General features: G+C 56.3%; 46 protein-coding genes across 46 annotated transcripts; 23 read left to right on the top strand and 23 right to left on the bottom strand.

Moving 5' to 3' along the window:
* Window positions 1-7: 7 nt before the first annotated feature.
* L226DRAFT_554921 (iron uptake cluster protein) lies at window positions 8-2,676 on the bottom strand (the record flags this gene model as incomplete). Its single annotated transcript, XM_067683027.1, has 5 exons — window positions 8-350; window positions 406-921; window positions 973-1,220; window positions 1,805-2,393; window positions 2,653-2,676. 5 exons carry the CDS (start codon window positions 2,674-2,676, stop codon window positions 180-182), a joined length of 1,548 nt encoding a protein of 515 aa, XP_067530692.1. The 3' UTR covers window positions 8-179.
* Window positions 2,677-5,239: 2,563 nt separating this feature from the next.
* L226DRAFT_257525 (uncharacterized protein) lies at window positions 5,240-7,159 on the top strand. Its single transcript, XM_067673335.1, has 4 exons — window positions 5,240-5,457; window positions 5,528-5,940; window positions 6,001-6,968; window positions 7,039-7,159. The coding sequence occupies exons 1-3, from the start codon at window positions 5,414-5,416 to the stop codon at window positions 6,948-6,950; spliced, it is 1,407 nt and encodes a 468-aa protein (XP_067530691.1). The 5' UTR covers window positions 5,240-5,413; the 3' UTR covers window positions 6,951-6,968; window positions 7,039-7,159.
* A 3,108-nt stretch (window positions 7,160-10,267) lies between these two features.
* On the bottom strand, window positions 10,268-10,513 carry L226DRAFT_470677 (uncharacterized protein; the record flags this gene model as incomplete). The annotated part of the gene is made up of 1 exon (XM_067676325.1): window positions 10,268-10,513. A coding segment is annotated over one exon (246 nt), but the record flags the coding sequence as incomplete, so codon positions are not given.
* A 1,381-nt stretch (window positions 10,514-11,894) lies between these two features.
* Window positions 11,895-15,183, bottom strand: L226DRAFT_547874 (DUF1212-domain-containing protein; the record flags this gene model as incomplete). Its single annotated transcript, XM_067682534.1, has 8 exons — window positions 11,895-12,128; window positions 12,247-12,485; window positions 12,543-12,780; window positions 12,846-12,951; window positions 13,011-13,531; window positions 13,595-13,982; window positions 14,049-14,950; window positions 15,022-15,183. 8 exons carry the CDS (start codon window positions 15,181-15,183, stop codon window positions 11,895-11,897), a joined length of 2,790 nt encoding a protein of 929 aa, XP_067530689.1.
* Window positions 15,184-21,630: 6,447 nt separating this feature from the next.
* L226DRAFT_257408 (uncharacterized protein) lies at window positions 21,631-22,421 on the top strand. The gene is made up of 2 exons (XM_067673334.1): window positions 21,631-22,207; window positions 22,289-22,421. Exon 1 carries the CDS (start codon window positions 21,811-21,813, stop codon window positions 22,195-22,197), a length of 387 nt encoding a protein of 128 aa, XP_067530688.1. The 5' UTR covers window positions 21,631-21,810; the 3' UTR covers window positions 22,198-22,207; window positions 22,289-22,421.
* Window positions 22,422-22,423: 2 nt separating this feature from the next.
* L226DRAFT_434371 (uncharacterized protein) lies at window positions 22,424-22,642 on the top strand (the record flags this gene model as incomplete). Its single annotated transcript, XM_067674735.1, has 1 exon — window positions 22,424-22,642. A coding segment is annotated over one exon (219 nt), but the record flags the coding sequence as incomplete, so codon positions are not given.
* Window positions 22,643-22,930: 288 nt separating this feature from the next.
* L226DRAFT_547873 (histidine kinase) lies at window positions 22,931-27,726 on the top strand (the record flags this gene model as incomplete). Its single annotated transcript, XM_067682533.1, has 17 exons — window positions 22,931-23,338; window positions 23,399-23,463; window positions 23,540-23,879; window positions 23,958-24,239; window positions 24,313-24,567; window positions 24,629-24,940; window positions 24,997-25,247; window positions 25,343-25,606; window positions 25,663-25,808; window positions 25,863-26,248; window positions 26,310-26,651; window positions 26,715-26,774; window positions 26,838-26,859; window positions 26,917-27,212; window positions 27,319-27,433; window positions 27,485-27,538; window positions 27,596-27,726. 17 exons carry the CDS (start codon window positions 22,931-22,933, stop codon window positions 27,724-27,726), a joined length of 3,729 nt encoding a protein of 1,242 aa, XP_067530686.1.
* Window positions 27,727-28,281: 555 nt separating this feature from the next.
* Window positions 28,282-30,034, top strand: L226DRAFT_539145 (uncharacterized protein). The gene is made up of 7 exons (XM_067681633.1): window positions 28,282-28,538; window positions 28,601-28,623; window positions 28,769-28,974; window positions 29,031-29,205; window positions 29,261-29,378; window positions 29,434-29,544; window positions 29,604-30,034. Exons 1-7 carry the CDS (start codon window positions 28,377-28,379, stop codon window positions 29,970-29,972), a joined length of 1,164 nt encoding a protein of 387 aa, XP_067530685.1. The 5' UTR covers window positions 28,282-28,376; the 3' UTR covers window positions 29,973-30,034.
* Window positions 30,035-31,493: 1,459 nt separating this feature from the next.
* On the top strand, window positions 31,494-32,206 carry L226DRAFT_526143 (uncharacterized protein; the record flags this gene model as incomplete). Its single annotated transcript, XM_067679033.1, has 2 exons — window positions 31,494-31,721; window positions 31,787-32,206. The coding sequence occupies 2 exons, from the start codon at window positions 31,494-31,496 to the stop codon at window positions 32,204-32,206; spliced, it is 648 nt and encodes a 215-aa protein (XP_067530684.1).
* A 455-nt stretch (window positions 32,207-32,661) lies between these two features.
* L226DRAFT_470757 (alpha/beta-hydrolase) lies at window positions 32,662-33,911 on the bottom strand (the record flags this gene model as incomplete). The annotated part of the gene is made up of 5 exons (XM_067676335.1): window positions 32,662-32,888; window positions 32,944-33,055; window positions 33,123-33,257; window positions 33,315-33,525; window positions 33,595-33,911. 5 exons carry the CDS (start codon window positions 33,909-33,911, stop codon window positions 32,662-32,664), a joined length of 1,002 nt encoding a protein of 333 aa, XP_067530683.1.
* A 1,383-nt stretch (window positions 33,912-35,294) lies between these two features.
* Window positions 35,295-41,200, top strand: L226DRAFT_470640 (ankyrin; the record flags this gene model as incomplete). Its single annotated transcript, XM_067676322.1, has 11 exons — window positions 35,295-36,218; window positions 36,278-36,568; window positions 36,624-36,639; window positions 36,693-36,864; window positions 36,912-38,051; window positions 38,109-38,881; window positions 38,945-39,079; window positions 39,132-39,945; window positions 39,999-40,115; window positions 40,181-40,316; window positions 40,370-41,200. The coding sequence occupies 11 exons, from the start codon at window positions 35,295-35,297 to the stop codon at window positions 41,198-41,200; spliced, it is 5,349 nt and encodes a 1,782-aa protein (XP_067530682.1).
* A 259-nt stretch (window positions 41,201-41,459) lies between these two features.
* Window positions 41,460-41,873, bottom strand: L226DRAFT_575021 (uncharacterized protein; the record flags this gene model as incomplete). Its single annotated transcript, XM_067685140.1, has 3 exons — window positions 41,460-41,579; window positions 41,627-41,778; window positions 41,843-41,873. 3 exons carry the CDS (start codon window positions 41,871-41,873, stop codon window positions 41,460-41,462), a joined length of 303 nt encoding a protein of 100 aa, XP_067530681.1.
* Window positions 41,874-42,965: 1,092 nt separating this feature from the next.
* L226DRAFT_493329 (uncharacterized protein) lies at window positions 42,966-44,296 on the bottom strand. The gene is made up of 3 exons (XM_067677432.1): window positions 43,953-44,296; window positions 43,086-43,895; window positions 42,966-43,037 (listed from the first exon to the last, which is right to left on the bottom strand). The coding sequence occupies exons 1-2, from the start codon at window positions 44,213-44,215 to the stop codon at window positions 43,154-43,156; spliced, it is 1,005 nt and encodes a 334-aa protein (XP_067530680.1). The 5' UTR covers window positions 44,216-44,296; the 3' UTR covers window positions 42,966-43,037; window positions 43,086-43,153.
* Window positions 44,297-44,763: 467 nt separating this feature from the next.
* L226DRAFT_575019 (aspergillopepsin) lies at window positions 44,764-45,703 on the bottom strand (the record flags this gene model as incomplete). Its single annotated transcript, XM_067685139.1, has 3 exons — window positions 44,764-45,167; window positions 45,227-45,404; window positions 45,470-45,703. 3 exons carry the CDS (start codon window positions 45,701-45,703, stop codon window positions 44,764-44,766), a joined length of 816 nt encoding a protein of 271 aa, XP_067530679.1.
* Window positions 45,704-47,830: 2,127 nt separating this feature from the next.
* L226DRAFT_547866 (acid proteinase) lies at window positions 47,831-48,812 on the bottom strand (the record flags this gene model as incomplete). The annotated part of the gene is made up of 3 exons (XM_067682532.1): window positions 47,831-48,234; window positions 48,293-48,470; window positions 48,582-48,812. 3 exons carry the CDS (start codon window positions 48,810-48,812, stop codon window positions 47,831-47,833), a joined length of 813 nt encoding a protein of 270 aa, XP_067530678.1.
* Window positions 48,813-49,037: 225 nt separating this feature from the next.
* Window positions 49,038-49,641, bottom strand: L226DRAFT_257126 (uncharacterized protein). The gene is made up of 3 exons (XM_067673333.1): window positions 49,570-49,641; window positions 49,296-49,508; window positions 49,038-49,232 (listed from the first exon to the last, which is right to left on the bottom strand). The coding sequence occupies exons 2-3, from the start codon at window positions 49,392-49,394 to the stop codon at window positions 49,086-49,088; spliced, it is 246 nt and encodes an 81-aa protein (XP_067530677.1). The 5' UTR covers window positions 49,395-49,508; window positions 49,570-49,641; the 3' UTR covers window positions 49,038-49,085.
* A 1,358-nt stretch (window positions 49,642-50,999) lies between these two features.
* On the top strand, window positions 51,000-52,219 carry L226DRAFT_257116 (aspergillopepsin). The gene is made up of 3 exons (XM_067673332.1): window positions 51,000-51,448; window positions 51,519-51,696; window positions 51,760-52,219. Exons 1-3 carry the CDS (start codon window positions 51,218-51,220, stop codon window positions 52,161-52,163), a joined length of 813 nt encoding a protein of 270 aa, XP_067530676.1. The 5' UTR covers window positions 51,000-51,217; the 3' UTR covers window positions 52,164-52,219.
* A 916-nt stretch (window positions 52,220-53,135) lies between these two features.
* L226DRAFT_493318 (uncharacterized protein) lies at window positions 53,136-54,936 on the top strand. Its single transcript, XM_067677431.1, has 2 exons — window positions 53,136-54,222; window positions 54,278-54,936. Exons 1-2 carry the CDS (start codon window positions 53,268-53,270, stop codon window positions 54,811-54,813), a joined length of 1,491 nt encoding a protein of 496 aa, XP_067530675.1. The 5' UTR covers window positions 53,136-53,267; the 3' UTR covers window positions 54,814-54,936.
* A 577-nt stretch (window positions 54,937-55,513) lies between these two features.
* On the bottom strand, window positions 55,514-57,657 carry L226DRAFT_470624 (uncharacterized protein; the record flags this gene model as incomplete). The annotated part of the gene is made up of 10 exons (XM_067676319.1): window positions 55,514-55,714; window positions 55,765-55,972; window positions 56,035-56,141; window positions 56,197-56,287; window positions 56,344-56,527; window positions 56,586-56,639; window positions 56,697-56,808; window positions 56,864-57,248; window positions 57,307-57,459; window positions 57,524-57,657. 10 exons carry the CDS (start codon window positions 57,655-57,657, stop codon window positions 55,514-55,516), a joined length of 1,629 nt encoding a protein of 542 aa, XP_067530674.1.
* Window positions 57,658-58,056: 399 nt separating this feature from the next.
* On the top strand, window positions 58,057-59,636 carry L226DRAFT_539135 (uncharacterized protein). The gene is made up of 3 exons (XM_067681632.1): window positions 58,057-58,414; window positions 58,467-59,017; window positions 59,067-59,636. The coding sequence occupies exons 1-3, from the start codon at window positions 58,086-58,088 to the stop codon at window positions 59,576-59,578; spliced, it is 1,392 nt and encodes a 463-aa protein (XP_067530673.1). The 5' UTR covers window positions 58,057-58,085; the 3' UTR covers window positions 59,579-59,636.
* Window positions 59,637-60,173: 537 nt separating this feature from the next.
* On the bottom strand, window positions 60,174-62,173 carry L226DRAFT_257056 (uncharacterized protein). The gene is made up of 2 exons (XM_067673331.1): window positions 60,938-62,173; window positions 60,174-60,886 (listed from the first exon to the last, which is right to left on the bottom strand). Exons 1-2 carry the CDS (start codon window positions 62,091-62,093, stop codon window positions 60,507-60,509), a joined length of 1,536 nt encoding a protein of 511 aa, XP_067530672.1. The 5' UTR covers window positions 62,094-62,173; the 3' UTR covers window positions 60,174-60,506.
* Window positions 62,174-62,949: 776 nt separating this feature from the next.
* Window positions 62,950-64,798, bottom strand: L226DRAFT_616345 (uncharacterized protein). Its single transcript, XM_067686895.1, has 4 exons — window positions 64,475-64,798; window positions 63,582-64,417; window positions 63,068-63,517; window positions 62,950-63,009 (listed from the first exon to the last, which is right to left on the bottom strand). Exons 1-4 carry the CDS (start codon window positions 64,504-64,506, stop codon window positions 62,990-62,992), a joined length of 1,338 nt encoding a protein of 445 aa, XP_067530671.1. The 5' UTR covers window positions 64,507-64,798; the 3' UTR covers window positions 62,950-62,989.
* A 513-nt stretch (window positions 64,799-65,311) lies between these two features.
* L226DRAFT_493307 (uncharacterized protein) lies at window positions 65,312-67,136 on the top strand. The gene is made up of 4 exons (XM_067677430.1): window positions 65,312-65,344; window positions 65,407-66,305; window positions 66,366-66,830; window positions 66,881-67,136. Exons 2-4 carry the CDS (start codon window positions 65,423-65,425, stop codon window positions 66,886-66,888), a joined length of 1,356 nt encoding a protein of 451 aa, XP_067530670.1. The 5' UTR covers window positions 65,312-65,344; window positions 65,407-65,422; the 3' UTR covers window positions 66,889-67,136.
* A 23-nt stretch (window positions 67,137-67,159) lies between these two features.
* Window positions 67,160-72,270, top strand: L226DRAFT_493305 (uncharacterized protein). Its single transcript, XM_067677429.1, has 20 exons — window positions 67,160-67,662; window positions 67,903-67,995; window positions 68,054-68,360; window positions 68,417-69,080; window positions 69,129-69,269; window positions 69,318-69,449; window positions 69,505-69,693; window positions 69,745-69,786; window positions 69,845-70,025; window positions 70,085-70,206; window positions 70,269-70,304; window positions 70,364-70,421; window positions 70,471-70,657; window positions 70,710-71,330; window positions 71,391-71,518; window positions 71,574-71,609; window positions 71,666-71,684; window positions 71,736-71,819; window positions 71,877-71,940; window positions 71,998-72,270. Exons 1-20 carry the CDS (start codon window positions 67,503-67,505, stop codon window positions 72,028-72,030), a joined length of 3,297 nt encoding a protein of 1,098 aa, XP_067530669.1. The 5' UTR covers window positions 67,160-67,502; the 3' UTR covers window positions 72,031-72,270.
* Window positions 72,141-74,035, bottom strand: L226DRAFT_616343 (uncharacterized protein). The gene is made up of 5 exons (XM_067686894.1): window positions 73,981-74,035; window positions 73,850-73,928; window positions 72,891-73,789; window positions 72,383-72,833; window positions 72,141-72,326 (listed from the first exon to the last, which is right to left on the bottom strand). Coding segments are annotated over exons 3-5 (1,350 nt in total). The 5' UTR covers window position 73,789; window positions 73,850-73,928; window positions 73,981-74,035; the 3' UTR covers window positions 72,141-72,325.
* A 122-nt stretch (window positions 74,036-74,157) lies between these two features.
* On the bottom strand, window positions 74,158-75,684 carry L226DRAFT_562963 (uncharacterized protein). Its single transcript, XM_067683532.1, has 2 exons — window positions 74,843-75,684; window positions 74,158-74,789 (listed from the first exon to the last, which is right to left on the bottom strand). Exons 1-2 carry the CDS (start codon window positions 75,678-75,680, stop codon window positions 74,272-74,274), a joined length of 1,356 nt encoding a protein of 451 aa, XP_067530667.1. The 5' UTR covers window positions 75,681-75,684; the 3' UTR covers window positions 74,158-74,271.
* A 218-nt stretch (window positions 75,685-75,902) lies between these two features.
* On the top strand, window positions 75,903-78,710 carry L226DRAFT_256752 (uncharacterized protein). Its single transcript, XM_067673330.1, has 13 exons — window positions 75,903-76,257; window positions 76,317-76,469; window positions 76,524-76,908; window positions 76,969-77,080; window positions 77,130-77,183; window positions 77,239-77,419; window positions 77,480-77,570; window positions 77,626-77,732; window positions 77,788-77,992; window positions 78,052-78,196; window positions 78,264-78,421; window positions 78,481-78,494; window positions 78,551-78,710. Exons 1-13 carry the CDS (start codon window positions 76,124-76,126, stop codon window positions 78,597-78,599), a joined length of 1,788 nt encoding a protein of 595 aa, XP_067530666.1. The 5' UTR covers window positions 75,903-76,123; the 3' UTR covers window positions 78,600-78,710.
* A 22-nt stretch (window positions 78,711-78,732) lies between these two features.
* Window positions 78,733-80,834, bottom strand: L226DRAFT_539128 (uncharacterized protein). Its single transcript, XM_067681631.1, has 4 exons — window positions 80,732-80,834; window positions 79,775-80,672; window positions 79,137-79,722; window positions 78,733-79,080 (listed from the first exon to the last, which is right to left on the bottom strand). The coding sequence occupies exons 2-4, from the start codon at window positions 80,667-80,669 to the stop codon at window positions 79,068-79,070; spliced, it is 1,494 nt and encodes a 497-aa protein (XP_067530665.1). The 5' UTR covers window positions 80,670-80,672; window positions 80,732-80,834; the 3' UTR covers window positions 78,733-79,067.
* Window positions 80,835-81,049: 215 nt separating this feature from the next.
* On the top strand, window positions 81,050-83,790 carry L226DRAFT_493295 (uncharacterized protein). The gene is made up of 13 exons (XM_067677428.1): window positions 81,050-81,246; window positions 81,302-81,454; window positions 81,519-81,903; window positions 81,965-82,076; window positions 82,127-82,180; window positions 82,241-82,421; window positions 82,489-82,579; window positions 82,635-82,741; window positions 82,792-82,996; window positions 83,056-83,200; window positions 83,270-83,427; window positions 83,497-83,510; window positions 83,569-83,790. Exons 1-13 carry the CDS (start codon window positions 81,113-81,115, stop codon window positions 83,615-83,617), a joined length of 1,788 nt encoding a protein of 595 aa, XP_067530664.1. The 5' UTR covers window positions 81,050-81,112; the 3' UTR covers window positions 83,618-83,790.
* An 84-nt stretch (window positions 83,791-83,874) lies between these two features.
* On the top strand, window positions 83,875-85,407 carry L226DRAFT_539125 (uncharacterized protein). Its single transcript, XM_067681630.1, has 8 exons — window positions 83,875-84,139; window positions 84,193-84,321; window positions 84,368-84,458; window positions 84,520-84,580; window positions 84,636-84,835; window positions 84,904-84,983; window positions 85,064-85,235; window positions 85,287-85,407. Exons 1-8 carry the CDS (start codon window positions 83,983-83,985, stop codon window positions 85,399-85,401), a joined length of 1,005 nt encoding a protein of 334 aa, XP_067530663.1. The 5' UTR covers window positions 83,875-83,982; the 3' UTR covers window positions 85,402-85,407.
* Window positions 85,408-85,860: 453 nt separating this feature from the next.
* L226DRAFT_470729 (uncharacterized protein) lies at window positions 85,861-87,045 on the bottom strand (the record flags this gene model as incomplete). Its single annotated transcript, XM_067676331.1, has 2 exons — window positions 85,861-86,441; window positions 86,502-87,045. 2 exons carry the CDS (start codon window positions 87,043-87,045, stop codon window positions 85,861-85,863), a joined length of 1,125 nt encoding a protein of 374 aa, XP_067530662.1.
* A 4,505-nt stretch (window positions 87,046-91,550) lies between these two features.
* Window positions 91,551-93,288, bottom strand: L226DRAFT_616336 (uncharacterized protein). The gene is made up of 7 exons (XM_067686893.1): window positions 93,018-93,288; window positions 92,829-92,954; window positions 92,686-92,776; window positions 92,574-92,634; window positions 92,214-92,487; window positions 91,957-92,128; window positions 91,551-91,892 (listed from the first exon to the last, which is right to left on the bottom strand). Exons 1-7 carry the CDS (start codon window positions 93,193-93,195, stop codon window positions 91,781-91,783), a joined length of 1,014 nt encoding a protein of 337 aa, XP_067530661.1. The 5' UTR covers window positions 93,196-93,288; the 3' UTR covers window positions 91,551-91,780.
* A 513-nt stretch (window positions 93,289-93,801) lies between these two features.
* On the bottom strand, window positions 93,802-95,488 carry L226DRAFT_616335 (uncharacterized protein). Its single transcript, XM_067686892.1, has 4 exons — window positions 95,406-95,488; window positions 94,224-95,357; window positions 93,895-94,159; window positions 93,802-93,838 (listed from the first exon to the last, which is right to left on the bottom strand). Exons 2-3 carry the CDS (start codon window positions 95,346-95,348, stop codon window positions 93,896-93,898), a joined length of 1,389 nt encoding a protein of 462 aa, XP_067530660.1. The 5' UTR covers window positions 95,349-95,357; window positions 95,406-95,488; the 3' UTR covers window positions 93,802-93,838; window position 93,895.
* A 231-nt stretch (window positions 95,489-95,719) lies between these two features.
* On the bottom strand, window positions 95,720-97,011 carry L226DRAFT_470675 (uncharacterized protein; the record flags this gene model as incomplete). Its single annotated transcript, XM_067676324.1, has 6 exons — window positions 95,720-95,840; window positions 95,905-96,076; window positions 96,138-96,411; window positions 96,468-96,619; window positions 96,681-96,800; window positions 96,849-97,011. 6 exons carry the CDS (start codon window positions 97,009-97,011, stop codon window positions 95,720-95,722), a joined length of 1,002 nt encoding a protein of 333 aa, XP_067530659.1.
* A 1,327-nt stretch (window positions 97,012-98,338) lies between these two features.
* On the top strand, window positions 98,339-98,955 carry L226DRAFT_256606 (uncharacterized protein). Its single transcript, XM_067673329.1, has 4 exons — window positions 98,339-98,375; window positions 98,430-98,483; window positions 98,542-98,814; window positions 98,868-98,955. Exons 2-4 carry the CDS (start codon window positions 98,468-98,470, stop codon window positions 98,870-98,872), a joined length of 294 nt encoding a protein of 97 aa, XP_067530658.1. The 5' UTR covers window positions 98,339-98,375; window positions 98,430-98,467; the 3' UTR covers window positions 98,873-98,955.
* Window positions 98,956-99,974: 1,019 nt separating this feature from the next.
* On the top strand, window positions 99,975-101,322 carry L226DRAFT_575000 (uncharacterized protein; the record flags this gene model as incomplete). Its single annotated transcript, XM_067685138.1, has 7 exons — window positions 99,975-100,140; window positions 100,195-100,320; window positions 100,382-100,472; window positions 100,526-100,586; window positions 100,640-100,913; window positions 100,974-101,145; window positions 101,202-101,322. The coding sequence occupies 7 exons, from the start codon at window positions 99,975-99,977 to the stop codon at window positions 101,320-101,322; spliced, it is 1,011 nt and encodes a 336-aa protein (XP_067530657.1).
* Window positions 101,323-101,757: 435 nt separating this feature from the next.
* On the bottom strand, window positions 101,758-103,596 carry L226DRAFT_562957 (uncharacterized protein; the record flags this gene model as incomplete). The annotated part of the gene is made up of 3 exons (XM_067683531.1): window positions 103,236-103,596; window positions 103,015-103,186; window positions 101,758-102,986 (listed from the first exon to the last, which is right to left on the bottom strand). Exons 1-3 carry the CDS (start codon window positions 103,569-103,571, stop codon window positions 101,758-101,760), a joined length of 1,737 nt encoding a protein of 578 aa, XP_067530656.1. The 5' UTR covers window positions 103,572-103,596.
* Window positions 103,597-105,072: 1,476 nt separating this feature from the next.
* L226DRAFT_256559 (uncharacterized protein) lies at window positions 105,073-106,677 on the top strand. The gene is made up of 5 exons (XM_067673328.1): window positions 105,073-105,198; window positions 105,255-105,886; window positions 105,946-106,054; window positions 106,114-106,461; window positions 106,528-106,677. Exons 2-5 carry the CDS (start codon window positions 105,278-105,280, stop codon window positions 106,563-106,565), a joined length of 1,104 nt encoding a protein of 367 aa, XP_067530655.1. The 5' UTR covers window positions 105,073-105,198; window positions 105,255-105,277; the 3' UTR covers window positions 106,566-106,677.
* A 336-nt stretch (window positions 106,678-107,013) lies between these two features.
* On the top strand, window positions 107,014-107,349 carry L226DRAFT_470727 (uncharacterized protein; the record flags this gene model as incomplete). The annotated part of the gene is made up of 1 exon (XM_067676330.1): window positions 107,014-107,349. The coding sequence occupies one exon, from the start codon at window positions 107,014-107,016 to the stop codon at window positions 107,347-107,349; it is 336 nt and encodes a 111-aa protein (XP_067530654.1).
* A 941-nt stretch (window positions 107,350-108,290) lies between these two features.
* L226DRAFT_539116 (uncharacterized protein) lies at window positions 108,291-109,800 on the top strand. The gene is made up of 3 exons (XM_067681629.1): window positions 108,291-108,890; window positions 108,969-109,298; window positions 109,365-109,800. The coding sequence occupies exons 1-3, from the start codon at window positions 108,663-108,665 to the stop codon at window positions 109,485-109,487; spliced, it is 681 nt and encodes a 226-aa protein (XP_067530653.1). The 5' UTR covers window positions 108,291-108,662; the 3' UTR covers window positions 109,488-109,800.
* A 611-nt stretch (window positions 109,801-110,411) lies between these two features.
* On the top strand, window positions 110,412-113,730 carry L226DRAFT_470730 (DUF300-domain-containing protein; the record flags this gene model as incomplete). Its single annotated transcript, XM_067676332.1, has 11 exons — window positions 110,412-110,549; window positions 110,610-110,650; window positions 110,704-110,736; window positions 112,215-112,312; window positions 112,371-112,378; window positions 112,426-112,448; window positions 112,500-112,647; window positions 112,695-112,728; window positions 112,791-113,032; window positions 113,089-113,296; window positions 113,351-113,730. 11 exons carry the CDS (start codon window positions 110,412-110,414, stop codon window positions 113,728-113,730), a joined length of 1,353 nt encoding a protein of 450 aa, XP_067530652.1.
* A 684-nt stretch (window positions 113,731-114,414) lies between these two features.
* L226DRAFT_256460 (uncharacterized protein) lies at window positions 114,415-115,388 on the bottom strand. Its single transcript, XM_067673327.1, has 4 exons — window positions 115,011-115,388; window positions 114,892-114,955; window positions 114,550-114,833; window positions 114,415-114,493 (listed from the first exon to the last, which is right to left on the bottom strand). The coding sequence occupies exons 1-3, from the start codon at window positions 115,250-115,252 to the stop codon at window positions 114,660-114,662; spliced, it is 480 nt and encodes a 159-aa protein (XP_067530651.1). The 5' UTR covers window positions 115,253-115,388; the 3' UTR covers window positions 114,415-114,493; window positions 114,550-114,659.
* Window positions 115,252-116,458, bottom strand: L226DRAFT_256452 (uncharacterized protein). The gene is made up of 3 exons (XM_067673326.1): window positions 116,037-116,458; window positions 115,476-115,985; window positions 115,252-115,417 (listed from the first exon to the last, which is right to left on the bottom strand). The coding sequence occupies exons 1-2, from the start codon at window positions 116,286-116,288 to the stop codon at window positions 115,584-115,586; spliced, it is 654 nt and encodes a 217-aa protein (XP_067530650.1). The 5' UTR covers window positions 116,289-116,458; the 3' UTR covers window positions 115,252-115,417; window positions 115,476-115,583.
* Window positions 116,459-116,565: 107 nt separating this feature from the next.
* Window positions 116,566-117,965, top strand: L226DRAFT_256440 (uncharacterized protein). Its single transcript, XM_067673325.1, has one exon. It carries the CDS (start codon window positions 116,757-116,759, stop codon window positions 117,618-117,620), a length of 864 nt encoding a protein of 287 aa, XP_067530649.1. The 5' UTR covers window positions 116,566-116,756; the 3' UTR covers window positions 117,621-117,965.
* A 373-nt stretch (window positions 117,966-118,338) lies between these two features.
* Window positions 118,339-118,663, top strand: L226DRAFT_539113 (uncharacterized protein). Its single transcript, XM_067681628.1, has one exon. The coding sequence runs from the start codon at window positions 118,387-118,389 to the stop codon at window positions 118,603-118,605; it is 219 nt and encodes a 72-aa protein (XP_067530648.1). The 5' UTR covers window positions 118,339-118,386; the 3' UTR covers window positions 118,606-118,663.
* A 388-nt stretch (window positions 118,664-119,051) lies between these two features.
* L226DRAFT_256327 (uncharacterized protein) lies at window positions 119,052-120,861 on the bottom strand. Its single transcript, XM_067673324.1, has 4 exons — window positions 120,674-120,861; window positions 119,713-120,099; window positions 119,244-119,652; window positions 119,052-119,186 (listed from the first exon to the last, which is right to left on the bottom strand). The coding sequence occupies exons 1-3, from the start codon at window positions 120,748-120,750 to the stop codon at window positions 119,292-119,294; spliced, it is 825 nt and encodes a 274-aa protein (XP_067530647.1). The 5' UTR covers window positions 120,751-120,861; the 3' UTR covers window positions 119,052-119,186; window positions 119,244-119,291.
* Window positions 120,862-121,464: the final 603 nt, after the last annotated feature.

Raw genomic sequence — 121,464 nt, 5'->3', positions numbered from 1 at the left:
CGAAGTTGGATGGAGGAAAGTCGAAGGATAGTATTGATCGTATCATCGGGCGCATGCTCCCGCCGTTCGAGCTTCAGAATACTTACATCTGGCGCGAAGCTCCAATGCAGTCAGAGTGCCAACATTTTCAATTTCTTTCGCTACTATCTACATCGCGAACACGGACCAGCTATTACGCATTACGCACCAGCTACGGCAGCCTCCGCGCCCGCCTCGGCCTCAAAGTCCGTCTCGAGGTCTTCGCGCTCGACGTTGAACCCATAGTACCGCCAGATGAGGTGCACGTCCAGGTCCGGCTGCTGCTCCTCCTTCGTCCCGACCATCCCCTGGAACTGGTACACGCTCTTGTTCTGCGGGTGCACGGCGTCAGCGGTCGCGTACACACCGCGGAAGAAAGGTACTCACCAGACCAAGAGAGACCTTGATCGACGGCAGCCCTGGGGCGTACTTCTCGAGTGTGAGGTCCTCAGGCTCGGACTCGGAGGACGCGTCGCGCTCGGACGCCTTGACCATGCGGATGATGTTGTGCGCAGCGAGCTGGCCCTGGAAGAACGCGTTGTGTCCCGCGTTGACGGCCCCGAACGCGTCCGCGGCGTCGCCCACAGCGAAGACGTGCTCCGCTGCGACGCGTGTCTTCGGGTCTTCCTCAATCACGGGCTCCTCCTCCTCGTCAGTGACAGGGGACTCGGGCTCAGACTCGGGCTCGGGAGAGGCGGAAGGGATGGCCAACTCGGGCGTCGCGTCACCGTTGATGGACAGCTGCGCAAAGTCGTCGGGAAGCTCGTCGGCGGGGATGGGCTCAGCGAGCTGGAGCGTGCGGCGGACGCTCGCCATGCCCTTGTTGGGACCGTCTGCGTGGACGGAGTTCGGGAAAACGCTGCGGAGGAGCGCGGTGTTGGGCGTTTGGCCAGTGCATAGCAGCTATGCGCAGTGGTTAGCGGGAGTACGGATATATGGTATGAACACACATACGACAAGCTCTGCGGAGATCTCCCTTCCGCTCTGTGTGCGCACCACGCGCTCCCCATCACGCGTCTCCTTACTTGCGAGCGAGGAGAGGTCGAGACGATCGCCGAGGATCGTGCAGACGTTGAGGCTCGAGAGGGAGGAGACGATCTCCGAGTGCATGGCCTCGTCGAAACGAGGCAGCAGACGGGTGCGCGAGTGCAGGAGCGTGACCTTCGTTGTCGGGTAGATCTCAGCAATGTCTGTGGCGAACTCTATAATGCGGAGGTTCAGTAAGACAATGATTAACGCGACGAATATAACGTGACGGATATAACGGCGCAACTTAAGGTTTGTGCGCCACCCGGAATCTGGAGATTAGGTTACGGGCGCCTCTCCATCGACATCGGAAAGTGGATGTCCGATTTCGGCTGCTCCTCCTAACCCCGGAGAGGGGGAGTGGTCTGGACTCACATGCCTCCCGAGCGAACCCGAAAGGCCCTGAGTGCGCGCCAGAGATAGGAGTGGCATCGTGTAGAAAGTGACCGACGGATGCAAGTCGCTCAGTGGTGTGGTGAGAGCGTGAGCGAAGACGTGAATATAACACAGACCGCTCGGACCCGCATGCTGCCCAAGCGAACTCGAGAGGCTCGAGTGTGCGCAAGTGAGAGAGCAGAAAGTGGCATTGCGCAGGGAATAAATGATGGAGGCAGGTCGCTCGGCGGTGAGAGCGTGTGCGAAGACGCAGATAGAAAGAGCGCTACCAGGAGACCGGCAACTCGACCACATGCGAAGTGCGCTCACGATCCGGACACAAGGGAGATGCGAAAAGAGACACGAAGGATGGGAAGACACTCACGGATACCGAGGGCACCACCACCGACGACGAGCACGCTAGAGGCCCGCTCGACCCGCTTATGGAAGCGCTTGAGCCAGGCGACGCCGCCCCGCTTCGTCCCGCGGGAGACGTCGAGGACGTCCGCCTTCTCGACATCCTCGCCAGGGATGGGGCCCCAGAGATTGATGGGTGACGGGAGATGGCTTCCGAGGGCGTAGACGAGATAGTCGAAGTGGAGGGTACGGTCTGAGTCAGCGACGCCGAACTCGGGGAAGGCCCTGTCGAGGGTAACCGAGTGCGGGGAGAGGGAGGTGATTGACGCGTGCAGGAAGACCTGCCTAGAGTCGTTGACTATCGGGGTAGGCTTGAGCGGGGCTGTGAGCGGGGGCATAGGAGCGTCAAAGGCGGGAGGGGGTGCGAAGACATTGTTGTAGGGGATGAACGCCTTGTGTTCGTGGCCGGGGAGGACGGCGAAGCGAGGGAGAACGTAGAGATGGTTCATGTGGTCGTTCCGGTCGACGAGCACAACGCGCCATCCCTCCGGGAGGCCCTGGGCGAGGATGCAGGCAGCGCGAGCCCCACCATAGCTGGCTCCGAGGACGGCGACGGTCTTGGTGGATGAGGACCGGACGAGTGAGACCATAACGTATTAAGCCGGTAAAGATAGAGTAAGAGGGGGGCGGGCCAGGCGCAGTCTATCCGTCAGAAGGAAGGAGGAGACGGTTATAAGGGAAGGCTAGCACATCTCTCCCTCGTCGGGGCAGCAGGAAGAGGGCGAGGTCCAGGAAACGCTGATCACCCGAGATCAACGCCCCACCGGAATATCTTATCAGATACCGCACACACGTTGCAATCATATCAGATAAGACTGCACCCGATTGGCCGGCGCTCATCGCACGATATTGCGTGGCGTCTATCTCCTGGGCCTCGTCCACGGCCGAACCTCTCCCCCGTCCTCCTATTCGTCCCGCGCACCCCAGAGAAATGTTTACTAGCTCACTAGCTCAGGGTCTACTTAGCTCTCCGTCGTACCACTCGCAACGAAGACGACGACGAGAACGGAGCCAAGGTCGAGCTCGGCCGCGCCAAGCTTCGTGAGACGTCCGACGTGTCGTTTCGTACACGGCCCTGCGGCGTTACGCTCGCCACGGATACCCGCTCGGTCGGTGGGAGACTGAGGCTGTAATTTCGGTGACATGGGCACGACGAGACCGTCCTCAGCGGCGGGTCGTTCCCAGGAGCGACGCACGGCGGGAATGCACGGAGGGCGCGCGAATGGCGGGAGCGAGTTTACACCCGGTACCTGTAACACGTCAGGAATGCGATGAACATCTCTGGTCGCTGGCCGGCGGGTCCTTTCTTGGACGTATGGTTTCCGGACCCAGGCGGAGGCTGACACACGCCTATGTATACGCACATGGTGCTGAACGTCCATACAAAACGCACTCATCCTTCGTTTCTCTCGTCTCGAGGTGACGACATCTGCGCGACATGCATAACGACATGCGCAACCCCATCGCACCGTCAGCAGGAATCTTTGTGAATATCCGAGAGTAGCAATGGGCTGAGCTGCTTCGTTAGTCCCTGTGCAAATGAACTCAAGGTACGCAGGATGTCCTTCCATTGTGCCACCTCCATCTCCCAGCTGACGCGACGATATCGATGGCTAGGGACGCACATGCGGGACGTCCACGTCGAGACACTACCTCCCCGCGTAACGTGTTCATCTTGGCCCTGCTTCTAGCCCGCAACGCGCATTCCGTACGCCCGCACCGTCACGCACCTCGCACCTCGCCATCCTGACGTCAGGGCCTATGAAGACGCACGAATTCGTTAATTCGTGCCTCGTCGAGCTTCCATTCAGCAGCTGAGCGACGCGCGTTCGGGCGATAACGAGGCTGAATGAAGACCTGGAACCCGGCGCACGGACGCAGTGTGCAGTGTGCACTTCTCGTGCATCGATGGAGCCGCGGGCGCACCCACTTGGGGAAGTTCTACCGCCCAATGCAGCGAAGAGCGGCACTTTACAGGCTATGTGCTTCGGAGCGCGGAGCCCCAGGGCTCGATGGTCGCCTCCCCTCGAAGCTCGAATGCGGGATTCGGCATCCGGCATGTCCAGTCGTATGTTTTCGGTGTATGTTTTCGGCGTATGTTCGTCCGAAGGTCACGAACTTCAGTGAGTGCTTGTGTATCTGACGATCCCTCGTAGGCAGGTGCTCAGCTCGAACATCTCGGCAGGACGGACCTGGCTTCTTCGGCAAGCAGGAGGAAGGTTTGGGCCCCTGGTTCCGGATAGCGCAAGCTTGCTGTACACGTCTGTCTTGCGTGGCGCATGCGATGCGGTCTGTGCAAATATGATTACGCTCTACTAGCACCTTCGTTTCTGGACGCTCGTCACTGGTCATGCCACCGCCAGTCTCTTCCTTGAGCGCTGTCATGTGTGCGTGCGCCCTCAGTTCGAGTTCGCTGTGCCGACGATGGCGAGCGGCGACTTCCCTACATGGTCGGAATGCCTGCGTTGCCCATAGATAGGGCCACGTATCGCCGGCCAGGGGAGTTCTAGCGGGCAATGCAACGAAGTGCCCCCACCACGGAGTGCGGAGAGATAAGGGCTTGTGGGGTACAGCACACGGACGCTATGGAGGAGGCACGTCTTGCATACGGTCAGTCTCGTATCGTGTGGTATGTGTTCCGTATGTTTCGGATAATGTTCGCTTGAGGAACTGAGAATTGAAGAGCACCAGTCATCATTCCAGGACCCAGGTGCAAATCGAGGCGAGGCAAGTGGTGCCTTCGAGCGACTCCCTCCTCGCACTCTCCGTGGAATGTCTTCGTGTTAGAAATCGCTCTGCCGGTGGGTGGCCACATTCCCCTGCGCTCCTATTTACTCGCTTGCACCATTGGTCGCTGGTCTGCACTGGCACATCCACGTCGAGTTTGTAGTTAAGTCCTCTGCCGCACGCAAATACTACCCGGCCCGAGTCCTCGCACCTGGGTCAAGTTTTTCTTCACATTTCCTCTCCGCCTCAGGCTCCGACTCGAACCGACGCGAATACCCTTGCGCACGACGAAATGCCAACGTCTAGCAGCCTGCGTGAGTTTCATGAGCACGTCGAGCTTATGAAGGCGTTTGTTCCTGCGCGATGAAGGTCTCTCGCGCTTCAGGACTTTCCGGCTTCCGGCTTCCGGACCGGAGTCCGAAAACTTGAGATGTACAGTAGTAGTAGTAGGTAGACAAGAACTACTAGTTGTTGCGACTTGCGAGAACGAGAGAACGTCTTTCAGAAGTTGTGTTGGATCCCTGAGTGTAGTTCGGTGTGAGTCTGTGCTTGATCCTCCATGGGCTTAAGGCTAGCTTCGACACCCAGTCGTTCGAGTTCGATCACATCTAGACGCGCGCTGTTGAGAAGTTGCGTAGCGCTGGGCATACAGTGTTCGCACGGTTCTTGTCTCCAACCACTCTCAACCACCTTCCTCCCATAGCTTCATTCGATACATAGCACCTATCCTAGCAAGGTGAAAGTTTTCTGTTTCACCTCGTCGCTTGAAGGCCATCCCGAGAGTGACAGCGATTTGTCTTATTGACGCACCTACGGGGACCGGTCGAAACATCGTGACGGTGGTTCCACCATGTCCCCACAATATGTCTGGAAGAACACCGCAAATCCTACGAGGTACGTTTGGTTCTTACTATTTGAATCTGACCTCTGCACAAAATATGCTGACCGCTTCGATGCCTACCAGCATGAATCGAATCCCATCAGAGATCAGAAACGTTCAACGATTTGCTCCAGAGCTTATTGGCCTCGTTCTCTCCCACACGCATGGCGACATCGCTACCCTCAAAGCCTGCTCGCTCGTCTGCTCCGCCTGGGCTTCAGAGGCGCGTCGCGTTCTCCTGCGGAAAGTTGTCGTTCGCCCAGCGATGCCGTCTCACACCTGGAACGACTTCTTTCAACTTCTCTCCGCGTCGCATGAAGTCGCCGGGTACATACGGCGTTTGACGTTCTGCGGACCCGACAAGATCGCAGAGCAGCAAGCACAGACGGACCACCTCTCGGAGGCACTGGAGAGGCTCCCATCGCTCACGGAGCTTTGCATCAAGAACGGAATGTTCGGCCCCTTCGAAAGGAGCTCCAAAGCGGTCAGCGGTGCTGGTATGACAGCTCTCTCTGCGCACGAGCGTCCGCTTCAGCTGCGGTTGCTTTCGTTGGTAGACTGCCAAGTCAACGACCTCGCCCCGTTCCACCAACTATTCACTCACTTTGACAAGGTTGAGACTCTCGTGCTGCATGGAATGATGGCCGACGTATGCCAGCTCGAGCGTCTACCCCGACTAGCCGAGGGTCCTATGCGGCAGTACGTTAGGGTCCGCGTAATCCCGCCCGAACTTCCACCTCCACTAGCCGTTTGCGTTGGCACGATTCAGGCAGACCGGGTCCGGGTCGTTCTGCCCTCAAACAAACACCGAAAGGAGTTCTACCAGTTTCTCCGCCGCTCTTTCTCTCCGCCAGCTGCAGGCTTGTCGGTCTCGACGAGGCTCGTGGAGGGGCCGGATGAATTGAGCGAATTGCTTGACGCTTTTGACAGGGACGTGCGCTCGGTCTCCATCAACGTCCTCCTTATCTCTTGCGACCTCGATAACATCGTCGCCGGCAGGGTCAAGTCGGGTTGGAACCGTCGCTTCTACATCTCTTTCAAGTCATTCACCTCCATTCGCGAGCTCGTGCTGTACTTCACCACGACGAGCGTGATGGTCGGGAGGCACGCGGTCAGGCTGTACAGGCGCAATTTGGCGAACAACTGGTCCGTCCTATCGAACGCGCCGAGGTCCCTCACGAATATCGAGCTCCGCTTCCAGCGGTACGGACTGCACATGCCACATGTGCTCGATGACCTACGCGTGCTTGAAGGCGTATGGGGGGCGGTTGACGAGCGCACAATCCAGCGCTTTCCCCATCTGGAGGCGTTCACGTGCATTTTGTGCGACGAGGGCTTCATCGACCACTTTTCGCCTTTCAAATATGGGGAGCCTTTCGTGCCTGCTCCTGAAAGCAGCGTTACGAGCAGACAGCAGGAGTTTGATGACTATGCGGCGCTGTTGAGAGGTTTCTTGCCGCGGTTGCATGAGCGGGGTCTCCTGCGCTTCGAGATGTCGGATGTATAGGGTTCCCGAATGGTTGCGGTAAGTGTCGCGTATGTCTCTGCTGTGTTCTCGTGTTCATGCTATTTCTGCCATCTGCACTCCATGTTAGCTGGTTCCGCAACCCGCGCGCAGGAACACTGCCTCCTTGTCGTCACCGTCTCGCCATTGATTGCGCGACATGTACTCGCATCTAGCATATTATGAATGTCATATCCGGTATCACATGAACAAGCTTTGATTCGGTGCGCTGGCCTTCTTCAATTACCCGGAGCGCACTTTCTCGAGAGATTGCTCGGACTTCAACGATGTGCTTGAATCGGCAGCAAAGTGGTATACGCGCAGACATTGCTAAGCCCAATTTGCAGATTCTTCCCGATTCTTCCCTACTTGAATTCTCTCGACTTTCACCGTTGAACCAGGTGATCTTACAATTGACGCTTCCTTTGATCACACTCGAGTACAACCAGGTCAGCAGGGTATCACTAATGCTCGAGCTGTCCACGCGCTGATACTCACGGCACTGTGGTTGAGCCATCCCATTCGCATCTACTCCGCTGGACCTCAGTCTGGCACCGAAACTGAGTCGCGCTGTCAAAGAAGTCAAAATTCAGGAGTGCTACTTCATTCGGGATGTTAGATCGTTCCGCCGCATCTTGTCCAGCTTCGGGCGCATAGACGCGCTCGTTCTCCAGCATGTCTTCTTCGAGTCGACATTCCGAGCTCATCTGGAGAAGAAAGCCTTATACTTGCCATAAAGGGCTTATCGACCTCCCTAAAAGAGACCTTTCTCTCGAAAAATCATGATGTACCCTTGCCGCGGTTGCATGAGGACTCCTTTTGCTTCCGAACAATATCGAAGATCAAGGACTTGCGACTGTGGTTAGCAGGTCATGCGGGGATCGTGAATTGCGGTCATACTCACAAAAGGAGATAGGTGAACTTTGAAGGATGATCGGCTGGTGTCAGTACTACCTCTGTCCACCGCGCAGAGAGATCAAGAACCGATAACAATAGTTGTGAAGTCCGAGTAGGATCGAGGAAGTGAGCCAAGAGCCCTGGAAAACCAGCCCGTGTTTCTACATAGCATCAGCTCGTTGCCAAACCGCCAAATCCGCCGGGGGACGAATGCCCATAGGGATAACCGCGCTCGGTTTCGTGAGCTGGTGAGCCTTCGTATACGTATATGATCTCCTGGCACCGCATCATACCCAGAGACCAGGCCGACCACCAAGGTGCGCTCCATCCATTGAAGGATTCACGATGAGAGACATGTTGTGTTGCTGCATCGGACTGGTTACGAGATCGTGACCACTGTGGAGCGACTTAGATACTATGCTGATGGAAGAATTCGCTCTCTGCCGTGAGGATGATGTTTGCGAACTTGACGATCACCTGCAGCGTGCGGCGACTATTCTATGCGTACGCGGAAGACTTCGGGCGCACGTAAGACTGCCAATAAGAGATGAAGGAGTTGCTTATTCGACCCGGGGTGCTAGCCCTTCTGCTCGTGCTCGAGAACAGAGGCGGCCTGGAGGAGTAGATCCTTGAATTCAGGGGGGACGAGTGACCTCAGGGTTACTAGTAAGTACTCGGACACCCTGCGACGCCGCCTGTGCACGCCGCGAGAGTTGGGAGGCCCACTCCTCTCGGGACATCGAGTGCTGTCAGCGTGTCGACCAGCAATCCAGAACCATTCAATCGGCGCACCTGTCCATTCCTGATAGCTAGAAGAGGTCCTGTCAAGGAGCCACCGAGTTGCTCATCAAAGAATTATGAGATATGAAGCCCAGTGACGGCCCTCGGACAAGGCCGACCCTTGTATCGTATCTGGAATCATCAAGATGATGGGGAATACAGGATAGCTCTATGGTATTGACATGTCGGTTTCGTGAACTCGTGACAACTGAGTGGAGATGAGATGAGATGATGAACACCACGATCCGTGAAAAACCAGCCATCGCCGCCAGTCACTGGTGAGTGGCATAAGGGCGTCTAAGTCTAAGTAGTAGTAGTACAGTAACACAGTGCTCCCGACATGATCAGGGGGGAACGCAGCCTGCGCAAAGAGTCAGTCTTACTCGTCGAATTGGTTCAATAAGTGAAGGCTCACCAAGAAATTATGAAATAAAAAGAAAGATCAAGCAGGAATCTCCACCCGCTTCAGCCGCTTCGTCCTCTCCGCCGGAAGCATGTTCGCAGGCGCGTTGTACACCTCAAGGATGCCCTTCTGGTACGCCTTCGGAAGCATCCGCCTGAACAGCTTCGCGTACTCCGGCAACATGACCGCCATATCCTTCACCGCGAACTCGTCTTCGCCCTCGAGCTCCTCCAACATATCGCGGTAGAGCTCTCCCAGCCCAGGCGTCTCGTCGCGGACGATGAGCTGCACGGACTCGAGGGCGGGGAAGCGGCTGAGTGCATCGTCGAAGAGGCTCCACTGCTCGTGCAGCTGGTCGAGGACGTCGATGTTGCCCTGGATCGCGGGGCCGAACGTGACGAACTGCATCGAGAACTGCTTGAGCGTCGGAGGCGCCGTCTCGAGGATGAGCCGGTTCCGCGTGAGGAAGAGCGCGTAGGTTGTCGTCGCGACGTTCATGACGACGAGGAAGCTCGACACCACGAATTGCAGGTCGAGCTGCTTGAGGCCTGTACAGGGTCCGAGGTCGTAGATCACCGGATTCTCCCAGAGGTCTGTGAACAATTCAAGGCGTTAGCGCACGAGACTGGTCATCTGGGAACTGGCACGCACGATGTGCTCCAGGAAGAACAAAGTAGTTCGGCTTGCACAGACCCAGGCAGATGTTACACGTGAACATCTCGATGGGAGCGCCACGGTCGCGCAAGAACTGGTCGGCAAGCGTGACGTCTCGCGGGCAATACGGCGTCATCGTGACGGAGCGGATATTCGAATCGTGCGCGAAGCAGCGCTGCAACAGGTTGAGAGCCTGCTCCATGATCGTCCCCGCGTGCCTGCTGCTCAGGTTGAAGCAGTCGACGCGCAGATCCAGGGGCAAGAACGTCGGTGGGATTGGGGTGACCGCGTGCGGGGGGTCCTCGGGCGCCGTGAGCTCGAGAATAGAGAGCATCTGAATGTCGGTAAAGAGCCCGAGCAGGCGGTACAGCGGGAAGAGCGTGCTGTCGGTCATATGGCAGTCGACGCAGGCAAACTCTGTGAGCCGTCGTCTGGATCCGGTAGGCGCGGCGGCCAGCTCCGCCCCGGAGGACCGAGAGCAGAGCGCGACCCTGTCGACGATGAGGCGCTGCAGGCGGGTGAGTGGCTCAAGGGCCATCTCGAGGTCCTCGACAAAGACCTCCCTAAGCGCTGTCTTCTTCGGGGCGACGACCTTGAGGGTACGGATGTAGGACGCGATGTCCTGAGAGGTGGGCAGGAACTCGAGGAAGTTCGCGAGAGAGAGCGGGTGCTCGGCCGACCGTACGACCACCTCCGAGAAGAGGTGGTAGCGACAGGACGGGAGCCATGTGCGCGCGACGAGGCAGCACGTCCGCAGGGTGGCGCGATCATCATGGAGGTAGTCGAGGATGGTGTCTGTGACCTCCGCAGGGAGGCGTAGCGTATGTGGCATCGTCATAGCTGGAGAACTGCGCAGCAAACGAGTGGCGTCAGCACTTGCGGTGGCACGCGCGGTCAGGAAAGGGGCTCACCAAGTGCCAGGTGGTATGATCTGCGAGGCGAGAACTTCAGCCAGACCTTATAATACGAGGGGTCGTCCGTCGAGCGCTCGGAGTCGCGATGGGAGAATCTCGGCGAGGTCTGTGAAGTGGCAGTCGTGAGAGAGGGAAGAGCAGGTCGCCGCAGTCTGAGTTAACCTAGGGGCCCGAATGCCGTTCGAGTGTCCACCCAGAGCACGGTGTTTGCCAAGTTACGTGGCAGAGGGTCCCCAGAGGGTATCGTAATATAGCAACCGGGCGCATGGCAGCATCGGCAGTTTTCGGGCTGGGCCGCCCCAGCCTAGACGTCACTGCGCTCCTTGATAACAACCCTCCGAGCCAAGAGGTGAAAAAAGCAATGCACGATCTGGCAGAAATGCGGAGCCTGGACCTCGTTTTCGCGTATCGTGCGTGCTTTGTCCGCACCGCGCTCGAGAAAAAACTTTCACGATGTGTCAGCGCCAGCGGAGCTCACCCAAGAGCGCTTGAGTTACCATGTATGTGCAGTTCCTTATATGGAGCACATATTCACCTCCAGTCGGCCTTACGGCTGCAGCGCCCGACTCCCGACCGAATCAAAGCCTGCAGGATACAGCAGGCAAAAAATGAAGTGTTTCTACAGGAAGCAATGACAGGGAAAAGCTAGGTAGCGTCCAATAACGATATACGTGCGTATGTATGATACACAGTCCAACGTAACAAGCGGCATCTATATATGATGTGGGGGAAGACAGTGTGGCGGGAAAACCACATTTTGTACATGAGTCGAGGAATGAGGAACGAGCACGAGGACATCTAAATTGCAGAATCTCTATGTAGATGGATGATTGATGATGAGTGCGGGAAGGGAGCAGCAGCAGCAACGTATCGTAGGCTTTCGTACAGATAACGAGAAATAGCAGTCGAGAGGATGGATGGGACCAGGAACCGTGAGAAAGATAACACGTAAGATAGAGGCAGAGGCTAATCCTGAGAGGCTGAGAGGTTGAGAGCTATTCCGAGGGCCTGTATGTAAATGTTCGTGAGGCGGCACCGATATGTTTCGGGAGGTAGAGATAGCGAGTAAAGAGTGGACGCGAAGCGGTATTCCGGACGGCCGTGCATGCACGCCGCCCTCACTGCCCGAACTAGAGACGAGGACGAGGGATGGATGAGACAGGGATGGGGATGAGACGAGGGGATGGAGGAGATGGATGGATGGATGGATGGATGGATGGGGAATGGATGGGGAAGCTATAATATGTCCATGAAGCACAAGGTGTCGCCTCCAGGGCATCATCGGCCATCGGCCAACAATCAAAGCGTGAACAAACCCGCGGCGCGCCGCCTCGACGGGATAGGGTGCACGAGCACGAGCGAGATGCCCAAGCCGACCGTGAGCCCAATGGAGACAGAAATGAGCTGCAAGGCGGTCTGGAATCCAGAGAGGTACGACTCGTTCGTCGACGAGCCCGACTCGGTCTGCGACACGAACGTGAACAGGCCGCCGTTCGCCAGCCCCGAGGGCAGCTGGAACAGGATACCGGTAATCTGTCGGAAAGAAAGTGTCGCATCAGCATCAGGCAATGTGCATCGTGCATGAGGTGGTGTGGGGGGCGGTGAGGTGGACCGTGGGTGAACACCGAAGGGCCAAGAGGGCGAGACTTACCATGACGACGAACGCGTTCCCGTTGAAAAAGCGCCCATACACGTTCGCGACGAACCCGACCGCGAGCGCGCCCACCGCCGCCGAAATGTCGCTCTGGTTCTTGAAGCGCGTGCCCGTAAAGTGATTCGTGACCCAGCCAATGCACGAGATCGCCACGAGAAGGTACAGCTCCCGCCGCTTCCAAGGCGCGTGGTTCCGCAGACTGAGGAACAGCGAGTACGCGGGTACGGTGAGGAAAGCTGCCCAATGAATGCATCAGGAGTCATGTTTGGATCCGATCGAGGAAACGCACTCACCCCACCACAGCGACGGAGTACGCTGCCACCAAGGCCCGGTAGGATCGTGACTCAGGCCGCACGTGAGGTCGTCAGACCCCGCGAGACTGTGGTTCGTGAGCTTGGAGTACGCCGTGGCTCCGATAGCGAGACCGAAACCGAGGAAAAGGGAGTAGATGCAAGAGAAACACACGCGCACGGCACCGGACACGATGTTGCGTGACGAAAGCTCCAGGCTTCCCATGAGCACGATGAAACCCTGTGGCGCAAACAGGACTAGTTTAGCGGTGGAAACAGAGGAGAGGCCGTGTTTCTGAAACTTACCGGAAGAATGAGGACGACGGAGGCGGATGCGATAGCGGAGTAGCAGAAGAACGACGCGGAAGAAAGGGCGGCAGCGATGAAAGAGAAGATCGTGGCAACGGTAATTCTGGACAGATCCGTTAGCGCACCGCTACGAAACAAAGACAACACGATGAACGGACGTACTCAAAGACATTGGAGTAAAGTTCGTTACGAGCGGCAAAGATTTGGATGACGATGAGAAGGCAGCCAAGGGGGAACGAGATGAGGGAGTCGATAAACGAGCCGTTAAAGCTGACACTGCAGATGAACGACGAGCACGCGCCACCAAACAGCACCAGCTGCCAGTTCCTATAATACGGCCTGCGGACCATGAGCTCGTCAAGCTCGACCGACGCGTCCTTGACGGAGATCTCGTCGTGGATGACCTTCCAGTAGAGCTCGTGCGCCTCCTGGAGCTTGCCGATGTCGAGCGCGCTGCCCTGCCGGATGAACTTGATGTTGCTCGTGCTCGTCGACGGGTCCTCGAACGAGATGATCATCACGTCCGGCAGGTACATGCACGACAACTCGAGGTCGAGCACCGTCCCCGTCGCCTTGATCTGCGCGGAGAGACGGTGCGTCGGCCCGCCGAACATCATCATCGCGCGCGCGAGCTTGAGGATGAACTCCTGGCGGCACACGATTTCCGCGACGTGGCGGGTGATCTAGGAGCACGCACGGTGTCAGTCTACGTTCACGGAGAGCGAGGTAGCCAGCTGCTTGCTTACCCATATCTCGGCCTTCTTGCGCTTCCGCCGCTTTTCCCTCTTCTTCTCGTCTATCCCGCTCTCGTACTCCTCCGACCCGACCTCCGTAGCTGGTGTGCTGGGCATGGTGCTGGGCGTAGCCGCGCCGCTCCACCGCTTGAGATCAAACTTGGGGAGGTTCGTCACGGAGCCAGTCCAGCCCCGGCGCATGCGCATGGGCTGCCCGGGCGCAGGAGCAGGAGTCGCGGGCACGGACGACGAAGACTGCGGCGAGACCGTCTCTTCGCTTGGTGTCCCCGGCTGGGTCATGGTGGGCGAGGTGGGGCGTGACGGGAAGAGCATGCTCTGCGGACGCGAGAGGGACTTCTCCCTGAGCTTCGCCTTCGGCACGTTGCTCTCCAGCGAGTACCTGAGCAGGTAAGCAGGTGTTCTGGTCAGCGGACCAACCGACGCGATCCCGTGATGCAGCACGTACCTCGACAGATGATACCCAGGTCGCTTCAAGTCCGGCGCGACAGTTGCTGCTTTGGGAGCTGCAACTCCAGCGATGCTGCCCGTACCTGCGATGAGGGGACCGAATACCCCAGCGCCGCTCCTTGTCTTTGGGGGTCGACTTTCTCCGAAGAAGGGAGCGCGCGTCCAGGGATGGTTGGGTGGACGAAGCGATGTCGCGGACGAGTCGGTGGTCCCCGGAGGATAGACATTGTTGCCCTGCTTGCTGGTAGACGGGATGGGTGGAGGTGGCATCATGGCTGTCGAGGACGACGCTGACAAGGAGCCGCTGTAGGGAAAAGGAGACGTCGGGCGCGACTCGTCATAGGAGGAGCGTGCAGGGGTCGTCGCGCCCGACTGCATGGCAGAAGCGGGCTCGTAGATAGACAAGAGCGTGCCGAGGATACCCGTCGGGCGGCGCTGCTTGGTCTCCGTGCGGGCGGCTTCTGCGGATTTTTCGAGGTCGGCGCTGGACGTGACCTCTTTGAAAAAGCTGCGGATCGGGTTCTTGCCTTTGTTCGAGGAGTGCAAGCCGTCCACCAGCGACTCGGACTTGTTGTGCGAGGATGAGCGGCGGTGCTTGCTGTTCCGGTTCCGAGTGAAGATGTTGCGCTTATGGGCGCGCACCACCTTCTCGGCCTGCTTCTGCGCGTACTTCTCGACGTCGCGTCCTGGAAGACCGGCGGTCTCGTTTCGGTCGATGAAGACCTCTCCGGGGACGTCGTGCATGCCAGCAGAGGGGGAGATCTCGGGAGAAGAGGGGAGAGACTGCGCTGGAGAGAAGGCAGTGGGTGCTATTGAAGTAAGAGGGATACTTGGGTCTTCGTCAAGGGACGAAGAACGATGGCGTTCGAGAGCATGGGTGAGGGTCTGGAAGGCTTCGGGCTAATGGGAAGAGTGATGAAAGAGGACAAGGTGAGGGACCACGACAAAGAGAAGACAAAGAGGCGACGTACATCTAGACCATGCTCATCCAACGCTCTCGGTGACGGGGAGATAGCTTGACTCGGCTCGTCGAACATCCATTGAACCCTCCGCGGCGTCTTCTGACCAGAGCGCCGGGTGCCTCCCGGAGGGCGGGTGTCGGCGGGGGCGGAGTCGGGTGACGCGCGACTCATGCTCGACGAGGGCTCCATGGCGGGCTTCTCATGTGCTGTTGGGGGCGAAGGCGGGGTGGGGTTCGCCGCAGCGAGGATGCTAGCTATGGAGGGGACATGGGAGGGTGGCGGCATCAGCGTCGAGCGACACGACGCGCAGACTGAGAGAGCCTGCGCGGGCAGGGAATGGGGAGACACTGGCGAAGCGGTGTCTGGACTCACCGACTAAGTAATACGCGAGCGGGATGGGATCTTGGACGGTGTCTGAAACTGATTCGTCGCCCAAGGATACAAAGGGACGATAATCGCTATGTCAATGAAGATTTTCGGCCTCGGGCCAGACGGCGCGTCGACCGGGTTTGCAGGCAGACGAGGACTGGTGTGTGAGTCTGGGAGGAGACGCGATTGGATGGGAAGAACGGACGAGCACGGGTTGGGAGGAGGTATATGATGGGTGTACCGAGGTGGCCCCTTGCGATGTCCGCTGTTAGAAGCCGGCATGATTTAGCAGTCGCTTCGCTTCGCAGTCGCAGCCTCGCAGACAAAATTGCCGAGCGTATTCCGTTGTGGAGCTCCTGAGTCCTTGCCGAGAACAAGTCCTCGGCCCTCCTTGACGTCAGTCCCAATCCAGATCAGCCCGCCGGCCCACACCGCCGCCCCGAAACAAGCAAGCCCGCAGTCGCACCGTCCATACTCCCGTCGCCGACGCTGGGCGAACCTGTTATCCTCCCCTTTCGGCCTTTGTCTCGCGCGCCCTCGGAGATTTTCGCAGAGCCCTAAACTTACTTATTACACACGCTGGCAGTGCAATCCCTCTTCTTGGCTTCCCCGGTCCGTGCGCTCCATTCTCCACGATAAGCACGCACCACTCAGCCGCGAGCCAAAGGGCCTTGGAGCGTGGGAGGAGACGCTCCTACACGCTGAGCGCCGTTGTCGGTACCTGGGCGTCGGTCGGGTCTAGCTCGGTCTTGGACGCGACTTCCGACTACCATGGCTTCACCTCGCTTGCACTCCTGCGCGACTTCTGGCCTCTAGAAGACACATCTGCGCACTCTGTAGACGTCGGCACGATCCTGAAGACAGTCCGGACATTGCAGATGTCGGTCAGTATCGCCCAATCGTGCCGGAGGACCGTCTATTCCTGCTCACACACCTCTCTTCGTAGGCTTCTGCTCCATGTGAAGCGAGCTCTATATCTCCAGCGAGCTGTCGCCAGGAGCCACACGTTGCCAGCGTCGCTACCACTAGAAGGGCGGTGTGGAGAGAGGTGCGATTCGCCCCCCGCGCTTCGATCGACGCCAATGCCATGGTGGCGTCTGCGAAGGTTGGAATTGCCGTGAGCGTTGCACAGGACGAGGACGATCATCTCGCACGGTCCGAAGCAAGTGCTTCTGAAAGTGAATACGCGCGCCCGTGTCCCCGAACATGCTGCGGTGAGTGCTCTCTTTTCCATCGCGCAGCCACCGACCATCGCCAGGGGTACGCGGCTGGCACGACCTGCTACTACAGTGCCCTCCATGTCGCCCCCCTAACACGTCGCCGCCGACCGTCACCGTCACTCTCGAGATAGGGACGGCCGATGGCTACAATGCCAAGGCGCACTCCAGTGAAGGCCGCTCCAGCTCGTTCTGCCCCAAGCCCCTTCTACGGTACAAGCTGGGGCAGAGCAACTGCGCATGACGTGTGGGAGAATCCCGATCGCGCCCGCTGACATATCGCTCAAACATAACTCGGGAGTCGGGAGTGTGTGGGATAATGGAGCTCTCGACACGTACCTTCGGCTCGTCAACCGACACAGTTCATGTTGGACCGCTTCTGCAGTTTGAGCTCAGGCCGAAGTGTGGGGGGGGGGGGCGAAGACGAGAGTGGAGCTCATGCGAAGTGACCAGCATGACTATTAAGAGAGGTAGATCTTCGGAGCAACATGAGTCCAGGATAGGATCCGTACCGTTGCGAATTCGGGGGTACTTGAACTATATTCACAACCTGGCCTCTTGGTCAGCGTAAACGCAATTCAGATACGTATGTCGGTTGCAGTCTAGACGTTCAAGCTGTGAAATAAACAAGTTAGCCTAAGTAAGAGTGGTGTGTCTGACACAGGATCCGAGTCATGATCACCATTCAAAGTGCTTGTATGTGGACTCGTCTCTTGCGCTCATGGTGGTCGACTCGAAACATTCGTGCTAGACAGAGAAACTACGTCGGTGTCGACGTCGTCTATGTATAGAGTTTGACATGGCGTTGTTGGTACCTGTAATTCCGCGGTCGGAAGGGGCGCGGTCCGTTGTGATCCTCATGCCCGTTTGGGATATTCTAACTCTTCCTTCGTCCACATCCAACGACCTGGCAGTAACTACTAAGTAGCTGGCCGAGCTTCAGCCTACCAGCTTCCGCAGGACTGTATGCAAGAATTGCACGAAGTAATTGAGACTCGCAGCGTCCTCTGGTCAACGTCGGGAGAGCCACACCGTCTCCTAGGCAATTTCGCCAATAATGTCGCCTCCCGGCTTCCGTTTTCCACCATCCCGAGGGCATACCGATAGTCCTCGGTACCTGAAGACCTTGGATCCCTCAGCGACTTCGCTCGGACCGCGTTTCATATGTCATGATTCATGGTCAGCATCCGAACGATGCGTTTCAGGGTGTTGCAGTAGTAACGTATACTTGCCTCGCATTGCGCGATGCCATTTTCACTTGTGCTTATACATACATCACTCAGGGACGTCCAGTAGGTCGTCATGTGCGTGCCTACTGCCACGACGACAGAACTTTGGAGTTGATTTCAATCCGAGCCGTGGCGGCCGGTATTCGGAGTCAGTTGTGGAAGTTCGTCTCGTTGCCACACCGGCAGAACGACCCGCATACACCGATACAGTGGAATGAAAATAGCGACGTCCAGGCATATGTGTACTTGCTGGTAACGTTCTCGCATGCGCTGTATGGGAAGGACTCATATGTTATATGTCTTCGCTTTCCAGCTGCAGCAACAGCATCGTCCGATGACTTGTGTCTTGCAGGCACGAGTCCGACGGCACTATCTTCGCCGCATGGCTGCCAGCCTCAGTGTCATCGCGCAGTCCTTCAAGGCTCTAGTACCACCATTGTTGTCGAATTATGACCATGACGCAGAAGTCAATGGTCAGTCATGACTGTGTACTCCTTTGGCTGTTCAGCGTTCACTGACGCTTCCGTGCAGAGCTACTTACGACGGCACCAACAAGTCATCACTAGTGTATCACTGGTCATCCGCATTACCCCTTACTCGGCCGGGCACATAGGTCCATCAGGTTTGTCGGACGTCCGACATGTCCCGGGTCAAGTCTACAGTAAGTCATACTGTACATTTGACCCTGTTTGCTCATCCTATTTCTGAGGCTAGGCGAATGATCGTACTATAGTCCCGCTCAGCCCGACTGGCAACACCTTCGTCCAACGCTCCCTCTTCGTCTCCCCATCCCATCTCGTGATGAACGATGACGTCATTAGGATTGCTTCGTCTCACTGACCGCGCTTCCCAGCAGAGCAGCGACCTACCATACGATGAGAACAATAGATTTGCGCACCGTGTGAGTATGTGACCTTGACTTTTAAGTGTTGCTAATTACAGCGCAAGAGTATCCTGCGTCCAGCGAGGCGAGTACGGTGATGTCATCGACACGATTGCCCTGATACTGGTAGTCGCACTGTTAACAGGAACAGAAGCCGGACTGTCGCGGTACCATGTCCTTCAACGCGTCAAGGAAGCGAGGCGCACCAGCAATAGGCCGTTCTCGACTTCATGGTCACGGCGGGCACATATATCTCACGTGCTCACATAGCGGCCAAGGCTTCCCGCCACAGCGAACTCGGAATCCGACAAGCCTAGCAGTCCAAAGAAAAATACCCACCTGGTCACCGGGCTATTGGTCTGCCGCGTGTCTGGGAAGATCGAAAACTTTGCTATGAACGAAGCTTCGCGGCCTGTTCGTCCACGCCGGACGCTCGACGCTCGGCACCCACCTCAGTCGTCGACCCCGGGCCCATGTCGTCGCCGCTAGTCTTCGTGGCTTGCGACGCTCGACATCGGACATGTGGACTGGCACGGGATGCCTGCGGATGTGGTCTATATACGTCTACGGCGGCGTGCCAGCGGAGTGCACCAGTACTTCCCTGCCTGCCAGACTCCAGTTCAGTACAGTACTCTCCGAGCGCCGCACGCCGCAGATCCTCGAGCCCACCCGCATCCGCGCACGGTATTGCTGTGGATGTCCCGAGCGCCGATAGCGCGTGGCCGACCATCCCGTGCGCCAGGGGCAGCACTCGACCTATCTGCATCGTGGCGAGGCTTCTGTGGATGCGCGCTATGTTCGCGGGCCTTTCGTGCTTGCCCAGCTGACCTCAAGGCTCGGACTTGGGTGCTTCCTTCGTTCGGGAGCTCGGAGGGTCGTCCCGGGGGAGGGGGACCCCGGACAGCGTGTCGGGAGCGTGGGATGCCGCAGCGTTGAACATCGAGGAGGTGCTAACTACAGTAAGTACTTACACAGAGCGGTTGTCGCAATTGTGTCCCGAGGATGCGGGTGCGGGATCGTCCGCGATGAGTGCGGCAGGGTTGGTCGCCGAGTGGCGCGTTCCGTCATTGCGCTGCGCGGAACCGGAACACATCCGGAGTTGACAGTAGTCTGTAGGAAGGGTCCGAGTGTTCTCCCTCCGATGGTGGCGAGCAGAACTCTGTGGTTATGTACAGTACTTGCCGCAATCCACACGGTACTCCGGACGACCGAGGCAAGGGGACCCTGGTAGACCAACCGTTAGCTCCGTCATTCTGTGCAGGATACAGTAGGCTCAGGACGGGAACTTACGTTGATGGAAACAATACGGATCCGCCCCTGGACAGTGCCACTCGGATGGTGGTACGTACACGGTACACATGTTCTATGCATATGCAGCGTGCGCCGATAGCGAGTACACATGAATGGGCCGCATGAGTCGCCGTTCGAGCGGCGACAACTGCCAGGCTTGCGGCTCCACACGCACTGGCGAGCTCCAAAAGGCATCAAGCTAGCATCTCACCTGATGCTGCGACGAAAAATGCTTGAGGATGCGCCGGAGCGCCGTGAGCCTTGAGGAGAGCGGGCTAGGATCTTACGTCCTGGAGCGTATTATGAGCTGCTGCACGGCAGACGGTTCGTCCGCGATTGGAATGATCGTCGTCGTGACGAGTCGTCTGCCCATCGGCATCTGACCTGATGTAACGGCATCGACAACTCGCCGGCGTTTGGCTGCGGCAGTACGAGTGAAGTTTGCGAGAAGCTGCGAGAGGCCGGCCACTGGCCAGTGGATGAACAAAGCACGTCGGAGCCCGGAGGACGGTCCTGCGATCCGTGGCCACCTGAGTACTGAGTACTGAGTCCTGACCCGTCGGGATGCCGTGGACGTTGGCGTTGGAACTTGGCGAGGATGTCCGAGTCCCCGATGTCCGGACTTCTGAATCGTATGTCGGCGCGGGGCCATTGATTCTCGAGCACCGCTTTCGAACAGGCTTTAAAATTGCAGGAGGAATTGCCGAAGGAATTCGATGGACTTCGTACACGTGATGTCCTGGTTTTGGCGTGTTCCCGGGGCGCTCGTTATCGAGTTACTGGGCTGGATGTTATATGCTGTCAGCAGTTGAGCGACGCTAGGTACTGAATCATTAGAGAATGTGTATGGAGTAGATATGTCAGTCGGGCGGAAGAACAACTGAGGAAGGGTGAGAGAATGCGGCCCGCACCAAGAAATGGGCCGCGGGAAACGAGAGATCTGATGTTGAGTAAGGGATGTAAGAGATGTAAGTAACGATTAAATGTCCAATTCATAAATCATAGTAGCGTCCGACACGTCTGCGGAGACGCGAGTTGTTCTTGTCCTATACAGTAACCTTGTCCGTGTACCTCAACCTCATGCCCGCCAGACGACATGAGAGTCAGACGAAGCGCTGCAAAACAGTACTGTAACAGGACGAGCTTACCGAGGCGTCCATACGTCATTACCGAAGTTTCTGCACATATGTCATCAGCCGTGTACGCACGCCGATCATCATGGGATTGTTACCCACTCAACAAGGCCCCGCGTCCGGTGGTAGCAATCGAGTCATGAAGGGAGGGATGAGAATGCGAGAGGGGAAACATAACCAACTTGTGGACCTGCTCGTCGAACCTTTTGAGTGAGCAGGACAGACACCCGGGTCCCGAGAGAGCAAAGTGCAAACCATACGCCACTAGACGCTGCAGCCTTAGCATCGTCGCGTGCTTGACAACGAACATGCACATACGGTGAGCTGCCCCAGAGCGGGCTCCAGACGTAGTCTCATAGACCCTCCATCATGCATGTGCCTCACGGAACTGAGGGGTTTGTTCCGAACGTAGCTTCACGGCGGCGGAGACTACACAAGGCTTGGCAAGCGATGGAGCTGAGACTTTTAGCGTTCTAAGCGTTGATGCGGATGCCGAAGCATGTCCTGTTATCAAGCCGAGGGAGGTGGCCTGAAGAGGCCGCTGCGGCCATGGTTGCGGTGTCCGGAGTCCCGCGAGTAACGTTTGCGTTTGCGTCCAGCAGGGCGCCGAACATAGAGCAGACTGAGAAGACTGAGTTGATCACTGGGGGCAATCTATCGGCCCACGATAGGTAGATATGGGGATGTACAGGTCGTCGATTTGCAAGAGGACGCTCGAGCGTGGTTCCTCGAGGCACGAGCGAAGAGGGGGACGTGCTGCGCCACGAAACATGCGCCGAAGGTGCGGCTTGCGGGCGCGGGATTATGTGAGAGAGAATGCAGAGGTTAGTCCGGCTTGTCGCGTATATGTGTGCGCACTTACCGTCGGCCTTGCCTTGGACTGGTGTCAGAAAAGATGCAGAAAGGGACTGGGCGGAGGTAAGGTGCCCGGAGAACTCATTTACGTGCTTCTGGAGGACGCAGTGCGGCTACAATCTCTGCACAAGTACTCATCTCCAGTGAGATACCAGAGCTACAGACTCAGCTTTCCGGACAGAGAGCTGAACTGTTGTCGAGCAAGTTGATTGTCAAGTTGTAAGTAGGAGCAATCGATTGTAGTCTATTGTGATTCATAATAAGATAAGGTCTAAGAAACACTTACTTCTGTGGGATAAGTCAATCAAGTATCTCACGGTGCGGTGAGAATATGCGAGATATTTGACCCGGCCTTGGACATCGTTCTCTCCCTCTCCGCCGCCGCGCTCGTCGCCCCCGACCTTTTCCCCGTCGTCGCCCACCACCCCAGCGACGATGGCGTCCGTTCCACAACATTCCCAACATCCCTTTTTCACCCATCTTGTCGCTCTCTTGTCCGTCTACGAGCTCGGCCCCTCGCTCCCGACGCCCATCCCCAAGTATGACGGCCCGACCGATTGGCAGATCGAGAGCATTCACCGCTCTCTCAGTGCAATGGCGCGTCGCATGTGGACCGCGGAGGAGGCTCTGAACTCTATTCGTGCCGCGGAGAACTGTGGCCCAGAGTCCAAGAAGCGACGGAGTGTCGGCGACAGCCCTCCTATGTCCTCTTCCGGTTCGTCTCTCAGCGACACGACCTGCACCGACATCAGCACATTTGCCAACCGTTCATCGTCAGTGTCTCCCTTTTTCACCCCCACAAGCTCCGTCGAGAGCATCCCGGGCACCCTCGACGATATGAAGGACGTCGAAATGTCCGACAACATCAGCGAAGATAGCAGCAGCGAGCCCACCCCCCACCCTGTGTCGAACGGTCACGGCACGGGTCGCACCCCCAACGGTATGACCATCAACCTTGACGGCGTCGTGAACCCTCTGGACAAGATTCGTCGTGCTGCCGGCACGACGAACAACCCTAGCATTGCTTCGGCTCCCCCCTCGGTTCAGGCCGACCATGTGTCGTGCCCCGGTTGCGGCAGAATTATCACGGATACGGCCACCATCTCCAAGATTGTGAACATGTCTACTGGCGACGTCTCTTCCCCCCTCGTGGTTCCGCCCGGTCCCCTCGCCGCGGCGGCCTTCGAGTCCGGCATGAGCGCGGTTGACGAGCTCAAACTGTTGAAGACCCAGGTTCAGGATGTCGCGCGCGTCTGCAACGCTGTCGCTCGTGGAGACTTGTCCCAAAAGATTACGGTGCCCGTACAGGGCGTGGTCATGATCCAGCTCAAGGACGTCATCAATGCCATGGTGCGTTTGATTGACTCTCGCTTGACGGAGCGCCGGCGCTGATCTGTCTTCGGGAAACAGGTGGACAAACTCGGCCAGTTCGCGAAGGAAGTCACTCGTGTATCTCAGGAAGTCGGTACGGAAGGGTACGTCTTCCTTACTTCTGCAATTTCCGCTCGTCGCTACGCACGGGACGACACGATGGCTGAACTGCCGACGCAGCAAATTGGGTGGTCAGGCACTCGTTCTGGACGTCGAAGGCACATGGCGCGAGCTCACGGGTGTCGTCAACAAGTTGGCGGCAAACTTGACAAACCAGGTACGGTCTATCGCAAAGGTCACCAAGGCTGTCGCACTGGGCGACTTGTCCAAGCAAATCGAGGTCGACGCTCGCGGCGAAATACTAGAACTCAAGAATACGGTCAACGGCATGGTGGTCCGGCTAAGAGCATTAGCGGCAGAAGTCACACGAGTAACGATGGAAGTCGGTTCTAAAGGTCAATTGGGTGGTCAGGCGCACGTACCGGACGTCGAGGGAGTATGGCAGGAGTTGACGCGTAACGTAAGTCGTCCGTCACTCTATCGCCGATTTTGATTTGGGCTGATCAGGCGTTTGTTTCTTGACGTCGGGAACGGTTAGGTTAATCGGATGTGTTCGAGTTTGACGGATCAAGTGCGGTCCATCGCCAAAGTCACGACCGCCGTCGCTCGCGGTGACTTGACGCAGAAGATCGACATCGAGGTCGAGGGCGAGATGCTCACATTGAAGCGCACGGTCAACTCCATGGTGGACCAGTTGAGCGCGTTCGCATCGGAGGTCACGCGTGTCGCGTTGGAAGTCGGTACCCAAGGTATCCTTGGTGGTCAGGCTCGCGTCGAGGGTGTCCAGGGCACTTGGGCGGATTTGACCAGGAATGTCAACGTAAGTGTCACGCTTCCTTGGCCCATCAGCCACAATCGCCGTAGCCGAGAAACTCACGAACGACGATGTGCAGAAAATGGCCACGAATTTGACGGATCAAGTGCGGTCGATCTCCGAGGTCACCAAGGCCGTCGCGAACGGTGATTTGAGTCGGACGGTCAACGTCGATGTGCAGGGTGAGATGCTCGACTTGAAGACCACTGTCAACCAGATGGTGGCCCGGTTGTCCACTTTGGCAAGCGAGGTCACCCGTGTGTCCTTGGAAGTCGGAACCGAGGGTATCATGGGTGGTCAGGCATCCGTCCCCGACGTCCAGGGTGTATGGAAGGTGTGTTGTCTTATTGCGATGACCAAGAAGCGAGTCGATTTATTCGGTACCGGGATGACAGGGCTTGACGGACAATGTCAACTTAATGGCCATGAACTTGACGAACCAGGTGCGGTCGATCGCCGAGGTCACGAAGGCTGTCGCCGGAGGAGACTTGACAAAGCGGATCACGGTTGACGTGCGCGGAGAGATGCTGGATTTGAAGGAGACCGTGAACGGCATGACGGAGAGCTTGAGCTTGTTCGCCGACGAGGTCACGCGTGTCGCGAAGGAGGTCGGAACCGAGGGTCTGTTGGGCGGCCAGGCGCAGGTCAGCAACGTCGGTGGTACCTGGAAGGACTTGACGGACAACGTCAACGTTATGGCTGCCAACGTATGAGCTCATCATCTTTCTCACGGTTGTGCTGTGGCTGATGGGTGCTCTTGCAGTTGACGTTACAAGTGCGGACGATTGCACTGGCCACGCGTGCGGTCGCGAAGGGAGACTTGACGCAGAAGGTCACGGGCGTACCGGTGTCTGGAGAAATACTTGATCTCGTCAACACCATCAACAGCATGATTGACCAGTTGGCCATCTTCGCGGCGGAAGTGAAGAAAGTCGCTCGGGAGGTCGGTACCGAAGGCAAACTTGGTGGCCAGGCCGAGGTCGGCAACGTCGAGGGTATCTGGCAGGAGATCACGTATGTTCCCCCCTTCCCCCTTCTTTGTTTGATGCTCTCGGGATGGTTGTAGGCGACTGCTATGCACCATGCTGACGACGCTTGCGCCTCTGCAGGATGTCCGTGAACACGATGGCGAGCAACTTGACGACGCAAGTCAGAGGTTTCGCGCAAATCTCGGCAGCGGCTATGGACGGCGACTTCTCTCGGTTTATCACGGTCGAGGCGAGCGGCGAGATGGACTCGTTGAAAACCCAGATCAACCAGATGGTGTCCAACTTGCGCGACTCGATTCAAAAGAACACCGCTGCGAGGGAGGCTGCAGAGTTGGCGAACAGATCGAAGTCCGAGTTCTTGGCTAACATGTCGCACGAGATCAGGTGAGTTGCCACCCTTCTCGACGCTGCAGCGTACTGACACGGCTCGTGCGATGTAGAACGCCGATGAACGGTATCATTGGTATGACGGAGCTCACATTAGACTCCGACCTCAACCGGTCGCAGCGCGAGAACCTGCTCTTAGTCCACAGTTTGGCTCGCTCCTTACTGTTGATCATTGATGACATCTTGGATATCTCGAAGAGTACGTCTGTTTTTGCCTAGCCCTGGGTATTTTGCTAACGCCGTCATGCTGCAGTCGAGGCTGGTCGGATGACGATGGAGCAGGTGTCCTACTCTATCCGCCAGACCGTGTTCGGCATCCTCAAGACCTTAGTCGTCCGCGCTTCCCAGAACCAGCTTGACCTCACTTATGACGTCGACCCCGACATTCCTGACCAGCTCATCGGTGATTCGCTCAGGTTGCGGCAGGTCATCACAAACTTGGTTGGAAACGCGATCAAGTTCACGCCGTCGAAGGTTTCCCGGAAGGGCCATGTCGCGCTCAGCTGCAGGCTGCTTGCGAAGGACGACCAACACGTTACGCTCGAGTTCTGCGTGTCGGACACGGGCATCGGTATCGCAAAGGACAAGCTGACGATGATCTTCGATACTTTCTGTCAAGCCGACGGGTCTACGACTCGCGTAAGTCCCCTACTCGCGAGGCGAGCCTCTTCTTGCTGATGACGCATGTCTTGTTCGCTAGGAATACGGTGGTACTGGTCTCGGGTTATCCATCTCGAAGCGACTCGTCACCCTCATGTTGGGTAACATGTGGGTCGAGTCCGAGGTCGCGAACGGCTCCAAGTTCTTCTTCACCATCACATCTCAAATCAGTCCGCTCTCGATGGAGGCGACGCTCGCCAAGATGCAGCCGTTCCAGAAGCGGAGCATCCTGTTCGTGGATACCCTCTTTGATCGCACGGGTGTTGTCAAGCGTGTGCTCGAGCTCGGCCTGCGGCCGTACGTTGTGCACTCCGTTGCCGAGGTCGCCGACAAGACGACGTGCCCGCACATTGATACCATTGTGGTCGACTCATTGAATGTGGTACGTGCTTCTCCGGTCGTGGCGTTCTGTGGGGATTTCGCAACTGACGAGCGTCGGCTACAGACCGAGAACCTGCGTGAGCATGAGCACCTGCGGTACATCCCCATCGTTTTGCTGTCACCAGTACGTGAACTTTACTCTCTGCCGTGCGACCGCGTTGCTTATCTTTTTTCCTCGCACGTGTAGGAATCAAGTCCACGCTTGAATCGTAAGCACCTATGATATTGTTTCTTCTAGCGAACATGCTGCTGACTCGTGCGTACAGTCAAGTGGTGCCTGGACAACGGCATTTCTTCGCAGATAACGACACCGGTGTCCGAGCAGGACCTGGCCTCTGCGCTGATCTCGGCCTTAGAGTCGAACACGGTCACACCCGTTGTGGCCGAGAACGACGTGCCGTACGACATCCTGATCGCCGAGGACAACCTGGTGAACCAGAAACTGGCGGTGAAGATCTTGGAGAAGTACGGCCACCAGGTCGAGATCGCCGAGAACGGACAGCTGGCCGTGGATGCGTTTAAGGCACGAGTGCAGAGGAACCGGCCCTTCGATGTCATCCTTGTGAGTCTAGAAGTTCTACTTCCTCAGGCGCTTTGGCTGCGGTCCCTTTCGAGGGCCGGTATGGCGCGTTGCTGATCTGGGGGGCTAACCTTGTTTTGCAACACAGATGGATGTGTCCATGCCGTTCATGGGCGGTATGGAGGCGACCGAGCTCATTCGTACGTACGAGCAGACGCATGGTCTGGAGCCTACACCTATCATCGCGCTCACGGCACACGCAAGTACGTATATTCAACGACCTGCAGTAGCCTAAGCTGACCTGTGGTCCGTAGTGATCGGTGACCGTGAGAGGTGTTTGCAGGCTGGTATGGACGACCACATCACGAGTGAGTCTTGCACCAGGATTACTTCCGGTCGACGATTCGTTCTGATAACCTGTGCAGAGCCGCTACGCAGGAGCGACCTCATGAACTCTATCAACAAGCTTGCGGGCGAGCGGAAGATGGCACTGGCACGCAGCCGGCAGCCACGGTCAACGTTCCCCATGCAGAGCCTGCTGCGCGAGTTTCGGTAACTTGGATGTATCCTCCGCTTGACCTACCCGCCATCTTGCATTTCCCCCATTCACGATACCGCTCACCCCTCCTCCCCTACCCATCATTGACACTCCATCCCGTCCTCATTGTAATTCAAGTCTGCGACTCTCTTGACTTCATTGTGCATGTATTACCACCCATATCGCTACTGCTATGTGTCCCATTCACTCTCATCTCTCGTCTCTCGTCATCCCTCGTCTCATTATCTTCTCGTCCTGTCTCTTTCTATCTCGCTCTAGTACTATGAGAAGCATCTTCACGTCGCTTACTAGCATCTCTGTATCGCTGCAGCTTCCACGCACGACGCGCGTGCGCGCGCACCCATACCTATGTTAATGTTCATCGTACATGTTCGTGGAATGGGACTCTGCTCGGAAAGGTCCGCATACGTTCCAACCACTAGTCACGTAGCTTGCGATTGCAATTGTACCCTTTAGCTTATACCCATGTAGTGCCCGTTCACCCTCAGTGCGATATCGCGACGCGTGCGTTTAGACTAATAGCAAGCCAGCGCTAGCGCGTACAATACTCTCACTCCGACCACGACTTGCACCAGCTAACTTATTTCCTTGGATCTCTGGATACCCGACTTTTACCCGCCTTTCTTGCTTCGCTGATTCGTTGCTGGATGCTCTATTTCCTCAAAGTACTTCTGGTGCTATGTCTCGGTCTCGCCTACGCTCAAGTCCACGCTGAACCCGTCGCTGAGTTCTTCGGGAGGCAGGGCTCTTCGCACACGAATAATTGGGCGGTGTTGGTATGCGCGTCGAGGTACTGGTTCAATTATAGGGTGCGTCGGGATTGTATGGATGCAGCGAGGTAGAAGGCTGAGTTGGCGTCGGGGGCGTGCAGCATATGTCCAATGCGTTGGGAATGTGAGTCTCCTTCTCTCTTTTTGCTCTGCTTCCGTCAATCTGTGGAGGTTTGGACGGGTCTCGCGCGAAGGAAATGGCGAAGGGCTGGATGTACGGCGTACTATGTTTGGAGGACGAGGTGCTAAACGTGCAAACGTATCGTCAGGTACCGCACGGTGAAGCGACTGGGTATCCCGGACTCGAACATCATCCTCATGCTTGCGGACGATGCGGCATGCAACCCCCGCAACAAGTTTGCGGGCTGCGTGTACGCGAACTCTGGGAGGAACCTGGATCTGTATGGAGACAACATTGAGGTGGACTACCGCGGTAACGAGGTGACGGTCGAGAACTTCTTGCGCGTCCTCACAGGTGTGTCCACCCATATCGCTGCGCGTTGTAATCCCATATCTTGATCAACATGAAAGGACGTGTCGAGCCCTCCGTCCCGCGGTCGAAGCGCCTCTTGACGGATGACCGCTCGAATGTTTTCATCTTCATGACGGGACATGGCGGCAACGAGTTCCTCAAATTCCAAGACAACGAGGAAATCAGTGCGTTCGACATTGCAGACGCAGTCGCCCAGATGTGGGAGAAGAAGAGGTGTGCATATATCCATCGAGCCATACGTGCATAGTTCGCTTAACATATGGTACAGGTACCACGAGCTATTCTTCATGATTGACACCTGCCAGGCGAACACAATGTACTCCAAGTTTTACTCGCCCAACGTGCTCGCTACCGGATCTTCGGTCATCCACGAGAATTCGTACTCGGTACGTGAGGTTTGCCAACATGCGTAGTCGACTCAGCTGACATACTCGTATTCAGTACGAGAACGACTACGATATCGGCGTAGCCGTCATCGACAGCTACACGCACTACATCCTTGAGTTCATGGAAGGCATCAACAAGACGAGTCAGACGACCATGGAAGATCTCGTGCGTCTTTATGGCTACTCTCCTTGTCTATTGTCAAACGACTGACTTTATGCATACAGTTCAACTACTACGACCCCGATAAAATCCACTCCCATCCTGGCGTACGGTCAGACCTCTTCGGCCGTCCACTGCGTGACGCACTTGTGACCGACTTCTTTGGTGGCGTCGCCCAAGCGGAGGTCCTCCCTCCATTACACACTCTCCGGAGGTCTCAATCACCTTCCGAGGCATCTATTGTGCATGATGAGGGAAATGTCTCTGACGTCGTTCACACCACCGGCACCATCGACGGACAGGTTTTTCTGGCCGCGCTAGGGGACAGTCCGCAGTCGGAAGTGGGCGGAACGATGGCGCGGAAACTGCGGGCGTGGGCTTCGAGTCTGGGTGTACTTACATTGGTCGGGTGGGTTGCCTCGAGAAGAAGATAGACATGTGTTCCCCGGATGAGTTTTCCCTCATGCCTGACGTTGCGTAGAGCGGCTTAACGACATGTCAATCACGGTGAGTAGTTTTATCCACATCAGCCTATTACAAGGCTGCCGGTCATGTCACGGCCACCGTAAACAATATGTGTGGTAGCGCCATCAACACGAAGCCGATGAAGCGGCCCTGATAGTCTCGGGCAATGATGGAGACTAGGACCGAACCCCTGTGGTCATTTCAATGAAGAGGTCAGCGTTGGGCCCGGGAGACGTCCTTACCAATCATGCCCGAGGAGAATGACGTTCTCGGGCTTCTCCGCGTCCAAGACGTCCAAACGTCTTGCGCCTGGAGCTTCAAATGGAACTCTTCGTATCTTTCAGGCTTTGAAGTCCCCCCGCTCCCTTGGGGTGTGGGGAACGAGGACGCTATAACCTCCCGGGTCGAAGAATGCCACTTGCCGAGACCAGTCGAAGGAGGTCGAGGGGAACCCGTGGACGAAGAAGAGGGTCGGCTTGCCAGGTGTCGCTGCATTGTAGTAGTAGTGCTAGGTGTGGCGGTGTCTGACCTCGACGTCTTTGTACTGACATGAGTCCATTAGGTGCGACCTGGAGTAGTCCTAGTGCAGGTGAGTGTTTCCGGGTATGATGCGGTACTAGGTGCCAGGAGCTTATATACGTATAGGAAGGCTCAACAGCTTACGAAACCGAGCGCGGTTATCCCCATGGGCATTCGTCCCCCGGCGGATTTGGCGGTTTGTACCTCGGACAACGAGGTAATGCTATACTGCATCGAGAAGTAGAAACGCGGGCTGGTTTTCCAGGGCTCTTGGCTCACTTCCTCGATTCTACTCGGACTTCACAACTATTGTTATCGGTTCTTGATCTCTCTGCGCGGTGGACAGAGGTAGTACTGACACCAGCCGATCATCCTTCAAAGTTCACCTATCTCCTTTTGTGAGTATGACCGCAATTCACGATCCCCGCATGACCTGCTCACCACAGTCGCAAGTCCTTGATCTCCGACATTGTTCGGAAGCACAAGGAGTCCTCATGCAACCGCGGCAAGGGTACATCATGATTTTTCGAGAGAAAAGTCTCTTTTAGGGAGGCCGATAAGCCCTTTATGGCAAGTATAAGGCTTTCTTCTGCAGCGCTTCATATAAGGTTAAGGGTAACACAGGCGCCCGACAGTGTTGAACTTGCCTCTCAACCACCGACCCTCCTGCAATCACTGACTAGTACTCACTCCTCAACTTCCGCACGCAATGTCGTCTAAGAATTTATCTAGGCGTACCTCGACATCCAAGGTATGTCAGCTTGTTTGTCTGGCTTATATGAGTGTCGTTGACCGTTCCGTGCCAGGCAACCACTGCTGCAGGTCGCCGTCACCAACCGTATCACAAAGAACACCCCCCTTCTACGCGGGGAGGCTTACCGCCATCACAACCCGCTTCCTCTTCGCCTCCCTCAGCGGTTTCGCGCACAAGTTCGTCTTCTGTTCGCCCAACCGATCCCACCAAACCCACCATGCGTGACGTCTACTTGGCCCAAATCCGCACCCGGTTCCCTGGGTTCGTCCCGCAGAACGATGTCGATTTATTGGCCCTCGGGGGCGGTAGTTACAAAGGTCCTGAAGAGGGGCTCCGCGCCTGGTTGGATAACGAGCTGGCGTCGATGGTTGCGCTGGTTGGCGACGCGCAACGAGCCATCGAGGCTGCCCAGGATATATTAAGTGCCCCGGGAATCGTGACTGGAGTAAGTGACGAGCTGTCATGCATAAGCCAACATACCAATTGCATCTCACTCATTGCAATCCGTAGTTGAAACCCCAACCAGGCGACACTGGCGAAGGTATCTTCGTTCGGCAGATCCCTCGAAGCGAGTACTCCATCCGTCTCTTCCCCGGCACTCCTGCCATGAGGGAGTATTGCCTGGACTTCGTCGAGACGCGCACAGGACAGCCCGTCAACTCCCCATTCAAGTTCGAGTTGTGGTTGATAGGTAACGGTACCAGTCCGCATGCCCACGGCCGCGTGCGTCTGCGCTCGTTGGAGAGCGCCTTCGGATACTTGCCGCAAGACATCTCACCGGGGGCGGAGAAGTTTGTGCTCACGGACGGCATGACGTGCCTCTTGACACGGCCAGGACACAAACCGGTCCGATTCACGGTTCCTACTCGTACTGAGGCGGTGGAACCCTTCGATGGGGACGAATTGGACCTGCCGGAACGTATTCCTTAGGTGCTGCTCAATTGGGCCTGTCACTGCCCTGCTAGCCTTTCTGGTTACTACCTCGTGTGTTTCCCGCGTGTATTGTATTTCATTGTACGAGCCCATGTTGAGCTCGTTCGTCGACATCATATATATCAGTCTAGAGAGAACACACCGAAGGAACGCCCGAGTGAGAAGGGACGTCGAACCAACGGTTTGTGACTCCCCTCCCCTTACTTGAGTCTTGTTCGCTGCCACAGTGTCTGCCTACGGGAGACAATCCTCACAGCGGAGAGCGAATTCTTTCATCAATATCTGAGTCGATCTACAGTGGTCACGATCTCGTAGTCAATTCAATACAGCAATACAACGTTTCTCTCATCCTGCCTACGTGCTTCTGCTCTCTATTGCAAGGTCATAACGGTCCAGGTATTGTCATGGTCTATGGTGGGTTTCGTTATGTCTCACGTCAGCTAGTATGCTGCCTACAATCGTGCAGTAGGAGTCTTCTCGATCCACTGTTCAAGGGCGGCATTGTACTCCTCCGTCGCCTCAAGCTGCACCCAATGGCCGGTATCGAGCTCGAAGATCTCCGCGTGCGGCGCGTATTTCTGCATGTTGGCCCTCCCGAGCACCGCACGGCAGACGTAGTCACGGGTCGCAGCGACAAAGAGCGCAGGCTTCTTGACCTGCCAGTTCTCCGCCGGGAGATCTGTGGAAACGAACGTCAGCATCTCGACGGAGACGATACCTGATCAGGGGAGGACGGTGCGCACCCCGGTGGTCTTGCACGTTGACGTTCGCTATGGCAGCCTTGTAGAAGTTCATTGGGGACTGGAGACCGCCCTTCAAGAGCGCCTCGCGCATGGTCTTGTACTCCTGGGAAGACGAGTTTACGGCATGAGCGTCGACGCTTTATCGTGCCTGTCCAGGGACGAGTTCAAACCTCTTCAGTGAGCCACGGCCCATGTCCGGGCTGGCGATTGCTCTCGATCCATGCCTTCGCTTTCCCTACGTCCGTGAAGTCGTCACGCCACACCTCGGGATTGATTGGGTATGCGAGTTGTAGGAAGCTATCGATCTACGTAGCATTTCATCAACATCGAGTTGCGCAACAGGTGCATGCACGCAAACTTACGTTCTTCTCACAAATGACGTGCCCGTCCGGCTGGTTGAACAGCTCCCAATACCCGTAGATGTCGCTGCCAACCAGCTTGCGCATGGTCTGCCAGGCGATCTCGAGGACGAACTCTTCAGTCCTCGGAGGGAGATACGACAGCGCAGTCCACACGAAGCCCGCGAAGCGGTCCTGGTGCCAATGCGCGATATTGGACAGGACCGCTGAGCCCCTAGTATAGAGACGCGCGCATCAGCAAACACTACATTTCGTCGTTGGGCAGGCACGGAATAATGCTAACCAATCGTGCCCGATGCCTATGACAGTGGCAGGGTTCTCTGCATCGAGAACGTCGATGAGGTCCTGGGCCTGGAGCTTGAATCGAAAGGCCTCGTATTCCTGCGGCTTGGACGTTCCACCGTAGCCGATCGTGTCCGGTACAATCAGACCGTATCCCTTGGGCTCGAAGTATGCGACCTGACGATGCCAATCGAAGGAAGTCGAAGGAAAGCCGTGGATGAAGAGCAGAGTCGGCTTGCCGGCAGCCGGGGGGCTGTAGTAGTAGTGGTATATAAGGCCACGCTGAACCTTGACATCTCTGTACTTTGCGGGGTCCATTATGGGCCAACGATGTCGGCGTGAGGACGAAGAGAGGTGCTGAAGAGGGTTGGAGATGCTGGTCAAGTACTATCAGATCACGTCACGGGCGGTACTGCCGGGCATGATAGCTCCCGAATGCCGGATGAAGGGAAGAGAGGGAGGGAGTCATTCAATTGCGCCGAGCGCGGGAGTTGAGCCTTGCCGGGCGACTCGAAGACGCGCCTCGTGCATCATGCCCGTCTTCACCTGTGCCTTGCGTAGCTCGATGTATTCCTATACTAGACGCATTAAAATGTACACAGGTCGGGATAATTCGTTTGGGATAACGTTACACTCGAATGAAGGGACGAAGATAATGGAACTTACGTCGGTGTTTGTGTGACGCTATAGTTGGGTGAGCCTAGCGGCGGTGTAGAGAGTGAGGTAGTCTCAGCCAGGTGGATCCGGCAGCGAAATACATTTAATTGTGAGCATTCACGTGTGCCGGTCTGCGATATGCGGTCCGTTCAGCCAACTGTCCTGTACACTCTGTTGCTAACCACTGCTCCGGCATCGAAAGCCTGTTAGAGCGTCGCGCTGTGGACTTCCAACATGTCCACATGGTAAATTGTCGTTCACTGTTTCCGATCCTAAGTTGTACTCACCGAACACAGTGCAACATCCGGCGTCACTCTGCCTTGGACTATCACCTGAACCTACAGTCCGAACTCGCCGCACATCTTGTGTATCAGCGACAATCGAGGCCGTGGAACGAGTTATCGCCTATCTTCGTAGGAAGTCATCTTTGTATGGGCGACGCCGTCCTCGTGACGTGGTTGGTTCTGCTTGACTCCAAATGCAAATTCCGAAAAACGCTCACTCCAAGAACCAACAGGCGCAGGATATGGTGCTCTTGAGGAGCGTGGCATGCCGACTAAGCGTTCCTCTGAAAGAGATGAATGGAGTCATGGTCAGAAACCGGTCAAAAGACGCTGGAAGTTGCTTGCGTGCGAATCGGAACAACATGACTTGGCAGTGATGCGCCCCTGTCGCTGTCGGTTGACAAAACCATCATGAGGCGGGATCAGGGCGGGATTTCCTTGGCCAGGCACCTCGCGCGCGGCGTGCGCTGCTCACACCTGCTCACACACGCCGAACTTGCCCGCCGCGGCGCAATATGTAGCGCACAAGCCTTCTGACAACCGGTGAGTCATTGCATCCAGATCCATGCCGTTATCATTGGCGTATCCTCGTACACGCTGCTTTTGGGTCTTGAGTCAATTGAGACGGCTCCGCCGATCATGGGGGAAGCCACAGGAAGCTATATAGCTTGGCTCGCTGCCCAACTACCGTCAGTATCGCCACACAACGACGTTTTATATCATTCATCCATCTCATACCCAACGTTGTGTCCATCCAGACATGCCCCAAACTCCTGAAGCTCAAGCCTTCCTCACTCGTATCACCCAGTTGCCCCCAGGGCCTGGTGTTACCGACCTACTCTCTCAAGTACTCCAGCTGTCGCTCGACGATGAGGCCCAACTTCGCAAGCTTTGGGCGACGGACAAGACAAACAGCCGCCTTCGTGACCCTCACGTCGGTTTGGTCGACGTGTTCGACGCCCCGGATGACATCCGCAAGACCCGTGCGCGCGTCGTTACCGGCGAGACCGACCTCGTCGGACAGTACATCCTCCCCCTGGACGAGACGCGCCGCCGCAAGGAGGGTGAGCCGGCCATGGTCTCCAGTCTGGAAGAGTTCAAGAAGAACTGGGGACTCTTCACCGAAGGCTCACTGTCCCAGCTCACCGACTGGAGCAACGTCGTTGCGGCGGGAGGTGCTGTCCAAGCCTGCCTCGCTCCCTTGCCCGAGTCTGCGAAGGCGTCGAAGCGCGCCATGCGCAAGTACTACCATAACAACGCGTTCCCGACCTCTGATGTCGACCTGTTCCTCTACGGTCTGACTCCCGAGCAAGCCGAGGTCAAGATGCAGACCATTTACGAGGCTGTACGCGACTCCGTTCCGTGGGACGTCACCTGTGTGCGCACGAAGCACACCGTGTCTATCCACTCGCAGTACCCGTATCGCTCTATCCAGATTGTGCTGCGTCTGTACAGCTCTCCTGCGGAGATCCTGGCGGGCTTCGACGTCGATGCGCCGTGTTGCGCCTTCGACGGCCAACGCGTCTGGGCGAATCCGCGTGCCATCGTCGCCATGATGCGTCAGTGCAACACGGTGGACATGACCCGTCGCTCGCCCTCATACGAGGTCCGACTCACCAAGTACTCCCTGCGCGACTTCGAGGTGTACGTTCCCACCCTGCGCCGGGACGACATAGATCCGACTGTGCGTACTGCCTCGCATAGATATTTTTTGACCAACCTGACCAGTGTGCATATCGACAGATCTTCGAGCGATCCATACAGCGTGTGGAAGGTCTCGCACGTCTGCTTGTGCTCGAGAGGCTTGCAGACGTCGATGCGAGGCAGAAGTATCTCCTCGACCGTCGGAGCTTGCGCGGTCGTCCCGATGCGAACATTGACTACAGCCGACGCAAGAAGAAGCTCAAGGGCGACTTGAAGGCCAACATCGACATAGGCGGACTGGAGATGAACGACTACGACGTCGTGTCGCTCCACATCCCATATGGCCCTGGGTGGGATGCACGTCGCATCGACAAGCTTGTGTACCAGACGGTAAGCTCACCCGGAGCCCGATATAACGCTTACTAATAAGCCCTTGCACTCATAGGACTTGGGCATGAACTGTCAGTTGTTCGTATACCATCGTTCCGGTGTATCACTAACCCGGCTACGACAGCTCCGTTCAACCCGAAGAACAAGGACCGCCGTCTCCACCGCCACCCTGCGTTTTTCGGCACACTGCAAGAGTGCATCGAGGACTGCTGTGAGTACTGCCCCGAGCCAAAGGACGACGAGGAGAAGAAATTGCAAGAGGAAGAAGATGCTTCCTACGTGAGGGGCCGAGTCCAGTACGTACGACCTTCAGGTTCTCATCGCCTTTCTGACTGTTAGCCAGGTTCATACAAGAGGACCCCGGCCGCCAGAGCTTGTCGGGCAGCTTCAACCCCATCGACGAGGGCGAGTGGGCCGAGCAAGCGTATATCGGGCCTACCGACAAGCTCTTCAACGCGATCGTCCTGGGCGACCGTGCCGCAGTGGGCAAAATAGCCACGCAGGAGGGGTTCGACCTGAACCATCGCGACCACGTCGGTCGTACCCCACTCCAGCTCGCCATCCTCTCCAAGGAAGTCGATATCGCGTGCGACCTCATCGACGCGGGTGCTCGTATGACTGCTCGCGTCGTCGATGGTCGTACTGCGCTCCATCTCGCCGCGCAGCTCGACCTGCCGAAGGTAGTACGTAAGCTTCTTGAGCGCAGCGCAGTGAACGCGGAGAAGGCGAAGGAAGAGGAAGAGGCCGCGAAGCGCGCTGAGGAGCAGAAGAAGAATGAGGACAAGATGGACGTCGATGACGACGACGGCGAGGGCGAGGAAGACGATGATGATGACGAGGGCGACGACGAAGACGAGGAGCGCGACAGCAGCGATGACGACTGGTCCTCGGAGGACGGAGACAAGAAAGATAAGAAGGGCGAGGACACGAAGCAGGACCTTGGCCAGATTCCTGAAGACGAGGAGGACGTACCAGACGTCTTCGACGTCAACGTTCCGGACTGGGACTACGCGCTCACGCCGCTCCAATACGCCATCATCTTCGGATCTCTCGGTGCCATTGACGAGCTCATCGCTGGCGGCGCAGATGCAACCCTCATGACGAAGGCTGAGGGCTGGTGGACGAAGCCATACCATCCCCTCACCCTGACCGCGGTCACGCGCGATATTGCTGTCGCAGGCGAAGTCGTGAAGAAGCTCGTGGCAGCTGGCGCGACGTCTTCCCAGGCAGATGACGACCTCTTCACGATCTTCCATCGGGTTGTGTGCTCCACGAAGCCCGAGCTCGTCGATGCCTTCTTGCGTCACGACCCGAATGCGAAGGCTGTCATCAACTCCCCCTTCGTCTCGAATCAGCTGCTCATGACTTACCCGATCGTGTCTGCGCTGGCCAAGAACGACTTTGCGACCATGGCAGTCCTCCTCGCGCACGGCGCGAAAGTCACTTTCACAGAGGAAGACTTCAGTCATGCACGAGACCTCAGGTACGCGGCGAGTCCACCCGTACTATGTCTTCTCTGACACCATTCACGCATCCGCAGGAAAAACGCTTGGCATTCAGGAGAACTCAGATGGCGCCAACTCATCCACTGGCCGGTGGAAACCGCACTGTACAAGACTAGCGACGTCTTGGAGACGCTTCTCAACCTCGGAGCGGACTTCAACATCGGTATGAGGCTAGCCTACAACTCGTACAGTAACGAGAATAGCAGGTTGTCTCTCCTCGATGCCGTCCGCGGTATGATGACTGCCATCAAGAAGGAACTCTCGATGACCATCTCCAAGGTGGAGCAAGATAACGACATGGAGAAATTCGAGGAGCTTGCGGAACAGTCCGGATGGATGGGCAATCACTGGGAGGAGGTCATCAGCATTCTTCGCAACAGTGAAGGCAAGCGAGCGGACGGTGCGCCGATGGTCCTCGGACACAACGAAGAGACACAGAAGAAGATGAAGAAGAATCTGAATCTCACCCTCGACTTCCTCACTAAGGCGGAAGAGCTCTTGGTCTCTCGCGGTGCGAAGACGTGGAAGGAGCTCTATCCAGATCAGCCCACGACCGACGACCCCAGCAACTACTTCCGTACTGGCGTGTTCAGGTCTTGGCGGTCGCGGAACGACTTGGAGTTCTTCCGAATGACGGGAACCTGGGGGTTCGAACAGGTTCCAAGCCACCTCACTGCGCGTTACAATGAGCTGTATGACGCATGCAGCGATGGCGACAATGCGAAGATCGAGGAGCTCTGTTTGCCTAAGGATGGGAAGTCAGACCAGCAGCTCATTCAGATCACGTCTCGTTTCGCCGAGAATCACTGTACGTCTTCTCTGATCACCAAGTCGTCCACTCATCGCTTCTGACTCTTGTTGCCCACGATAGATGCCACCCCTCTGACATTGGCGATAAAGCATCGTCATTGGTCGACAGCTAGGCTTGTGCTCGCTATCGCGGTCGCCCAGTACAAACCTGTCGATGCGAAACCACCAAAATTCAAGCTTGCGAAGATCGCTCTTGGTAAGGAGCCGTGTAGTTGTCCCTGATGCGGCACGTCTGATTGTTTATGCAGAAGATGACTCCGATGACGAGGATTCCGACATGGAAGACGAGGAGGAAGAAGAGCCCGAGATCAACTTCGTCGATATCGCCCAGCGCCCTTCGTCCGTCCAATGTGATGTCGCCCCCGAGCGTCTTCTCCAGTTAAATACGAGCTTCCAGCATCCCAAGACGAACGCGGTATTGAGCGGTCTTCCGCTCTACAAGGCTGTATTGGAGAACGACTTCGAAGCATTCGTTCAGATTGCGGACCTGTACAAGGCGCTGCCGAAGCCTCTCGACCTTCCAAACGACGCGAAGTCCTGGATCCTGGCTGAAGACCGCCCTGACATGCTCGATGAACTTATCCGTCGTACTGGGGCGGGCATCGAGATCCCGGAGGAGGAGTCGCAAGACGATGAGGAGCAGAGCGCTGAGGACGCAAAGCCGAAGAAGCTCCCTCCGAAGACCTACCTGGGCCTCAATGTTCATGGCAAGAAGCGTAAAGACCTCGTGAAGAAGTCGGACCCGAACGCACCTAGCAATGAGCGGAAGCACGAGTTCCCGCTCCTCTGGACGGCGGCGCACCAGGGGGCCATCGGATGCATCCGCTACCTCTCGAGCGAGCGCGCGGTCAGCGCGTATCAGTACTACGCTTCTACTCACAGTGACGACCATGCTCAGTACTTGAAGCGCATCATCCCTCAGATTCCGGCGAGGATAGGCTGGAAGCAGGATGAGCTCAATGAGTCGGTCGTCACTGCGGCCATCATCGGGGACCACCTAGATGTTCTGAAGGCCGTGGTGGATCTCGAACCTGCTCAGATGCAGGACTCGCTCATGGCCAAGTACGTTGTCATCCTCTTGGTTCCGTTGCTTTCGTGTCTGACACATACCATAGGATTCTCTATGTCGGGTTCAACAACATCCTGGTGGCCGCTAACTGGGGATGTTCGCCAGACATGTTCGACTATCTGCTGTCGAAGGGTATCTCTCCGACCGAGACAGACTGTCGAGGGTGCGTTGACGTACAATTGTGCGACTCGCTCAACACGCAGGCTGACGTGACTATCTCCCGTGTAGCTGGAACGTCTACCACATCCTCTGTGCTCAGAACTCAGAGAAACACATGAAGCTCCTCAAGCACATCTTGAACAAGCTTCCTGAGGACGTTACCTGCCGCATGCTCGTCCAACAATCGAAGAAGGCCCTGAATACCGTACGTTCATGTCTGCATGTGTACGCGTTCCATTCCTGACTTAGTGTCCCTAGCCACTCCATATCGCGGTGAAGAAGCATTCCATCGTAGCCGTCAAGCTTTTCCTCAAGTTCAAGGCCCCGGTCTTCTTGTTGCGCGACCGCAGCGGTTCCACGCCTTTGCATATTGCAACGAAGGACACTCTTGCAGAAATCACGCGCTTGCTCGGCGAAGCAGGTCCGGAGGAGGCCCTCACTCTCGAGGATGGTGTTGGGAACACCCCGTTGGAGATGGTCGTTTCGCAGTGGCTGCAGGTGTCGGCCGGAAATAACGGCCCGGGCACTCTCCCTCTGATCCCCACCATCAGCGACAGTCTGCATCCTTACTCGAACGATCGTCCTTACCCGTCAGACAAAGACATCCAGAAACTCAGGGAGACGATCGAACACCTCGTCGCTCAGGGACGCCTCCGCAATGGCACGAAGCTCGCAACTGAGCTCGCATCATTCACCAGCAAGATCGAGACCTCGGCGAAGAAGCGGGCGGAGGCAGCTGCCGCCGCTGACGACAACTTGAAGGACGACAAGGATGCCGAGTTCAAGCCGCTCCTGGAAGACCGGAACTGCTACAAGACCCTCGACTACATCGTCGAGGCTGTCGCGTCTAAGCCTCATCTGCGCCGACAACTCGTTCACCTCAACGACGTGCACCGTTCCGTGGATGGCACCCTGCAGCGCGTAGGGCGCAAGCCCAACACACTTGTCTCGCACGGTCACCAGGCGGACGACGAGGGCCTAGAGCCAGAAGTTGCAGAGGATAAGGAGACGAAGGCTAAGAACTTCAGTGCGGTTGCGCAGTGGCACTCCACTTACGCGTTTGAGCTCTGGAACGAGGACACAATCTAGGCTTCCCGGAGGATGTGTATGTATGTCTTGTGTATAGTAGGAGCAGAAGGTTTCAACGGGCTGAATGGAATCTTACCTGTACTGCGAAACATATCACTTACAGCAAGACCGATGGTGAGGCGAGGGCAGTTACTAGATTTGATACAAATGCAACACGTTTCTACAATCCCGCGCCGCATCCAGCAGCGGTTCCCGATTTCCCATGTCTACAACTTTGCGTACCCCGCCGAGCTTCTTCGTCTAGACTGATGCGTCGCTATCATGCCTTGGGGGCCTTGCCTCCAGCCTTGGAGTTGGGAGGAGAAGGGGCGTTCTTGGCCGCGGAGGCCTGAGCGCGGGCGGGGAAGGAGCCCTTGCCAGTGTCGTTCCCGGCCTTAGCCTGCGGTCAAATGCGAATGCGTATGAGACTCCCGCTCGTGCGCGGACAGAGACGGAGAGTGAGGCGGCGCGCGGGCGCATAGGTGCAGGGATGGGATCGGGATAGGAAGAGGATGGGGAGGGAGGCGGGGACGGGCAAACGCTGACCTGACTGGACTGGATGCGCGAGGCGTCGGTGGGGGTGGTCTTGTTGGCACTGGCTGCGAGGCGGAACCCGATATCAGCGACGATGGTGACGGAATGACTGAGAGATGTGTCGCTCACCAGAACCGCCACGAGCTCCCTTAGCCGGCATTGTGATGTGTGTTGGTGGTGGAGAGGAGTTGAGTGTTGTGGGTGAAGAGCTCTGCGAGACCTGGTCGGATGTCGTTGAAACGGACCTCCTTTTATAGCTCGTCGATGTGCGGACAAGCCGAGGCTGTCGGGTGTATTCATTGTCGCGCACCGAGCCGAGAACGCTGAACACAATGGCTCGTGTGACGCGCCAATATTCCCGTTGGCTACCGAGCCAAATACAGTCATCCATTGAAGCGAAACACAGGTCAGGTCGAATGGCGCGACGTAGTTCGGCATGATTCGCAGATGCTATTGACCTGCTAGATTCGTCAACCAGTACGTCTAGAGCAGCGTAGAAGACATGGAAGACCGACAGAGAAGCCGCAGAGCACTGCGGAAATGAGCACTGTCTGTCGCCATCGCGTGTTATGAGCCACGAACGTTGACGATCGTCGTTCGAACCACCCTGTCACGGCGGGATGAGCGCAAGCGGTCGACCGGCGCGGAATGCAGTATGGCTAGCACGGCGACTCAGCCGTAGCGACGATTAACCACATCTGGCAAAAGTCGATGACAGGACTGGAGTTGTATTAGCCATAGTACAAATAGTACGTGATAGAAGATGAAACGTAAGAGAGGGCTTTGACGTGAAAGAACTCACCGGCAGCATTCGTGGTTTCCCTTCATGGGCATGGATTCGGAGGTACGCGTGCTAGAGGTCCGCTCAGTGGGGCAGGGGAAGACTAGTATCATGGAGCTGAAAGACGCGCCAACCCGGACGTTTCCAGCGTTGACTAGGGCCTCATTCTCCGGGTGCTTGCTGCACCGTTCGTCAGATGGTTCTGCCAAGGTTCACGGTCCGGGCGGGACAAGGAACCGCCGGAAGAAGTTCGCACCAATGTCGCGCACACAGGCGTGCGTGATCAATCCCGCTGTATAGTGGAGTATTTCGAAGCAGAAGGTAGTAGGGAAGATTGACACCGCAATCGGCCGGGTAACGATAAGGGCAGATATGGCGCACGGGCCCTGACCAGCGAGTTGATTCTACCGTATTCCAGCAGAGGTTCTGGATCGATCCGACCGTGTGTGTATTCCCGAAGCATCCTCACTGGCCAGTCTCAGTTGTGAAACGGATGTCCAGGAGACGTTGCATTTGGTGTATTTACAAGTAAAGTCGTACAACCTTGAGCAAAATCAGCAGGCAAGTCTGCGTCATTCGAAAGAGACGCACCCAATCCAGACCTAATGCGCTGATGTTCGGTACCAAATCCAGGATGCTGACAAGCAACAACCCGGTTGTCACTTTGAGGGCGTGGGCCAATCCGGGATAGACAAGTTGAGAAGCGACGGGAGGTCGCCCCAAAGTACTTCATGCATCGCGTCTTCTCTGCTCTGCAGTATCAATAGACAACTGGAACACATCTTAGAGAAGCTCTGTGACAAGGAAGGGATGGTCATGTGAGAGTGGAGAGCCCGTGTGCCTAACACACATGCCCCATTGTTCAGCTGCGACTTGACTTTTGCCTGAGCACCCTCGCAAGAGCCCGGCGCGCCACCGAACAACACCGATTTCGTATTGAGGCATGATTCTGTCTTCTCCACCATTTTTCTTCCTACGAACAAGTTGAAGGGGGAAGACAGAGCCCTGATGGCCAGTGCGAGGGACCCGTCAATACAGCGCTCGAGGTCCTCGACGGAGAGATGCTCGACCGTGCCGTCCTGTCGGGCCCACCCGTGCACGATGCGTCCGCCGAGAGAACAGCAATCGTATAATGCCAGCGGTAGCATGGAGGACGTTTCAGTGAGTCGCGCGAGGTTGACGACGCCGATCGCGTAAGCTGGGAACTCGTACGACATCTCGAAAGCCACATTGCCCCCTTGGTTCCTCGCTCTCCAGATAGCGAGTTTGTTGGTATAATATGTCTGAAGGCAGGCGATTGCTTGTCGCAGGAGCTCTCCGACATCGTACTTGTGCGCCAGGCGCGCGACTGAGAGCAGCTCCTCGATAGGGATCTTCGGATCCCCTTCAACTCGATAGAAGCTACGGGAGCGTGCATAAGACTCTGACATAATGTGGGAAATACTTATATGTACTCACAGTGGTTTGACATTGTGAAACATTGCTCGTAGGAAATGCTTCAAGCTCTGGGAAGAGTCGGAAACGTGGACAAAGGGACAGCCGTCGTATATCTCTTTGTCGTCAGGCTGTGATCGTGCGAACATATCGCAGAAGATCGGAGAGTGTGCTGTGAGTAAGCCTTTGTAGACCTTGAATCCGACGTTGCTAGCGACTAAAACAACGCTCCCATCTTCGAACCAAAACTCATCATCCCGCTCAAGCTCCTCGTTGGGGGTTATCATTCTCGGAAGAGTTTGCACGGAAAGGAGCTGAGAAGAGCGTTGTCCAGAAGAGATCGATACTCGAGAAAAGAACGGTGAAAAGGACGGTGGTAGAACGGTGACAAGTACAGTGTAACCGACTTACTGCGCCCGTTGGGAAAGGCCGAGGAGACCGAGCGCGCGGCTGCCTGACATAAGGCATACCCACCTCTTTCTTATCCCAAGTACTTACCGTCTCTGCATCCCCACCAGCTGCGATCGCTAGATAACTCAGTTCTGCTTGGATCTTTGACTGGCTGGCACCATGTGGCTATAAACATGGTCGGGAGCGTATGATCGCGGCGCGACTCACCCTGGTGGAGGAGAGCCTAGAGGAACTACGGTAAGTAATCACGCCACGAGACGTCCGTACATCGTCATCATCGCAATTCGTCTCACGTCGTAATACGATATGAATACACGCGAGTTCTTTCTTTCCAGCCCTGCGTCCGCGTGGTGCGGACGCCACCCTTTACCATTTAAGAAAGTTGCAACCAAAGACGGGGGAGATGCCGAGTGGGACTGGCTTTTCAGCCAGTGTAGGAGACGGTGACCGAGTTGGAGCCAGTCGAGACAGAGGTGAGGACCTTGTTGCTCTGCTCGATGTCGATGAGGGTCGCTCCGGAGGGGCCCACAGTGGAGCCGCTGGTCGTCGTCGCGGACGCGCCGGAGAACGTGACGGTGCCGAAGTTCGCGAAGGGGACGAGGGACCCGCCGGACTCGAAGTCCTCGACGATCCACTCCGCGTTGTACTCGCAGAGCGACGGCTGGCCGGAGAACGTGTGCGAGACCGTCTTGCCCTTCGAGTTGTTCGTGATCGTCGCCGTGCCGCCCGTCTTGGACGTCGCCGTCACGGTCACGGTGACGCTGTCGCCTGCGGAGAACGTGATGCCGGAGAAGTCGTATGCGTAGTCGGGGTACCACTCGTACCAGGCTGGAGTTCAATCTGCGATCAACGCACGAAACAGGTGAGGTAGAATGGGAACTACGCACCATCGTAGCTCACGCTCGAGCCGGAGACGGTGAAGTCAACACCGGTCTGAAGAATGGCGGTGCCACAGGTGTCACCGTCGATACCGACCCAGGCAGAAGCAGAGTGCGTGCCAGAGCCGCCGGAAGGCTCCTTAGGGGTAGGGACCGTGAAGGTTGCGGTCACGGACTTGTAGGTAGCCTAGGAGACAGTGACGCAGTGAGCTTCGTTCGTTTATCGCAGTCTGGTTACAGGGCACTGCTCACCTTGCTGGCAACGAGCACGGCGCCCGCCCAGTTGCTGCTGTACTCGACGTGCGAGGTGTTCGTGAGCAGGTTGTCGACCTGGTGGGCGCCCTGGCTGAGCGCCTTGGGCTGCGACTGGTGCGCGATGCCAGTGGAGCGGCGGGCAGCACGCTGAGCGAAACGCTCCTTGGAGGTGGGGATGGCGAACGCCGCGGTGGCGAGGAGCACTTGGCAGAGGAGGGTGACAGCGAGCATGGCGGCGAGCAGAGGAGACAAGGTCTGTCGACTCGAATGGGCTGTAGAACTGGTAGTCCCGAGCTGAGGATTGCCCGACAATCTCGTCGTGCTTTTATACGCCGACCCGTACTACTCCGGATATTCAACGCGTACCGCGCAGAACATGCTCGGCAGTGGAGCGACGTGCTGCTAGACGTTCAGCCTGGAATCCATCAATTGTGTTCGTTATACCGCGCATTACGCTAACAGGGCCATCGGTGGAGTGCGCATGGCTTCCTATGGTTCTTCGATCACTTGACGTTGCTGCACGGACGGGAGCATGCACCTGTACAACTCCGAAACAGGCAAGCACGAGGTTTCTCACCGGCATTAGTACGGTGGGTTACCAGCGTAACATCATCCTCGTGACCAGCAACTGAAGGCTGGTAGCCCAGAACGGCGTAGATTGCAAAAATAGACCTAAGAAGCACGACGCCAGTGTCAGGAGATAATCAGACTGGCAGAAAGAGACGACATCCAGAAAGACCAAGGACGTGGGAGATCTGTCGTGAGCACATATGGTCCTTCTCCTCCGGGCGTCTAAAGATACTGTTCTTTGATGCGCACTCTCGGACCCGGTGTTATGAGAACCGTAGGTCGTTCGGAACCGACGACATATCGTGGCCCGTCGAGGATGCTAGTGTCGAGTGCACTAAAGCACCAACGCATTAGAACATGTCTTAATAGTTTGTAATGTGGAAGCCCGTACGAGAGCCGAAGTATTGGAATATCTTATGTCCAGATTGCCAATCGCAACACATGGCATGAATGTATGCAGCGAACGGAGGCACCGAGCGGCGAGGGCATGCACATGCGTGCATCGCCCTATGACGCAAGTGCGAGTGCTCTGCATGATGGAAGTTCACGCAATACCGAAGACGTAGCTGGAGGACGTAGACACGAATACCCCTGGTGCCCGAATATGCCCACATGTCTGTGGGACGCGATGGGACGCGATGGCGGCCCAGACGAATTTGACCATGCACTTCAACTGTACATGAGCTTCCATGTCGGAAGTTTCCAGGTTGGACTCCCGTTGACAGCCGCGGCGGAGCACGGCATTGCGCTGCAGCCACCTCGTGTGATGGCAGCGAGGCTGCGGCAACACTGTGTACCGCCGAAACTGGACCGATCGAGCCAAATGAGACACAATGGAGTTCGTCCCTCGACGTCGATGGGATGTCGGTGCACCATATGGACCGACACGTCACCGAAGGATTATGCGATTGATGCGGGTCCGCCGGCGCATCCGACAACGATACGACAACAGCACTCACCGATAGTACAAGCTTGCGTGCTAGCGTTCAGAACGCCCATGCTGCAAGGAGCAAGCGAGTCGCCCGACTGGCATTTGAAGTGTCTCCCTCTTCGGATAGCGTCCCAGTGGGCGCCGAAATGATATATCTTGCGAGGCATCCGCAAGGTCCGTTATCAGCGTAGGCGATCGTATCCGGCGGGAGTCTCACCGAGGATTTGCGGCACTATGAAGAGGCAGATTGGTGTGGAGAGCGTTCAGCAAGATGAATCAACAACACTTGCTGTAGTACCATTCCACTGACCTGGTCGGTTTCACTCATGTGTCGGCTGACTCCCGCGATGAACGGGCCTCGCTGGAGCATACCTCGACAGACTCAGAGATGCCAGAAGGCACAGCATCAGGTTGCGTTTAACCACTACGTGGTGGTAAAGACCAAGATGCCAAGCTGCTCGCCCAGGAAGGGAAGCGCCTGATCAGGCGTGAGAAATTGCCGAACCCAAGACGTCTATGGCAATTCCCGCCCGCGATGGTCAACGTGCTCAACTACTCACGTATCCTCTATTGGATAGCTGAGAGAAATGCTTGGGATGTGGCACACGTTGTGCATATCTGGTGGAGACATGTCACTCGCACTAGAAAAGCAACGCACCTCGGACAAGACCAAGTTGAACTCGACGCCGGTGGTGAGGTGGTCACTCCGACAATGATTGTCAATGATACACAGTAAGGATACACGGTCGTGAGACTCAGAGACGTTAACCTACCCGCGCTTGCGTGCAACAATCGCGAACAAGACTGCTCCCGAAACACTATGCCCCCACAGGTGGTCCTGTTCAAGTTCGTTCCTTTCAAGGGCCCGTGTAGGAGACAGTGACCGATGAGGAGCTGGAGGAGACCGAGGTCAGAACACGGCCGTTCTGCTCCATGTCAATGATGGTCGCGCCCGCGGGGGTCGTCGTGCCGCTCGACGTGCCCGCAGATACACCCGTGAAGGTGACAGTGCCCCAGTTCGCGAGGGGGACGAGGCCCCCGCCCTCGGAGAAGTCCTCGACGATCCACTCTGCGTTCTCCTGGCAGAGCGCGGGTTGGCCGCTGAATGTGTGCGAGACCGTCTGGCCCGTAGAGTGGTTGACGATGGTCGCGGTACCGCCCGTGAGCGACGTCGCGGTCACGGACACGGTAATCGAGTTCCCAGGCCTGACCGTGATGCCCGTGAAGTCGTGCGCGAAGTCGGGGAACCACTCGAACCAGGCTATGGGTACATGCAATTAATGAATGGAACAGAGATGTGTGGGAGTGAGATGACGTACCGTCAAAGGAAGTACTGCTGCCGGACACCGTGAAGTCAATGCCGGTCTGGAGGATGGCGTTCCCGCAGGTGTCACCATCGATACCGACCCACGCCGAAGCAGAGTGGGTGCCGGAGCCGCCAGACGGCTCGCGCGGCGTGGGGACCGTGAAGGTACCGGTCACTGACTTGAAGGTGTTCTAGCGAGAAATGCCCGTATGTCAGCGTACTAACTCCACATGACGAGATCGACAGAAGAGAGTGGTAGAGAGGGGGTCAAGATAGAAGATAGATTGCGTGAAGATACCTACCGCACCAGCGACCAGGACGGCACCAGACCAGTTGCTGCTGAACTCAGGGTGCGTGGTGTTGCCCGCCGCCTGCTCCTCAGTGACAGGGCGCACGACGAGCTGCTTGGGCTGAGTCAAGTGCGAGCGGGCAGCACGACGAGCAACGCGCTCCGCAAGACGCTCTTTAGAAGTCGGGATAGCGAACGCCGCGGTGGCGAGAAGGACCTGAAGGAAGAGAGCAGCGCCGAACATGAAGGGCAGAGGATTCGAGTGGATGTGGGCTCGAGTGGGGGCTTCGGGGAGCACTAGGTGGTGAATCCCAAGCTGAGGACATGAAGCAACACCTTCGAGGCTTTTATACTGGTTCGTGGCGTCGGCGGAGACTAGAACCGACACCGTATTCGAGCATCGAGGTCGGAGAAGCTCTTGGCAGATCGCGCTGTGATGTACGCATTGTTCTGCGAGGAAGAATACCGGTCAGATGCGATGAACAAACCTTGTGCACTCGTGCAAGCTCCGGGCCACTCAGACGCATGGTTCTCCTGGCTTCGCAGCTTCCCCACCCACTTCACGGAAGAATGACATGCGTCGCAGGACCGCAAACAAGCACATTTCTCCCAGCGACACGAGGATTTGAATGATAAAATAACCGAGGAAGGGGGCACGCGTGATCTAGCCCCAAGGTGCGGTTCACAGTCAGAGAAGCTGATTGCAAAGATAGAACGAAAGACTCACCATACTTGTATCACAACTGTCTTCGACTCTTCGGATAAGATATACCGGCGACACCGAGATCATGAAGTGGCCGGGAACGTGGGAGTGGTTTCGGGCCATATTCTCACTGAAGGTTCACTGGCGCTCGTGTAGCGTGAATGTTTATGGGCACGTCGGTGATGATGCTCGTACCTCAACATGCATAGTGTCCTGCGCATGTCACGATATGTATGTCTAGACAAGTAGAGACCATGTTAGATGCAGGTGGAGGAGGAGTGGACGAATTGTCACTCACCTGAGCGCCGTTTTGCTGTGTAAGTAGGTTCGCATGAAGCTGCACGAAGATCACGGTGGTCTCCGACCGCTTGCATTGAAGTCGTGCAGCATTCATTCAGTTTACGACATCTTCCAGTACAATGACGATACTTGAGCGGGATCTGAGAAGAGATGAAGGTTGGCATCATATTAGGGGCATTTGGGTGTAAACCTAATACGTACCGCCGCCCCACGAAGCTCCATTGAACTCTAAGTCAGTCTGGACACTGACAGACGGACACAGTTCATCGCGACCTATCTGTCAGAAGACTGGGGGCCGTGTCATCAGCGGTGCGGCTCGGAAGATCACGTCCGTCGCGGCTCGTACTCCGTGTATATCAAGCTACGCGCAACCACATGACACAGGTATCATTGACATGGTATCTTCCAGCAGATTCGAAGGACTATGAATGGACAGTAGCCGATAGGCACAACAGCAAAGACTTGTTCATGCGCTGCTGGGTCGGTTTTAGAAGTTGGACATGAATGAACACTGATACGTACCTGTCTCCAGGCAACATCGCAGGACTACAGTGTGGCGTCAGTATACAGAGAGAACTTGACGCGAGGTTACCAACCCGACCGCTGGTATTTGGGTTTGACGAGAGTTGCTAGCGGCGCCGAGCTGGAGGCAACGCGATGTGATACTTATGCCCGGTCTAAGAGGATTGGCCTATAAGGCATATAAGAATGTCCAGAATTCGAACCCAGGCCTCAGGGGGTGGCAGAACGGGCCCGCAACATACGCCTGAGGAGGTTCACTTGGAATGAATAATGTTGTTCGCTGGCAAGTCGGAGGAATCAAGCTCAAGGGCGATGCTTGAAGTTGATGATGTTTTCAATTCGTGGAAAAACATTACGTCATCAACTCCTTAGTTTCGGCCTTCTCGGCATGGATGTTCGTCTCCATGGGAGTCTGGAGACCCCTTCGAGTCCGACATGGCGTGCACGGATGATCTGTCTCAACTTTAACGTCGTCTACGATTATACGCATACACTCAAAGCTACTTTAAGGATGCATGTGGCCCTTCACTTGAAGGTACAGTGCCTAGTATCAATATTGAAGAGGATAATGTGGTTTTTACAGGCCCCGAACCTGCTGATTCTCCGAAAGCAGCAGCAGTATCAAAGAGCGGGTTAGACATCTCCGAGCCTCATGCCGACAGAAAAGGATTTCGGAGAACAGCACTTTTGAAGGGATCAATCACTGGCGTTTCTCACCTATCCAATTGCTCTCCGGCATGGTGAGTTTGTTTTTCGTGGCACTGACGTTTCATAACTCACTTCCGTTCAAGTTACAACTTGCAACCGACACCGCTCAAAGTCAGTGTATGTATGGCCTGCCGGGCGTCATCTCGTGCGCAGTCGACGGTTGGCCAACTCGAAGCATCGCAATCCGCGGTACGGCGAACAAAAACAAATGACGGCCTCCGACATTCGGGCAACCGTCTAGCAACTCGTAATCTACCTCCGCACCTCGCACCGTATGCACCGCTATGCGTCGTTAATCCGGAGTATTGCGCCTAAGGATATATAAGCCCAGCAAAGTAACGGCTATCCCTCAGCTCGGGACGTCCAGTTCTACAGCCCTCTCGAGTCGACAGACCCTCCTGTCCCTATTCCCCGTCATGTTCGCTGCCACCCTCCTTTGCCAGGTGCTCCTTGCCACCGCAGCTTTCGCCGTCCCCACTTCCAAGGAGCGCTTTGCTCAGCGCGCAGCACGCCGCGCCGCTGGCTTTTCGCACCAGTCGCAGCCCAAGACGCTCAGCCAAGGATCCGCCCAGGCGAACCTAATCACGAACAACTCGCATGTGGACTATAGCCCCAACTGGGGCGGCGCTGTGCTGGTTGCCAACACGGTAATTTCGCTCCCCTCTCGTCTGCCCGCGATGCACGCACGATGCTGACCGCGGCGCCTCCGCTTTCTAGGCAACATACACTTCCGTAACCGGCACCTTCGTAGTCCCCACTCCTAGTGAGCCCTCCGGCGAGTCTGGTTCGCATTCCGCATCGGCATGGGTTGGCATCGACGGCGACACCTGCCAGACTGCGATCCTGCAGACTGGTCTCGACTTCACAGTCTCGGGCTCGAGCGTGACCTACGATGGTACGCGTCTTCCGATTCAAACCCTTCATGTTGATGGACGTTGATTGACTCTCCTTTTGACAGCCTGGTACGAGTGGTACCCTGACTACGCACACGACTTCTCCGATATCAGCTTTTCCGCAGGCGACACCGTGACCGTGTCGGTCACTGCGACCTCGCTGTCGGATGGGACCGCCACGATCACCAACGAGTCCACTGGCCAGACGGTCTCGCACACGTTCTCCGGCCAGCCGTCGCTCTGCGAGTACAACGCGGAGTGGATCGTCGAGGACTTCGAGTCTGGGGGCTCCCTCGTCCCCTTCGCGAACTTCGGCACCGTCACGTTCACCGACGCGTCCGCGAAGACGACGAGCGGCTCGACCGTTGGTCCGTCGGGGTCGACCATCATTAACATCGAGCAGAACAACAAGGTGCTCACTTCGGTCTCGACTGCCTCTGACTCTGTCGCCGTCTCCTATGTTGGGTAAACAGTCGCTCATTTGGTTTCGGGACTTTGGTTACGACATATTTATTTTCTGGGTACTGAAGGTTAGAGTTTTACTAGCACGGCAAGGACTTGTCCTGGTTGTACACTTGCAGCTAGCGCGTGTTATGGCCCATGGCTTGCTCGTTATAGCTATCACCTGCGTGTATGAGGATAAATCCGAGCAATTGCATGGACATTGGACTACGGGAGTCGTTCTACTGAGCCAAGCTGGGGCTTTCCGGAAAGACCCGAGCGCCAGCGCCAACGGACTCGGAACAAATTCACTCCACACTACCACCATCTAGGCCCAGCAATGGGAGGCACTATTATCTTGCACTTTACTCCAGTCTGAATATCCGCTGGATGCTTGACTCACGTCTGATTTGTGTGCTATTGCCTTGAGTTTCGCCGCCACCAGTCACCTTATACGCCCGGGATTTACGTCGATGATAGCAAGTCCTACCAGTACCCTGATCTACGTGTGTTCGACTAACGAGTTCTCAAGAAGGGAAGCTGTGTGAACAACATGGATGATCGCGTCGAACTATGAAGACTGACGTATTCTCTGGATCAGGGTACCAATCGATGCGGAATCATCAGTTGCAAAAATTGAGAACCTGCTTCAGGGTCTTGTATATAGGTGGACGATCCAGGACCAAGATCAGCGCATTGGTAGCGCTCCAATGTCGGAAGACGATGACATGGCGAAAGTAAATGGAGAAGGATTTGCACCCGCGTACGTTTTGCTACCCTCTAAGTGCCCTCAGCTCACGACAGGGATGTAGACCTTGAGTGCAGCGGCAACTGTTCTGCTGTTTGAAGAAAGTACAGTAATTGTTGGTCTTATCCTTCTGTGCTTGACGACGGGACGGACGCTGATTACACGTGTTAGACGCATGTCCGAAACACCAGTTGGGCATGCCCATCGTTGCTCAGGATCTTCGCACTGCTTGCATATCTGGGACACGTTGTCCTTGAAGAAGCCACAAGATGAGAAGCTGCCGTCGACGACGCGGAACACAGGAGGTACGCAGTGCACGCACATATATCTACAGTATATAGAACGGTGGGAACTTCCTACGTTCTCAGACCCGGACCCGTAACCATGAGCTTCCTCCACAGACCATTCCTCCAGCTCTCTGACCTTTCCCCTCTTACCAGCTCCCGCTTGCGTCCAGGCGTCTTCCGCCATGTCAGCAAACGCAAGGCCCGAGCGCGTGACCGCGATGGGGAAGCCGGGAAGGCGCGCACTGAGAAGGACGTCGTGCTTGTGCCTGAACTGAGCCCGAAGGAGCGCGAGCTCCAGAACAGAGTGGAGACATTGGAGCGGGAGCTGACGCAGGAGCAGGAAGCGTTGGCTAGGAGGATAGCGGAACACGAGAGCGCGATAACGGAGACGGACCAACTCAAGGCACGTCTCACCCAGCTAGATTGTCTACCCCAACAGGTCAAGGAGGTGCAGAAGAAGCTTGAGCAGGAGAAGGAGTCGTCGAATAAGGCGTGGGAGCTGTATGAAGGTGCGATCGCGGACGCCCAGCAGCTCAGGGACCGCCTGACGCAGCTCGAGGACGAGGCGAAGAGCAGCGGGGCCAGGGTCTCCCAGCTCGAGCAAGCACATGCGGACGCAGAGCGGGCACGCAGGTCTTCCCTCGACCTCCTCGAGGCGCGCACGAACGAGTTACGCGAAGCGCAGATCTTCCTCTCGAAGGTCGACGACATCTCCGACAACGAAGTCCTCCATATGGTCGAGACGCTGAATGCGCAGATAGCGCGGACTGCGGCTGCAGTCTCCCGCGCGCCGCAGTTCCACTTCGAGAGTCACAAGGACGCCACCGCGATGGAGAAGGCGGTCCGACGGGTCGAGCACTACGCCTGGCTAGGGCCCAGCCTCGTATCCTCGCTGAGCGCCGCTGACCCAGCGCGGAACAACACCTTGGTACAGACGGCTCTGCAGGCGGGCATGGCGTCGTACGCGCGTTGGCTTGCGACGAGCTGGGAATTGGGAGTCGTCGACCCCCGAGGGCTGCTAGAGGGTGTGTATATGGCGATCAGGGACAGAGGTGCGCGCTCTCATTATACTGCTTGATCGAGGAGTCTGACTTGGGGCATCCGTAGAACCGCAATCCGTCGCCGGACGATGGAGAGCCCTCACTCGCGCCCACGTCAAGACCCTCCTGGAGACGGGAGAAGGACAGACCCAACGTCTGTTCAAGACTCTTGCTGGCATAGTAGCAGATGTACTCGTCATCTACGGCGCGAGCGGCACATGGGACAGTGTCTGCGACGCCGTCACGCAGGCCTTCGAGCACGACCTCCACGAGGTCGTCAGCCTCGCTCTCCAGTTCCAGTGGACGACCGGGGAGAAGATCATCTCTCGAGACTTCGTGGTCTTCACCGCCGAGCCGGACTTGGCTTTCGATCCCCTCAGCATGCAGGACGAGCGCGCCGATGCGAAGAAGACGACCTCGTCGATCAGGAAGGGAAGCGTGCTCTGCACAACGCACTTGGGATTGTTGATGGAACGGAAGACGGCCGGAGGGAAACGCGGTTCGGGCGATGTTGAGTCGAACGTGCTGCTGAAACCAAAGGTCGTCTTGAAGAGCGGGTTGGGCAAGAGTGGGCAGAGTGCAAGAGGTCGTGTCGTCATGTAGCCAGGGCATTTACTCATACACTTCCAGCTCTATGGTGCAGGGCGCCGTTAGTATTCTTATGGCATTTGGTAAATATTTCTGCTGTGAGCTGGGAGTCCACCACTGCATACTGTTGATGATGAACGGTCGTCGCACAACTCATCCACCAGAGCGCATCTGAGTTTGGAACATCGTCAAGTCTGGCTTCATAGAGATTGAAGTACGGCTCGTGCACATGGCAATGATTAGAGGAAATAGCATAGATGCGATCATGTTCTATCGTGGTACAAGTGACATGGCGGCGATGTAGTAGTACACAGTGCAGATACGAGAGGTACAATTATGCGGAGCTTGCTCACAAGACATCATTCGTAGATTCCGAGTCCTCGAGGTCGTAAATGGGCTCAGCGCGACTTCTATAGCAGTTGGTGAGTACAGCACAACTTCAGAGCAGTAATAGGACGATCGACGAACCGCTTTTCCTCTCCCTGACATGAGGAAGGTACGTTCAACGGTCAACCAAACGACTTCACAAAATTGGTAGAGACACCCACATTTTCAACCCAGCGTATCTCGGCCCTCCAGGAGGCTCCGCGAATCAAGACGATCTGTATTTTCTTCGCAGGGAGCGGGAAGAGTAGACCGGGGATGAGGACGTCAGGAGCCTTCGATATATCCGCCTTCACAGAGCAAAGCGTCTTGAAGTCACCTGAAGTCTCAGTCAGCGGGATGCGTGCGACGGGTACACATATGCGTAGAAATAGAAGGGCGAACCTGAGCCGGGTTTCACGAACGACGGAGGATCGGCCTTGTTACCAGCGTACTGAATGATGTCGCTGGTGATAATATGTTTCTCCTTCATTGGGTTATACCGAACGCAGTAGGTCTCTGAGAACTCTTGATTGTGGCGAACGAGCGTTCCCTATCTTGGTGTTCAGCACGATATGCAAGACCGTAGAATTCGGCATTCACCTTCTTCAATATTGTGGAGAACCCGTTGTCGAGCATGAGACCGTTCGGTCCAAGCTGTATGGAGTTTTTGCGGGCGACGTGCTCAGGATTTGAAGGATCAAAGTTTACGCTGACATCGGTCCCCAAAGTATACTCGGCGCCGATCCGGTAAGCGACCATGTCCCCCTTGAGGTAGTACATAATAGCACCGTCCGCAACCGCTTTGCTCCTGTGAGAGAGTGAGCGCATCAGTATCGACTGGCGACAGCGACTCGGAGCGGGAATACATACGCATGGCTGTCTGGGCGATACAAGGACAGGCCGAGCTGCCTGAGTGCGACCGTCAAATTTGTATACAGCCACATGTTGGCGGAGAATCCCCCGATAAGGTAGACGGGCTGCATGTGCCATACATCAACGTTGTGTGGCTGTGGCACGACTGTCAAGACTCACCATCTTGCGAGTGTTTGTATCCTTGAGCTGCTCCTTGATAGCCGCGACGATGCCGTCAAGCGAAGGACGGAAGAGCGACAACATATCGTCACTGGAGAACGAAGTGTTTGGCACATACGCAGTCTTAAGGCCAACAAGACTACCCACTGCGTAACGGTCAACGAACCTCTCAAGATGTTCAGCGCACGATTGTTGTCCTTAGTCCCCGTTGGGAAGTAGTAAGCCCGTTTGGGCTCGTTGCTGAAGAGCGGTTTGACCTTCTTGTCGAAAGCATCATCCACCATATCCCGGATGGTGGCATCATCGTCATACTTGGAGCCTTGGAGACGCGCTACAGGATGGCAAAGTCGGCGGCAGCCGAACAGGGACGTCAGACGATTCACCCGCACCTCTGAACAGGTTCTCGGCCCGCATGTTCACTGTAACAGACCCGAGCATCACACCTACGTTGCTTGTGATCAACATGGTCATGCACTGGTACGCGAACGGGTATAACTCACACTTCGGGAAGGAGGTCTCCTGTACGGTGAGCGGTGCTGTAGACTTGGACACGTAGCTGCTGATATCGACAGTACCTCCGCCAGCATCGACGACCATGATCGGTTCGCCCGGCTACATATTACAGTGTTGGAGAAGGCACAAACGGTAGATATGATCAAGGACGCACCGTGATGCCCTTCGAATCAAAGCAGTTCTGCACGCAATAGTGCAAGCCAGCTTCGCCCTCGGTGACGAAGTGGACACGGTCACGTCCCGCCGGCGTATCTGGAACGAGGCCCGCCATGATCGCCGCCTCAAGCATCTTGCTCTCCTGTAAACCTTCCCAGCCATTGGGATGGGTGAGGATCAGCTCGATGGTGTCCTTGAGGCTGTTCCATCGCAACTTCATGATTGGGTCGTGCTCCGTAATGTAGTCTTCGGCACATTTGAACATGTAGCGGAGGAAGTCGGCGAAGACTTGGACGACGGTCTTGCCGGTAGGAAGGGGTGGAATATTCTGCTCGTTCATCTCGGCTATCTTACACTTGTCAGGACGCAGATGAAGCTTGAACCTGCGCATGTCGAGACGTGAACGGACAGCAACGGTGCCTGCAGTGACATGCCACTTACCAGCGCGAGAGGGTAAGCTCATCATAATCCGGGTCCATCACGACGTCATTGCTCATGGCCTTCGCGCCGACGAAGTGAACGGAACCATCTGCGTGGTAGTATAGCACGGACGGTACTCGGTAGTGCCCTGCGTTGTCTTCCTGACCGGGGTAGCTATCGGCGCAAGATTTAGTAAAACGATAGTAAATTGATAGTCGAAGGAACACTAAGTGCCCACCGCTTCACCGCTTCAATCTTCGGGACCTCGCCGGGGTCGAGGAAAGCATACGACATCCCAGAGAAAGTCGTTCCTACGTCAATACTGAGGATCATTTTCCTGCGGGTGCCCTGGTACGGATTGAGATCAATCATTGTGCCAGAATACTGGGAGCAGATAGAAGCGCAAAGGAGTAGAGAACTGAGCGTGGACGGCGTCGGTGGAATCCTCCCTTCATATAAACCACTGGAAGTGTTGCGCAGGAGTCGCGTTCTGTGCTGCGGTAGGTGGCTGTTTGCCTGCTCCTGGCCGGGAAACGCCGTGTTCCAGAGGGGTAACTCCTTCGGAACAGGCTGCTCGAGGCCACCGCACGGCACACGCATGCTAAGAAGGCACAAGGTAGACATGCGATTTGGCTTCGCACCGGACGGTCATCCAAAGTGCGGTTTCTGTGACGCAGACTCAATAACAACGTGTCAGTGCTTGCAGCTGCGGTAGCACGGCTATGTACGGCCTTTGAGCTCACCTCCTCGCTTTCCCCACCCAAACCATCACTGTGCCCTGCTCAGACTGCATTGACACCATGAATCGCTCTGTCCCGGGCCATTGCCCTTCCTGGTTACACAAAGTCAACTTCAAAGGATTAGGCCAATCACTGCGCCGTGGTATCAAGAGACCCACCACTCGCACTGGGACAGCACTGACGAAGCTCAAGCAGAACATTGATGAGCCAGATATTGAGCTGGAGCTGACGAGGAGGCAACTTCAGGAGACGCAACAGACTATTGAGTCCTTGCAGAGACGTCTGAACGGCACGGTAGAGAAGAGGGAGTACGACCGCGTCGTGGCGAAACGGCGCAACTTGGAGGCGCTGCTGGAGGTGCGGTCCAAGGAATTGCAGGAGGCGCAGACGTACGTTTCCAAGCTTGACGAGGTCCCGGACCTGCATTGACGAGCGGAATAGTGAGCTGGAGTCGACGAGGAGACAAATTCAGGAGGCGCAACAAACCGTCGAGTCCTTGCAGGGACCTCTGCCAGTGAGCGGCACAGTAGAGAAGGAGGAGTACGACCGCGTCGTGGCGAAACTGCGCGACTTGGAGGCGGTGCTCGAGGTGCGATCCAAGGAATTGCAGGAGGCGCAGACGTACGTTGCCAAGCTCGACGAGGTGGCCGACAGCGAGGTCGTCAACATCGTCGAGCCTCTCAATGGCTTGATATTCCAGGCTGCAGCTAGCCTTTCCGACGCTCCAGAGTTCTGGCACTCGGACGACCCCTTCCAGGATGCTGCCGCAATTTCCGAAGCGAAAACGAGGCTCGCCGCGTCGTCCTGGGTCGGGTCGGACCTCCTTGACATCATCACGGACTGGCGTCATGAAGAACACCCTGTGTACGTGCAGTTGGCACTGCAGGCGGGGTTGGCCGCGTACACGCGACAATTCTCGAATAGATGGGAACCTACCAATGCGGAGGACACGACCACCATCGAGAAGTTATATGAAGCGATCAGGGATCAAGGTATGTACCATACCGCACTGTTTCGCCACATATCCTGACATACACGAAGAACCTCAGTCAGTTGCAGGACGGTGGAGAGCACTGGGGCGGACGCACCTCAAGAGCCTGCTCCCTGGGCAGGACTACGTCCCTTCGCTCATCTCCAAGTTGTCGGGCATCGTAACAGACATACTCCTTGTCGCAGGTGCTACCGGAACGAAGGACGTCATCGCAGGCATCGTCTCCACGGAGTTCGAGAGCGATCTCCGGGAAATCGTGACCTTCGCCCTCCGCTTCCACTCGACCGTTGGCGAACGCGTCGTATCCCGAGATTTCAGTTTGCTCGCGGCCGAGCCAGGAGACCCGTTCGATACGACACGTATGGAGGTGGAGTACCCACTAGCACCAACATTGCAGGGTGCTCGCGTACTCGGAACTACCCAGCTTGGACTAGTGGCACAACGGTCTGTGGAGAGAGATGGAGTGCATGGAGAGTTTGAGACTCGCAGAGTAGTACTGTTGAAGTGCAGCGTCATCTTGCAGGACGCAGTCGAACTAGATCAGGACCATTTTGCGAATTAGTTTTCCAGTATGCTTCGATGTTCATATGCATCACAAGCCAGCACTTGTGTAACTTGACTCACCGTTGTTCAACTTCTTATTTCAGCACATATCCGGTGCTGGCCGATATATTTCAGAATTCGCAGACGACATGGGCGAACAAACCACAATCAAATACACATAAGTAAAAGTAACACACCGCGTATCCGACGACTGCACAACCACAGACTAGTAAGTTAAAGTAGTATACGGCACGCGGGGTCGTACTCGTTACTCGTACTTGTAAAAGGCGTCCTCGAGCTCGGGCACCCACACCCACACCCACACCTCTCGCCTCTCGCCTCGGGCGGGCCCAGTCCGCACAGGTATGCAAGTGGGGTATGATGGGAACAGACGAAGCCCAAGGCCAGCGCCGCGCTGCATGTAGAGTACTGTATCGAACGTCGAACGGATCGGGCACAGACTGTCAAGGGCGGCGAACGCGCGCACGGTGTAAGTACGGCGGCGGGTATACGTATACGCAAACAGTGGACACGACGCTGTCGTTCAAAGCCCCGCGCGAAAATGGGGAAAGGGGGATCGCACATGGACAGGAGAGCGCGCGGGGCAGGGGGCGCGAGGCCAGGAATGTACTGAGAGGCAGACGGTAGACAGTCACAAGGACAGGAGACTCGGGGGAACACGGACGTGGAACTATCAGTCACACTAGGGACAGGGAAATGACACAACGGATCGGGAACCGGGAATCGTAAAGGGATATGGTAGGCTAGATGGCGAGAAATGACAGTAATCACACAAATCAGAAGAGACGAGCCATGACAGGGCGTTGGACCAGGGCGAGTGAGTAGCCGAGGAACGACGTTGCCTGTACCAGTACAAGATCCTACAACCAACGGAAAGAGCGAGAACGAGAGGACAGAGACGACACCAGGAGTTCTATGTTGGGTGATTACTCCGCGGTACCGACGTACGCGTCGTCCTCGCCGTACTCTGTGGGCGCGAGGCTCTTCCGGTTGACAGGGACAGTGTAGGTGGACTGGGGGGACGTAGGAGAGGCCGCATGGTCAGGAGAGTAGAGGGTGCGCATGCCGGTGCCGTTGTAGTTCGCAGCAGGAGCGGGGATGGCAGGGGCCCCAGGCACGGTAGCACCCATGGCGCGGCGTTCAGCGTAGGCCCGGAGCATGTCGTCAGGGGACATCACGTTCGCAGGCATGGGCTGCATGGGCATCACGCCCATGATTGGCGACTTGGGGGTCTGGTGGGTCGGGCTCGGAGGGGTCGGGACTTGGAACAGCAATTCACCTCCCTCAAGCTCTCCATTGCGCATCACTGGATGGGATCAATCAGTGACTGGAGAGAAGCCAGAGATGCCATACGTACTGCTCAGTGCGGGCATCACTTCGTCGATGCTTGGCCGTGCGCTGGCCTCCTCTCCGCTCATACGAGCACGGATGTCCTCGGCAGTCAAGCTGAGAGGGCCAGCAGTCTGGATGGGCGACAGGATGGGCGACGCATTGCTTGAGCTCTCAGTCGAGAACTGACGCTCTGGGAGGGGCGGGGCATTGCCGGTGTGGAAGGCACGCGATTGGCGGGCGCGGCGACTCTCAGCAGATGGACGGGGATCAGCAGCGAAGGAAACGCGGGAGACACGGTTCTCAAAGGCGGACGTCCGCACACCGGGACGGAGCTGAGACATCTGCGGCGCCTCAGTCGGGGCGTCCTGGTTGATGATGCCGCGCGCGCCGATGCCAGCCTGACCGCCCTCGACCGCGACGGTGGACATAGGGCGGATGGCGCCAAACGAGAACGAAGACGAGCGGTTTCCAGGGACAGCCATGCTGTTGCGGATGGCGGCGTTCGCACCTGCTGGGCCCAGCGACTTCCAGTCCGTGGAGATAGTCGACATGCGCTTGTCGACCATCTCGCTGAACCGCTTGCGCTTCTCCTTGCCCTTCTGACGTTTGATGCGGATGTAAACCCCGGCGATGAGGGCGATGACGACGAGGAGGGGGATGATGACGGCAGCAGCGACGCCGCCTTTGGAGATGCCATGCTTTTCGGTAGTGGTGTTGTTGACCTGTTCGACAGCACCGGCGACAGAAGAGCTCGAGCGGTCCGTGCCCGAGTACGTGGCGGAGAAGAGAGGGCCAGCGGGAGTGCTGACCATGAACAGAGGCTCGCCGGAAGGCACAATGGTGAACTCCAGGTTGATAGGAGACGTGTAGTTCCACCATCCGGCCTGAAGAGTGGCGTTGTAGCTACCAGTCTTGTAGTTGACGTTCTCCCATTCGTGGAGAACGGGCTTCGCGGCGCTGGGGGCGTAGAGATAGAGGTCGATGTTGTCGGTGTCAAGGCAGCTGGTATCCCAACTGACGGTCACCGGCGCGCTGACGTCGACGCTCTGACCCTTAGCGGGGGTCTTGTACAGACCACCAGTCGAGCATCCTGCAACTAATGTCAGCAATGCGCATCCGAGGAGCTGTGTGATGGCGGCAAAGGAGCGTGCTTGGCGGTTACATGTGCGCCTCGCCAACATAGCAGACTCGGAGACCGACGCTGACTGGGGTTTCGCAGCCTTGCACGGAACTAGCTGTTGTCTACATCACCGGGCGCATGCAAGCGGCACGACTGCACGACTAGCCGCCTTATCCACGAGAGCCAGTCCTCCCGTGTTCAGCAGAGCTAGTCCGCCCGTGTTCAGGGACACCGCCCTTGTCTTGTATACCGTATATTGAGCTGCAGCGACGTGTACAGCGGCGCTGCCCACACGGATGGCTGGGGAACCTCCAGTTCCACACGATTTCGCCACGACTCGAGACCAACTCGGGAGCCCAATATCCCTTCCTCCGCCTCAGTTGCGTCGACAACCTCAATGCGTCCAGTGCCCGCCACCACCACACAGGATATGTGCTCACCATCACGCTTGGTAGCACGTTGGTGCCCGACAACGCTGTGGCCGAGACGAATGGTCTTGAATCCGTTCTTCATGGTGACGTTAAATGAATGTGCGGGTTAAAGGAAGGGAGGGGTGAGGGAAGGGAGAGGAGGTCGACAGCGAGGACGACGAGGACGACGACAAGGACGACGAGGACGGCGGCGATGGCGACGACGATGGCAGGGAACAAGAATAGGGGCGCCAGTTGTTGTTCATCTCGGTCAGGTAGGCGCCCGAATCATCAATAATATAGGATCAACCCGATTGATCAACATTAGAACCTCTAGTAAGGAATTATTGATTGGTTGTTACCAGGTAAGTAGTGGATAACAATTCACCTTCTGTTAACCGGTTTCTAGGCAACACTTACTCGGAGCCTGGAGGCGTCATATGAGGGCCACATATTTACACCGCGTGAACAGAAGGTACATATATCTATGAGTATCTGGTAGTTGGTCAAGATCATTGCCCAAAGCTTCATCGACGAACTATACAAACTAATGCCAGAGATCGTACGCTGTAACGTGCATCAGGAAATACGAACCAAAGGCCAAAGGAAACAGCGGAATACTCACCCCACCATTTCTCCTTCGTGAAGTCGAGTTCCAGCATATTCCGGGAGTCCAACCCAGGCAGTGCGTGCCTCGCACATTTGAACAACTCTTGGCACTTCTTCATGCAGAAGGTACCTCTGGCCAGCCCCAGGTCAAGCACGACTCTCAACTTTTCGAATCTATCTGCGGAGAGGGTGCGGTCGAGAGCCTGCCAGTCCAAGGCCATCAGGGAGTCCCTATAGTGGCGGAATTGGTTACCATGCAAATTGTATCGTTCGCGCCCGGGGGCGAAGCCAACGCGCACTTCCACTGCGGTAGAGGGGAGGTGCGTGAGCAAGTCGACGGTCGACCTGAAGATCGCCTTGCCAATTTGCCGCGACATAGGATCGTCGTGTCCTACAGAGATCTTGAACACATCGAGCTTGGTGCACTTGTCGAGGCGCAACGCCTGCCAATCTTCAGCTGTGTCCCCTGGTAGATTTCGCCGTCGCCACGGTCAATTGGTTTCCTGTAAGGTGCGCCAGGATGTACTCACTGATCGTTACCACCGTAGCTTGTCCGTTCGCAAGTAGCTCATCCCTCACAAGCAACATGGAGTGTGGACGCACAGCGACCTCACGTAATTGCGGTCCTATGACAGCGATGAACTCGCCAATTCGCTTGACATGTTCCCATGTCGAGCAGCATCCATCCATCCAAAGGGTGCGTAGAGAGGCCCAGCGATGAGTATTGTGGTTGCGGTGGAGGATCGCATCGAGCGCATGTAGAGGAAGTGCACGTAGCACCAACTTCTCGACACGGCGGAATCGGTCGGACGCAGTAGTAGTGAGGTCGAAGCGGTGTCGATCGATTGCCATACTATAGTCCAAGGAGTTACAGAGATGGAGGGCGGAGAGCTTTGAGAAAAGGCCCAGGAGATCGAAGAAGACGGAAAGGTCGGTTCCCAAGACATTGGAGGAGGTGATACGCAGGGTGTCGAGAACACCAACAACGGGCTCGAGCATAGGCTCGCGCCAGTTGGGCTTGGAGATGTGGAGGCGATCCAAAGTGACTGAGCGCAAGCACCTGAGAGGATGTAACGCCGCGCGCAAGTCTTTCAAACTAATGCCTCGGTACCCCGACAAAGTGATTTCCTTGATGTAGGCGCAGACGTCGGGAGAGGATGCAAGGAACACGAGGAGATCGCTGAAGGCGACCCTTTCGGGAGAGAAGGACACGGCGTGGAAGAGGTGGTGACGGCTTGACGCCTTCCAACCTTTGCATACCAACGAGCACCCTTTCAGTGCATTTCGGTGGCCGTGCAGATAGTCGATGATCATATTGGTGATCTCGGCGGGGAAAACTTCATGGTATCCTACAAATTGAGGACTCCTGAAAGGCTACTGAGTGACACGGAGCACTGAACGGGAGCAAGGTTGTGTGGCTCACTTAGAGTCATTGTTCGGAGACATCCCATCCATACCGAGGAGCGAATCAGTGAATGGTGTTGTAGGGTGCTCGACGGGAGTTGCACTGGCAAAATCTTGACGTTCTGGTGCTCCTGTGCGCCTGCAAGGGACAAGTGGGCAGAGTGTATGGAATGCAAGGTTGAAGCTGCGCGCGCTCTGTAAGTGACAAAGGAAGAGGTGTGGCTACAGGAGACCGGCGGCCAAGGGTGAAAACACTGTAGAAAGAAACTGTAAGCTGTGCTCGACCTGCGTCAATCAGCACGACAGCATTGCCAGGTCAGTTATATGCAGTCCATGCGCACTATATCGTGGTGTGGATGAGGAAAAACATCCGCCGCCCATATTGAGTCTGAATCGTAGGCGCCCCGGCGACTCGGTTCCTTCGTTCGAACAGCGTGCGCGTTGTCATAGACCCCTCCATTTCTCTGACCAAAAGGCAATGACCACAGCAAAACAACGCTTTCAAGTGGCGATACATCATATGCAAAGTGCATTTCATTGTCTGTACACATCATGGCTCGAACGCTCACTAGCACGTTACCTACACATAGGAATCAGCGAGTCGCGGGTCGAAATTTGAAGAGATCAGTTTAAGACGATGTTTTAGGCCCACGCCGTGAAGGTCCCATGTAAGTTTGAAGAAAAGAAAGATGACCCAGGAAGCTCATGGACTCGGAACTAGCATGTGTTCGTGTCGTGTGCCTGTGCCGAGTGGCACAACCGCAGTGCGTTTGTCCGACTCGACCTATAAGAACCTGCTATAGTATCCCGTCTTGGATCACTCTCGTATGTTCCTTTCTTGTGATCTCCGTTATCACGTAGCTGACGCTTCTGATAGCGAGTGTTCGAGGTACGAACCTCTTCGTTCAGTTATCCTACTACTTGCGGCTTACGTACGTTTGGGGTACTAAGGATAAGCTGGTTCAGGATGCTGCTTGCGGAGATTGTGGACCAAATCATTGACGACTTGCACGATGACCGTAAGGCTCTGCAAGCCTGCACGTTAGTCTGCAAGTCCTGGCAACCGCGATCGCGATACCATCTCTGGACTACCATGTCTGCCACGCCAGAGAAGGGCACCGTGGACAAGTTAGTCGCGTTTCTCACATCTACGACCGACATCTCCCAACGCATCGAGTGCTTCACTTTGTCCGGCTACCAAAAGATCAGCTTCACCGACCTCGAGGCCATCCTAATCCCCCTCACAAGCTTGCGCACGCTGAGTATGAATGACATCCACATCTCCCGGTCTCCATCCTCCGAGATCGACATCCCGTCTGGACCGGTGGTTGTAACCCTCACTACCTTGCGCATCATGGATTGCAACACCACAGAGCAGGGCGTCGACATTTTATTCCGCTTGCTCAGCCTCTTCGGCGACATCAAGAACCTGTACCTCTCTACGCGACGAGCCCGCAGCGTTGACCAAGACCTCAGCGACCTCGACGGCCTGGAGAGCCGGGTCGGGTTCATATTTCCCCCTCATGTTCACATCTACAACCTCTCATTCGGGTCGCTTCCCCCGCATATCCTCGCCCAACTCGGCCATCCGTGGTCCAGTCCTTTCTGGGACTCTATCGATGGCTTCTCCGTCGAGCACGCGTGCACATCCTGGGTGGAGATCAAGCAGCTCGGGAAGGTGTTCTCCGCTCACGGTGCGCGGTTCCGCAGAGTGGCCATCAAGGCGTCCCACAACTTGTTGGTCGTGCCCACCGACGAAGTGCATAATCATGGACTTGCACGAAGCTTGGCCACGCGCGTCTTGTTGTCCCTTGGATTACCCCATCTGCCACCTATCCCCGATGAGATCAGTGTGTATTCACGTCTCATGGTTGTCCGGCGTGTCGCTGACCAGATAATTTGGGTTGCAGAGGACACGAAGGAGGACTGGAGGGCGCTGCGCCTCAGAAAGTGCTCGAACCTGGACGTCTTCACGGTCACGCTCGATCATAGCGACAAGGATGGCCACCAGCACCGCCGGGAGATCTTGAGCACGACCGTCGACCTCCTCACGCACCTGCCGAGGTCCGTTCGCGAAGTCCGAATCATTGTGATCCCGGACATCACTGTCGCGGCCTTCAGTCTCAGCACCAGGGCGGCGCAGGCTCCGAAAGGGTTGCTCGAGGACCTCGACTGGACGGCCCTCGATGACGTCCTGTCCGCACCAAAGTTCAAGCATCTGAGGGTTGTCCTGGAGATCGTCATGTCGGACGATTTCATCAGCGGAGAGCGATACTGGAAGATTGTGAACAATATCCGGAGAGCTTTACCCCTCCTGTCCTCGCGTGGTATGCTCGTATTCGACAAGGACCTGACACCGGCATGGACCTGCCAAGGTGAGTGTCTCCGGCCTTCCCTTTAACACGTACTCATTTCTTATGGGCAGATCAGTAACGTTTCCGGCTTATGATGCGGACGTGCATTTGCTGCCTTACAACCTTGGACCTGAAAAACGCGAGTGTCGCGGTACTTGTTTGTATCTGAATCAATGGCTTGTCAACTCTCCACGGGTTCATGTATGTACAACTCATACTGCGCCCCGGGCTATGTTTGTATCGCTTGTGCGGGGTGTTGGTAGTATTAGTGTCACTGTCAGAGTATAGTTGGGCTTAGTTGCACCGCAGTGATATACATAATGGGAGCGCTTGTGCCAAGACGCTCTTGAACCTATACTTCCATCTCATCAAAGCTTTGAGGCCATCTCACCCGCTGTTCGCGTTTATTTCCTGCCGTCTGAAGCTCCGTGAGTGCCAGAGAGACAAGGACAAAAAGGAAGAAGGCGCGACGCCCGTGTCAAGGCAAGACGAGTCACTTCCGGTTCCGTGGACATCTTTGTCTCCTCGCTCGCTCGGAGACCGCATTCTTAATCACGACAGTGCGCAAACGCGCTAGAAGACTCTTGGAGATAAACCCTCACAACAACCGCCGCAAGGCCTTTGCTCAAGTCGCCATCACGCAGCACGCAGCTGCGGCAGCCAAGTCACGACCACACTGGTTTTGAGCCACACATGCCTTCGACTCGAAAACGTACCTCCAGCTCCATAAACACTATGAACGCTCTCAGTCCAGATGCTCCGGCGAGAGGTCGGAAACGTTTCCAGTTTGATATACGGAGTGCAGCGCAGGCGGCGGAACAAGGGGTGGAGGTACAGGGATTGCGCCTCTTGAGTACGTCGTATTCTTCATTGTCATGAAACCAGCCGCAAGCACTTGCTACTATTCTCCTCCTCTACGCGTGCTGTGCTCAAGGAAGATGCTGTACCGCGATAAGCACATTAGTTGATGTGAATCACGAAACAGAGATGGTACCGCACCTAGTTCGGCGGTCTGTCGTCCCTCCGTCCTCTTACCTGGCTGCTCTCGAGACCGTCCTACCTCTTATGATCCACTTTCTGACCCATCATATAGGCGTCGCACCCGGTGAGGAGGACGGCTCCTTTGACTGTGCTATTGCTCGTTCGGATGGCGAATTTCTCGCTACTTTGACTATCCTTGTCTCCGGTCAGTCTTTGTCGTTCTCTATCGCACAGCTGTGGTACTAAGTCGGTCTTCCTCGCAGATGCCTCAGAATACCCTTCCGACCACACCTTCTTCTGCTCGTCGCAGGATGACCTACCCGTCTATGTTTCGCGCGTAACTGAGGCCATCCATGAGGATGGATCCGCCACGATCCAGAGGACGCTGATGCGTCTGCTTGAGAAGTTGGCCAAGGGTGTGGCCACGAGTAAGAATGCACAGAGTGATGACGACGACGACGAAGACGTTGAAGATGACGATGAAATTGATGGGTACGACATGGACGATGACATCGGCTTGCTTGGGGCGCAACCCGGCAACAGCAAGTTTGACCGATCTATGCTCCAGCGGTACGTCTTCCCCCGCATCGTCACACTACACTGCTGGTTAACACGATGTAACGCAGGCACTTCAACGAAATTGTGGCGTACGGTTACTATCCGGGCTACATTCCGTTCGGCGTCGACGACTTTGCGCTCTCGGCCTCGTTGCCCGCAAAGTCCCTGGTAGATACGATCCCTGCTCGTGCGCTCATGGCGTGGGACAAGCAACTCCTCGCGCGCGCACAACATCTCACACTCCTCGTCTCTGGATTGAGAGGCGTGTATCCGTTCGTCCAGCCCGACGCTACGTTCACCCAATCTGCCCACTTCCATGGAGTCGCGCCGCAGTTTCGTGTAGGGTTGACCTTGGAGTATAAGCCGTCACAAGCAGACGCAAGTGAGACGATCCGGAAGTATGGACTGAAGGAGGAGTACGATGCGCAGCCCGCTCCCGAGCCTGTCGAAGAGCCGCTCTTCGATGACGATGACTACCTAGATGAGGATCCAGTTGCAGAAGAGAATGAAGCTGTCAACGACGAAACCGCTGAGGAGGCGGAGGAACAAGTTGCTGGCTTCCGCCCATTCAGTCTGAGCTCCTCGCTAGAAAGTCTACTGAACGGCCACTTCCTCCGTATATTGCAGCTACGTGTACAGTACTCACTTGGATGGGCTGGCGCCGAGGCGCTGTTATGGGAAGTAGAAAGGACGCAACAACCTATTGGTGACATCATGCGGTTGCGGGGAGAAGTACGCATTTCGTCCAGTCAAAGCCTCTCTTGCTGACGAGTTCTACAGCACATCCGTCTCGCAGACGCAACTGATAAGCTCTTGATGCAGAGTTACGTTCTCCCTGCCGATCCTCTTCTCGAACGCGATGCTTCGCAGCCGATCAACATCCTCCTAGTCGCGTTCTCGTACCTCATGCGTCGCCTCACGGTATGCGATGACCCTGCAGTGTCACCGATGTACTCATTCCGCTCGTAGCTCTGCCCACGTTACTGCCTGGTATGCCACCAGCCGTTGCAAGAGGATCTCGACGCCCTCAAGCCATACGTATGCAGCTCGAAGCTGTGTACCTATCAATATTACACGCTCAATCGAGGACCGTCGCTGGAGGTTGGAGATTGTGCTCGACTTGCGCTGACGTCGTTGCTCACCGTCATGTTCGCAGTATGAGATTTGCGCCAACCCGGTGACGGTGGACTTGCTCGTCTCATTGGCCTACGTAGCGCTGACAGAAGGCGCACCCGACGCGCCTCTGCCGGTGGGTATGGGGCTGCGAGTAGAGTGTCGCACCGCACCTGCTGCGAGGAGGGATTCTGACGGCCTGTTTGATTTCGACAAGCTTGACCCCCACGATGTAAGCCTTTCTCCGTGGCTTTCCAGGCTGTGGCTGAATGTTGGCTTGCAGATGCGGGTCGCGACGACGCAGCTGATCGACAAGCTGCCTCCGGTACGTAATGGACATCCGTCTCTGTTTCTGATCTGCCATGCTGACGCCTTCCGCCTAGATCGCGGACATCAAGAGGCATCTCGAGCAGCCTCGCAAGGCAGGCAGGGCGAAACCGCGTCTGCAGGATGTGGACAAGACGGTCCCGGAGGCTGCATGGTCAGTACTTCGGTGGTGCGTTGCGTCGTGCACAGCGCACCTGGAGGAATTGCAGTCCGAGGAAGATCAGGTCAAGAATATCGGTACGTTTCTTCTGGAGTCCATTGCGTCTGCAGGTTGCTGAGAATGCTACGCGTGATAGGTCCCGAGTGGAAGCAGTTCAGATTCAGCGTCGGCGCGCCCGATGCGGAGGCGAAGTACCGACAGGCGATTGTTCAAGCCCAAACGGAGAGCAGGAAAGCTCGCGAGTACCCATCGCTTTATGTGCGTCGTTACCGTTACCACCTGTGAAGTTTGCGAACGCTAATAGCTTCGCTTTCTCGTAGGCTTTCCATGGATCGCCGGCGAAGAACTGGCATTCAGTCAGCGCTCGACATCAGCTTATACTACACCCGTGTGCTTACTCACTTTTTTATGACAGATCATCCGACATGGACTTTGGTTTAAAAACGTCGCTCACGGGCGAGCGTATGGACATGGCAAGTGCCTGCCCTAGTGCATGTATCTGTGTTTCTCATACGGTTGTAGGAGTATACTTCGCTAAGGACGGCGCCGTCTCGACCGGTAGCTATTCCATGGGAGCACAGAGCTGCTGGCGAAACAGCGCTTCCCGTGTGACCAGCTGCGTCGCGCTTGCAGAGATCGTCAACTTGCCCAACAAGTTCGTCTCCCAAAATCCGTTCTTCGTCGTCGACAAGACGGATTGGATCATTTGGTACGTCTGCTGTCCCTTGCTTGACCGTGCGTGCCACCGACCACATTGCCAGTCGATACCTCATGGTCAAGGGAAGCGGATACGTGAACCCCAATGCTGCCACGACTACTCCTGCTCCGCCCTCAATGTACAGCTACGCACCTTTCACCAACCAGCCCCCACCTCCGGAGGAGGAGGTGGATAACTCAATTCCCTGGGTTCCACTCGACCCGGAACACCCCCTCACACTCAGCGGGAAGCGGATCCGCATTCCCCTGCCGACGCATGCACTGGAGAAGATACTTGCGGCAAGGCGGCAGGAGTTCATCCCTGTCAACTACGACGAGGACGACCTGTCCATCTTCGAAGCCCTCCCGCCGACGCAGCTACCGCAACCTTTCGACGAGGACGTGGTCATGACGACGATCGAGGACGATTGGCAGCATGATCCGGAGTGGGTGCAGAAGGCCATAGAGCATCTGATCCCGCCGCCGACGGAGTCCTCGCTCCAGGCGACCACGGCGTTGCAGCGGGAGCTGAAGGCCCTCCTCAAGGAGCAGAAGGCCGCGAAGAGCCTGAAGGAGCTTGGGTGGTACATGCCCGAGGACCTCATCGGCGACAACCTCTACCAGTGGATCGTGGAGCTGCATTCGTTTGACCAGAACCTGCCCATCGCAAAGGACATGGAGCGGCAGTGAGTCGTATGTGCGCTCGTTCATGGCCTTCAAATTTTGATGTGTGTCTGGACTTGCAGCGGCGTGAACTCGCTCGTGTTCGAGATCCGCTTCCCGGCGGGCTTCCCGCACGCCCCGCCGTTCTTCCGCATTCTTAAGCCGCGGTTCCTCGGGTTCAGCCAGGGTGGCGGTGGACACGTTACTCTTGGTGGGTCGGCCGCTGTTGGGCATTCCTCGTTCCTGGATCTGACAAGTGCTCGTAGGGGGCTCGATGTGCATGGACTTATTGACTGCCGATGGTAAGTCGCTCGCTGCGCAGAGTATGTGTCCATTCTCACTCTCACGACGTACAAAGGCTGGCTCCCCAGCTACAGGTGCGTTCGGATTTCGCGTCGTCGGTGCGTGCGCTGACAGTTTTTCGGCAGTATCTCCGCCGTCCTGCTCCAGATCAAGCTCGCGATCTCGAACCTGGACCCGAAGCCCGCGCGGCTGGCTCAGAATTGGGACTCGTGAGTGCTCGTGTATAGTTGCCTGCAGAGGAGTTTCGCTGAGATGTGCTGTGGCAGACCGTATGGGATGCAGGAAGCGATGGAAGGGTACAAGCGCGCTGCGAACACACATGGCTGGAAGGTATGTTGTCGTGTCTCTTCCTCTTTTCCTCTCAGCCTGATGCGCCTGTCTCTTTAGATCCCCCAGAGCTTTGACAGAATTGCTCGGTAGAATTGTTCGGTGTCTCGTTGCGGGAGTTCGTCGTAGAGGAACTGTTTGCTTAGATGTGCTGAGCCTTCGCGTTTCGGTTGAGTTGGTGGACTAGGTCGCGGCTCGAGATGGCTCCAATGCAATGTATCATCATCTACATGTACAGTACAAGTACAAGCTCACGGGGTAAGATCTATGTAGAAAGCAATGTATGTATTCCTAAGCGAACAGATGGAGGAGATCGAGACCAAGCGGAACATGATATACAAGATACATCGCAAGCACAATGATCATTCGGAAGACAAAGACCAGCGGTTCTGACGGGTCGCTTATGAGCTGCACGTACCGGAGAAACGACAGATAGTGGACTCACCATTCATTCTCGTCGCGCACCTCGACCGCAAGCATACCGCGCTCGAACAGGAGGGGCAACTCTCCTCGGATGTTGTTCACAATCTCTACGCACTTCTTCCTGGAATGACCTCTGCTCCGAACGATCTCAAGGGTGACGGTGAGGTCCTTGAACCTCGGGACTGACAAGACCTTGTCCAACGCCTGCCAGTCCAGGGCCTCCAAGAGTACTTTTCGACGCGGCGTTTCTCCGAGTCCAAACTGGATGGCGTTCACGTCCAAATGGGGGACCATCTTGACACGAACTTGCCGAACGCAGCTCGGCACATGGGTGAGGAGGTCGACGGTCGTGCTGAAGATCTCCCTGCCTCGACGGTGGCCATCGCGGTCCATGTGGTCGAGGGTGACCGTGAAGACGTCGAGTGTCGTGCAGTGCTCAAGGCGGAGCGCTTTCCACTCCTTCGTCGTGTCCCCTGCTCAAGGCATGATCAGCGACAGCCCGCGTATGTGACGTGGACTCGGACACGCACGGGGTCCGTCTGGAACGGGGGGCAACTGAGCGTCCTGAAATGCCGCCGCCAGGGCTGCGAGACCGAGGATTCCAGTCCCGTGGTCTCCACGGTCGGGGACAATCAACTTCTGGGATGCCATGAGGGACACCCGGCGGAGCTGAGTGTCAGGCGCAGCGAAGACCTTTCCGAGCTGCTTGACGTAGTCCCAGGATATAGATCGGTGCTCAACGGACAGGCCGCTAATAAAAGCCCAGAATGGGCGGGACCAGGGATGGCACAACTGCCGGAGGAAGTGCAGGGGGATCGACGTGAACGCGAGATTGGTAACCCGAACATGGGAGGGGAGTATGTACCCGATGCGACCCTCCAGTTCATCGAGTCCCTCCATGCCTCGGTACGTGGAGAAGTTCTTCCAGGTGGAGAGGCGCAGGGTGTCGATGTCGCCGAAATAGCTGAGGAGACGGAAGAAGATGTCTACGCCGTGATCAATGACGTTGCAATCCTTGATATTCAAGGCGGCGAGAGCCGGCACGACCATCTCGGGTTGGACCACAGGATAGGGTGACAACGATGTGGATATGTAGAGACCGTCCATGGTCAGCGTGCGCAAGCGCGTGAGGGAGCTGAGAAGCGACTCGAGGTCGGCGAAGCTGATTCCGCGGTAGCCGGACAAAGAGAAGTGCATGATATGTTGGGCGACGTCATCCGTCGTGGCGAGGAATGCAATCAATTCGTTGAAGGGGCACTTCTCTGGGCAGGCAGACATGGTATTGAAGAGATGGAATCTGGCTGCAGGTTGCCAGGATCTGCAGACCAACGAACAAGTTTGCAGGGCCGCACGGTCGGCATGGAGGTGGTCGATGATCTGGTCTGTAAGCTCCATGAAAAGAGTGGGAACATCATTGCGTGGACGCATGCTATCAGTTCAGAACGTAAATCATCGAGAAGAAGAAAGGGGACTTTAAAGGATACCGTACCTGTTGTGCCACTCGAGCCACTGGTTCCGGGGCGACGGCCCAGGGACCTCAGCTATACGGTCTATGCACTGGGATGGAACTAATGTTGCTACTGTTAGACCACGAGTATAATTTTCAGGCAGGAGACCCACCAGGATGTCGCAAGTGTTGAACGTTCAACTTTCAACAGCAGGTACTTATACGTAGCAGTGTTACACTTAGAAAGAAAACACGCTTTGAAGCAGTGTTTTAGACTTTTTATTAGACGATGTAACTCCGAAAGAGGTTATTCTAACACCAATTACCTCCAATATAAGATCGGTTGTATACCCATTGTATGTTGTATTGACGCTGATCTCGTATACATATGTACTTCGAAGAACATCGACACTACGGTACTTGAGATGCACAACGAACACATAAGAAGAGAAGGTTGGTAACAATCATCGGTCCTGTTGATGCTCGTAGTCTGACATCTCGTCCCACAACTGCTCCAGCATACTCTTCAAGACTACCTTGGGTCTCCTCAGCAGCGTCGCCTGTATTCCCTCCGTCTTCTTCTCCTCCCTCATCAACCCCAACTGAGTCGTGCACAACACAAGGCCGTCAGACGACGGGACCTTCGGATCAGCCCATTCGTCCTCCATCCTGGCTCGGTCAAACGCAGTGTCGGGCAGCACGACCACCGTGATCAGATCGCAGGACAGTATGTCCTCGCCCGTGATGCGTTGGAACTCCAGCGCACGCTCCGATATCTCGTGAAGCGGAGAGAGGAACGCCTTCTTGACCATGGCATATACGGCGTCGGATGAGCCAGACACGCCGCATGCGATGAGCACATCACCAGTGAGTCTTGCAAGCTTCCGAGCGTGCCTTTCGGCCTCTGTGTCTCCTATACCTCCGACGACTTTCGCACTCTCGCGGCAGAGAGCTCGCCATCTACCCGCAACCGATTGAGGGACTGGTTGGAGGTTGTCAGAAGGTCATATGGGTTGAAGATAATAAGGTTCGTACCTCGTTGTCTCACGACCGTGTACAGTTTATAGAGCATCCCCTCGGGGTCGTAGTGACCTAGGTCCCAGCTCATGGCCAACCATCGCACGTACATCGTCAGGACCGCCTGCAGGGCTGTCTGCACGAGAACGGGGTCGTGTGTGTGGTCGATCGAACGCAGGGCCGATAGGAGGTGAGGTCCGAGCCAACCGTCGCGCTCCAACTTCTGTGCAGCGTGCTCAACTTCGTCGACACTCTTTCTGCCGTAGCGGAACTGCGGTGCTTCTGCAAGAGACGCAGCGGTCTGGAAGATCTTCGAGTTCAGCGCGTCCATCATGCGCAGGAGCTCGCTGTCCGCCACGTCATCCGCCTTCGTCAAGAACGCTTGGGCTTCCTTGAGCTCAGAGGTGCGCGTTTCGAGGATAGCGGCAATGACGCCTCGCTCCTTCTCGAGATGGGTGTTCGCGCGCTGCAGCTCTGAGAGCCTCGCTGCGGAGCGTTGAGCCTCGCCCTCCTTCTCGCTCAGGCAAGTTCGGAGCTGCTGGTTCTCCGTGCGCGCACTGTCGCATTGCTCCTTCCACTTCCTCCCGCTCTCCTTCTCCCGCTCCAATATCCGCTGGAGCTCCTCCAACTTCCTCGCTCGTCGATCGAGCTCTTGCTCCTTGGCTTCCAGAGCGGCTTTGAACGACGCGACATCCGAGCGTTGGTCTTGATGTCGGGATCGGGTGGTTCTATGCGATCCTTGACCATTGGGGCGGCTTGGACTCCATCTGTCGGTCACCGCTTTCCTGATCCCGTCGATCATATGGTGTAGGATGAAGTGGTATACTGAGAGGAGGAGACGTAGAAGAGCGTTCATAGTCCAAGGCAGAGGTGTGGGGCTTCCCTCTGCTCTCGACACTTATCCAGACGCTACAAGTCGCCTTCAGCGTGTTCGATCCTCGGGTCCTTGACGTGCCTTTCGGGCCGTGCTTGAGCGTGCATGCTATACCGTGACATGCATGGGGTTCTGCTGTGCATGCGATGTCTGACATTGTGGTTCCCCTACCACGCCTCGGCCTTATGGCCGTTCATTTCAGGCTGAGAGAAGGTTGAGGTGTGTTATACATGTCGAAGCCACCATGCATCCGCGTTGGAGGCCCTTCTATGGACCCCTGATCTCTTTTACCGCAGTACACATTACGCAGTGGCGGTCTCGGCGAGTTTGCCCGCTCATCATAAACCCCGCGATACTTCGTATCCGCACCATCCAACCTCTGCAACACTACTCGTCCTCAACTATCTGACTTTGTGAAGCTTCTCATGGCGCCGTTGAAACCTTACGCTGGCCCTGTACGTAAGCTCGTCCTCGGGATCGACGTCGGTACGACATACTCTGGCATATCATACGCAATCCTCGACCCGGGGGAAGTTCCCAAGATCCAAGGAGTCACTCGGTATGCTGTTAACTCTCTCCGTCGCGGACTTACGGCTGAAATAGGATCATCTCATCTAGCTTCCCGGGACAGGAGAACGCCGCCGGTGACTCCAAGATCCCAACCATCTTGTATTACCGTCCAGATGGCACCGTACACTCCGCGGGCGCGGAGGCGGCGGTTCCAGGGATAGAGCTCGACGCTGAGGATGAGGACCTCTTTCTTTCCAAATGGTATGTGTACTTGTCTCCCGTGCTACTCGTCGCTTTAATTGCCGTTCGGGTCAGGTTCAAGCTCCATCTCCGCCCTGAGCACCTAGACTCCAACGAAGTCAACCGGCGCGACCTCCCGCCTCTTCCTACAGGCAAGACCGTCGTCCAAGTCTTTGCGGACTTCCTCGAGTACCTCGTCTCCTGCACGCAGCGGTACATCACCAGTACACACGCCAGCGGCGAGAGCCTCTGGAACTCCTTGAAAGACCAGATCGACTTCGTTCTCTCTCACCCGAACGGCTGGGAGGGCTTGCAGCAAGGCAAGATGAGGCAGGCAGCTGTGCTCGCGAAGCTAGTTCCCGACAATGCTGCGGGCCACGCGCGCATCCACTTTGTCACCGAGGGAGAGGCCAGCTTGCACTTCTGCGTGCAGAGCGGCTTGACGACGTCGTCGATCGAGGTAAGTCCTGGTCAACGTCGCAATGATTTGGTTTCTGACGCTGACAATGCGTGGTCGTAGACGGGCGAGAGCGTCATGATCGTGGATGCTGGAGGAGGCACGGTCGATATCAGCAGCTACTCGTTCACATCGACGACGCCTATATCTGTCGAGGAGATTGCAACCGCCGAGTGTAAGTCCTCTGTAGGTTAAGTGCACAGGTAGCTGACATGTATATGCAGGTATCATGCAGGGCTCGACGAGAGTGAACGTTCGGGCGGAGAAGTTTTTGAAAGGTACGTGCACATCTTGCATTGCGTACATGTGTCATATTTAATGATTTACTATCAGAGCGCCTCAAGAACTCAGCGTACGGCAACGAAGAGGACATCAAGACGATGCTCGACTACTTCGACAAGTTCACGAAGCCGGTCTTCAAGGACTCGAACGAGACATCGTACATCAAGTTCGGCTCGATGGGGTGCAACGACCCCAAAGTCAAGATCCGGCGCGGCCAGCTCCAGCTCACCGGGTACGTCAGCTCTCGTTCTTCGCTCTTCTCGCACCTCGTCTTACCGCGTATTGCTCGCAGCGCGGAGATGGAGTCTTTCTTCCAACCGGCTTTGGATAGCATCGTGGCCACCGTGCAGCGGCAGCGACAGACTGCATCTCAGCCGATCACAGTCAGTCTCATCAGCACCAGCTTGTGAAGCCTGAGATAACCGTGCTTGCCTGCAGACCGTCTTCCTTGTCGGAGGCTTCGCCGCAAGCCCCTGGCTGTTCAACGGCCTTCAGAAGACTCTGCAAGAGCGCGGCATGGCCTTGTGCAGGCCCGATACCCATACGTACGTCACTTTCTCATGTTGAGTGTGTCGACCTCCTCTGATGTTCTACGTACAGGAGCAAGGCCGTCTCGGAGGGTGCGGTATCCTTCTACCTGGATCGCTTCGTGTCCGCCCGCCTCATCAGAACGACATACGGCGTCTCCTGCAACCACGACTACGTCCCGAATGATCCCGAGCATGCAACCCGTACCCTTTGGAGGATCATCCGCCCCTCCGGTCGCGTCGTCCTCCCGAACGGCTTCTCCCCTATTCTGACGAAGGTAAGCCGCATTTTCTGTCGTTCCAAGCGCGATTTGTCTCGCTGACATGTGTTCTCCAGGGAACGCGCGTCCGGGAGCACCAGGAGATGTCGCGGTGCTACTTCCGGGAGGCTCGCGAACAGCGGACGCTCAACAGGATCTCTACGTCTATCACCTGCTACAAGGGCAATGCGCCAGACCCGCACTGGATGGATGTGGAATCAGGTACGGCCTCGGCGCTCGCATGCGTTACGATGTTCTTTCCGTGCATGGTGCTCACGTCGCTCCGCAGAGATGTACACGCCGCTGTGCACTATCCATGCGGATACGTCAAAGGTCACTAGGACTCCGAGACAGGGCTCGAACGGGACTTACTACGTTCAAGTCTACAACATCATCTTGCAGTGTGGTCTGACTGAACTCAAGGCCCAGATCAGCTGGACCCAGGACGTGAGTCGATAGTCTATCTTGTCTGCTGAGTATGAACTAACGATGGTGACTCGTCGCAGGGAGAGGAGAAGCGGTAAGCCTGTTCATTGCGCTGAGAGGTAACGCTGCGTTGTACTGACCGCTCCGTAGGGGACCCGCGACGATCGTCTACGATGATGAACTGGAGGAGTATCGGTGAGGGGCTGCGTCTCCTGAAGGACTACCTTGCTCGTGACGACGATTCGTTTTCGACATTGTATCTCTGCATTGTTTTATTCATCTCTCTTATGTCTATTCCGCACAGGCTGCGTGTCGCATTGTCGGCAATGATTGAGAGGAGAGTTAGGAAATCTTTGAGGTAAAGAGACTCCGCGGATATTATTTTACAGGGAACATTGCTGCAGTGAAGCAAGGTGAAGAACAGTCACAGATCTACCCAAAAACGTTGAAGCAGTCAGGTCCTCGATGGATTCAGAGTCCAGCTACAGTCGTCGTGGGTCGTCCTGATCCCCTCTCTGTCGCGCGCGCTCTCTACCCCGGCCCTGCGTCCGAGTCCTCTCCTCCTCCCCCTCTCTCCATTTCCTCCTCTCTGCTTGTCCTAGACGCTCCGGATGCCTTACTCCAACGTGATACTGGCAACAGTCGCCGACGTGGATGATGGGTACATTCAATCCATTATACTGCGAATGATTTGTGACTCAGATAAGAGCATCTAGGAACAGAAAGTGTGGCGTACTGGTCTTCGATCAACGGGTGGTCTTGCTCAGTGGATGCGCGTTCCGGAGCGCCGGTCTCCGCTTGTTCGTCCCATAGTTCCTCCAGCATACTTGTCAACACGACCTTCGGCTTCAGCAGGATGGTCGAGGATGTCTCCCATCGCCCATCCGCCCCGTCGGTTGACACCATGCGGTTCTCCTCACGGACCAGTCCGAGGTGTGTGGTGCAAAGAACCGGGTGCGGTTTCACGGCGCCTCTCGTGCGTTTCGGGCTAGCCCATTCGTCGTTCATACGATCAGGGTCGAACATGTCGCCGTTCTGCCCGACAACCGCGAAGCACTCCCGAGAGACAATGCGTTCTCCTGTAACGCGCTGGAATTCGAGCGCGAGACCCGTGATCTCGTGAAGGGCGTCGGAGAAGGCGCTTTTCACCTCTTCGAGGAGCTCCTGGGGCACCCCAGTAGTTCCGCAGGCAACGAGGATGTTGGTGATGTGCTCTGCTAGCGCGTCCGTCGCGATTGTCTGACATTCGACCTCTCCTGGCAGTAATTGCTTGACGTGGACGCGAGCCATAGCCCGCCATCTCCCCGCGACGGACTGAGGCTCTGAGGGCGACATGAGGGACTTGACAGCAAAAGCAATGCGCATGGTACGTACCACATTTCCTGATGAGCCTGTATATATGCTCAAGGAGCGACTGTCTATCTTCGAGACGGAAGTCCCAAGTAGCACATAGCCATTTCGTGTAGGCAACCATCGCAGCCTGAAGCGCGGTCTGCACTAGTACCGAATCCCCCTCATGGTTGACTGAACGAATGGCGACCACGAGCTTCGGGGAAAGCAGACTGGAACGCTCCAGCTCACTACACGCCTGGTCTGCATCGGCCCCTCGGGCGGTACGGTAGCGTCCTTGGAAGGCGTCGGACGCGCTCGCAGCCGTCTGGAAGATCCTTGAGTTCAAGTTCTCGAGGATCCGCTGCACCTCGCGATCCGGCACATCGTCTACCTTGGTCAGGTAGGCCTGAGCCTCCCGAAGCTCGGCGGACCTAGTCTCCAGGAGGACGGAGGCATCGCGCAGCTGTCGGTGCGCCAGCGACAGAGCATGCTCCAGCTGCCTAGCGTGGGACTGCTGTTGCTGGACGTGCGACTCCAGCTGAGCGACATGCGTCTTGAAACTCTCCCGCTCCTCCTTCCGTCGGGTTGCGACATCGCGTACCTCCGACTCGAGTGCACTTTCCCTCTCCCGGTGCTTCTCCAGTTCCGTATCTCGATCCTCCAACTGCGACTTGAGCGTGCTTACCATGCGCCTTGTTTCCCTTTCTCTCTCCTGACACTTCTCCAGCTCCGTGTCTCGATCCTGCAGCTCCGATTTGAGCGAATCGATCTTGCGCTTGGCATCCTCGATGGACAGGGCTGGCACGAGTGGACTTCGTTGTTCCTCATGTAGATGCTCTCTTGCGCTGGTAAGCGGGTCGGAGGAGCGATGACGCTTGGAAACGGCTGCCATGTAGTACCCGTAGGTGATGTGAAGGCAGTCTAACACAAAGTTCATGGTCTTTGGGGAGAGATCAGGCTGTCAATCGTCGTGAGCTCGAACAGTACTGAACTTCATACCTTCGGGCCCAGGTGGCGTGTTGCAGGAAAAAGCAACGAGGGTGCTGCCTCGCTCATGGGGACGAAGCGTCATCTACCCAGGTCCCGAACGTACGAGGAGCCGACTACCGCAGCAGCCATTGGGCACGCGTTTCATATACCTGAACACATGCCACACTCCATCGTATTGTGCGCGCTAGGGCTACGTCCCGAGGGCGCGGTGCTCTTCTTTGGACTAATCAGGTTGGGCCAGATGAAAGCTTGTCAACGACGCGTGCTGATCCGCACTCAGGCTACCGCAGCATCCATTGCCGTGCCTCCATGAAACGCCCGGCTCGTCGGTATAAGTCATTTCCGTGCATGAGACGACAGCCAGACCAGTGACTTCCTCCTCTTTACAGCATGCCTTCTCTGCAGCGGTACAGTGGGACCGTCCGCAAGCTTGTCCTTGGTATCGACGTTGGCACTACGTATTCCGGCATCGCCTATGCGATCCTGGATCCTGGTGAAGTCCCACAGATACTTGGTATCACTCGGTATGTTCCTAGCATATCGTATGTTAAAAACCGACTCATTGTTCACGTCATTCAGCTTTCCCGGACAGGAGGACCATGCCGGTGACTCTAAGATCCCCTCCATCCTTTATTACCGCAGAGACGGATCTGTTCACTCTGCCGGTGCTCAAGCTGCCGCGCCTGGTATGGACCTAGTGGCCGAAGATGAAGATCTGATTTTCGTTGAGTGGTGAGTGTCTCTTTGACAGTGCTGGTGACATTCATCCCGCCAACGCTTCTTTCTGCACCATAAGGTTCAAGCTGCATCTCCGCCCGGAACGGCTGGACTCTGCGGAGATCAGTCGCAGCGATCTTCCGCCTCTCCCACCCGGCAAGACAGTGGTGGACGTTTTCGCGGACTTCCTGCGTTATCTCTTCGAATGCGCCCAGAAGTATATCCGCGAAACACACGCAAATGGTGACAGTCTTTGGACGTCACTTGAAGACCGCATCGAGATCATCCTCTCGCACCCGAATGGGTGGGAGGGCCTGCAACAGGGAAAGATGCGCCATGCTGCTGTCCAAGGAGGTCTTGTCCCGAACACGCCCTCCGGCCACGGTCGCATCCACTTTGTTACCGAAGGCGAAGCGAGTCTCAATTTTTGTATTCAGAGCGGTCTCACGACCGAGTCCATAAGAGTGCGTCTACGCTCTCGTGTGGTGTGACGCTAAGTGACTTCTTACACTATACGACGTGCAGGAGGGGCAAGGTGTCATGATTGTCGATGCAGGAGGCGGCACGGTTGACGTCAGTAGTTATACTTTCCGGTCATTGTCTCCGGTCTCCGTCGAGGAGGTCACATCTCCGGATTGTGAGTGTTTCATGTGCCTGCCTAAAGGCAGTTCCACTCACATCTTTCAGGCATTCTTCAAGGATCCACGCGGGTGAACGTCAGAGCTGAGAAGTTTCTCAAAGGTATGCCTGTCTGTGCGACTTGAAGAAACCGACAACTTCGCAGGCTGATATGGTTCTCAGAGACACTGCAGTCATCGGCTTACGGCAACGACGAAGACATCAAATCCATGTTGGAATACTTCAACGACTCCACGAAGCCTGTGTTCAAGGACGAGAGAGAGTCGTCGTACATCAAGTTTGGTACTATGAGCTGCAACGATCCACAGTACAACATACGGCGTGGTCGACTGACGCTATCGGGGTGAGTTAAGTATTGCGCTCTCGGACCGCTACGTTGCGTCGCACTTACTTACCTCTTGTAATCTGAGGTCTGACATGGTCTCCTTTTTCCAACCATGCCTTGATGGGATTGTCGGCATCGTACAGAAGCAGCAGGAAGGCGCGACAAGAATATTGGCGGTGTGTCACCATTTGGCGGCCATAGGAGTGAATCGTCGCTAAAGAGGCTATTTAGACTGTCTTCTTAGTTGGCGGGTTTGCCGCGAGTCCTTGGCTTTACTCCTCGCTTAAGAAGAAGCTCGCCGACTTGGGAGTCACTCTGTGTCGTCCAGATTCCCACACGTCAGTCCTGCATTGATACTACGTGATTGAGCTCCTGACCCTCCTCGCAGGAACAAAGCCGTGGCAAATGGCGCCGTCTCCTTCTATCTCGAACACTTCGTCTCCGCTCGAGTGATGAAGATGACCTACGGTGCGGAGATTGTTGTCGACTATCGTGCTGACGATCCAGAGCACTACGCTCGTCGCCACTCCCTCTTTGTCCGTCCTTCGGGGAAGACTGTTGTGAGACATGGCTATTCTCCCATTCTCAAGAAGGTTAGTCAGTCTTACACCCTGCTTCAGTGTTGTCTACTGATCAGTCGGTTCGATACCAGAGGACTCTTGTGCGCGAGAACGAAGAGGTGTCTCAGCCATACAACATTGAGGCGCACGACCCAAGGACCCTCGACAGCATCGTACAGGACGTCCTCGTCTACAGAGGCAGAGACAAAGACCCGCGCTGGGTCGACGGCGAGCCGGGTAAGTCTTTCATGTCGTAGCTAACATGTAAAATCCACTGTCCGTGTCTGACGCTGAATCTTCGGATAGAGCTTTATACGTCTCTCTGCACTATCTACGCCGACACATCGAAGGTTGCACGACGACCTCTTTCTGGACCGAATGGCACATACTACGAGCAGGACTTCAAGATCGTTCTCCTTTGTGGGCTCACCGAGCTACAAGCGCAACTCAGCTGGATCGAGAATGTGAGTGTCTCCATCACTATGGCTGATGTGCGTTAGGCAGGATTTATGCTGACGAAGCGGGAACTTCAGGGAGTCGAAAAACGGTGCGTCGAGCCAGTGCCTCTCTGTTTCCGTCCTTCTCCTGACTTGACTTGACCTCAGCGGCCCAGCTAGGATCGTGTACGACGACGACCTCCAAGTTTCCGCTTGATCTCATGGGGGACATATCGTAGCCATGCGTGTCACTGTTTTTTGAACAACACAGTAATCTCGAAGATCCATTTTTGCCCACTTGTTCTCCTTCATTCGCCTCGAAGAGGTAGTATGGATGCATGCAGTGTACGTAGGTGTGTTTGTATTCCGTAATACATCCGGATCGATGCTTTGATCGAGCGGATTAAGTTCAGGCGTTCAACCGCAGTATCATTGGCGCGTCCATTATATCATGACCCATTGGCCGCCCTTGCACTTCATTCATCTTCTGTGGTTGCAACTTCACGACGCAGCCACAGCACCTTCCTGCTCGAGTCGTTGTCGCTATTCCAATATTGCATTTCCAACTTGAACATTGGAATCATGGACCCAGAGTACGCTGCAGCTCTCGCGGCGAGCGCCGCAAATGCGCCTGCGGCCTTCCAGTCCAAGTCTCCGACGATAAAGGAGCTCAGGGATGGCTTCGTTCAGGCTGTCACCATTTCACACAGGAAGTACCATGAAGCTCGCCTTCCGCCTGGTGAGTTCTATTTTTTATCGTGTTCGACTCGCCCTGACACGACAGTCTCACAGCATCTAGCTACGTGGTAGAAGACAAGTTCATTCCTGGACCCGGCGGAGATATACTCGTACGCTGCGTCGTGCCTGTTGTCGAGGACAAAGATCGGAAGTTCCCTGTCATGCTCTGGATCCACGGCGGAGGTACAATACTCGTTCTGGCACGCAGTACAACGCTGACCCACGTTAGGTGGGTGCGTCGGAGATATCGAGATCGACGATTATCACCTCCGCCGGATCAGCGTCGACCTCCAACTCGTCACTGTTAACGTGGAATACCGGTGAGTGTCTCTTTGCCGTTAACCAGCTATTCGGCTTGTAAAGGCCTCCCCCCATCCACAGTCTAGCTCCGGAGCACCCCTTCCCCGCAGCAAACGACGACTGCTACGCTGCTCTCAAATGGGCGAGTCTGTCCCGCTTTGGTCCACCTTCCTACGTATCGCTGAACACCACCTTAGATCGCAGACAATGCGCCTAGTCTGAAGGCCGACCTCTCCCAGGGCTTCCTAATTGGCGGCCATTCGAAGGGCGGGAACCTCACTGCCATGCTCACGCACGTCGCTCGCGACGATCCCTTCTTCGAGGGCCGTCAGGTCACGGGGCAGCTCCTCCGTGAGCCCGCTGTGATCGATTCCGAGTCTGCCTCAGTCCCGGAGATGTACGTAATCTCTGGCCTTTGAGGAGGCGCACGCTCTCACTCGGGGGGCGGATATTGCCACGAAACAGGTACAAGGCCGATTACAAGTCCATGGATGAGAACGGGAACAATCCCCCGCTCGCACGCCACATGATCAAGTATTTCCGACGTGAGTCATCTCGCTCTTGATAGTGATAGAAGACGAGATGATTTATTCACACACTCACACATGCACTGCGGCCGGAGCAGAAATGCAAGGCGCTCCGCCGACGGACCCGCGCTACGCTCCCCTCCTATTCCCATCCCACGCTGGCCTTCCCCCGGCGTACATCCAGGTCCTAGGCCTCGACCCACTCCGAGACGACGGCATCGTCTATGAGAAGGCTTTGCGTATGGCAGGCGTGCGGACTAAGATAGACTTGTAGGTGCCCAGTTGCGCTATTGAATAGCGAGGCTGACGGTAGGCGCACAGGTATCCGGGAGTCAGCCATGGCTTTCATATGAGCTTCCCGGATATCAAGCTCGCGGAGAAGACTAGAGAGGACGTTAATAAGGGTTTGAAGTGGCTTCTGGGAAGGGCAGAGTGATGGCGATGAATGAGAGAAGTACCTGTTATGGTGGCGGAATGCAATTGAATGTGTTTGAGACCCATCATGTTATCTTCAAACAGAGAATTTGCCAACAGTGCTAGTCAAGCCATGAACGTAGTGCAGTAAGAGCCTCCGTGACGAGTTGAAGTCGAGCGGAGCCACGTCACCGCCATGCTCGCGAGCGGTTGTTTGTTCACGTTAGGATCCAAAGCTATTGGCTTCCCGATCCAGATCTGTTCCTCTCTGGGGCTTCAGCCACGTCTTCTCACTTCACTTCATAGCTACCTCATCCACGCTCGTATAACTCGGCACAAGAACTCTGTAGCTCATTTTATTGATACCGACCCTTTCAAACTTCAAGCATCTGGAAACTAGCACATAAGGTCGTCATAGCATAAAGATTAAAAGAGTAACAGCAGAATATAGTGAGGGATATCGTAGAAGATTCAGCAACGGTCACGCCGACGGCTCAGCCGTAGACGGGCTAGGGTCCTCCTCGTCCACAAGTCCCAGCTCATACACGATCGTATCGAGCACAACCTTCGGCTTGAGAAGCATCGTAGTCACCACCCCGTCTTCCGCTCCTGCCCCCGCCCCATCCTCTGCGCCCTCCGTCTCCGTGGCAGCGTCGACCTTCTCGGAACGCCGCAGGCCGAGGTCCACGGTGGAGAGGACGCGGGGGACTATGCCAGGCGGGCCAGCAGCGACGATCTCGCCGTTGTAGATGTCCTCCATCTGCGCAGTGTCATAGACCTCGTCGATGCGCACGACGAGGACTTCATAGTCGCAGGAGGTGACTTCTTCGCCGATCGTGCGCTGCAGCTCGAGCGCGGTCCGAACGATCGTCTCGAGGTGGGACGTGTACGTGGCGCAGATGTCGTCGGAGGACGTGGAAGAGCCGGCGACGGTGAGCAGGTCGGCGATACGTTCGGCCAGCTGGTGTGCGAAACCCGTGGCGAGGTCGCGTCCGTTGTACAGGCGCTGCTTCGAGTACTTCCGGGCATGGGAACGCCACTGCGCACAAGCGAGCTGCGACTCTGCGACACGAAGCTTCAGCGAGGCCGGTAACGCTGAGGCAGATGGTGGATGCTACGCACCTGACCGGCGCATCTGCTTGTACACGCCCGTGAAGACAGACTTGCTCTGGTGCTGGAAGTCCCACGCGGAAGCGATCTCCGCTGCGAAGCCGACCATGTCAGCCTTGAGCGCGATGTCAATGAGGATCGGGTCTTCCTGGTGTTGGATGGTCTCGAGGAGCTCGGCCATGACCGGGCCCACTGCCTCGCGTGCGCGGTCGAACGCAGGCGTGACCCTGTCCGGGTCAGGTGTCTCCGCGACGCGGAATGCGTTCGTGACCTGGGAGGCGACCTCGGAGATCTCGAGGTTCAATGTCCGGACCATGTGGAGGACGACATCATCGAAGGTGGACGTTGGCGGGTGTACAGCCGGTAGCTCCGTGAGCTGCCCACTAGCCTCCTCGGCCACCCGCGAAGCATGTGCTGACTCCGAAGGAGCCACGCGCTCGTCGCGGAGGTGAGCATGTAGATCGCGGATCTGCTCTCGTTGCGCCAACAGTTCGTCTTCCTTCTCCTTGAGCGCTGCGTCTTTCCTTGTCAGCTCGGCTCGCGCGAGCCCTTCCATCCGCCACCAAAAACGCGTCTCGTTCCGCGTGTTCTCGACCGCGTCGTCCGCCCTGCTACGCTCTGCCGCCACCTGCTTGAGCAGCTTCTCGCGCTCTGCCCGCGCCTCGTCCGCATCCTTCCGCAGCTGGGCGTTCTGCTCGCGCATCCGGTGCGCGACCACGCCTACGTAGCCTATGGCCGTAAGGAGAAACGCGAACTTCGCGACCATCGCGAAGGGAAATGGTGATCGTGAACTGGGCATTGCGCGTGAAGAGGGTGAGCTGGGGTCGTGTCGTGTCGTTCAATGACAAAGGGGAGGGTGGCCACGTTCGTGTTCGGGTTCCATTAGAGATACGTGAAAGGGGGAGGGGGAGAGGAGGGCCATCGCGCTGGACCAAGAGATATTGTATGTATGACGACACGCGTCCTCCGCCCGTCTGTGCAGTGCCCCCGTCAAAATAGCGCGCCGCGCGGCGTGTGTGCCGCCTGGTTGATGGACGCGGAGACACATGTCTCGGCCCCTGGATGCAGAGGGTGGAGGCCGGCTGGCACAGTGTTCGGGACGCGGCTCGTGCGGAGAGAGCAGTCATGACGCAGGTGCTGCTTGATGGATGGAGGAGGCCATAGGCTATTCCGCGCCTTCTGGAGAGAGAAGGACGTGCGAGGTTCCATTTAGCGTTTAGACCCCGACGGACATGCGAGCTCCTGGAGCTAGTGACACTCACGATGAGGTCTCGACGCACGCCGGAAATGCGTGGCTTCTACGAGTATCAGCCTTGCGGCGGAGAGCGGCGTTCGGATCCGGCTTCCGCCAACGTGAGAGCCTGTGCGTGTAGTCCACGCGGCGGCGGCAGGGACATGGGGGATACCGTCTTGTCGATCTTGTGGAAGGCGAGTGAGAAATCGGGATAGAGTGGAACATCAGTCATGAGCCACCTAGGCTAGCAGATACATCGATCTGACAGAGCCCCTCGCCCATTATCCTCTGCAGTCACTTGCATGTGCGTGTCCGGCCAAGAAATCGCACCTATCAATTCAAAATACCTTTTCAGTAACTGAACTCGCCCACAGTCTCAGAATAAACGCACCACCTATGATCCCTGCACTTAGAACTACGCCATCTAACCGGATACCGACGCCACAGGCGGATGTCGCCTATTGGAAACGTCCCTGTGTGACCTTGTTTGGTGATGGAAGCGGCCACATGGGAAGAGAGTGCGAGAGGTGGACGCTGTTCCTATTCATTGTTGAAGACGACCACGAGGTACTCAGCAAGCGAATCGACCGGAGCTCGTGCTTCGGAGGAAGCTGAGCATCATGAGAGTGCGTGGTTGTTGCCGAGTTGACGAATGGCGGCATACGCTTCTCCCAGACGATGCGCCTATAGGATCTCTCCCGCGTTCATTATACCTAATCGCCGCTCTTGTCGATACAAGGAAGCCGTGCTCAGAGTCGAAGCGACGACGGTGGCCCGGGTATCCTGTCGTGAAACTTCATTTGAAGAGTTCTGTCAGGGGAATGGTGTCAGCCAGTACTTGATCATCCTCAGTTACCAGACCATACTTACATTGACATTGAATGGGCTCGTCCTGAAGGTCGTTGGTGTCGGACCTCGAGTCGGTGGAGGGTGTACCGTAATAAATGGGTGTCCGAGAAAGACGGACTAGACTTGCATTCAAACTCCGATGTTCCCACCATGCTTACTAGCGCTTTTGTATGAGTACACCCTCAACTTGGACTCCGAGGAGGTACTGAGCTCCTGGTTCATGAGCTGGAACCACGATGTCGTATCGTGCACTGCATAAATCTGCTCTACGACAAACAGCACCGACTCTCCATATCCTCATGTTTTCGGACTCGGAGACTGCAACATACCTACGCCAGTAGAAACTGTCGCTACTTCAAGTTCAAGCTCGGAGGAACTGGCCGGTATTACACTGGCCTATTATCGTGTCAGGGCTGTTAGGAGTCAATGTGATGAGTACCTATGCTCGATCTGCTGTATGTTTTTTGCTTTCTTACCTTCGATTTTTTGTCTAAGGACGTTGACGTTCCAGCTTAGCCGCGTCCTCTCACCTGTGAGCGTGGAGGACAGGACTACTACAACACTCCGAGTCATCTCCCCGTACTACGACAGGGAGGTATGCAACTTTAGTATTCCATCCTCGTATCACGCCATGGATCCCGAGTTCGCTGCCGCACTGAAGGCTGAAGTTGCGGCCAATACGCCCGCGCCATTTCGTTCGTCCGCGATCGAAGGGATCAGAGCGGGTTTTGTTGAGCGCGCATTACGGAGAAAAAGGACGTACATGAACAGCGGCTTCCCTCAGGTGAGTATCGACTCTCGAGTTACAAGGCTTGCGTTCATAGCGTTCCTGTACCATCCAAGTTCGCCGATGACTTCCTCACTCGATTTGTGCCCATCTGATCAATCAACGCATGGAACAGGGGTGTAGGGTGCTCCTCGACATACCCGCTCTTTCCAACTTTGCTGTACCACTCGCACGCGGGATCTACCACTAGCATACATTCGTGTCATGGCCCTCGACCCGCTGCAATCCGACCGTATTCTATACGAGAAGGCCTTACGCGCTGCATGGGATTGAAACACACAGTGCGTATATCTCTCACGCCCGTTTCTGAGTTCTAGGTTAGAATGTACAGACATCCCCCGGCCGATGAGGCATCCCCGTCCGATGAGGCAGTTTACCAAATCAAGGCATGAAGCGCCCGCGTAAGTAACAACGCTGGTGCATCTCTGAGCGCAACGTGTCGCAATCAGAGCACAGAGCGTCGGAGGGCTCATATAGTGGAGCTACAGTCGCGTTCAAAGTCGAACAAGAGAGCAGAACATAAACATGACAGGACGTCGTTGGCGCTTATACGGGCGCTCCCAGTATCCAACCTGCCTAATCGGGTAATGCCTCATCAGACGGGGATGCCTCATCGTTTGGAAGTGATTGTCGCATCACGTGCCAAGCCGGTGGCTGGCCGTGTTTGTTCTTGCTAGGATCCCAAGCCGATAGCCTCCCGATCCGATCTCTGCGCGCTCGCGTCCCTACTTCGGCGGCAACCCGTATTCTCACCTCTTCTTTGCCTTCCTCTCCATCTCTCGAGCCCATATGTCCCACAAAATGCCCATATGACGATCCCAATGCCACAGACACAGACTTGAGGACGCATTGGAAGTACACGGACGGACACACGAGGATGGATGGATCGCCATTGGTTTGGATGCAAGCTTACGATTCGGCTGCTGGCCCCTTTAAAAATTTCCTTCTCTCATATCCCGCGTAGGAGCGACACGGCCTCGCGGATGCCTGCTCGAGATGAGTGGATGCCCGGTTACCGGATGCCCGCGAGAGAGCGGATGTCTCTGTTCGCGATCGTCGTCGCATACCGCGGCATGGCCCATGATCGCTGTTCTGCTTTGCTCGGTGGTCCTCCGCGTACATACGCCTCACCCCGACAACGACGACGTCTCCCGTGCTCGACGACACCTTCGATGTTGGACTACGTCGTTCTGGAGCTTGACGGCGACCAGGTCATTTCAGCGGTTCAGCTCACACCTTGCGGCTACCTCGGTTGTACCTGTATGTCGTCCCGCCGATATGTCGAGCAGCTTGTCAGACTCATATACGACAACTCTCCGGTGTAGGTCATGTCGTTCCATGCATGCGCTAGGAGTTTGCGCCTTCGGCTCGGTCTGCAGACGTTAAATACTTCCGCCAGGACGCATGCTGTACGTACGTTGCACATGCAGACATTGCTCGTCGAGAATACACCCACGTTACGCACGGACAATCGTCCCCAGTTGGCATGCAGAACGCTACGCAGCCAGAAGAGCTGTCTGACATCTCCCGGACGAGTCGGTGATCCCCTCCGACCGTCGTCGTGCTTGAGATGTCTCCCGGGGTTGCTCCTGTGTTCCGCGACTACGTACATACCTCGTGTCCAGCGCGTGGACATGCGACAATACATGCATTGTCTAATGGTTCCGGACGAGGGTTTCCTCATGTATGATGCTCCTCCCACAACATAACATGCGACTCTATATGGTTGCCATCCTCTCGCATAGTCATCTCGAATGAACGAACTCAGGAAGGCCCATGATCTCGCCAGATGACAGGCCTCCCCGACCTGTGTAGTCGTCTACGTATAGACTCATCGGAGGAATGTCGCCGTTGGATATATCTACGGGCTCTCACAGGACGGCAACTGCGTCTATGACTCTTAGCGAACGCCGTCTGTTCAGACCTTGGGAACCCTGATGGGGCTACCGGCTGTTCAGGTTGGCTCGCTGGCGTGCTGGCGGTCCACCTACGACCAGTCGAGAGAGATGCGGTAGATGCTGTCTGCTGTCTAAGTGAGGCTCGTGGGAAGCTGTTTCGCTGAACGGCTTCCCGAACACGGTCCTTCTCCGAGTCCTCCCTGGCGATGTGCATGCATGGCGGCACCGTCCGTTGACACAGGATACTGAATCCCGAGAGCGGAGGATCTTGAATAATTTCAAGGCAGCATAACGGCGGGAACAGCTTTACCAGGTCTGCATCGTTCAAACATAAAACCATAGCAACATGAATGGCAGCGTGGACACGAGCTGAGGATGATGTCTTTGACGATGTCTCGCTTCATGCGACTGTCTAGTTTGCAAACTGATAACCAACCCGAACGGCCTACGAAGCTTGTCAAGAGCTCGCTCGCTCTGGCTCCATTCCTCTTTGAACTTCCAGAGAGAAGCCGACTTCCGAGGCCTACACGACGCTCAGTAGCCACCTCAGGCCATCCCGTGCCTCACGGTCCTGCTTCCGAGCCGCAGCAGAGTCAAAGAAATAGTAGTGGAACCCATGCAGGGTACCGCGGTTCCTTGAGATCCCAACAAAATCAGCGTCCAAAATCGAGAGTCTCGGATGATCGTTCCCGGACTTACTGGATGAGCTGTGTCTTGACACCAGCCGCACGAAGAGCCTTCTCGTACACGATGCCGTCGTCGTGCAAGGGGTCGCACTCTTGTACCTGTATGAACGCCGGAGGGAGGCCTGCATGCGAGGGCGCCATGAGCGGGTATGTGCCCACATCAGTCGGCGGAGCCCCGTACATGTCTACCCAGCGACGCGTACAGAGAAAGAGAGAGAGATCAGAACCCCTCGTATGCACAATCACGTGAACACCGGATAGAACTCGTACCTAGGAGCAGCCTGCACAGCTCACTACTGAGCAACGGCGTGCCAGAGTTCTTCTCGAAGGCGTGGAAGTCCGCCTTATACTCCTCGGGGTACGCATCCGGGTGACAGACGACAGGCTCCTGGAGCCACTGCCCAGTGACATGGTTCGTGCTGAAGAAGGGATCGTCCCGAGCCTTGAGCGCAACGCCGGCTGCTAGGCTTCCCCCTGCGGACTCTCCCCCCACGAGGAATCCCTTCTTGAGGTCCACACGAAGGTTGGAGGCGTGCTCTGCCACCTATAATGATGACGATTGCATCGCGGTTTTTTTTTCTCAAGTTAGGGCAGCGAGAAAGAGCAGAGGGAGGAGGAGGGCCTGCTCACCCATTTTAGGGCTTTGTAGCTGTCGTCGAATGCCGTCGGGAAGGGGTATTCCGGGGCCAGTCTGCCAGCATGCAACATCAGACCCTGCATCAGAGAAAGGGTTGAAACTCACCTATACTCGACGTTCACAATGACGAGCTGCAGCTCGATGCTGACGGTACGGAGGTGATAGTCGTCCATGGTGACGTCGCTCACGACCCATCCTGTGTTCAAGGCCGTCAGATCGGACTCGGCCCTAGTCAGAGATGCACTCACCGCCGCCATGGTACCATACGAGCACAGGAAACGTCTCGTTCTCCTGACTGAGTGGCCTGACAACCCTCGCGAGGATATCCCCGCCCTCAACGGGGACGCGCATATCGTCGACCACATACAACTTGCCTGCGGACGAGGGTAGGCACGATCAGCAGAAACTTAGGCGCACCAGACTATATACACACGCACCTTCAGCGTCCTCGGGCAGCTTCTGCGCGTAATACTTCGTGTAGGCAGCATTAGGTTCAATGAGCTCCTGACGCGCATGCTCGATCTCGGAGACACCTTCGGGAGGCGGCGGGGGATTCGTTAGAGCTGGTGTCGCGGCGAGCGCAGCAGCGATCTCGGCATCAAGGTTCAGGTTCATTGTGAATCGTCGATGCCAGGTGACGGCGTTGCTCTGTGGAGAACCTGGAAGTCCGGGGGGGGCCGGTGAATTCAGTTCCTGCGTTGCCCTGATAAGTACCTGATGAGGCGAAGTCCTTGTTAGATCACCAAATGGGTCCTTAGTCAGCGGGGAAGTAGGCCGTTGGGCACAAGAAAATCAAAAGTCGTTCGAGCCAAGCAGGTAACGGGATTACCTATGATTGCGGGACGCGATTATCCGATCGTCACGAGGCTCGAGCTTACCCTCTGTGCGACAGAACGAATAGTCGTTTCGGCGTATGATGGTTTTGAACTCACCGGAGGCAGCAGACCGCCGTGCGAGGTCCGAGGTCGTCGTCTTGCCAGTGCGGGATTATGTTCGCTTGCTGCAAGATCAGCAGCACTATCCCTCGGGATTACGTTCCGATGCATGGAACCAAGCCGTATACTTAAGATCGCATAGGACTTGATCACAACGCAATCCTTCTGACCGTGGGCACGGGGAGTGGAGGTGTTGCATAAGAACGATGAAATCATGGCTTCCGACACTAGAAGTCAGATCGTACAAGACGAGCGACATTACAAAATTCGTTGGGAAATGTTGCGTGAAGCGAGTACCGTCTGAGTCTCTGCCGCACTTGCCCCTGAAGTGCATGGAAACAATCAGGAAAGAGTCCGCACTGACGATTGAGACGCATACCTCAGTCTGTGTCGACGTCCTTGGATATTACGGCACAAGCTTCGCCAGCAGGCTGACCATCCCACTTGAATTGGAGCGTCACATGCTTGAGCGATGCGACCTCCTCAGTCATCCGGCGGGCGACATCGTCTAGATGGAGATTGCTGAAAAATATGGCGAGGTCGTCGGGAATCTCCAGTGACGGTGGAAATTGCTGATGCGTCACCGCAATCTGCAGATGCAGTGCGTCCACTATGCGAGGTTTCAATGCGTTGGTGAAGTCGTCCTGTCGCAGGGCAAAAGGGCATCAACGCTTAGGGAACTGTCGGGCATTCGACGTTGAAACTCACCAAGAACTCCTCGAACTCAGCCTGGAAACTGAATGTTCGTAGGAGAGACACATGACTGTCGACATGCACTTTGAGACACCGCAGCTCTTTAAGCCCAGGATGGGATAGCTGATCCGGTACTTGCATGAAGTGTACGTCGGACGACACATCGAGATCTAGAGAATGGGGTCTCGCGTATTCGAGTACGATTGGAAAGACTTGCAGACTTGAGTTTGAGAGAGTGGTGCGAAGTCTCGGTATTTGGCACGGAAGTCCAGAGATGTACAAGTCCATGGAGGAAGCGTCGACCTCCTCGAGGTGCGCCCATGCACCCCTGTCTTGTTGTTGCGCAAGTGAATGCTGTCTTGTAGCTCCGAACTCGGACGCCGCATCCCGTATTTTGGAAAACAATCCACTCCCGGAAAAGGTGTGGAAGTCCAAGGACTTGACATTTGGATAGAACAGTGCCCAGTCCGCGGTATGGGGAGAGGGAACACCCCTAATACTCAAGGATACTAGGGCGGGATAGACGGCTGCCTCCTCAGTCAGCGCATCGTCCAAATCCTTCCAAAATAGGGATTTGAGCCTCTGAAGAGTCTCTCGGGAATTCTTTAGCAGCACTGCCGGGTTCGTGACACGTCCTTGCCAAAGAAACTCAAATGGGACGCTGCTCCAGAGGAGCTCTGCAGTCTTGAGGGGCCAGTGCATTGCCTCGAACATCCTCCATGTGTGTTCACCTGCGGGTTGGGCGGTGATATGGCTTATGTTCGGGAGTGCGGCGAATGCACTGGGGAGGGCAGGGTCGAGGGCAAGGGTGATCTCGGAATCCTTGAAGCAGAGAAGTTCGAGCGACGTAGCGTGATGTAGATGCTTCACAAGGACTTGTGTCGCGCGAGCGTCGAGGTCAGAACCCAAATGCAATGACCATAAGTATCGCCATCGACGGAGATTGTCAGCGCACATGAAGGGAATGAACGAAGTAACGTGCGCAGTGCTCCTGAGATGGACTGTCTCCGCCATAAGAAACTTCGCGCAGTCGAGATACGACATGCGGGAGACCTGCATCAGTGTCGATACGGTTCGCCGACAGGAGTAGGATGCCACGTGTGACAGAATCTCGCGGCTCAGCAGCGGACGACGCTCCATCGCGGCTGACTGCTTGCATGAGATAACCAGAAGATAGTCAGAACAATCATGACTCACGAAATTGGCAAACCCCAAGTGTCGAGGCGATGGTTGGGAAGGAGGAGGAGGAGACAGGTTGAGAGACGACTCAGACGAGCGGTGTTACCAGAAGCGCCCAATCTAGATCTCGAATATACGATGTCCAGACATGTAGAGTACTCGAGAACTCTACATACAGGTCGGACTGCTGAAGCCTGAGGAACGGCAGCCAGAAATCAGTGTACGAACCCGTGCATATCATGAGCCCTCCCCGACATACATATACCACAATGACGCAAACCATACTATCAACTTTCCCGCAGGCTGAACATGCGCCTCTGATCGATTCGTCTTCAATGAGGTACGGCTAGGCCGAGCAGCCACTTTAAACCTTCTCTGGAGTCTCTGTCAAGCTTCTGAGCAGCAGCGATTTGGGGAAAGGCGTAGTGGAATCCGTGCAGCGTGCCCGGATATCTGCATCGATATTGAGCATTGCGATGAGCTTCAGTCCGCAGTAATACTATGGTATGCGACGTACTTGATGAGTTGCGTCTTGACACCCGCCTCTCGTAGCACTCTCTCATATAAGATGCCATCGTCGCGGATTGGGTCAAACTCCTGCACCTGGATGAACGCAGGCGGAAGACCCGCGTGAGAAGCCGCTAGCAGCGGAGAGACGCGCAGGTCTTCGGGAGGTCCTCCGTACGCCTCTGTGAAAAGTCGCAGCAGATTAGCAGAATCGGCATGCTCGGTATGGGGAAAGAGACGAACGGAAACTTTGGAGCACACGCTCGCTGTTCAGCAGTGGCGTGTCCGTGCTCTCCGCAAAGGAGCGGAAGTCCGACTTATACTTGTCTGGATATGTCCCCGGATAGATCGTGACAGGCTCTCGGAGGTACTGGCCGGTCAGCGGGTGTTGCTTGAAAAGAGGGTCATCGCGTGCTTCGAGCGCGATGGCGGCTGCAAGGTTTCCGCCCGCCGAGTCACCCCCGATGACGAAACCTTTCTTGAGGTCAAGCTGAAGCTCTCCTGCGTTTTTGACGACCTGTTCAGGAGGTATGAGCACGATGATAAAGCGTCAATAGTATGCATGGCACGCACCCACTGCAGCACAGTGAAGCTATCCTCGAACGCGGTGGGAAAGGGATACTCGGGGGCAAGTCTGTAGTCGACATTAACAATAGCCAGCTCGAGCTCGAGTGAGATGCTCCGTAAGTGCGCGTCGTCCATGTCGAGGTCACCTAGCATGTACCCTATTCACGTCATCTCCCCGTCAATCAACAAAGTCAAGAGAGACAATGACGGTCCACTCACCTCCACCATGGTACCAAACAAGCACCGGAAGAGTCGTGTCACCGGAAGGCCTGACATAGCGCACATTTATCTCGCCGTCTTTCACGGGGATTTGCCTATCGAAGACGATATATTGCGATTCTGTTGCTCAGTTAAATCTAGGACATCGGAATCGAGGACACAGCGTACCCTCGGGAAGTCGTCCTCTGTAGTACTTAGCAAATGGCCCGATTGCTGCGCTGGCCTGCTCTCTCGCATACTTGAAGAGAGAGACTCCTTCAGGAGGTGCTTGCGATTGCGTGTAGGTTAGGTCTGACGCGAGTGCAGCAACAATCTCGGGATCGTAACTCATGGCGGGGAGGGTGTTCAGAAGACGTTGCATGTGTCTGAGTCAAAGTGGTCGGTCGTCCTTTGAAATATGCTCAGTAAGCACCCTACGACATCCTGCCCGAGGGTCCGAGTTAGAGAAGTCATGCTGCGGCCGCACTAAGTCAAAGGAGATAAGCGTACTCTAACGTTACCGTAGTGATCATAAGACCCTGCACATTCGCTGCATGATTGTGGCCTCTGTTAATAATTCCGGTAAGCAGAACCTGCATGGAGGCCCGAGTTCATCCCCCCGACCCAGGATAACGGGTCGGCAGTCGCCACACCAAGAGAACGAGCGATTATGTGCAGTCCAGAACATGTTCACGAGCGAGAGTTGAGTTACTAGTAAAACGGGCTAAGCTGCGATGTTGAATCTGTTTACTTGATGCTTGAAATGCGGTTACTTACTGGACCTTAGTACATCTACTTACCACCATTACAACCTGGTGACGCCCAGATTCTTCCCTCCTACCACCACTTCTGTTCAGCTACGCATTACGCATAAGCTCGAAAGTAGCCTGGACGCTAGGATTCCATCAATGTCATCTTTCTTTTGACGTCGAGACGGCAGCGTATGACAAAATGCCAGTTCGCACCGTAACGTTTCGCGATGCCCCCAGTAGTCTCGCTCGAATCTGGACTCGTTAAGCTCAAGATATGGAGGGTTGCGTTATGCGTATATGGTGGGGACCGGAATCTGTGAGCTCTCTTCTTTGCGTTCTGTGTAGCTGGGAGGGCATGCGAACATGGCATGGCGCAAAGATTCTGAGGGCCGTCCGACGGTTTCCCATCTTCGTTCGCCTTCTCCAGCCTTAGCCCCTTCATATTTGTTGAGCTGCGCATGCGTCTGTTCGCGTCGTCGTCTTCGAGCTGACGGACCCGACGAAGCCCCAATGTACGGAGCTCCTGTGGCCTCGTCAACCCGGACATGACGATCGCGTCGACGAGCGACGACCCATCCCAACAGGAGGGGTGGCTGACGGATGAGGTGAAGAAGGTCGTTGGAATGCAGCATCCGAGCTTTTCGAGAATGGTCACGGACAAGGCAAGTGTTGTCTCCAGGAAGGGGCGGAGGTGAATCGGCTCAAGCTCATGCGGGAACGCTCCGCGTTCGTCGTCAAGCACAATCAGAATCCGTGCGATATTGGTTTCAACATTGCGAGCACCAACGCACTACGACCTTCTGTTCGAGAATGCTACCTAACAACACCCACTCCCTGCCCAGCCCGAGTGAGGGTCCAACGTGCAGTTTGTGCCGTCTTCCCTTACGCCCAAGCGGAACGCCGCGTTTACAGCGGCGTTGTCCCGATCGAGATCTGGTCATCGCAGCCGGAGTGTCGTTCATAGGTGCGTGCTCAAACTGATTATAGCGTAAGAGCTCTTAGACTGACACCTTCACAGAGGTGCAATTCCTCGTCTGCTCCCTAAGCGCAAGTCTCATGATGCTCCTCACTTGTAAGCGTTGGGTCATGCGTCCGCTGCTGCCTTCGTCGGCTGATTCGAGTTCGGATAGGGTTATATCATCTAACTATCGCATCATCGTCTGCCAAGGCTCCCATTTACCTACTATGCCAATCATCCATCCGGTGGTTGATCTCGTGTGACTTCATATTCGGAATTGCGGTCTTCGTGGATGCTATTCTGACTGTCACGTTGGTACGGGTGCTCCGTAAAAGTCGTGCGAGGGTGAAACCGTGGTCCGTAGGTTGTTCTCTTACCAGCCTCCGCGGTCGAGAGGGTCACTACACCATCGTGGACGTATTGATCGCATACTCCATCAACGCAGGTACGAGGATCGCTCCCCTTCGTAGGATATCACCAACTAGAGACCTCACGCAGGCTAGCTGAACAGGTGAGTTCCACGTGAGTTCTATGAAGAAGCTACTTACAGGACACTCTGACATGAACGATGATGTATAACACCTTGGGACTCGCGGGTTCGATCGTGGTGAGTACAGCCTAGTGCTACACCGATATGCGGACTGATCGCTTTCGTAGGCCCTCATCCTTTCGGGTGATTTCCTCTATGTTAGCCTCGCCATCGTCACTCTGAAAGGTTAGTCCATCCGTTCGTCGGTGACACTGCTATTGACGCTTCGCAGATCACTTCATATTGTACTCTACCCGACGGGCATCGTGACTACCCCGTTTGTGCACTTTTCGTGTGATAGTCCGACGAGAAAATCCAAGGAGAACTAGATATTTTTCAGGGTACGTATCACGCTCGATACATCGCGCACCGTTTTGACCGCATAGGCAGGTCTCCAGCGCCGTGTCCCCTAATTTTCAACATCAGCGTCCAGACGTCGGGGCGAGACATGGTGGAAGAGGGCCTACTCAAGGAAGAGGCGACAAATAATGCGCCAGTGGATAGTGTCGGAGGAGACTTCGTTCAGAGGCCGAACGTTCGTGAGTCCTGCCTATGACCCGCCGCCGGGAGGGACTGTACCGCACCCGGTGCTTAATGAAATCATTCGAGCTGCCATCCCACGAACACTTCCTCTGCTCTTTTTGGTGTCCACCGGGTCCGGAGGTCGGACCAGGATCCATCTGACATCGCACGCTCAAGGCACCGTGCGTCACGAGGAAGTTGAGGGACACAAGCGCCCGCTATAGCTACGACGGTCCATACGACAACCTGAGGACCAGCCTTACTCACGATCAAGGTACGTCGTGAAGAGTCTACTGTATCGAATACATGTCTCAACGGCATACGAGTTGTCACCACTTGCTCGCTTTGAAACGCAACATCCCTCAACTGAGATCGCGTGCCGTCTCACCCTGTCGAAGTGGATGTCAAGCTAAGAAGTCGCCACTGACTCGGGCCATCGGTATTGCCTATCATATGCTGAGGGCTGCTGACCTCTCGGATGAGCTGGAGGACTGCTTAAAAGCAGCTGACCTTGCATCCCTCCCACCAGTACCCGTAGCTCGTCTCCCATCATCATGAACTACGACCCAGCAATCGCTGCCGCCATCTCTGCCAACCCGGCCTTCACTGAATTATTTCCTCCTCCACCACCCGGTGTATCCGAGTTGGTACATGCGCGGAAGGTCGCTGCAGGACTGTTTGCGCCATTCGCTGAGTACTACGCAAAGAAACTCCCCGAACGTAAGTACCAGTCAGTTACGTGCGATGAGAGCAAGATATCTGACAAGCTGGCAGCGTCGCAGTATGTCACGTTTGACAAACGCATCCCTGTGGATGGCGGAGAGATCAATGCCACGTACGTGAGGCCAGCAGGCGGGCCTGAAGACACGTATCCGGTCCTCGTTTGGTTTCACGCAGGAGGTACGTGTGATATGCGGACTACGCATGGGCCTCGACTTACTCCTTCTCCTTGACCCTGTAGGATGGATGCTTGGTGGCCTCGAATCAGATGATATACATCTACGAACGGTATCTGTCGAACTCAAACTTGCCGTATTGAACGTGGACTACAGGTCGGTCTTTATGACATCGAGCGGTTGTAGTGTCCTAACGGCTCACATCGTAGACACTCCCCGGAGTATACCTTCCCTATCCCTTTCGAGGACTCGTACACTGCGGTGAAATGGGTACGGAGTGTCTCCATCACCCCCAGGCTCGTACATGCTGACTCCGTCCTCAGGTTGTCGAGCATGCCGTTGAGCTCAAAGTCGACCTGAAGAAGGGCTTCCTCGTGGGCGGCGACTCGGCCGGTGGGAACATGTCCGCCGCCATCGCTCTCAAGGCACGCGACGACCCGTTCTTCAGCGGACGCCCGCTCACCGGGCAATACCTCCGCGAGCCTGCTACCGTACATCCTGACGCCGTCCCCGACAAGTACAAAGACGAGCTCCGTTCCTTCTCGGAGTTCACGGACACTCCCGTCTTGAATACAAAAACAATGAACAGCTTCCTCAGTACGTATCTTGGTCCTGGCCGTCAACGTTTCCGTGTGTTGACCTCGTTGGCTCCAACAGCTACCTATGCTCCGCAGCCTTCTGACACGCGCATTTCGCCGCTGCTGGCCGCCTCGCATGCCGGCCTTCCTCCGGCATTCGTCCAAGTCCAAGAGTTCGACCCTCTGCGTGACGAGGGCAAGCTGTACGAGAAGTTCTTGCGCCAAGCCGGTGTTCCGACGAAGCTTATTCAGTACGTGAATGTTGTGTGATGTGCCCACGATGTCTGTCTAAAGGGATTCCGCACAGATACCCGGGCTGCTTCCATGCCTTCCACTACTGTCTTCCGGCAATTCCTCCTGCAGTGAAGTTGGATCGCGACGCGAGAGAAGGGCTCAAGTGGCTACTCGCCCAGAAAAACGAGTCTTGAACTTGACCGTTCGCGTTGATGTAGGCCAGGATTCCGTTTGTTAATCCCCTTTCCGCCTTTCGGATTGTCGCATTAGGAAAATGCTATGAAAGCATCTTTGTCTTCTACTGTGGATTGATGACTATACTGTGTTCCTCTTAGCTGGTCGGCTTGTCCATGCTTTGAACTGAAATAATCCTTCGTCCTAATGACCGATTGCTAGCGAAATTGGCTGTCCCGAGAAGCCGCTACTCTTTAAGCTTGCGCACTCACCTACTAATCATAACGCTCTAGGGCTCGCGTCCACCGTCCGCGTCCGCGAGCCGGCAACCTGGCAACCAGAGGTACATGAGACGACAAGACGGGCTGAGGTGCCTCCTAACAGTGCATGTTCGTGTAGAGGGGTATATAACGCGCCGGTGCGTAGATACTCGAATATTATACAATGGTCGACGGTCAGTGCTCGCACATATTGAACTCGAGCTCGTACACCTTCTCGTTGTGCTCGATAACTAACTTCGAGCGCTCCTTCATAAGTTCCGCACGATGCTCCTCAGCCCTCTCGCGCATCATCACGCCAGTCTTGACGTACTCAGCGACCATGTTGAAGAGCTCGACTGGCAGGTTCTTCATCGCGGGCACCCTCTCCACCTCGTCCAGGGCCCAGTCCGCCTGCTGCGGGGGTACGTGCGTCGTCGACAGGATCTCCGTCTCCGGGTTGACCAGGAAGAAGCATAGAATCTTGCGATACCCAGGCTTCGACATGTCCGCAAGCTCGAATGCGTCGACGTGATGCTGGTACGTGTTCGGGAACGCGACGCACTTGTCCTTTTCCGCAATGACATGCCCCAAGCTCTGGTTCTTCAAGTGCCCGCGTCCGAATCCATATGCGGTGACGTATCCGCGGTGGTCCGACTGCTGGTAGCGCATGTAGATGCCGTCCTGGGTGCCTACCGTGACGCGGAAGTCGAGGCGCGACTCGGTGATGTTCTCGCATGCGTAGTAGTACAGCCCCGTGGCGACGATGTTCTCGTTCGCCATGCCCTCGACGTGCCATGCGCCGCCCGCGTACGTCGGGCTGTCAGGAGTGAGGACGATGTTCGCGAACTTGACGATCACCTGCAGCTTGCGGCCCTTGAGCAAGTACTCGACACGCTTTAGGGGTTCGGGCTCGCTGGACATGCCCAGCCAGGAGCGGTCGCGGCGGAACGACTTCTTGACGGGCTTCCTGAGGAAGGGCGGCGTGAAGGGGGCAGGATCCGGGATGACGGGCCACTGGTACTCGTGCTGCCATGCCTCGTACGCCTCGCGGTAGTCATCTGCATCGTCGTCCTGAGGGCATGGAGGCTGGACAGCGTCGTACCATCTGCACGCGTCGACCTGGACAGCCAGAGGAGGCTCGTCGGAAAGGACATCGGAGAGGACGCGCTCGAACATCGGCACGAAGCGCGCGAGAATGGAGGTGATGAGCGGATAAATCGTAGCGTGGTGAGACGGGTTCAGATTGTTGATATAGCCACGAGCTTTGATCCTGCCGCTCTCGGAGACGATGAAGTCGGTCGGGAGCCATTGGTATCTCTTCGAGACAACGTAAGGCTGCCAGACGTAGTCTGAGAGGTCTGGGCGGCGCCCTTTGTATACTTCATGCGTCAGGACCTCAAGCGGATCGCCGTCGCTCGTGTCCTCTTTCGGGACGTGGGAATCGCCGATAACCAGAGTAGAACGATGGGTGTACTAAATCGAGGACCTGCTTGTTAGATCCGGGGTGCCAGTCCTTCTGCTCTTCGGGCACGTCCTCGAGGATAGAGACAGCCATGACGAGTCTGTCCTTGAGCTCGGAGGGGATGAGCGACCTCGACTCGTAGACCTTGGGAATCGATGTCGCCTGTGCACACCGTGTGAGCTAAGGCTTATCTACCCAGTAAGAAACTCACAAAGATACCGGTGTCGGGGTCACGCTGGGCAGCCTCATACTTGAGTTCGTCGAAGATGTAGTCGATCTGTACCTGAGTGATCGTGTCGCGCGACCATTTTTTGCTGTTGTCCAAGCAGATGAGACGCTCCTCACCTCCCCAGAACTTGTCAACCAGAACACGGTCCTGCTCGACGATCTCCTCGCGCCACTTTTTGACAACGGACGGGTCCTCGACTTTCTGCCACCAGTTCGGCTTGGAGCGAATCTTGCCGGAGAAGGACCGCATGCGGAGCTCGACAAGGGTAGTAGGCTCACGCTGCTCGAACGTGAATGGCGAAGGGAATCTGGCGGACATTGCGCGGATCGTAAGAGGCCCTGATGTGAGCGTGTTGGAAACTTAGACGAGCCAGTCTGGCTTCTAGGACTTTATACCATTCGACGTCGCCCAGCTGACACTCGCAGCGGCTAAAGCATACACGGCGGCATAGCCTCGCTGCAGGCGCGGGTCCCTTCTGCTCCCGGCGATAAGTAGGCTTGGATAAAGGTGTTCAAGGGGAGCCTATGCACCACCTATTACATCACCTTTGACCCAACGTGTGACGTTTTTGGACGATAGGCGGGCGGTATGCAACCTTGGTTCGCCACTGCAGTATACGCCGCCTACAATCTGGTGCAGTCGGCAGGCAACCCGTGCATGTGGTGAGGCCTCCTTGCGCGCAAGGAATAAATCACATGCCCTTCCGTCGGGCATGCCCAGAAGTCTTAAAAGAGTCCAGACTCTGATCATGAGCGAAGGTACTTATCCTGTAGGCTCTCAGTGTGCCTAGTCTCAGGCGATCCCAAACCCAACAGGTCCAGGTGAAGAGGGACCACAGCCGTGTGAAAACTCACCTCGAGTACATTTCCCACAAGAACAGACGGTCCCGAATCCCGACGGACTTAGAGTTCCCATGCACTCAATCGTCGTTGCATAGGCCGTCATGCAAATTCGTCCTGTCATCAAATGAACATCAGCGTATGGGAATGCACATAAGAGAAGACTCTCACGCCATGACGAGAACCAACCCGGCCCAACTTCAGGTTCTCTACTATAGTAGACCGTTCTAGTTGACGGGTAGTTCACATTTCAGCGTCCATGGTTCGGCATTGATCCACTGTTATATCGGACTCACCAATGCTGTGGGGATATCAAGAGAAAACGACTATGAGGGTACCAAGAAAACAACATTTTGGCAGTGGATGTGGGTTGACGGTGCTGACTAAGTTTGCTATATCTGGAAATGTTGCGAACCGGTGTAGTAGTTTTCAAAATTCACCTCCTCCGACCAGCTGCGTATCATGACGCTTATTACTTGAATCCCAACCTTCACGATTATGGACTAGTGTCATGTTCTGTCCAAGGCCTACTAGCCCAGTACGGAGGATGGGCCGCTCAGTGGCCTGCTGGTGCCAGGTCTTCATGGTTAGTTCCTCGCGCCTTCGGATCCCGTACCCGCACCCGCACCGGCGTTATCCACTTTCAAGCCAGGCATCTTGTACACGAAGGCGAAGGCTCTGTGCGAGGTCGGCGTACCGGCGACGATCTTCGAGTGCGTACTTGAATCCATCGCGCCTGAACAGTCACTGGTCTTACAAGAGGAGATCATGATGCTAACTTGTTCCATATCCGCTCGCGATAGGAACTCGGCGGCATACATTCAACTATGAGAAGATGCCAGGCTCGTAGTCAGAACAACACGTTACGCTTCCTATGGCGGCAATTGTTGTCCATCACCGGCGGCTTATGAACACGCTGAGGGTAGTTGCAGCTAGGCTCCGTCGCGACCGGAGTGAATTACGGCAGGAGAGAGCAGTACTATCGAAGTGAAGATAAGTCACATAGTTTCAACTTGCAACGGTCGCGCGCACTCTAGGGAATTGGCCCGACCACGTGCATCATCGGGAAAATGCCGTGTACGTGCGGCGGGTTCTCGTAACTAGTAGTAAGTGGGCAGTCGATTCGGACGCGTACCCATTCTTCAGCTCCTGCGCTCACCAGAAACCGCAGAGCCTGCTGCTCACATGCCGCTCCTCCCACAAGAGCTCTGGGATCGCACGATCGACTTCCTCGCTCCGGATTGCCTCTCAGGCCCCTCAAAGCACTACGCGGACCTTCACATCTGCGCGCTGACGTGCCAGAGCTGGCTCCCGCGGGCACAGCGCCAGCTGTACAAGCACGTCGAGCTCGACAGGCTTGAGTCGACCAGGCTCTTGGCGCGGACGCTCGAGGAGTCTCCGGACCTCTGTCCATTCGTCAAGCGTCTCGAGTTCTGGTGCAAGAAAGCGGACTGGGAGAGTCAGCTTACGCCAGTAGGAGATGTGCCGTTCCCAGCACACCTCATTGGAGGCCTAACCGCCTTGCACTCGTTGCGGTTCGCGTGCTGTACAGATTTGCCGAGGCATTGCGAGGTCCAGATCGACTTCGTGAACAAGTGGCGTGGGTTTAAGCAGCTGCGTACGCTCTGGCTGGACGGATTCTGCTTCGACACCCTTGCGGATCTGACGCGGGTCATCTGGTCCTTCCCGCTCCTTGGGGAGTTGAACGTCTTTCAAACGACATGGGGCGAGCGCAACACGTCAGTAGATCCGGCAGAGTTCCCAGGACACTGCCAGATGTTGACGAACGTAGAGGTGTGTACATACCTGGAATCTGGAAGTTTGGCGTGTTCAGTTGTGCTGATTAGTCCCAGATGCAGGAGACGTATGGAGTCGATGACCTTCTCCCACTACTGGGCCGAGCGATTCAGACATTGTCGGTCGCATGGATGTGGGATGCACTGAACCCAGACACCTACGCAGGCGAGCGAGCTCATACTACCTTGCCAATTCAACGAGTGCTCACGGGGTACCATCTACAGCGATCAGCACCCTCCTCGACTTGCGCGGCATCCAGATCCAGATCAATTACCTGGACTATGCGTGGGTGGCATCCATACTGTTCCAAATCCGTTCTGCGCACCTCGAGGAGCTGGTACTGGACTTGTCTCTTCTCAGCCGGGACGAGGACAGCACGGTGCTTGAAATCTTCGCAAAGGAGGGTCTCGACGAGTTGCTGTCACACAAGCCCCTCGATGGTATTCGTCGCCTGAGGATCATAACGTTTGGGAATAACAAGACGGGGAAGGCGGAGAGGCGGCGGCAGGAGGCGCAAGCGCTGCTTCCCCAATTCATGAAACGTGGAACTATCGAAGTGGCGGTGGAGCAAAGTGCGTCCTTTGTCTATTTGTCTATCACGCGCAAGAGTAGCTCTTACTGAGCGGATTTCTTTGCAGAGATCAGCGGTCTGACTGGAGAGGAATACGAAGACTAGTATACCAGAGCGATTGGCACTATGAGCAGTTATTTTGACTTTACTTCGTCTCTCCTTTTGGTCTGAAATCGGGCACGTGTCAGGTAGCTTCCGACCACTCCCCATAGCGATCGGAGGAACGCCGCTCAGAGCTGATGAACAGCGCTCGGGTTTTGTCGTGCAGCACAAGGGGGACATATGAACTCTCATTTTCCAATATGCCGAACACTGAGATTGAGCCATCCTACAGACCCGTGCCGGTATATGCTGAGCCGTCTCTTATATTTTGACTGAAGGGAAGCTGACACGTTTGGCCGGCGCTCGTGGTACCATACTCGTAAGCCCTTGGAATTGGCTTCGTGCCGGATCGCCTGGTAAGGACAGCAACATCTACTAGTATTTCACGTCGTGACCAACCGCCACCAGTGACTAGCAGCGAGGCGGCTTCGGGCGGGGGCCTTGACGCACAATGTACTACGGTTTGCAATTCCAAGTCTACAAAAACGGAACCGTCGATGTGAACTTGAAGCCTCGCGCAACACATCTTCAACTACTTGTCAAGACATGGATCCCGAGTTCGTTACTGCGTTCGCCCAGGAGCAGAGCGCCGCGAAGGCACCCACTGCTACCGCGGGTACACCACGCCGCTTTCCTGCGCATCTCTCTCGAGAAAGGCTTCATCGTAGGCGGAGACTCAGCGGGAGCCAACCTCGCAACCGTATGTGCTATTATTGCGCGCGACAACCCCTTCTTCGCGGACCGCCGTATTACGGGACAGCTCCTCCGCCAGCAGTCGGTTATTTAGCCAGACGCAGATCCGGAGAAGTGTGCAACTTCGCCGTATTCAACGTATACTACTTGTATATGCTAACTGCATTATCGTGCGCCGTGAGAGGTACAAGGCCGAGCTGACCTCGATGGAGGAGTTCAAGGACGGCCGGCTCCTCACGCGCGACATGCTCATGCAGTGCCGGGGCGAGTCTTCTTCAATTATCGGCAGCCGCTTCCAGAGATACAAGGTCCATCTCTCCTGACAGCACTACTCAACGCTCCACGGGATGATCCGCCCTGCTCTTCCCCCCGGGACGTCTGGCTGGAGCTGCCTCTGCTTTCATTACCTACAACGGCAGAGATGTGCTGCGCGACGACGCGCAGGTGTAGGCTAAGGTACTGGGTGAGGCTGGGGTGAAGGTCAAGGCCGAGTGGTATGTCCCGATTGCCGTATCCCCGCGCTAGCCTTCAAGGTACTGATACTGATAATCCGATGGCCCGCACTGCATACTTACTTATGAGTACACGCTGCAGTTAGCCAGTTGCTCTGAGAACGCCTTCTGACGCTGCATCTTGCGAACTGCAGCGCCGTCGCACTGGTTCTCAGCCTGAGAACAAGTTGCCCGAGCCGCTAGCCCACTGCGGTACCGCCGGTCACGTAACCTGCTCTGTGGTGGGACAAAGGCAAGCTTCATGGAGGAACAATGCATTGATTGATCTCTTCAGGGTTTTTTTCTACCTCATAAGGAGGGAGAAAGTGAGGAGGTCGCATCTTCCACTCATGGTTAACCTCCTGTGCGTAGTTCGGGCCGATGGGCCGATGTGCGTTTATAGGCTAGCGCTCGGGCGGGGAAAGCGGGAGGTGCACTTGAAGACAACTTGAAGACGACTTGAAGAAGACTTGCTCGACTGGAGCGATTCATGCCGTCTGTCGTGAGTATTTTTACTTCGCTTCCGAAGCAGGAATTGGGCAATGCTACATCAAGGAATTCGAAGTGCTGCAACAGACTCGGAGTCCTCCTCCGGCTCTCGAGAGTCGTGTCCTCTGTTCTCGGGAAACAGTTGACAGACTTCTGCAATTCCGCATGGAGACGTCGTAGCATAGATAAGGCCCCATTCAAATATCACACCTCGTGGCAAGATCGAAGCAGATCATATCCTGCAGCGCACTGGAGTGCTGCGGTAGCCCCTTGTACGGACTTAATACCCAGCGTCGGTTTCTCGCCCAACCAAGCACGGAGGGTCTACCCAAGACTCCTCCCGTTCCCCCTCCCTCCTCTCTCCTCTCTTCTTACTGCTCCTCCTTCTCCTACCCCAACCGACCCCGTCGAGGAAGCCCAAATCTCGATGTCGACGAAGACGCGTACCAACGGGCCGCGCACGGGCACGCCCGCCGTGAGCCGCACCAACACGAACTCGAGCTCGAACACGAACACGACGATCACGCTCCAGCTGAACGTCGACTCGCAGGCGTTGTCGAACGCGGGCGCGCGGGGGCTCTCCCTCGGGAACGGCGGGGGTAACGGCAACGGCAATGGCGGGAAGCCTCGCGCGAGGCCCCCGGCGCAGACACAGGTTCGTGCCCCCTTTGCGGCGCTCAGACTGCAGTTTGACTTTGTGACATCGTCCGTGTCGTGGTGTTATTTGTTGCAGACGAGGACACCGTCGGCAGGCTCTGGAGGAGGGAATGGAAACGGCGGAGGAAACGGGGGCGCCCGCGCGCACTCCCAGAACCAGAACCAGAATCAGCCCGCTCGTCCTCGGGGGCAGAGCAACGGCGGAGGCAACCAGAATAACAACACCAACAACAACAGCCATGGCCGGCCCCAGGGCAACGAGCGGCGCCGCTCGCAGGGCAATGGCTCCGGGAACGGCAACGGAAATGGGAATGGGTACACGCCGAGGACGCCGCAACCTCCTCGCCAGCGGCCCGCCCAAGCCCAAGCCCAAGCCCAAGCGCAGCCCCCGCCTCAGCCTGCGCAGGTGAGCACTCGCCTGTGTTGTGGTGACGGTTGACGGTGGCTAAAGTGGAAGCGGACTCGATAATAGATGGCAGCGATGGCGATGGCGGTTCCGATGTCCATGCCGATGTTCTTCACCCCGATGACGGGGGCGCTGGTGCCCACCTCCACAGCCCTCGTGCCCACCGGGGTAAAGGGTCGCAGTGCGTGAACAGTGAATTGCCGTTGGGGGTGACGCGTGACGGCGAAGGGAGTGCATCGTTTTCAGTTGGGCAGCCTCTGAGGCTATTGTGTCGAGCACCGAGACTGCGCCGAGGCCTCGAGCAACTGCATGGAGAGAGACTTGGGACCCGTGTTTGAACGAGTGGCATTTCTGCATATACATGTAATAGTACGGCTTGGCTCGGAGTCCGGACGAGTTACGACATTATTATTCTTGCGCGCACCGTGCTACCCAACCAAAAGGTCTGGACCATGTACCATGTGTTGAGTATCTTCGGCCTTGCACGTGTGCACCTCGGACGATTTTGACCGAAGAGCACTGCATGACACCATACGGTGTACGCTTTTACGATCGGCCTGCTCACCTAACCACTCCTCCCCTAGTCGGTGCGATATCGGCATGGAGTTCGGCCACAAAGAGGATGCTCCGGCTGCGGGATGGGAGCATGCAGGCAGCACCATAAGCAGCCCTTCCGATTCCTCGGTGTCATACGGGCTGACCGAGGCGGCGCGGGACTCCGGCCGCAGTCGACAGCAAGATACAGGCGCAAAGAAGAAACAGAGGAGCGAGAAGACCAGAGAGCCCAGAGACGAACATAACGAGCTCGAGAAGATGTATGTCGACGTAGCAGACAAAAACGAACGAAGAATAAATAGCAGCGATGGTGATGGTTGGCAACAGCGTTGTGTCAGTAGCGGAAGCGCCTAGGATATCGCCGAAGCGCCGGCGGTGCGCAGTGCTGAGTGAGAGGACAAGGCACGACAGTGTTGACCTTACACCGCCATCCCCTTCCGCCGGGCTGGGAGCTACACCGGCGCATATATCCACTCTTTTCTCTTCTCTTCCACCACCATCTCGCCTGGATTTGCGACCTCACGACCTGCGACGACCCAGTCTACTCATCTCGGCGACATGTCCGATACCAACAGCACGCTCTGTCCCTCGGAAAACCAGTCCGTGATCGACCAGTCGACCTTCTGGGACTCGGATGGCATAAATTGGGATGCACACAGGATAGGGTGGGTTGTAGCCGGCTGTTGCGCCGTCGTGGTGAGTAGTGGCACGCTTGGAGACGTACATCATGATGCAGAGCTCACCTGGATGTGGCAGACCCTTATCCTCACCGCGATTAATGTCTCCTTCCACGCTCGGTACGTCCCAAGCACTTCAGTTGCGTTACTCCTCGATGCTGATGGTCGTACAGACACTACACAAATCGTGGCGAGCAGCGACAAATGTACGTAGAGCTTACTCCTCATCTTGTTTCCTACCCCTCCTCTCTTCTTCCACATCTCCGCGCTTGGATTCGGATCTCTATGACTTCATGCACGACTTCGCGCACGTTTGTGCGGGATTCCTACCTGCCTTCGTGCAACGTCTCGCCATGACGCTGCTCCCACAATGCCTCCTCCCAGTGGGTGTCGACGCTACAATTGTGGCTGGTAATTGTGGCGGGTGCGCTTTACGGAGGACATGTTGCATGAATCCGGGCGTTCGCCTATGCGTCGTTGCACTCGCAAGTTACTTTGTATGTGTTGTGCCGGTAGGCAGGACTATATGCGGCTGCAAACGCGAAGGCGTAGACCCGCCTGTCCATCCCAGCTACGTATATGCGCGCGATTCGAGAGGGTTTTGTACTCCCCTCTTGTCGCATACATGACCTCTGCCTACGGGTGTAGTGCATCGTTTGCGCACGAGCATGTGGTGTCTTTCGCCATTGCTTTGCGCAAGGACTGTTCTCCATGACGCTGCTCTCGCAGTCGACACTTGAATCAGGTCGTTTGAACACTGCAAGTGTGGCGAGTTGCATTCACGGAGGAGATGATGGTTCTCGTGAATCTGTATAGCATATTGTATTCGCACGGACGTGCGGGAACTCGCGCCATCGCTTCGTGCAAGAACATGTCTTCATGACGCTGCTGCCACTATCCTGGTAAATTTGGGTGTTAGCCTGTCCGTCTACATCTTCTACAAGTTCCTGTTCATGCGTTGTGCTGGTCCGCAGGACTGTATGCGGCCGCGAACGCGAAGGTGTAGACCTGGGATCATTTGCTCGTGCACAGCGGGACAGGACGGCCCCCTGCCCATCACAGCTGCGTATATGCGCGCGATTTGGGAGGACGTCTTTCCTTTCCGCTGGCCTGGGTTTGGGATTCGCTCGTTCTACATTTCGTGCTTGCGGATATCTGTTGGAGTAGTCGAGCCTCTGATAGATGCGGAGTCTCGTAGGATACAGCAGTCGTCCTGGTCGTAGTGATCCTCTTCCCCCCACCCGCGCTCTCTCCTCTTCGCGCCTGCTGACTAAGCAACGCCACCGCTTGAACCATCCCTTCTCCCCTCCTCCTACTCCACTGTGATAATGTGCTCAGATGTGTGGGATTCCTTCCCCTTCGTGCAGCAACGTCCCTCCATGACCCTGCTCCTAATGTGCCTCCTCGCGGTGAATATCGACGCTTGCATGATCGTCTGGTGCTGTACAACAGTGGCGGGTGCGCTCAGGGAGGTGATGATGCAAACGCGAAGGTGTAGACCCGGAGTCGATTGTTCGTGCACAGCGTCAGATAGGAGGGCCCCCTGCCCATCACGGCTGCGTATATGCGCGCGATCCGTGAGGGCGTCGTTTCTTTCCGCTTGCCTGAGTGTGGATTGACTCGTTCTCGTTCGGTTTCGAGCTCGCCGTCCTCAGTTCGTTCGCTGACATTAGCTCTTTTGCAGTCTCCGAATATTGTACATGCCTGCAGTCTACGCCATCATCTCTTTCTTCTCCTATCGCTACTTCCGCAGTTACACATATTATGACCTCATTGAGACTGGTAAGTGGTAACGCCTCATCACTTGTCACATCGTAATCTGACCTTTTGATCATCACAGCTTACGAGGTGAGTTCTTAATGACCCGGTCCTACCTGATGCTGACCGCCTCGCAGTCCGTGACCCTCAGTGCCTTCCTGTGAGTGTTTCTGCGTTGTAACGCGCATCCTGCCCTCATCCCTTGACCCAGCCTCCTACTCATCGAATTCGTCGCATCGACTGCAACTGGCCACGATGTCGACAATGCTATCCTCCGGAAGGAGAAGTCCAGTCTACCACTTCCCTTCTGTTGTTGGCGCTACCGCCCGACAAAGGCCTACTTCATGTACACTCTGAAGGTACGTTCACAGACTGCAGCCTACAGCCGATGCTGACGGGCGCCCAGTGGTCCGTACTACAATACGTCATCCTACGACCTGGTGAGCCCGAGTTCGTTCGACTTTCATTTGCGCCAACAACTCACCTTCTTTGACATGTGCAGCGTTGTCGATCGCAGGTATCATCTGTGAACACTACGGTGTGCTCTGCCAGTCCGGACCTTGGAGCTTCAAGACTGCGCACGCCTACATCAGCGTGATCGACGGTGTCAGCATCACGATCGCGCTGTACGGCCTTCTCATCTTCTACGGGCTCACAAAGGATGAGCTTAAGGGCCGCAAGCCACTCTCCAAGTTCCTGTCGATCAAGCTTATCGTCATGTTCACGTTCTACCAGTCCCTTGTTGTGCGTATTCGTCTCGGGCATATGTGTGCTTGTGCGCGCTCACCTCCCTCACTCAGTTCGATGCGCTGGAAGGTCGGGTGATCAAGGAGACACAGTACTGGACGGAGACGAACATCGCGGACGGCCTGAACGCGCTCGCGATCTGCATCGAGATGGTCATCTTCTCCGCGTTCATGATGTACGCGTACTCGTGGAAGGAGTACAAGATCAAGGGCGCCATACGGTACGGCGCATGGCGCGCCCTCTGGGACAGCATCAACTACGGTACGTTCTTCCTCCCTTCCTTGCGTGCTCGTGCTCGTGCTCACGCCTCCACAGCGGACTTTGCGCACGAGATCGCGGGCTCGATTAAATTCTTCGTCGATTACGCGCGCGGGAAGCCCGGCACGCACGGGCCGCGGATCGGCGTCACCGATGAGACGGGCAAGCAGACGAAGATGGACTTTGGGCAAGCCTTCGGGCTGAGTCCGCGCACGAACACGGCGTACAGCAGTGGCATCAACGGGTACGCCAGCTCGTCCAGCGAGATGCAGATGCAGACGCAGCGCGTTAACTCTGTCCCCCCTCCCTACCCCCCTCGCACCCTCAGGGCCGGTGAGTCGATGTCCATGTCCGCTGTGCGCGCGCCACGGGCTAGCTACGACGAGAACGTCAGGTTAGAGCCGTATTCGTACGAGGACGGCGCGGGGCGAGGATGAGCTCGAGCTCGGGCGGGCACGGGGGGTATGTGGGTAGCGGTAGCGAGACGACATGTGGTAGGGTAGAGGATGAATATATTTTGTTTGCGGACGCGATGTGTTTGGCGGGCGAAGATCTTCCAGATCGATCACTTGGCTCTGCTGGACTTTCGAACAGGATACCTGCTGCACTGTCGAACAGGATACCTGCTGCACTGTCGAACAGGATACCTGGTGCACTTTCGAACAGGATACCTGCCTGGGGACTTGGAGGACTTGGAGGACTTGGGGGAGGACGCCCGGGGACGAGGAGGACTTCGGAGGCTCACAGAGCAAAGCAAGATGTATTCCGTGTCGTACGTAGCAGAACATCGCCGAGAACAGACAGAGCCAAGTACATAAACAGCCCTCTCTGCCGCCCCAAGTAAATGAGAGCATGCAAATAGCAATATAATAACGCATTCCGCCGCCCCCAGACGACGAAAGCACGCGCGAGACATGCGCACGGACGAGCGTGTGGTTAGCGGAACGCTTCCGAGCTGCGGGCGCTCATGGCTGCACTTGCCGAGCATGCGGTGCTCGACTCTTGCTCTCTTACCGTCATCTCGTCGTGTCGCATCTCCTGCATCTTGCTTGTCTCGTTCACGGCTGCTTCAGGGACTGTGTCAACTTTGCTTCACGCTGTAGCTGCACTCTGACTTACTCTGCTGCTTTCTGGCAACTTGCGCGACCCGCGCACAACCTCGGAGACTTGACGCGACGGTTTCGAGGCGTGCGACGTGAGCTGGGCGGGAGTGCTGTCAGAACTCGGACTCAGACACAGGTAAGTTTGTGACGTACCGTTCTCTTCCCGGCAGCGTGCAGACTTGCACGTGTTTGAGCCGTACGAGAGCGACAGTCGAGTGAGAGGGCGGTTGCCGGAACGTGTCAGGAGGGAAGAGACGGTGTCCTCAATCGGGTCCCGAGCTTCGATGTCGAGGATGGGGTTGAGCGATTTCAGTTCTGGAAGAGTACGGGGTGTCAGGGGCAGCACTGGTGGGTTTGGTGATGCGAGCTGGTCTCGATCTGCAACATATGAGAGCGCGAGCGCGGACTCTGAACTCAGCTGACCGCGGCTTCGTCTTCTGGAAGCCGAACAATCTGGTGAGTAGCTCCTCCTCAGACATGAATACGGCTACATACCCTCGCGCAGTAACAGATCCGGTCTCTTGAGGCTTGTGGTCGCATGCAGCGTTGCCACAGCGTCCTGTGCAGGCGAATATCAGCATGAACGTAAGTCTGACTACCTTGATAGCACCCACCCTGCGTCAAACCACCGCACGCGATCGTGCAATCGGTCTCTTCGAGCGCGCCGAGGACGAGACCAGGAATGATGGGAACACGCGACACCGGGCACGGTTGGTCGACTCCAAGGACCGTCGTCGACACAGAGCACTTGAACTTCAGAGAACAAACCAAGTACCACGAAGAAGTCGTTGGCGTCCAGTCCGGGGCAAGAGCGGTCTTCAATATGCAGGTGTTTCATCGTCCGACTGCCGAGCATTTCTGGTGCTGACCGCTGTCGTCTGTTGTCAGGTAGGTGCCCGAGGACGACACCTATGGCATTCCGTCCCGCGAGAGGCTTCGCGGCGATGCAGAGCTACACCCCGGACCGGCGTTGTGCGCGGAAACGCCACGAGAGCGACGTGTAGACCCTCCAGGACCGTCGCTGCAAGAATCCGGATGAGAAAGGAGTACACGTCGAGGTAAGTACAGCGCGTACTCACCAACATCAGGCAGAGGACTGACAGCTTCTGCGCGTGTAGACGACACGCAGGAATGTCCGCTAGGGTGTCCGGCCGGGATGCCATGTCTCGCCTCGACGTGAAGATGCATCAAGACCTATGCACAGGAGGTGCGCCCTCTGTCTCCGTGGCCACGTCGACCTTCTCGGAACGCCGCAGGCCGAGGTCCACGGTGGAGAGGACGCAATGGACTATGCCAGGTGCGCCGGCAGCGACGATCTCGCCGCTATAGGTGTCCTCCATCTGTGCAGTGTCGTAGACCTCGTCGATGCGCACGACGAGGACTTCGCAGTCGCAGGGGGCACCTTCTTCACCGATCGCGAGCACGGTCCGCCGTCCAAACGATCGTCTCGAGGTAGGACGTGTGCATGGCTCAGATGTCGTCGGAGGACGAAGAAGAGCCGGCAACGGTGAGTAGGTCGACGATGCGTTCAGCCTGCTGATATGCGAAACCCGTGGCGAGGTCGCGTCCGTTGTACAGGCGCTGCGACTCTGCGACACGAAGCTTCAGCCAGGCTGAGTCAGATGGTGGATGCTACGCACCTGACCGGCGGATCTGCTTGTACACGCCCGTAAAGACAGACTTGCTCTGGTGCTGGAAGTCCCACGCGGAAGCGATCTCTGCTGCGAAGCCGACCATGTCAGCCTTGAGCGCGATGTCAATGAGGATCGGGTCTTCCTGGTGCTGGATGGTCTCGAGGAGCTCGGCCATGACCGGGCCCTCTGCCTCGCGTGCGCGGTCGAACGCAGGCGTGACCCTGTCCGGGTCAGGTGTCTCCGCGACGCGGAACGCATTCATGACCTGGGAGGCAACCTTGGAGATCTCGAGGTCAATGTCCGGACCATGTGGAGGACGACATCATCGAAGGTGGACGTCGGCAGGTGGGTGATACGTGACAGAGCGATATGCGGGCCCTCGAGATGCAGCTGCACATGGAAAGGTGCGGATCTCCACAATGCGCGTGTGTCATAACGGCGAGGACGCGAGAGGGCATGAAATACGTCGTCGAGAGTGGGAGACTCTTGGTGCGGCTGGACATCTGAAGGTGCGACCACTTTGAACCCACCGGACATGTCAGTTTGGAACAGATCAAGCTAACCACTGAGCGGCGTGCTCACCATGCACCGTAGCCTGCCCTCGCTCGTGTCCTCAGCACCAAGGTGCGTCTTGCCGCTGTCGAAGCACGCTGCCTGTAAGAGATGTTTCTCGTTAGAGGTACATAAACAGATTGAACGGAATAAGTCGACACATACCAAGTGCAAATGCGCGAGAGGCAGGGAAACTCAGAGGCAAGGGTAGGACCGACACGAAGATGGGGAGAGCAGAGAGAAGGGGGATTCAGCGTGGCTGGTCGTCTCAGAAAGCCGCTCGTTTTGCTGTCAAGGGCGGGATATGGTCAGATGGTAAGCGGGTGCAGTGTCAGTACCTGCTCCGCTCGGCTGTCAAGTCAGACAAAGCTTCGTCAACTATGTACTGGTAAGCGGATTCAGTCTCGGCCCCAGACGGAGCCCAAAATATTCAAGTCGTTGGAAGATCCATACTTATTCTTACTTCAAGTTACGAGACTGCATTGTTGGCTTTGTACATCCTCGAAATTAGTGCGTTTCAGGAATATCTATGACTATAGTCTATCCGGTCACTCCGCACTCGACCATTCTAGTCGCTCAAGGGCTGTCGGTTCCCGCCATCCCCGCTCAGTCCAAACAAGCCAAGTCCCATCCTTGAACATCTGCGGAAGCGGACCGCGGCATCGGTTGACAGCCGAAGCCCCATCACCCTCTAAGTCAACCTCCTCACTGATCATCTTCACGCTCTTTGGTCCGTTCCGGATGTACCGATGCGGAATGGTGATCCCGTCGGTGTTACGCTTGAACACACGCCGTCTGCCAATGTTGCTACGGCCGAGGTACGGAAGAGGAACCGGGGCAGGGAACAGAGGGCCAGGAGCGACAGCAGAGATGTCAAGCTCAGCGGCGAGCAGCTGCTCTCTCGTAGCCCGGATAAAATACATCCGAGGCTGGGGCTCTGCTGCGAGGAGGGCGAGAAGATGGCGAACCTGTGCCATGCTCGGGCTTCCATGCCCTGTGCTGAGATTCATGAACGGGACATCGGCTGGCCACCCATAGAGGAGGACGCCATAGCGGAGGACAACGTCCTTATGGAACAGCCGGAGAGTCCAGCACATGCGTGCGCACAGGTCGCCGGTCGCATGGACTGCAATAATGCACCACATCAGAGTCAGTGCATGTCATGATGGCAGGGAAGAGCGCACCAAGCAACTCATTCAGAAGAAGTCGGACGCTCCCCCGGGGATCGGAGTGGTCAGGTCTGGGAAGCTCTGAAGTGAGGGGTACACCCGGGGAGATGAGGAGTGGCAGCGGTGCTGGGAACTGGCGGTGAGGGTGAACAGTATGTGCGTATGAGCGAACGGCGATGGAGGTATGTTGCAAGAGGCGGGAGCGTGTAGGGGCCATGGAGGACTTGTGAACCAGGTCGTTCGAGTGTTGTTGTTACAGGTCTATATATGCCGCTCCATCGCGAAGAGACTAGATCTGCGAGGTCAGCGTGAATCTGCACAACGTGAAGTCGAGCTAATGTAATATTTGCTAAGGGGTTCAATTTATTACTAGACGTACACAGTACCACTGAAAATATAGGTTGTATGGCTCGCCCACGCAAAACTATGAGTGTCGCAATTATATTCAGGAAATGTGGGTGCCTCTAGTCGCTGGTGCATTGCATGACACTGTGAACATCCCCAGGCGACACCCATTACAGTGTTCCTGAAAGAGCCTTCGTCTGACAAAGGACACAAGCACGCAAGATGAGTACATCCCATCTCGTCCCCCGCATGCTGATCTGTGCACAAGTCTGTAGAGCTCGACCCGCACAATGCTGCAAACGAGCATCCTGCACTCCTTGCAAGCTGCCGCCTTCTCTCACAGTCAGAGCTACAGATGCACCTCAATTGCCGCCGCTCAGTACGAGCCCGATACCGTGGCAGATCCCTCTCCCGCCGCCCCGGCTGCATTACAGAACATGCCCCGAGGTCCGTCGCGTCCGAAGAACTGGGTCCTCATGCAGTCGACGGCCCGGGTGAGATCTCTGTGAAAGTGTCTGCATGTAGTTATTCAGACCCGCCGGCCTCAAGTCCATGCGCAAATCCGATACAGAATTCCCGAGGTCATGGGTGGGTGCACGGCGTGATGAGAACTGGGGAGTCGGCGTGTCAGGGCTGCAGCCGTCGCTTCCAAGTCAACGTACCGATATTGCACTCCAGCCGTCTTTGCAGGATCTGTTAGCACCTTCGAAACGGTCTTCGCAGCTTTGCAGAACGTACAGTATGTGTTCTCCCTGGTCACGTCTCGCGCTCATTCTTCCCTGCTGTAGTAATTCACACTGGGAGGAGCCCCGGGCCCCGAGGCTTGGAGACTGTTGAGGATTGTGTTTGCGTCGAGCGAAGGTCGCAGACCATCAGGAACGCGACGCATCTGTGTGCGAGGGTTAACTTGCCGTACCCCGGGCCTTCGCTTCAAGATATTGCATGTGTTCGCAATCTCCGTCGCGAGGTGACGTTCGTGCGATCCCGAGGGTCCTGTACATGTATCCTGTAAGTAACTGCGACGGGCCCTTCTCCTTCTCTTCTTGCGAGCCCAGCTGCACACCCAACGCGTCTCGCGCGTCGTGCAAGTCTGAAAACAGATGAACGGAGTGAGCTGCGCCTTGCCGCCGCTTCGGAATGCACGTACCCACACGGACGCCATTCAGGGACAGAGATGCCTTGCCGGAGCATCCGATCACGCTGCGCGGACTCCGGAGCGTGTCTGCCGCGCCGCGCACACCCTGTAACGCAGTCGCTTTGTGCTGTACGGAATCGTGCAGGCCCGGCGCGCTTCCGAGCCCGAATTCTTCAGCACGAAAGCCGAGATGCGGGCTCCAAGTCCAAAGGACTGGATGTGACGCCTTCGCAAGTCGAGGCGGCGGTAGGTTGGTGTGATCTCACGCAGTCTCACAGCCTGAGCAGGCACCTCGTGCGACGGTCGCAGCGGTCTCCTGCACCTGAAGTCGCCCTCGCGGCCTGCGCAGTGCAAATTCAATAACCTCAAAAGTAAGAACACAAGTGAGTACATGTACACGGTACGAGGTGCAAGCCCGTGACTGCGACAAACGATGTCAGCGGCGTGCGGCGTGCTGTCCAGCGCGATGATGCGAACGCACCTCAGTTCTGCCGAGTCCCGACTCTCGAGGTTCCGCCCGAGCCGTCGCACAAGCGAGTACCAAGTCTTCCCAGGGCAATTAGTTGGATGCTCACGACCTCCGCGGCCGTCGACTCTGCAAGATACATTCCCCGGGCTCCGGGCTCGGGGTCCTGTCCCACCGTTGTTGCAGCGATCGTGTTTGAGCGTACGGAGTCTCGTCGAGCTCGAGGCTACGTCTGAACGGCCGCTACGTACAGCAAGAACAGGGAACTCAGGTGTTGCGGCGCTCCTTCGCCTCGCTCTTGATCGAGATACGCGGAGGTACGCTGGAATGTTCGGGCGCAGGAGGCGACGGCTTGGGTGGACGACACTTGAGCTTCGTTCGGGATCGTGATCCCATTCCTGGCTGGCACGGGCGAGTCAGTACGCCGAGGGGTAGCCACATGATTCGGATGTGCAGGAGGAGGAACGGTTGGCGCGTTAGGTCGCTCCGAGTCCTTCTTTGCAGGAGTAGCCAACGCGAGGATCTCGTCCTCTGTCAGGTCCGCGTCCTTCTTTCGCTTCCTGATGATGAGCTTGGCTCGTTGCCCTCGTCAGCTGGAGGCGGCGCTGAAGGCTTCTCCCATGGGAAGAAGTGGACGCCTGGGACTGGTGTCGACGGTCATGACAGCCAGCGCACGGCAGCCGACGCTTCCGGGTCAACGTACAGGGGTCTCCGACGGACACTTCACAGGTAAAGCTCCCGAGGTCCGGCTTTGTAGCGTCGTCTGTACGCCCCCGACCGTCGTGCCCGACGTCTGTCTGTCACCCTGGGCGAGCGAGTCCTATCGTGCTGCGAGTCCGTGCACACTGCGCTCGCAGCTCGGGCGTCCTCCGGGGGACAGGATGAGACCCGGACGTCGAATGCGGGCCGCGAGGGTTAATTTACATTAGCGTGAAACGCAACTGGTGGGAGAGACCGCGGCGCGGACCGCACTTACAATGTGGAACTGGAACGGGGAAGCGACGCTTGTCGCTTAACCGCCGCCCGGAACTTGCTCAGACGTACTGGCGTCATCACGGCGGGCGAGCGGTGGTCCGTGCGCGGCGTCAGGTAGGCGTATAATAGTCTGGTTGTGCGGAGGAGGTGCGGTCAGCGATCCTCGCCCGCTCTCTGCGGCTTACCTGCTCTCTCAAGGTCTCAAGGCTCGTCCCGACTGGGAGCACGCTGCCCGAAGTCCGAGTCGTCGTGCGGCCGCTTGATTGGGTTGTGAGTCGCGGCCGTTTGAGGAGACATGGCGTTACTGATGTGTTTGCTGGTGCTGCAGGCTGAGGCTGACCGTTCTGTCAGGACGTCCTCCGGCTGCGGGGGATCAGTGGCCACTCACGAAGGACGTTCGGGTGCGTGGTGGTACGTGCCATAGGCCCCTCGTGGCGGCGGCGAGTTGCTGGCTGACGACGTTCTGCAGGACGCGGGCGGGTGAGTACTTGAAGATGCAAGAAAGGGACTGACGTCGTTACTCACCCTTTCGCTCACGCAGGCGGGCGCAGGACCGCGTTAGTAAGTCCAGCTAGTGACTTTGAACAGCGGCGAGATTGCTGACTGGTTGCGCACAATGCAGCGGCGGCGGCGGTGGCAGCAGCGCACGGATACTTGGTTACTCACCGGTATTGGTCGACCGTGGCGTGCGGGATGATTTTGGTTGGAGCGCTTCCGGGCGGAGTCAGGAGCGACGAGAGGCGAGGGATGCGTACGAGGAGGTGACTTCTTCGCCGATCGTGCGCTGCAGCT

This window comes from Lentinus tigrinus (genome assembly GCF_003813185.1).
Source record: "Lentinus tigrinus ALCF2SS1-7 unplaced genomic scaffold L226scaffold_40, whole genome shotgun sequence".
NCBI lineage: Eukaryota > Fungi > Basidiomycota > Agaricomycetes > Polyporales > Polyporaceae > Lentinus > Lentinus tigrinus.
Note: the sequence above shows the minus strand (reverse complement) of the source record. Positions and strands in the feature narration are given on the sequence as shown.

Bases quoted from the DNA above. Each gene is read 5' to 3' on its own strand.
- L226DRAFT_257408 (XM_067673334.1), top strand. From the start codon at position 21,811: ATGGGGATGTACAGGTCGTCGATTTGCAAGAGGACGCTCGAGCGTGGT.
- L226DRAFT_562963 (XM_067683532.1), bottom strand. From the start codon at position 75,680: ATGAACGCTCTTCTACGTCTCCTCCTCTCAGTATACCACTTCATCCTA. The intron at 74,790-74,842 runs GTACGAACCTTA...ACCTCCAACCAG, and splicing joins CACGGTCGTGAGACAACGAG to TCCCTCAATCGGTTGCGGGT.
- L226DRAFT_257525 (XM_067673335.1), top strand. From the start codon at position 5,414: ATGTCCCCACAATATGTCTGGAAGAACACCGCAAATCCTACGAG. The intron at 5,458-5,527 runs GTACGTTTGGTT...GATGCCTACCAG, and splicing joins AACACCGCAAATCCTACGAG to CATGAATCGAATCCCATCAG. The intron at 5,941-6,000 runs GTATGACAGCTC...TTTCGTTGGTAG, and splicing joins CAAAGCGGTCAGCGGTGCTG to ACTGCCAAGTCAACGACCTC.
- L226DRAFT_493305 (XM_067677429.1), top strand. From the start codon at position 67,503: ATGCCTTCGACTCGAAAACGTACCTCCAGCTCCATAAACACTATGAAC. The intron at 70,305-70,363 runs GTCAGCGCTCGA...TTTTTATGACAG, and splicing joins CGGCGAAGAACTGGCATTCA to ATCATCCGACATGGACTTTG. The intron at 71,519-71,573 runs GTGGGTCGGCCG...AAGTGCTCGTAG, and splicing joins CGGTGGACACGTTACTCTTG to GGGGCTCGATGTGCATGGAC.
- L226DRAFT_256327 (XM_067673324.1), bottom strand. From the start codon at position 120,750: ATGACGCCAGTACGTCTGAGCAAGTTCCGGGCGGCGGTTAAGCGACAA. The intron at 120,100-120,673 runs GTAAGTGCGGTC...CGCCCGTGCCAG, and splicing joins CCCCGTTCCAGTTCCACATT to CCAGGAATGGGATCACGATC. The intron at 119,653-119,712 runs GTGCGTTCGCAT...CGTTTGTCGCAG, and splicing joins CGGGACTCGGCAGAACTGAG to TCACGGGCTTGCACCTCGTA.
- L226DRAFT_257056 (XM_067673331.1), bottom strand. From the start codon at position 62,093: ATGTTGGCGAGGCGCACATGTAACCGCCAAGCACGCTCCTTTGCCGCC. The intron at 60,887-60,937 runs GTACGTATGGCA...GATCCCATCCAG, and splicing joins AGTGATGCCCGCACTGAGCA to TGATGCGCAATGGAGAGCTT.
- L226DRAFT_539116 (XM_067681629.1), top strand. From the start codon at position 108,663: ATGTCGACGAAGACGCGTACCAACGGGCCGCGCACGGGCACGCCCGCC. The intron at 108,891-108,968 runs GTTCGTGCCCCC...TATTTGTTGCAG, and splicing joins GGCCCCCGGCGCAGACACAG to ACGAGGACACCGTCGGCAGG. The intron at 109,299-109,364 runs GTGAGCACTCGC...ACTCGATAATAG, and splicing joins CCCCGCCTCAGCCTGCGCAG to ATGGCAGCGATGGCGATGGC.
- L226DRAFT_539145 (XM_067681633.1), top strand. From the start codon at position 28,377: ATGCTCTATTTCCTCAAAGTACTTCTGGTGCTATGTCTCGGTCTCGCC. The intron at 28,539-28,600 runs GTGCGTCGGGAT...GGGGGCGTGCAG, and splicing joins GGTACTGGTTCAATTATAGG to CATATGTCCAATGCGTTGGG. The intron at 29,545-29,603 runs GTGCGTCTTTAT...TTATGCATACAG, and splicing joins AGACGACCATGGAAGATCTC to TTCAACTACTACGACCCCGA.
- L226DRAFT_539128 (XM_067681631.1), bottom strand. From the start codon at position 80,669: ATGAACTTTGTGTTAGACTGCCTTCACATCACCTACGGGTACTACATG. The intron at 79,723-79,774 runs GTACGTACCATG...TGTCGCCCTCAG, and splicing joins CAGGCTCATCAGGAAATGTG to AGCCTCAGTCCGTCGCGGGG.
- L226DRAFT_257126 (XM_067673333.1), bottom strand. From the start codon at position 49,394: ATGGCCCGAAACCACTCCCACGTTCCCGGCCACTTCATGATCTCGGTG. The intron at 49,233-49,295 runs GTGAGTCTTTCG...CCTTGGGGCTAG, and splicing joins ACAGTTGTGATACAAGTATG to ATCACGCGTGCCCCCTTCCT.
- L226DRAFT_616336 (XM_067686893.1), bottom strand. From the start codon at position 93,195: ATGAACCTGAACCTTGATGCCGAGATCGCTGCTGCGCTCGCCGCGACA. The intron at 92,635-92,685 runs GTGAGTTTCAAC...GCATGCTGGCAG, and splicing joins ATTGTGAACGTCGAGTATAG to ACTGGCCCCGGAATACCCCT. The intron at 91,893-91,956 runs GTAAGTCCGGGA...TGGGATCTCAAG, and splicing joins GTCAAGACACAGCTCATCCA to GAACCGCGGTACCCTGCATG.
- L226DRAFT_616345 (XM_067686895.1), bottom strand. From the start codon at position 64,506: ATGGATGGGATGTCTCCGAACAATGACTCTAA. The intron at 64,418-64,474 runs GTGAGCCACACA...GTAGCCTTTCAG, and splicing joins TCTCCGAACAATGACTCTAA to GAGTCCTCAATTTGTAGGAT. The intron at 63,010-63,067 runs GTGAGTATTCCG...TGCACGTTACAG, and splicing joins CACGAAGGAGAAATGGTGGG to CGTACGATCTCTGGCATTAG.
- L226DRAFT_493329 (XM_067677432.1), bottom strand. From the start codon at position 44,215: ATGATAACCCCCAACGAGGAGCTTGAGCGGGATGATGAGTTTTGGTTC. The intron at 43,896-43,952 runs GTGAGTACATAT...ACGCTCCCGTAG, and splicing joins TTTCACAATGTCAAACCACT to CTTCTATCGAGTTGAAGGGG.
- L226DRAFT_539113 (XM_067681628.1), top strand. From the start codon at position 118,387: ATGCTGCAAACGAGCATCCTGCACTCCTTGCAAGCTGCCGCCTTCTCT.
- L226DRAFT_539135 (XM_067681632.1), top strand. From the start codon at position 58,086: ATGAATCGCTCTGTCCCGGGCCATTGCCCTTCCTGGTTACACAAAGTC. The intron at 58,415-58,466 runs GTACGTTTCCAA...CGAGCGGAATAG, and splicing joins GAATTGCAGGAGGCGCAGAC to TGAGCTGGAGTCGACGAGGA. The intron at 59,018-59,066 runs GTATGTACCATA...ACATACACGAAG, and splicing joins TGAAGCGATCAGGGATCAAG to AACCTCAGTCAGTTGCAGGA.
- L226DRAFT_257116 (XM_067673332.1), top strand. From the start codon at position 51,218: ATGTTCGCTGCCACCCTCCTTTGCCAGGTGCTCCTTGCCACCGCAGCT. The intron at 51,449-51,518 runs GTAATTTCGCTC...TCCGCTTTCTAG, and splicing joins CTGTGCTGGTTGCCAACACG to GCAACATACACTTCCGTAAC. The intron at 51,697-51,759 runs GTACGCGTCTTC...TCCTTTTGACAG, and splicing joins CTCGAGCGTGACCTACGATG to CCTGGTACGAGTGGTACCCT.
- L226DRAFT_256452 (XM_067673326.1), bottom strand. From the start codon at position 116,288: ATGCGTTCCGCGTCGCGGAGACACCTGACCCGGACAGGGTCACGCCTG. The intron at 115,986-116,036 runs GTGCGTAGCATC...TTCGTGTCGCAG, and splicing joins CAAGCAGATCCGCCGGTCAG to AGTCGCAGCGCCTGTACAAC.
- L226DRAFT_256460 (XM_067673327.1), bottom strand. From the start codon at position 115,252: ATGCTCGGCAGTCGGACGATGAAACACCTGCATATTGAAGACCGCTCT. The intron at 114,956-115,010 runs GTGGGTGCTATC...TCGCCTGCACAG, and splicing joins GTGCGGTGGTTTGACGCAGG to GACGCTGTGGCAACGCTGCA. The intron at 114,834-114,891 runs GTATGTAGCCGT...TTCGGCTTCCAG, and splicing joins GGATCTGTTACTGCGCGAGG to AAGACGAAGCCGCGGTCAGC.
- L226DRAFT_493295 (XM_067677428.1), top strand. From the start codon at position 81,113: ATGCCTTCTCTGCAGCGGTACAGTGGGACCGTCCGCAAGCTTGTCCTT. The intron at 82,742-82,791 runs GTCAGTCCTGCA...CCCTCCTCGCAG, and splicing joins TGTCGTCCAGATTCCCACAC to GAACAAAGCCGTGGCAAATG. The intron at 83,201-83,269 runs GTAAGTCTTTCA...ATCTTCGGATAG, and splicing joins CTGGGTCGACGGCGAGCCGG to AGCTTTATACGTCTCTCTGC.
- L226DRAFT_493318 (XM_067677431.1), top strand. From the start codon at position 53,268: ATGAGCTTCCTCCACAGACCATTCCTCCAGCTCTCTGACCTTTCCCCT. The intron at 54,223-54,277 runs GTGCGCGCTCTC...GGGCATCCGTAG, and splicing joins TATGGCGATCAGGGACAGAG to AACCGCAATCCGTCGCCGGA.
- L226DRAFT_256752 (XM_067673330.1), top strand. From the start codon at position 76,124: ATGGCGCCGTTGAAACCTTACGCTGGCCCTGTACGTAAGCTCGTCCTC. The intron at 77,571-77,625 runs GTCAGTCTCATC...GCTTGCCTGCAG, and splicing joins CTGCATCTCAGCCGATCACA to ACCGTCTTCCTTGTCGGAGG. The intron at 77,733-77,787 runs GTACGTCACTTT...TTCTACGTACAG, and splicing joins TGCAGGCCCGATACCCATAC to GAGCAAGGCCGTCTCGGAGG.
- L226DRAFT_256559 (XM_067673328.1), top strand. From the start codon at position 105,278: ATGCCGCTCCTCCCACAAGAGCTCTGGGATCGCACGATCGACTTCCTC. The intron at 105,887-105,945 runs GTGTGTACATAC...GATTAGTCCCAG, and splicing joins AGATGTTGACGAACGTAGAG to ATGCAGGAGACGTATGGAGT. The intron at 106,055-106,113 runs GCGAGCGAGCTC...TACCATCTACAG, and splicing joins GAACCCAGACACCTACGCAG to CGATCAGCACCCTCCTCGAC.
- L226DRAFT_256440 (XM_067673325.1), top strand. From the start codon at position 116,757: ATGCGCGAGAGGCAGGGAAACTCAGAGGCAAGGGTAGGACCGACACGA.
- L226DRAFT_493307 (XM_067677430.1), top strand. From the start codon at position 65,423: ATGCTGCTTGCGGAGATTGTGGACCAAATCATTGACGACTTGCACGAT. The intron at 66,306-66,365 runs GTGTGTATTCAC...TTTGGGTTGCAG, and splicing joins ACCTATCCCCGATGAGATCA to AGGACACGAAGGAGGACTGG.
- L226DRAFT_539125 (XM_067681630.1), top strand. From the start codon at position 83,983: ATGGACCCAGAGTACGCTGCAGCTCTCGCGGCGAGCGCCGCAAATGCG. The intron at 84,459-84,519 runs GTGAGTGTCTCT...CCCCATCCACAG, and splicing joins ACTGTTAACGTGGAATACCG to TCTAGCTCCGGAGCACCCCT. The intron at 84,984-85,063 runs GTGAGTCATCTC...CGGCCGGAGCAG, and splicing joins CATGATCAAGTATTTCCGAC to AAATGCAAGGCGCTCCGCCG.
- L226DRAFT_616335 (XM_067686892.1), bottom strand. From the start codon at position 95,348: ATGGAGCGTCGTCCGCTGCTGAGCCGCGAGATTCTGTCACACGTGGCA. The intron at 94,160-94,223 runs GTGAGTTTCAAC...GCCCTGCGACAG, and splicing joins CTGAGTTCGAGGAGTTCTTG to GACGACTTCACCAACGCATT.
- L226DRAFT_616343 (XM_067686894.1), bottom strand. From the start codon at position 73,788: ATGCGTCCACGCAATGATGTTCCCACTCTTTTCATGGAGCTTACAGAC. The intron at 72,834-72,890 runs GTGCGTGTCCGA...TGCCTTGAGCAG, and splicing joins CCCCGTTCCAGACGGACCCC to GGGACACGACGAAGGAGTGG.